This window comes from Astatotilapia calliptera, chromosome 15, assembly GCF_964374335.1.
Source record: "Astatotilapia calliptera chromosome 15, fAstCal68.1, whole genome shotgun sequence".
Taxonomy (NCBI): domain Eukaryota; kingdom Metazoa; phylum Chordata; class Actinopteri; order Cichliformes; family Cichlidae; genus Astatotilapia; species Astatotilapia calliptera.
In genome coordinates this window covers 14,159,622-14,302,588 of record NC_137436.1, presented here as the reverse complement: position 1 = coordinate 14,302,588, position 142,967 = coordinate 14,159,622, and the positions used below count along the sequence as shown (strand labels likewise).

Here is a 142,967-nt window from a genome sequence, read left to right as displayed (position 1 = left end):
CCTCGAACTTTAACGAACTCCTCCTTGGGATTTGGTCCTATAAACTTCAAATTTGGACAGTGTCAACTACACCCTTGTGCCATGTTAAATTGCGGAGCTTTTGAGTTTTCACAATACTATGAGGCCGTGGCGCCATGGCGAATTTCGATGACTCGCCATGAAAATCTTATTGCCTCTCATTTTGTCATACATCTTCTGACCTTGACCAAAGTGAACACATATGATAAGGCTCCACCCCTGAACATATTTCAACTGCCATATTTGACCTCAAGGACAGCGCCACCTAGTGGGAACAGGAAATGTCATGTTTTACACTTTGGGGTACAGTATAGTGATGGGTGACATCTGCAGCCTCAAATTTCTCCAGGAAAGCCTTAAGGAGTTGGTCTTGGGTTACAGTGAAAACTGTGAGTTTTCGCGAAAGGGTGTGACCCCAGCAGCATGGCGAACTTTGATGTCACGCCATGAAGAAACAAATTAGTATAACTCAATGAAATCCAGTCTGATCAGTACCAGACTTTACAGGCATGATGTCAGACCCGCCCTGAACAGATTGACGTGCCCATTGTCGGAAATACGGACAGCGCCACCTAGTGGCAACAGGAAATGTCATGGCTTTAACTTTGTTGTACTGATTTTCACAGGTTGATCGTGGCCACCTCAAAAGCGGTGAATATCACCATCAGTCCCTCGTGATGCTTCAGTGCAAAAATTGTGACTTTACACTGAACGGCGCACCCTGGTGGCAATGCGGTTCACCATGAAAGATGAAGTGGCTTTTGAGGGGCTTGGAAAGTTTATAGAGGCTTGAAATTTGGCACACACCTCCAAATGGATGAAGGCATTGTTGTTATGTAACCATTTTCCTTGAATAGCACAAAATGGCTCCACAGCGCCCCCTACAATATTTCAAAACATCAGCCCCTGCTCTGTGTTTCATCTATGAGTCTGACACTTGGTAAGCTTGTGTAAGATATCAAGATGTACAAAAAAGTCTCTTGGAGCAATATCCCAAATCCAACAGGAAGTCAGCCATTTTAAAATTAATGTGTAATTTTGATGACATTTTCCCCCCTTTTCAGGCCTCATACTTTGACGAACTCCTCCAAGGGATTTCATCATATTGAAACATTCTTCAGTGTGTAGAATCTAAAGACCTTTGTGATGTTAAATTGCGAAGCTTTTTACGTCCAGGGAAACGGGGTGTTTATGGCGGCACTTAGAGTTTGAATCACTCGCCAAAAAGCAGTAATCTGCTGTCACTCAAAAACACAATGTCCAATCTCTCCCAAACGTCTCAGGTGTGATGAGACTCGAGCTTGGAAATGTTTGTTATGCCATTTGTACATGATGGTTAGAGCGCCACCTAGTGGAACGACTAACAAATCATGAATGAATGAGTTGAAATGTTAGCTGGTGGTTAAATGCATGAATTCCATCAATGTGACATGAGATCGGACGTGCTGGTTTTAGGTGTTGGGTGTGGCTCGACGCGCCGGGGGTGCGAGGGCCCTCATAACGCTGCTTGCAGCTTTAATTATTATTATTATTATTATTATTCCGGCAAATGAATTGGCCTTTTGAGGGCCTAAACATGCTCGAAAACTCATGAAATTTTGCACACGCGTCAGGTCTGGTGAAAATTTACGTATTTTAATGTTCCCAGACATGGCCAGGGAAAATTAGCTCAGTAGCGCCACCTAGAAAAATGAAAAATGCGAGCCCCCGGTATGGGTAAGACCTACATATTTGAAAGTCGGTACACCTATATAACGTTGAGAGTCGAACAAAAAAGTCTATTATGGCAATGTCCTAAACCCAACAGGAAGTCCGCCATTTATGATTGAAGGTGAAATTTTGGGTCTGATTTTACCGTTTCCATGCCTTGTACTTTAACAAACTCCTCCTTGGGATTTGGTCCTATAAACTTCAAATTTGGACAGTGTCAACTACACCCTTGTGCCATGTTAAATTGCGGAGCTTTTGAGTTTTCACAATACTATGAGGCCGTGGCGCCATGGCGAATTTTGATGACTCGCCATGAAAATCTTATTGCCTCTCATTCTGTCATACATGTTCCGATCTGGACCAAAGAGCACACATATGATAAGGCTCCACCCCTGAACATATTTCAACTGCCATATTTGACATCAAGGACAGCGCCACCTAGTGGGAACAGGAAATGTCATGTTTTACACTTTGGGGTACAGTATAGTGATGGGTGACATCTGCAGCCTCAAATTTCTCCAGGAAAGCCTTAAGGAGTTGGTCTTAGGTTACAGTGAAAACTGTGACTTTTCGCAAAAGGGTGTGACCCCAGCGGCGTGGCGAACTTTGATGTCACACCATGAAGAAACAAATTAGTATAACTCAATGAAATCCAGTCTGATCAGTACCAGACTTTACAGGCATGATGTCAGACCCGCCCTGAACAGATTGATATGCCCATTGTCGGAAATACGTACAGCGCCACCTAGTGGCAACAGGAAATGTCATGGCTTTCATTTTGTTGTACTGATTTTCACAGGTTCATCTTGGCCACCTCAAAAGCGGTGAATATCACCATCAGTCCCTCGTGATGCTTCAGTGCAAAAATTGTGAGTTTAAACTGAACGGCGCACCCTGGTGGCAACGCTGTTCAACATGAAAGATGAAGTGGCTTTTGAGGGTCTTGGCAAGTTTATAGAGGCTTGAAATTTGGCACACACCTCCAAATGGATGAAGGCTTTGTTGGCATGTGATCATTTTCATTGAATAGCGCGAAATTGCTCCACAGCGCCCCCTACAAAATTTCAAAACATCAGCCCCTGCTCTGTGTTTTATGTATGAGTCTGAAACCTGGTAAGCTTATAGGAGATATCAAGATGTACAAAAAAGTCTCTTGGAGCAATATCCCAAATCCAACAGGAAGTCAGCCATTTTAAAATTAATGTGTAATTTTGGCGACATTTTCCCCTCTTTTCAGGCTTCATACTTTGACGAACTCCTCCAAGGGATTTCATCATATTGAACCATTCTCCAGTGTGTGGAATCTAAAGACCTTTGTGATGTTAAATTGCGAAGCTTTTTACGTCCAGGGAAACGGGGTGGTTATGGCGGCACTTAGAGTTTGAATCACTCGCCAAAAAGCAGTAATCTGCTGTCACTCAAAAACACAATATCCAATCTCTCCCAAAGGTCGCAGGCGTGATGAGACTCGAGCTAGGAAATGTTTGTTATGCCATTTTTCAGTAATGGTTATAGCGCCACCTAGTGGGACAACTATAATCATGATTGAATGAGATGAATTGTTAGCTGGTGGTTAAATGCATGAATTCCATCAATGTGACATCAGATCGGAGGTGCTGGTTTTAGGTGTTGGGCGTGGTTCGACGCGCCGGGGGTGCGAGGGCCCTCATAACGCTGCTTGCAGCTTTAATTAGGGCCCGAGCACTGAGAGTGCGAAGGCCCTATTGTATCTGCTCCGTTTCTTATTATTATTAGGGCCCGAGCACCGAGAGTGCGAAGGCCCTATTGTATCTGCTCCGTTTCTTATTATTATTATTATTAGGGCCCGAGCACCGAGAGTGCGAAGGCCCTATTGTATCTGCTCCGTTTCTTATTATTATTATTATTATTATTATTATTATTCACCCCAAACAAGGGCCTTTTTGAGGGCCTAAACATGCTCAAAAACTCATGAAATTTTGCACACATGCCAGGTCTGGTGAAAAATTTTGTATTTTAATGGTTTTACATATGAGCACTGGGAAATGGCTCTACAGCGCCACCTATGCCTTGTTAAATGCAGCCCTACGACCACATCGTTTGAGCTACATGTATGAAATTTGGCACACATGTGTATCATGCCAAGACGAACAAAAAAGTCTGTGGGCCCATTGACGCAAACCCAACAGGAAGTCCGCCATTTGGAAGAGAAGGTGACATTTTGGCTCTAATTTTGCCATTTCCATGCCTCGAACTTTTGCGAACTCCTCCTTGGGGTTTCATTTCATAACCTTCAAATTTGGACAGTGTCAACTACACCCTTGTGCCATGTTAAATTGCGGAGCTTTTGAGTTTTCACAATACCATGAGGCCGTGGCGCCATGGCGAATTTCGATGACTCGCCATGAAAATCTTATTGCCTCTCATTTTGTCATACATTTTCTGACCTTGACCAAAGTGAACACATATGATAAGGCTCCACCCCTAAACATATTTCAACTGCCATATTTGACATCAAGGACAGCGCCACCTAGTGGGAACAGGAAATGTCATGTTTTACACTTTGGGGTACAGTATAGTGATGGGTGACATCTGCAGCCTCAAATTTCTCCAGAAAACCCTTAAGGAGTTGGTCTTGGGTTACAGTGAAAACTGTGACTTTTCGCAAAAGGGTGTGACCCCAGCGGCATGGCGAACTTTGATGTCACGCCATGAAGAAACAAATTAGTATAACTCAATGAAATCCAGTCTGATCAGTACCAGACTTTACAGGCATGATGTCAGACCCGCCCTGAACAAATTGATGTGCCCATTGTCGGGAATACGGACAGCGCCACCTAGTGGGAACAGGAAATGTCATGGCTTTAATTTTGTTGTACTGATTTTCACAGGTTCATCGTGGCCACCTCAAAAGCGGTGAATATCACCATCAGTCCCTTGTGATGCTTCAGTGCAAAAATTGTGACTTTAAACTGAACGCCGCACCCTGGTGGCAACGCGGTTCACCATGAAAGATGAAGTGGCTTTTGAGGGGCTTGGAAAGTTTAAAAAGTCTTGAAATTTGGCGCACACCTCCAATGTGGTTAAGGCTTTGTTGTTATGTGATCATTTTCATTGAATATCCCAAAATGGCTCCACAGCGCCCCCTACAAAATTTCAAAACCACAGCCCCTGCTCTGTGTTTTATGTATGAGTCTGAAACCTGGTAAGCTTATAGGAGATATCAAGATGTACAAAAAAGTCTCTTGGAGCAATATCCCAAATCCAACAGGAAGTCAGCCATTTTAAAATTAATGTGCAATTTTGGCAACATTTTCCCCTCTTTTCAGGCATCGTTCTTTGCCGAACTCCTCCAAGGGATTTCATCAGATTGCACTATTCTTCAGTGTGTGGAATCCAAAGACCTTTGTGTTGTTAAATTGCGAAGCTTTTTCCGTTCAGGGAAACGGGGTGGTTATGGCGGCATGTAGACTCTCAATCACTCGCCAAAACGCAGTAATCTGCTGTTACTCAAAAACACAATGTCCAATCTCACCCAAAGGTCGCAGGCATAATGAGACTCGAGTTCGGAAATGTTTGTTATGCCATTTGTACATAATGGTTAGAGTGCCACCTAGTGGAACGACTAGCTAATCATGAATGAATGAGTTGAAATGTTAGCTGGTGGTTAAATGCATGAATTCCATCAATGTGACATCGATCGGACGTGCTGGTTTTAGGTGTTGGGCGTGGCTCGACGCGCCGGGGGTGCGAGGGCCCTCATAACGCTGCTTGCAGCTTTAATTATTATTATTATTATTATTATTCACCCCAAACAAGGGCCTTTTTGAGGGCCTAAACATGCTCAAAAACTCATGAAATTTTGCACACATGCCAGGTCTGGTGAAAAATTTTGTATTTTAATGGTTTTACATATGAGCACTGGGAAATGGCTCTACAGCGCCACCTATGCCTTGTTAAATGCAGCCCTACGACCACATCGTTTGAGCTACATGTATGAAATTTGGCACACATATGTATCATGCCAAGACGAACAAAAAAGTCTGTGGGCCCATTGACGCAAACCCAACAGGAAGTCCGCCATTTTGGATTGAAGGTGACATTTTGGGTCTGATTTTACCGTTTCCATGCCTTGTACTTTAACGAACTCCTCCTTGGGATTTGGTCCTATAAACTTCAAATTTGGACAGTGTCAACTACACCCTTGTGCCATGTTAAATTGCGGAGCTTTTGAGTTTTCACAATAGTATGAGGCCGTGGCGCCATGGCGAATTTTGATGACTCGCCATGAAAATCTTATTGCCTCTCATTCTGTCATACATGTTCTGATCTGGACCAAAGAGCACACATATGATAAGGCTCCACCCCTGAACATATTTCAACTGCCATATTTGACATCAAGGACAGCGCCACCTAGTGGGAACAGGAAATGTCATGTTTTACACTTTGGGGTACAGTATAGTGATGGGTGACATCTGCAGCCTCAAATTTCTCCAGGAAAGCCTTAAGGAGTTGGTCTTGGGTTACAGTGAAAACTGTGACTTTTCGCAAAAGGGTGTGACCCCAGCGGCGTGGCGAACTTTAATGTCACGCCATGAAGAAACAAATTAGTATAACTCAATGAAATCCAGTCTGTTCAGTACCAGACTTTACAGGCATGATGTCAGACCCGCCCTGAACAGATTGATATGCCCATTGTCGGGAATACGTACAGCGCCACCTAGTGGCAACAGGAAATGTCATGGCTTTAATTTTGTTGTACTGATTTTCACAGGTTCATCGTGGCCACCTCAAAAGCGGTGAATATCACCATCAGTCCCTCGTGATGCTTCAGTGCAAAAATTGTGACTTTAAACTGAACGGCGCACCCTGGTGGCAACGCGGTTCATCATGAAAGATGAAGTGGCTTTTGAGGGGCTTGGAAAGTTTATAGAGGCTTGAAATTTGGCACACACCTCCAAATGGATGAAGGCATTGTTGTTATGTAACCATTTTCCTTGAATAGCGCAAAATGGCTCCACAGCGCCCCCTACAATATTTCAAAACATCAGCCCCTGCTCTGTGTTTCATCTATGAGTCTGACACTTGGTAACCTTGTGTAAGATATCAAGGTGTACAAAAAAGTCTCTTGGAGCAATATCCCAAATCCAACAGGAAGTCAGCCATTTTAAAATTAATGTGTAATTTTGATGACATTTTCCCCCCTTTTCAGGCCTCATACTTTGACGAACTCCTCCAAGGGATTTCATCATATTGAAGCATTCTTCAGTGTGTAGAATCTAAAGACCTTTGTGATGTTAAATTGCGAAGCTTTTTCCGTTCAGGGAAACGGGGTAGTCATGGCGGCACGTAGAGTTTCAATCACTCGCAAAAAGCAGTAATCTGCTGTCACTAAAAAACACAATGTCCAATCTCTCCCAAAGGTCGCAGGTGTGATGAGACTCGAGCTTGGAAATGTTTGTTATGCTATTTGTCAATAATGGTTAGAGCGCCACCTAGTGGCATGACTATAATCCTGGTTGAATAAGATGAAATGTTAGCTGGTGATTAAAAGCATGAAATCCATCAATGTGACATCACATCGGACGTGCCGGTTTGAGGTGTTGGCAGTGGCTCGACGTGCCGGGGGTGCGAGGGCCCTCATAACGCTGCTTGCAGCTTTAATTATTATTATTATTATTATTATTATTATTCACCCCAAACAAGGGCCTTTTTGAGGGCCTAAACATGCTCAAAAACTCATGAAATTTTGCACACATGCCAGGTCTGGTGAAAAATTTTGTATTTTAATGGTTTTACATATGAGCACTGCGAAATGGCTCTACAGCGCCACCTATGCCTTGTAAAATGCAGCCCTACGACCACATCGTTTGGGCTACATGTATGAAATTTGGCACACATGTGTATCATGCCAAGACGAACAAAAAAGTCAGTGGGCCCATTGACGCAAACCCAACAGGAAGTCCGCCATTTGGACGTGAAGGTGACATTTTGGGTCTGATTTTACCGTTTCCATGCCTTGTACTTTAACGAACTCCTCCTTGGGATTTGGTCGTATAAGCTTCAAATTTGGACAGTGTCAACTACACCCTTGTGCCATGTTAAATTGCGGAGCTTTTGAGTTTTCACAATACTATGAGGCCGTGGCGCCATGGCGAATTTCGATGACTCGCCATGAAAATCTTATTGCCTCTCATTCTGTCATACATGTTCCGATCTGGACCAAAGAGCACACATATGATAAGGCTCCACCCCTGAACATATTTCAACTGCCATATTTGACATCAAGGACAGCGCCACCTAGTGGGAACAGGAAATGTCATGTTTTACACTTTGGGGTACAGTATAGTGAAGGGTGACATCTGCAGCCTCAAATTTCTCCAGGAAAGCCTTAAGGAGTTGGTCTTGGGTTACAGTGAAAACTGTGAGTTTTCGCCAAAGGGTGTGACCCCAGCAGCATGGCGAACTTTGATGTCACGCCATGAAGAAACAAATTAGTATAACTCAATGAAATCCAGTCTGATCAGTACCAGACTTTACAGGCATGATGTCAGACCCGCCCTGAACAGATTGATGTGCCCATTGTCGGAAATACGGACAGCGCCACCTAGTGGCAACAGGAAATGTCATGGCTTTAATTTTGTTGTACTGATTTTCACAGGTTCATCGTGGCCACCTCAAAAGCGGTGAATATCACCATCAGTCCCTCATGATGCTTCAGTGCAGAAATTGTGACTTTAAACTGAACGGCGCACCCTGGTGGCAACGCGGTCCACCATGAAAGATGAAGTGGCTTTTGAGGGGCTTGGAAAGTTTATAGAGGCTTGAAATTTGGCACACACCTCCAATGTGATGAAGACTTTGTTGTCATGTCATCATTTTCATTGAATAGCGCAAAATGGCTCCACAGCGCCCCCTACAATATTTCAAAATATCAGCCCCTGCTCTGTGGTTTATGTATGAATCTGAAACCTGGTAGGCTTCTAGGAGATATCAAGATGTACAAAAAAGTCTCTTGGAGCAATATCCCAAATCCAACAGGAAGTCAGCCATTTTAAAATTAATGTGCAATTTTGGCGACATTTTCTCCTCTTTTCAGGCTTCATACTTTGACGAACTCCTCCAAGGGATTTCATCATATTGAACCAGTCTCCAGTGTGTGGAATCTAAAGACCTTTGTGATGTTAAATTGCGAAGCTTTTTACGTCCAGGGAAACGGGGTGGTTATGGCGGCACTTAGAGTTTGAATCACTCGCCAAAAAGCAGTAATCTGCTGTCACTCAAAAACACAATGTCCAATCTCTCCCAAACGTCTCAGGTGTGATGAGACTCGAGCTCGGAAGTGTTTGTTATGCCATTTGTACATAATGGTTAGAGCGCCACCTAGTGGAACGACTAACTAATCATGAATGAATGAGTTGAAATGTTAGCTGGTGGTTAAATGCATGAATTCCATCAATGTGACATCAGATCGGACGTGCTGGTTTTAGGTGTTGGGCGTGGCTCGACGCGCCGGGGGTGCGAGGGCCCTCATAACGCTGCTTGCAGCTTTAATTATTATTATTATTATTATTCACCCCAAACAAGGGCCTTTTTGAGGGCCTAAACATGCTCAAAAACTCATGAAATTTTGCACACATGCCAGGTCTGGTGAAAAATTTTGTTTTTTAATGGTTTTACATATGAGCACTGGGAAATGGCTCTACAGCGCCACCTATGCCTTGTTAAATGCAGCCCTACGACCACATCGTTTGGGCTACATGTATGAAATTTGGCACACATGTGTATCATGCCAAGACGAACAAAAAAGTCAGTGGGCCCATTGACGCAAACCCAACAGGAAGTCCGCCATTTGGACGTGAAGGTGACATTTTGGCTCTAATTTTGCCATTTCCATGCCTCGAACTTTTTCGAACTCCTCCTTGGGATTTGGTTGTATAAGCTTCATCTTTGGACAGTGTCAACTACACACCTGGGCCATGTTAAATTGCGGAGCTTTTGAGTTTTCACAATACTATGAGGCCGTGGCGCCATGGCGAATTTCGATGACTCGCCATGAAAATCTTATTGCCTCTCATTTTGTCATACATTTTCTGACCTTGACCAAAGTGAACACATATGATAAGGCTCCACCCCTGAACATATTTCAACTGCCATATTTGACATAAGGGCCAGCGCCACCTAGTGGGAACAGGAAATGTCATGTTTTACACTTTGGGGTACAGTATAGTGATGGGTGACATCTGCATCCTCAAATTTCTCCAGGAAAGCCTTAAGGAGTTGGTCTTGGGTTACAGTGAAAACTGTGAGTTTTCGTGAAAGGGTGTGACCCCAGCAGCATGGCGAACTTTGATGTCACGCCATGAAGAAACAAATTAGTATAACTCAATGAAATCCAGCCTGATCAGTACCAGACTTTACAGGCATGATGTCAGACTCGCCCTGAACAGATTGATGTGCCCATTGTCAGAAATACGGACAGCGCCACCTAGTGGCAACAGGAAATGTCATGGCTTTAATTTTGTTGTACTGATTTTCACAGGTTCATCGTGGCCACCTCAAAAGCGGTGAATATCACCATCAGTCCCTCGTGATGCTTCAGTGCAAAAATTGTGACTTTAAACTGAACGGCGCACCCTGGTGGCAACGCTGTTCACCATGAAAGATGAAGTTACTTTTGAGGGTCTTGGCAAGTTTATAGAGGCTTGAAATTTGGCACACACCTCCAATGTGACGAAGGCTTTGTTGTCATGTGATCATTTTCATTGAATATCCCAAAGTGGCTCCACAGCGCCCCCTACAAAATTTCAAAACCACAGCCCCAGCTCTGTGTTTTATGTATGAATCTGAAACCTGGTAGGCTTATAGGAGATATCAAGATGTACAAAAAAGTCTCTTGGAGCAATATCCCAAATCCAACAGGAAGTCAGCCATTTTAAAATTAATGTGTAATTTTGATGACATTTTCCCCCCTTTTCAGGCCTCATACTTTGACGAACTCCTCCAAGGGATTTCATCATATTGAAGCATTCTTCAGTGTGTAGAATCTAAAGACCTTTGTGATGTTAAATTGCGAAGCTTTTTCCGTTCAGGGAAACGGGGTGGTCATGGCGGCACGTAGAGTTTCAATCACTCGCAAAAAGCAGTAATCTGCTGTCACTAAAAAACACAATGTCCAATCTCTCCCAAAGGTCGCAGGTGTGATGAGACTCGAGCTTGGAAATGTTTGTTATGCTATTTGTCAATAATGGTTAGAGCGCCACCTAGTGGCATGACTATAATCCTGGTTGAATAAGATGAAATGTTAGCTGGTGATTAAAAGCATGAAATCCATCAATGTGACATCACATCGGACGTGCCGGTTTGAGGTGTTGGCAGTGGCTCGACGTGCCGGGGGTGCGAGGGCCCTCATAACGCTGCTTGCAGCTTTAATTATTATTATTATTATTAGGGCCCGAGCACCGAGAGTGCGAAGGCCCTATTGTATCTGCTCCGTTTCTTATTATTATTATTATTATTATTATTATTATTATTATTATTCAGGCGAAACAAGGGCCTTTTTGAGGGCCTAAACATGCTCAAAAACTCATGAAATTTTGCACACATGCCAGGTCTGGTGAAAAATTTTGTATTTTAATGGTTTTACATATGAGCACTGGGAAATGGCTCTAGAGCGCCACCTATGCCTTGTTAAATGCAGCCCTACGACCACATGGTTTGAGCTACATGTATGAAATTTGGCACACATGTGTATCATGCCAAGACGAACAAAAAAGTCTGTGGGCCCATTGACGCAAACCCAACAGGAAGTCCGCCATTTGGAAGAGAAGGTGACATTTTGGCTCTAATTTTGCCATTTCCATGCCTCGAACTTTTGCGAACTCCTCCTTGGGGTTTCATTTCATAACCTTCAAATTTGGACAGTGTCAACTACACCCTTGTGCCATGTTAAATTGCGGAGCTTTTGAGTTTTCACAATACTATGAGGCCGTGGCGCCATGGCGAATTTCGATGACTCGCCATGAAAATCTTATTGCCTCTCATTTTGTCATACATTTTCTGACCTTGACCAAAGTGAACACATATGATAAGGCTCCACCCCTAAACATATTTCAACTGCCATATTTGACATGAAGGACAGCGCCACCTAGTGGGAACAGGAAATGTCATGTTTTACACTTTGGGGTACAGTATAGTGATGGGTGACATCTGCAGCCTCAAATTTCTCCAGAAAACCCTTAAGGAGTTGGTCTTGGGTTACAGTGAAAACTGTGACTTTTCGCAAAAGGGTGTGACCCCAGCAGCATGGCGAACTTTGATGTCACGCCATGAAGAAACAAATTAGTATAACTCCATGAAATCCAGTCTGATCAGTACCAGACTTTACAGGCATGAAGTCAGACCCGCCCTGAACAGATTGATGTGCCCATTGTCGGGAATACGGACAGCGCCACCTAGTGGCAACAGGAAATGTCATGGCTTTAATTTTGTTGTACTGATTTTCACAGGTTCATCGTGGCCACCTCAAAAGCGGTGAATATCACCATCAGTCCCTCGTGATGCTTCAGTGCAAAAATTGTGACTTTAAACTGAACGCCGCACCCTGGTGGCAACGCAGTTCACCATGAAAGATGAAGTGGCTTTTGAGGGGCTTGGAAAGTTTAAAAAGTCTTGAAATTTGGCGCACACCTCCAATGTGGTTAAGGCTTTGTTGTTATGTGATCATTTTCATTGAATATCCCAAAATGGCTCCACAGCGCCCCCTACAAAATTTCAAAATCACAGCCCCTGCTCTGTGTTTTATGTATGAGTCTGAAACCTGGTAAGCTTATAGGAGATATCAAGATGTACAAAAAAGTCTCTTGGAGCAATATCCCAAATCCAACAGGAAGTCAGCCATTTTAAAATTAATGTGCAATTTTGGCAACATTTTCCCCTCTTTTCAGGCATCGTTCTTTGACGAACTCCTCCAAGGGATTTCATCATATTGCACTATTCTTCAGTGTGTGGAATCCAAAGACCTTTGTGTTGTTAAATTGCGAAGCTTTTTACGTTCAGGGAAACGGGGTGGTTATGGCGGCACGTAGACTCTCAATCACTCGCCAAAACGCAGTAATCTGCTGTTACTCAAAAACACAATGTCCAATCTCGCCCAAAGGTCGCAGGCATAATGAGACTCGAGTTCGGAAATGTTTGTTATGCCATTTGTACATAATGGTTAGAGTGCCACCTAGTGGAACGACTAGCTAATCATGAATGAATGAGTTGAAATGTTAGCTGGTGGTTAAATGCATGAATTCCATCAATGTGACATCGATCGGACGTGCTGGTTTTAGGTGTTGGGCGTGGCTCGACGCGCCGGGGGTGCGAGGGCCCTCATAACGCTGCTTGCAGCTTTAATTATTATTATTATTCACCCCAAACAAGGGCCTTTTTGAGGGCCTAAACATGCTCAAAAACTCATGAAATTTTGCACACATGCCAGGTCTGGTGAAAAATTTTGTATTTTAATGGTTTTACATATGAGCCCTGGGAAATGGCTCTACAGCGCCACCTATGCCTTGTTAAATGCAGCCCTACGACCACATCGTTTGAGCTACATGTACGAAATTTGGCACACATGTGTATCATGCCAAGACGAACAAAAAAGTCTATGGGCCCATTGACGCAAACCCAACAGGAAGTCCGCCATTTGGAAGAGAAGGTGACATTTTGGCTCTAATTTTGCCATTTCCATGCCTCGAACTTTTGCGAACTCCTCCTTGGGGTTTCATTTCATAACCTTCAAATTTGGACAGTGTCAACTACACCCTTGTGCCATGTTAAATTGCGGAGCTTTTGAGTTTTCACAATACTATGAGGCCGTGGCGCCATGGCGAATTTCGATGACTCGCCATGAAAATCTTATTGCCTCTCATTTTGTCATACATTTTCTGACCTTGACCAAAGTGAACACATATGATAAGGCTCCACCCCTGAACATATTTCAACTGCCATATTTGACATCAAGGACAGCGCCACCTAGTGGGAACAGGAAATGTCATGTTTTACACTTTGGGGTACAGTATAGTGATGGGTGACATCTGCAGCCTCAAATTTCTCCAGGAAAGCCTTAAGGAGTTGGTCTTGGGTTACAGTGAAAACTGTGAGTTTTCGCGAAAGGGTGTGACCCCAGCAGCATGGCGAACTTTGATGTCACGCCATGAAGAAACAAATTAGTATAACTCAATGAAATCCAGTCTGATCAGTACCAGACTTTACAGGCATGATGTCAGACCCGCCCTGAACAGATTGATGTGCCCATTGTCGGAAATACGGACAGCGCCACCTAGTGGCAACAGGAAATGTCATGGCTTTAATTTTGTTGTACTGATTTTCACAGGTTCATCGTGGCCACCTCAAAAGCGGTGAATATCCCCATCAGTCCCTCGTGATGCTTCAGTGCAAAAATTGTGACTTTAAACTGAACGGCGCACCCTGGTGGCAACGCTGTTCAACATGAAAGATGAAGTGGCTTTTGAGGGTCTTGGCAAGTTTATAGAGGCTTGAAATTTGGCACACACCTCCAAATGGATGAAGGCTTTGTTGGCATGTGATCATTTTCCTTGAATAGCGCGAAATTGCTCCACAGCGCCCCCTACAAAATTTCAAAACATCAGCCCCTGCTCTGTGTTTCATCTATGAGTCTGACACTTGGTAAGCTTGTGTAAGATATCAAGATGTACAAAAAAGTCTCTTGGAGCAATATCCCAAATCCAACAGGAAGTCAGCCATTTTAAAATTAATGTGTAATTTTGATGACATTTTCCCCCCTTTTCAGGCCTCATACTTTGACGAACTCCTCCAAGGGATTTCATCATATTGAAGCATTCTTCAGTGTGTAGAATCTAAAGACCTTTGTGATGTTAAATTGCGAAGCTTTTTACGTTCAGGGAAACGGGGTGGTCATGGCGGCACGTAGAGTTTCAATCACTCGCAAAAAGCAGTAATCTGCTGTCACTAAAAAACACAATGTCCAATCTCTCCCAAAGGTCGCAGGTGTGATGAGACACGAGCTTGGAAATGTTTGTTATGCTATTTGTCAATAATGGTTAGAGCGCCACCTAGTGGCATGACTATAATCCTGGTTGAATAAGATGAAATGTTAGCTGGTGATTAAAAGCATGAAATCCATCAATGTGACATCACATCGGACGTGCCGGTTTGAGGTGTTGGCAGTGGCTCGACGTGCCGGGGGTGCGAGGGCCCTCATAACGCTGCTTGCAGCTTTAATTAGGGCCCGAGCACTGAGAGTGCGAAGGCCCTATTGTATCTGCTCCGTTTCTTATTATTATTATTATTATTATTATTATTATTATTATTCACCCCAAACAAGGGCCTTTTTGAGGGCCTAAACATGCTCAAAAACTCATGAAATTTTGCACACATGCCAGGTCTGGTGAAAAATTTTGTATTTTAATGGTTTTACATATGAGCACTGGGAAATGGCTCTAGAGCGCCACCTATGCCTTGTTAAATGCAGCCCTACGACCACATCGTTTCAGCTACATGTATGAAATTTGGCACACATGTGTATCATGCCAAGACGAACAAAAAAGTCTGTGGGCCCATTGACGCAAACCCAACAGGAAGTCCGCCATTTGGAAGAGAAGGTGACATTTTGGCTCTAATTTTGCCATTTCCATGCCTCGAACTTTTGCGAACTCCTCCTTGGGGTTTCATTTCATAACCTTCATATTTGGTCAGTGTCAACTACACCCTTGTGCCATGTTAAATTGCGGAGCTTTTGAGTTTTCACAATACTATGAGGCCGTGGCGCCATGGCGAATTTCGATGACTCGCCATGAAAATCTTATTGCCTCTCATTTTGTCATACATTTTCTGACCTTGACCAAAGTGAACACATATGATAAGGCTCCACCCCTAAACATATTTCAACTGCCATATTTGACATCAAGGACAGCGCCACCTAGTGGGAACAGGAAATGTCATGTTTTACACTTTGGGGTACAGTATAGTGATGGGTGACATCTGCAGCCTCAAATTTCTCCAGAAAAGCCTTAAGGAGTTGGTCTTGGGTTACAGTGAAAACTGTGACTTTTCGCAAAAGGGTGTGACCCCAGCAGCATGGCGAACTTTGATGTCACGCCATGAAGAAACAAATTAGTATAACTCAATGAAATCCAGTCTGATCAGTACCAGACTTTACAGGCATGATGACAGACCCGCCCTGAACAGATTGATGTGCCCATTGTCGGGAATACGGACAGCGCCACCTAGTGGGAACAGGAAATGTCATGGCTTTAATTTTGTTGTACTGATTTTCACAGGTTCATCGTGGCCACCTCAAAAGCGGTGAATATCACCATCAGTCCCTTGTGATGCTTCAGTGCAAAAATTGTGACTTTAAACTGAACGCCGCACCCTGGTGGCAACGCTGTTCACCATGAAAGATGAAGTGGCTTTTGAGGGTCTTGGCAAGTTTATAGAGGCTTGAAATTTGGCACACACCTCCAATGTGATGAAGGCTTTGTTGTCATGTGATCATTTTCATTGAATATCCCAAAATGGCTCCACAGCGCCCCCTACAAAATTTCAAAACCACAGCCCCAGCTCTGTGTTTTATGTATGAATCTGAAACCTGGTAGGCTTATAGGAGATATCCAGATGTACAAAAAAGTCTCTTGGAGCAATATCCCAAATCCAACAGGAAGTCAGCCATTTTAAAATTAATGTGCAATTTTGGCGACATTTTCCCCTCTTTTCAGGCTTCATACTTTGACGAACTCCTCCAAGGGATTTCATCAGATTGAACCAATCTCCAGTGTGAGGAATCTAAAGACCTTTGTGATGTTAAATTGCGAAGCTTTTTACATTAAGGGAAATGGGGTGGTCATGGCGGCACGTGGAGTTTCAATCACTCGCCAAAAAGCAGTAATCTGCTGTCATTCAAAATCAAAATGTTCAATCTCTCCCAAAGGTCACAGGCGTGATGAGACTCGAGCTAGGAAATGTTTGTTATGCCATTTGTCGGTAATAGTTAGAGCGCCACCTAGTGGGACAACTATAATCATGATTGAATGAGATGAATTGTTAGCTGGTGGTTAAATGCATGAATTCCATCAATGTGACATCAGATCGGAGGTGCTGGTTTTAGGTGTTGGGCGTGGCTCGACGTGCTGGGGGTGCGAGGGCCCTCATAACGCTGCTTGCAGCTTTAATTAGGGCCCGAGCACTGACAGTGCGAAGGCCCTATTGTAATTGCTCTGTTTATTATTATTAGGGCCCGAGCACCGAGAGTGCGAAGGCCCTATTGTATCTGCTCCGTTTCTTATTATTAGGGCCCGAGCACTGATAGTGCGAAGGCCCTATTGTAATTGCTCTGTTTATTATTATTATTATTATTATTATTATTATTATTATTATTATTATTATTATTATTCCGGCAAATGAATTGGCCGTTTGAGGGCCTAAACATGCTCGAAAACTCATGAAATTTTGCACACGCGTCAGGTCTGGTGAAAATTTACGTATTTTAATGTTCTCAGACATGGCCAGGGAAAATTAGCTCAGTAGCGCCACCTAGAAAAATGAAAAACGCGAGCCCCCGGTATGGGTATGACCTACATGTTTGAAAGTCGGTACACCTATATAACGTTCAGAGTCGAACAAAAAAGTCTATTATGGCAATGTCCTAAACCCAACAGGAAGTCCGCCATTTTGGATTGAAGGTGACATTTTGGGTCTGATTTTACCGTTTCCATGCCTTGTACTTTAACGAACTCCTCCTTGGGATTTGGTCCTATAAACTTCAAATTTGGACAGTGTCAACTACACCCTTGTGCCATGTTAAATTGCGGAGCTTTTGAGTTTTCACAATAGTATGAGGCCGTGGCGCCATGGCGAATTTTGATGACTCGCCATGAAAATCTTATTGCCTCTCATTCTGTCATACATGTTCCGATCTGGACCAAAGAGCACACATATGATAAGGCTCCACCCCTGAACATATTTCAACTGCCATATTTGACATCAAGGACAGCGCCACCTAGTGGGAACAGGAAATGTCATGTTTTACACTTTGGGGTACAGTATAGTGATGGGTGACATCTGCAGCCTCAAATTTCTCCAGGAAAGCCTTAAGGAGTTGGTCTTGGGTTACAGTGAAAACTGTGACTTTTCGCGAAAGGGTGTGACCCCAGCAGCATGGCGAACTTTGATGTCACGCCATGAAGAAACAAATTAGTATAACTCAATGAAATCCAGTCTGATCAGTACCAGACTTTACAGGCATGATGTCAGACCCGCCCTGAACAGATTGATGTGCCCATTGTCGGAAATACGGACAGCGCCACCTAGTGGCAACAGGAAATGTCATGGCTTTAATTTTGTTGTACTGATTTTCACAGGTTCATCGTGGCCACCTCAAAAGCGGTGAATATCACCATCAGTCCTTCATGATGCTGCAGTGCGAAAATTGTGACTTTAAACTGAACGGCGCACCCTGGTGGCAACGCTGTTCACCATGAAAAATGAAGTGGCTTTTGAGGGGCTTGGAAAGTTTAAAAAGTCTTGAAATTTGGCGCACACCTCCAATGTGCTTAAGGCTTTGTTGTTATGTGATCATTTTCATTGAATAGCGCAAAATGGCTCCACAGCGCCCCCTACAAAATTTCAAAACATCAGCCCCAGCTCTGTGTTTTATGTATGAGTCTGAAACCTGGTAAGCTTATAGGAGATATCAAGATGTACAAAAAAGTCTCTTGGAGCAATATCCCAAATCCAACAGGAAGTCAGCCATTTTAAAATTAATGTGTAATTTTGGCGACATTTTCTCCTCTTTTCAGGCTTCATACTTTGACGAACTCCTCCAAGGGATTTCATCAGATTGGACCGATCTGAAGTTTGTGGAATCTAAAGACCTTTGTGATGTTAAATTGCGAAGCTTTTTACATTCAGGGAAACGGGGTGGTCATGGCGGCACTTAGAGTTTCAATCACTCGCCAAAAAGCAGTAATCTGCTGTCACTCAAAAACACAATATCCAATCTCTCCCAAACGTCGCAGGTGTGATGAGACTCGAGCTCGGAAATGTTTGTTATGCCATTTGTCAGTAATAGTTAGAGCGCCACCTAGTGGGACGACTATAATCATGGTTCAATGAGATGAAATGTTAGCTGGTGGTTAAATGCATGAATTCCATCAATGTGACATCACATCGGACGTGCTGGTTTTAGGTGTTGGGCGTGGCTCGACACGCCAGGGTGCGAGGGCCCTCATAACGCTGCTTGCAGCTTTAATTATTATTATTATTATTATTATTATTATTCCGGCAAATGAATCGGCCTTTTGAGGGCCTAAACATGCTCGAAAACTCATGAAATTTTGCACACGCGTCAGGTCTGGTGAAAATTTACGTATTTTAATGTTCTCAGACATGGCCAGGGAAAATTAGCTCAGTAGCGCCACCTAGAAAAATGAAAAACGCGAGCCCCCGGTATGGGTATGACCTACATGTTTGAAAGTCGGTACACCTATATAACGTTCAGAGTCGAACAAAAAAGTCTATTATGGCAATGTCCTAAACCCAACAGGAAGTCCGCCATTTTGGATTGAAGGTGACATTTTGGGTCTGATTTTACCGTTTCCATGCCTTGTACTTTAACGAACTCCTCCTTGGGATTTGGTCCTATAAGCTTCAAATTTGGACAGTGTCAACTACACCCTTGTGCCATGTTAAATTGCGGAGCTTTTGAGTTTTCACAATAGTATGAGGCCGTGGCGCCATGGCGAATTATGATGACTCGCCATGAAAATCTTATTGCCTCTCATTCTGTCATACATGTTCCGATCTGGACCAAAGAGCACACATATGATAAGGCTCCACCCCTGAACATATTTCAACTGCCATATTTGACATCAAGGACAGCGCCACCTAGTGGGAACAGGAAATGTCATGTTTTACACTTTGGGGTACAGTATAGTGATGGGTGACATCTGCAGCCTCAAATTTCTCCAGGAAAGCCTTAAGGAGTTGGTCTTGGGTTACAGTGAAAACTGTGACTTTTCGCAAAAGGGTGTGACCCCAGCGGCGTGGCGAACTTTGATGTCACGCCATGAAGAAACAAATTAGTATAACTCAATGAAATCCAGTCTGATCAGTACCAGACTTTACAGGCATGATGTCAGACCCGCCCTGAACAGATTGATGTGCCCATTGTCGGAAATACGGACAGCGCCACCTAGTGGCAACAGGAAATGTCATGGCTTTAATTTTGTTGTACTGATTTTCACAGGTTCATCTTGGCCACCTCAAAAGCGGTGAATATCACCATCAGTCCCTCGTGATGCTTCAGTGCAAAAATTGTGACTTTAAACTGAACGGCGCACCCTGGTGGCAACGCTGTTCAACATGAAAGATGAAGTGGCTTTTGAGGGTCTTGGCAAGTTTATAGAGGCTTGAAATTTGGCACACACCTCCAAATGGATGAAGGCTTTGTTGGCATGTGATCATTTTCATTGAATAGCTCGAAATGGCTCCACAGCGCCCCCTACAAAATTTCAAAACCACAGCCCCTGCTCTGTGTTCTATGTATGATTCTGAAACCTGGTAAGCTTATAGGAGATATCAAGATGTACAAAAAAGTCTCTTGGTGCAATATCCCAAATCCAACAGGAAGTCAGCCATTTTAAAATTAATGTGTAATTTTGGCAACATTTTCCCCTCTTTCCAGGCACCGTTCTTTGACGAACTCCTCCAAGGGATTTCATCATATTGAACCAATCTCCAGTGTGTGGAATCTAAAGACCTTTGTGATGTTAAATTGCGAAGCTTTTTACGTTCAGTGAAACGGGGTGGTTATGGCGGCACTTAGAGTTTGAATCACTCGCCAAAAAGCAGTAATCTGCTGTCACTCAAAAACACAATGTCCAATCTCTCCCAAAGCTCATAGGCGTGATGAGACTGGAGCTCGGAAATGTTTGTTATGCCATTTGTACATAATGGTTAGAGCGCCACCTAGTGGAACGACTAACTAATCATGAATGAATGAGTTGAAATGTTAGCTGGTGGTTAAATGCATGAATTCCATCAATGTGACATCAGATCGGACGTGCTGGTTTCAGGTGTTGGGCATGGCTCGACACGCCGGGGGTGCGAGGGCCCTCATAACGCTGCTTGCAGCTTTAATTATTATTATTATTATTATTATTATTATTCAGGCGAAACAAGGGCCTTTTTGAGGGCCTAAACATGCTCAAAAACTCATGAAATTTTGCACACATGCCAGGTCTGGTGAAAAATTTTGTATTTTAATGGTTTTACATATGAGCACTGGGAAATGGCTCTACAGCGCCACCTATGCCTTGTTAAATGCAGCCCTACGACCACATCGTTTGAGCTACATGTATGAAATTTGGCACACATGTGTATCATGCCAAGACGAACAAAAAAGTCAGTGGGCCCATTGACGCAAACCCAACAGGAAGTCCGCCATTTGGAAGAGAAGGTGACATTTTGGCTCTAATTTTGCCATTTCCATGCCTCGAACTTTTGCGAACTCCTCCTTGGGGTTTGATTTCATAACCTTCATATTTGGTCAGTGTCAACTACACCCTTGTGCCATGTTAAATTGCGGAGCTTTTGAGTTTTCACAATACGGTGAGGCCGTGGCGCCATGGCGAATTTCGATGACTCGCCATGAAAATCTTATTGCCTCTCATTTTGTCATACATTTTCTGACCTTGACCAAAGTGAACACATATGATAAGGCTCCACCCCTGAACATATTTCAACTGCCATATTTGACACCAGGGACAGCGCCACCTAGTGGGAACAGGAAATGTCATGTTTTACACTTTGGGGTACAGTATTGTGATGGGTGACATCTGCAGCCTCAAATTTCTCCAGGAAAGCCTTAAGGAGTTGGTCTTGGGTTACAGTGAAAACTGTGACTTTTCACGAAAGGGTGTGACCCCAGCAGCATGGCGAACTTTGATGTCACGCCATGAAGAAACAAATTAGTATAACTCAATGAAATCCAGTCTGATCAGTACCAGACTTTACAGGCATGATGTCAGACCCGCCCTGAACAAATTGATATGCCCATTGTCGGAAATACGGACAGCGCCACCTAGTGGGAACAGGAAATGTCATGGCTTTAACTTTGTTGTACTGATTTTCACAGGTTGATCGTGGCCACCTCAAAAGCGGTGAATATCACCATCAGTCCCTCGTGATGCTTCAGTGCAAAAATTGTGACTTTAAACTGAACGGCGCACCCTGGTGGCAACGCAGTTCATCATGAAAGATGAAGTGGCTTTTGAGGGGCTTGGAAAGTTTATAGAGGCTTGAAATTTGGCACACACCTCCAAATGGATGAAAGCATTGTTGTTATGTAACCATTTTCCTTGAATAGCGCAAAATGGCTCCACAGCGCCCCCTACAATATTTCAAAACATCAGCCCCTGCTCTGTGTTTCATCTATGGGTCTGACACTTGGTAAGCTTGTGTAAGATATCAAGATGTACAAAAAAGTCTCTTGGAGCAATATCCCAAATCCAACAGGAAGTCAGCCATTTTAAAATTAATGTGTAATTTTGATGACATTTTCCCCTCTTTTCAGGCTTCATACTTTGACGAACTCCTCCAAGGGATTTCATCATATTGAAGCATTCTTCAGTGTGTAGAATCTAAAGACCTTTGTGATGTTAAATTGCGAAGCTTTTTCCGTTCAGGGAAACGGGGTGGTCATGGCGGCACGTAGAGTTTCAATCACTCGCAAAAAGCAGTAATCTGCTGTCACTAAAAAACACAATGTCCAATCTCTCCCAAAGGTCGCAGGTGTGATGAGACTCGAGCTTGGAAATGTTTGTTATGCTATTTGTCAATAATGGTTAGAGCGCCACCTAGTGGCATGACTATAATCCTGGTTGAATAAGATGAAATGTTAGCTGGTGATTAAAAGCATGAAATCCATCAATGTGACATCACATCGGACATGCCGGTTTGAGGTGTTGGCAGTGGCTCGACGTGCCGGGGGTGCGAGGGCCCTCATAACGCTGCTTGCAGCTTTAATTATTATTATTATTATTATTTCGGCAAATGAATTGGCCGTTTGAGGGCCTAAACATGCTCGAAAACTCATGAAATTTTGCACACGCGTCAGGTCTGGTGAAAATTTACGTATTTTAATGTTCTCAGACATGGCCAGGGAAAATTAGCTCAGTAGCGCCACCTAGAAAAATGAAAAACGCGAGCCCCCGGTATGGGTATGACCTACATGTTTGAAAGTCGGTACACCTATATAATGTTCAGAGTCGAACAAAAAAGTCTATTATGGCAATGTCCTAAACCCAACAGGAAGTCCGCCATTTTGGATTGAAGGTGACATTTTGGCTCTGATTTTACCATTTCCATGCCTCGAACTTTGACGAACTCCTCCTTGGGGTTTGATTTCATAACCTTCATATTTGGTCAGTGCCAACTACACCCTTATGCCATGTTAAATTGCGGAGCTTTTGAGTTTTCACAATACTATGAGGCCGTGGCGCCATGGCGAATTTCGATGACTCGCCATGAAAATCTTATTGCCTCTCATTCTGTCATACATGTTCCGATCTGGACCAAAGAGCACACATATGATAAGGCTCCACCCCTGAACATATTTTAACTGCCATATTTGACATCAAGGACAGCGCCACCTAGTGGGAACAGGAAATGTCATGTTTTACACTTTGGGGTACAGTATTGTGATGGGTGACATCTGCAGCCTCAAATTTCTCCAGGAAAGCCTTAAGGAGTTGGTCTTGGGTTACAGTGAAAACTGTGACTTTTCGCAAAAGGGTGTGACACCAGCGGCATGGCGAACTTTGATGTCACGCCATGAAGAAACAAATTAGTATAACTCAATGAAATCCAGTCTGATCAGTACCAGACTTTACAGGCATGATGTCAGACCCGCCCTGAACAGATTGATGTGCCCATTGTCGGGAATACGGACAGCGCCACCTAGTGGCAACAGGAAATGTCATGGCTTTAATTTTGTTGTACTGATTTTCACAGGTTCATCGTGGCCACCTCAAAAGCGGAGAATATCACCATCAGTCCCTCGTGATGCTTCAGTGCAAAAATTGTGACTTTAAACTGAACGGCGCACCCTGGTGGCAACGCGGTCCACCATGAAAGATGAAGTGGCTTTTGAGGGGCTTGGAAAGTTTATAGAGGCTTGAAATTTGGCACACACCTCCAATGTGATGAAGGCTTTGTTGTTATGTGATCATTTTCATTGAATAGCGCAAAATGGCTCCACAGCGCCCCCTACAAAATTTCAAAACATCAGCCCCTGCTCTGTGTTTCATCTATGAGTCTGACACTTGGTAAGCTTGTGTAAGATATCAAGATGTACAAAAAAGTCTCTTGGAGCAATATCCCAAATCCAACAGGAAGTCAGCCATTTTAAAATTAATGTGTAATTTTGATGACATTTTCCCCTCTTTTCAGGCTTCATACTTTGACGAACTCCTCCAAGGGATTTCATCATATTGAAGCATTCTTCAGTGTGTAGAATCTAAAGACCTTTGTGATGTTAAATTGCGAAGCTTTTTCCGTTCAGGGAAACGGGGTGGTCATGGCGGCACGTAGAGTTTCAATCACTCGCAAAAAGCAGTAATCTGCTGTCACTAAAAAACACAATGTCCAATCTCTCCCAAAGGTCGCAGGTGTGATGAGACTCGAGCTTGGAAATGTTTGTTATGCTATTTGTCAATAATGGTTAGAGCGCCACCTAGTGGCATGACTATAATCCTGGTTGAATAAGATGAAATGTTAGCTGGTGATTAAAAGCATGAAATCCATCAATGTGACATCACATCGGACGTGCCGGTTTGAGGTGTTGGCAGTGGCTCGACGTGCCGGGGGTGCGAGGGCCCTCATAACGCTGCTTGCAGCTTTAATTAGGGCCCGAGCACTGACAGTGCGAAGGCCCTATTGTAATTGCTCTGTTTATTATTATTATTATTATTATTCCGGCAAATGAATCGGCCTTTTGAGGGCCTAAACATGCTCGAAAACTCTTGAAATTTTGCGCACGCGTCAGGTCTGGTGAAAATTTACGTATTTTAATGGTTTTACATATGAGCACTGGGAAATGGCTCTACAGCGCCACCTATGCCTTGTTAAATGCAGCCCTACGACCACATCGTTTGAGCTACATGTATGAAATTTGGCACACGTGTGTATCATGCCAAGACGAACAAAAAAGTCTGGGGGCCCATTGACGCAAACCCAACAGGAAGTCCGCCATTTGGAAGAGAAGGTGATATTTTGGCTCTAATTTTGCCATTTCCATGCCTCGAACTTTTGCGAACTCCTCCTTGGGGTTTCATTTCTTAACCTTCAAATTTGGACAGTGTCAACTACACCCTTGTGCCATGTTAAATTGCGGAGCTTTTGAGTTTTCACAATACTATGAGGCCGTGGCGCCATGGCGAATTTCGATGACTCGCCATGAAAATCTTATTGCCTCTCATTTTGTCATACATTTTCTGACCTTGACCAAAGTGAACACATATGATAAGGCTCCACCCCTGAACATATTTCAACTGCCATATTTGACCTCAAGGACAGCGCCACCTAGTGGGAACAGGAAATGTCATGTTTTACACTTTGGGGTACAGTATAGTAATGGGTGACATCTGCAGCCTCAAATTTCTCCAGGAAAGCCTTAAGGAGTTGGTCTTGGGTTACAGTGAAAACTGTGAGTTTTCGCGAAAGGGTGTGACCCCAGCAGCATGGCGAACTTTGATGTCACGCCATGAAGAAACAAATTAGTATAACTCAATGAAATCCAGTCTGATCAGTACCAGACTTTACAGGCATGATGTCAGACCCGCCCTGAACAGATTGATGTGCCCATTGTCGGAAATACGGACAGCGCCACCTAGTGGCAACAGGAAATGTCATGGCTTTAATTTTGTTGTACTGATTTTCACAGGTTCATCCTGGCCACCTCAAAAGCGGTGAATATCACCATCAGTCCCTCGTGATGCTTCAGTGCAAAAATTGTGACTTTAAACTGAACGGCGCACCCTGGTGGCAACGCTGTTCACGATGAAAGATGAAGTGGCTTTTGAGGGTCTTGGCAAGTTTATAGAGGCTTGAAATTTGGCACACACCTCCAATGTGACGAAGGCTTTGTTGTTATGTGATCATTTTCATTGAATATCCCAAAATGGCTCCACAGCGCCCCCTACAATATTTCAAAACCACAGCCCCAGCTCTGTGTTTTATGTATGAATCTGAAACCTGGTAGGCTTATAGGAGATATCAAGATGTACAAAAAAGTCTCTTGGAGCAATATCCCAAATCCAACAGGAAGTCAGCCATTTTAAAATTAATGTGCAATTTTGGCGACATTTTCTCCTCTTTTCAGGCTTCATACTTTGACGAACTCCTCCAAGGGATTTCATCATATTGAACCATTCTCCAGTGTGTGGAATCTAAAGACCTTTGTGATGTTAAATTGCGAAGCTTTTTAAGTCCAGGGAAACGGGGTGGTTATGGCGGCACTTAGAGTTTGAATCACTCGCCAAAAAGCAGTAATCTGCTGTCACTCAAAAACACAATGTCCAATCTCTCCCAAACGTCTCGGGTGTGATGAGACTCGAGCTTGGAAGTGTTTGTTATGCCATTTGTCAGTAATGGTTAGAGCGCCACCTAGTGGGAGGACTATAATGATGATTGAATGAGATGAAATGTTAGCTGGTGGTTAAATGCATGAATTCCATCAATGTGACATCAGATCGGAGGTGCTGGTTGTAGGTGTTGGGCGTGGCTCGACGCGATGGGGTGCGAGGGCCCTCATAACGCTGCTTGCAGCTTTAATTATTATTATTATTATTATTATTCACCCCAAACAAGGGCCTTTTTGAGGGCCTAAACATGCTCAAAAACTCATGAAATTTTGCACACATGCCAGGTCTGGTGAAAAATTTTGTATTTTAATGGTTTTACATATGAGCACTGGGAAATGGCTCTACAGCGCCACCTATGCCTTGTTAAATGCAGCCCTACGACCACATCGTTTCAGCTACATGTATGAAATTTGGCACACATGTGTATCATGCCAAGACGAACAAAAAAGTCAGTGGGCCCATTGACGCAAACCCAACAGGAAGTCCGCCATTTGGAAGAGAAGGTGACATTTTGGCTCTAATTTTGCCATTTCCATGCCTCGAACTTTTGCGAACTCCTCCTTGGGGTTTCATTTCATAACCTTCAAATTTGGACAGTGTCAACTACACCCTTGTGCCATGTTAAATTGCGGAGCTTTTGAGTTTTCACAATACTATGAGGCCGTGGCGCCATGGCGAATTTCGATGACTCGCCATGAAAATCTTATTGCCTCTCATTCTGTCATACATGTTCCGATCTGGACCAAAGTGAACACATATGATAAGGCTCCACCCCTGAACATATTTCAACTGCCATATTTGACATCAAGGACAGCGCCACCTAGTGGGAACAGGAAATGTCATGTTTTACACTTTGGGGTACAGTATAGTGATGGGTGACATCTGCAGCCTCAAATTTCTCCAGGAAAGCCTTAAGGAGTTGGTCTTGGGTTACAGTGAAAACTGTGACTTTTCGTGAAAGGGTGTGACCCCAGCAGCATGGCGAACTTTGATGTCACGCCATGAAGAAACAAATTAGTATAACTCAATGAAATCCAGTCTGATTAGTACCAGACTTTACAGGCATGATGTCACACCCGCCCTGAACAGATTGATGTGCCCATTGTCAGGAATATGAAGAGCGCCACCTAGTGGGAAGAGGAAATGTCATGTCTTACACTTTGTTGTACTGATTTTCACAGGTTCATAGTGGCCACCTCAAAAGCGGTGAATATCACCATCAGTCCTTGATGATGCTTTAGTGCAAAAATTGTGACTTTAAACTGAACGGCGCACCCTGGTGGCAACGCTGTTCACCATGAAAAATGAAGTGGCTTTTGAGGGGCTTGGAAAGTTTATAGAGGCTTGAAATTTGGCGCACTCCTCCATTGTGCTTAAGGCTTTGTTGTTATGTGATCATTTTCATTGAATAGCGCAAAATGGCTCCACAGCGCCCCCTACAAAATTTCAAAACCACAGCCCCAGCTCTGTGTTTTATGTATGAATCTGAAACCTGGTAGGCTTATAGGAGATATCAAGATGTACAAAAAAGTCTCTTGGAGCAATATCCCAAATCCAACAGGAAGTCAGCCATTTTAAAATTAATGTGCAATTTTGGCGACATTTTCTCTTCTTTTCAGGCTTCATACTTTGACGAACTCCTCCAAGGGATTTCATCATATTGAACCATTCTCCAGTGTGTGGAATCTAAAGACCTTTGTGATTTTAAATTGCGAAGCTTTTTACGTCCAGGGAAACGGGGTTGTCATGGCGGCACGTGGAGTTTGAATCACTCGCCAAAAAGCAGTAATCTGCTGTCACTCAAAATCAAAATGTCCAAACTCTCCCAAAGGTCGCAGGCGTGATGAGACACGAGCTAGGAAATGTTTGTTATGCCATTTGTCAGTAATGGTTAGAGCGCCACCTAGTGGGACGACTATAATGATGATTGAATGAGATGAAATGTTAGCTGGTGGTTAAATGCATGAATTCCATCAATGTGACATCAGATCGGAGGTGCTGGTTGTAGGTGTTGGGCGTGGCTCGACGCGATGGGGTGCGAGGGCCCTCATAACGCTGCTTGCAGCTTTAATTAGGGCCCGAGCACTGACAGTGCGAAGGCCCTATTGTAATTGCTCTGTTTATTATTATTAGGGCCCGAGCACCGAGAGTGCGAAGGCCCTATTGTATCTGCTCCGTTTCTTATTATTATTATTATTATTATTATTATTATTCAGGCGAAACAAGGGCCTTTTTGAGGGCCTAAACATGCTCAAAAACTCATGAAATTTTGCACACATGCCAGGTCTGGTGAAAAATTTTGTATTTTAATGGTTTTACATATGAGCACTGGGAAATGGCTCTAGAGCGCCACCTATGCCTTGTTAAATGCAGCCCTACGACCACATCGTTTGAGCTACATGTATGAAATTTGGCACACATATGTATCATGCCAAGACGAACAAAAAAGTCTGTGGGCCCATTGACGCAAACCCAACAGGAAGTCCGCCATTTGGAAGAGAAGGTGACATTTTGGCTCTAATTTTGCCATTTCCATGCCTCGAACTTTTGCGAACTCCTCCTTGGGGTTTGATTTCATAACCTTCATATTTGGTCAGTGTCAACTACACCCTTGTGCCATGTTAAATTGCGGAGCTTTTGAGTTTTCACAATACTATGAGGCCGTGGCGCCATGGCGAATTTCGATGACTCGCCATGAAAATCTTATTGCCTCTCATTTTGTCATACATTTTCTGACCTTGACCAAAGTGAACACATATGATAAGGCTCCACCCCTGAACATATTTCAACTGCCATATTTGACATCAAGGACAGCGCCACCTAGTGGGAACAGGAAATGTCATGTTTTACACTTTGGGGTACAGTATAGTGATGGGTGACATCTGCAGCCTCAAATTTCTCCAGGAAAGCCTTAAGGAGTTGGTCTTGGGTTACAGTGAAAACTGTGACTTTTCGCAAAAGGGTGTGACCCCAGCAGCATGGCGAACTTTGATGTCACGCCATGAAGAAACAAATTAGTATAACTCAATGAAATCCAGTCTGATCAGTACCAGACTTTACAGGCATGATGTCAGACCCGCCCTGAACAGATTGATGTGCCCATTGTCGGAAATACGGACAGCGCCACCTAGTGGCAACAGGAAATGTCATGGCTTTAATTTTGTTGTACTGATTTTCACAGGTTCATCTTGGCCACCTCAAAAGCGGTGAATATCACCATCAGTCCCTCGTGATGCTTCAGTGCAAAAATTATGAGTTTAAACTGAACGGCGCACCCTGGTGGCAACGCTGTTCAACATGAAAGATGAAGTGGCTTTTGAGGGTCTTGGCAAGTTTATAGAGGCTTGAAATTTGGCACACACCTCCAAATGGATGAAGGCTTTGTTGTTATGTAACCATTTTCATTGAATAGCGCAAAATGGCTCCACAGCGCCCCCTACAAAATTTCAAAACATCAGCCCCAGCTCTGTGTTTTATGTATGAGTCTGAAACCTGGTAAGCTTATAGGAGATATCAGGATGTACAAAAAAGTCTCTTGGAGCAATATCCCAAATCCAACAGGAACTCAGCCATTTTAAAATTAATGTGTAATTTTGGCGACATTTTCCCCTCTTTCCAGGCATTGTTCTTTGACGAACTCCTCCAAGGGATTTCATCATATTGAACCAATCTCCTGTGTGTGGAATCTAAAGACCTTTGTGATGTTAAATTGCGAAGGTTTTTACGTTCAGGGAAACGGGGTGGTCATGGCGGCACGTGGAGTTTGAATCATTCTCCAAAAAGCAGTAATCTGCTGTCACTCAAAAACACAATGTCCAATCTCTCCCAAACGTCTCAGGTGTGATGAGACTCGAGCTCGGAAATGTTTGGTATGCCATTTGTCGGTAATAGTTAGAGCGCCACCTATTGGGACGACTATAATCATGGTTCAATGAGATGAAATGTTAGCTGGTGGTTAAATGCATGAATTCCATCAATGTGACATCACATCGGACGTGCTGGTTTGAGGTGTTGGGCGTGGCTCGACACACCGGGGGTGCGAGGGCCCTCATAACGCTGCTTGCAGCTTTAATTAGGGCCCGAGCACCGAGAGTGCGAAGGCCCTATTGTATCTGCTCCGTTTCTTATTATTATTATTATTATTATTATTATTATTATTATTATTATTCAGGCGAAACAAGGGCCTTTTTGAGGGCCTAAACATGCTCAAAAACTCATGAAATTTTGCACACATGCCAGGTCTGGTGAAAAATTTTGTATTTTAATGGTTTTACATATGAGCACTGGGAAATGGCTCTACAGCGCCACCTATGCCTTGTTAAATGCAGCCCTACGACCACATCGTTTGAGCTACATGTATGAAATTTGGCACACATGTGTATCATGCCAAGACGAACAAAAAAGTCTGTGGGCCCATTGACGCAAATCCAAAAGGAAGTCCGCCATTTGGAAGAGAAGGTGACATTTTGGCTCTAATTTTGCCATTTCCATGCCTCGAACTTTTGCGAACTCCTCCTTGGGGTTTCATTTCATAACCTTCATATTTGGTCAGTGTCAACTACACCCTTGTGCCATGTTAAATTGCGGAGCTTTTGAGTTTTCACAATACGGTGAGGCCGTGGCGCCATGGCGAATTTCGATGACTCGCCATGAAAATCTTATTGCCTCTCATTCTGTCATACATGTTCCGATCTGGACCAAAGAGCACACATATGATAAGGCTCCACCCCTGAACATATTTCAACTGCCATATTTGACATTAAGGACAGCGCCACCTAGTGGGAACAGGAAATGTCATGTTTTACACTTTGGGGTACAGTATAGTGATGGGTGACATCTGCAGCCTCAAATTTCTCCAGGAAAGCCTTAAGGAGTTGGTCTTGGGTTACAGTGAAAACTGTGAGTTTTCGCGAAAGGGTGTGACCCCAGCAGCATGGCGAACTTTGATGTCACGCCATGAAGAAACAAATTAGTATAACTCAATGAAATCCAGTCTGATCAGTACCAGACTTTACAGGCATGATCTCAGACCCGCCCTGAACAGATTGATGTGCCCATTGTCAGAAATACGGACAGCGCCACCTAGTGGCAACAGGAAATATCATGGCTTTAATTTTGTTGTACTGATTTTCACAGGTTCATCGTGGCCACCTCAAAAGCGGTGAATATCCCCATCAGTCCCTCGTGATGCTTCAGTGCAAAAATTGTGACTTTAAACTGAACGGCGCACCCTGGTGGCAACGCTGTTCAACATGAAAGATGAAGTGGCTTTTGAGGGTCTTGGCAAGTTTATAGAGGCTTGAAATTTGGCACACACCTCCAAATGGATGGAGGCTTTGTTGGCATGTGATCATTTTCATTGAATAGTGCGAAATGGCTCCACAGCGCCCCCTACAAAATTTCAAAACCACAGCCCCAGCTCTGTGTTTTATGTATGAATCTGAAACCTGGTAGGCTTATAGGAGATATCAAGATGTACAAAAAAGTCTCTTGGAGCAATATCCCAAATCCAACAGGAAGTCAGCCATTTTAAAATTAATGTGTAATTTTGGCGACATTTTCCCCTCTTTTCAGGCTTGATACTTTGACGAACTCCTCCAAGGGATTTCATCAGATTGGACCGATCTGAAGTTTGTGGAATCTAAAGACCTTTGTGATGTTAAATTGCGAAGCTTTTTACGTTCAGGGAAACGGGGTGGTCATGGCGGCACTTAGAGTTTCAATCACTCACCAAAAAGCAGTAATCTGCTGTCACTCAAAAACACAATATCCAATCTCTCCCAAACGTCGCAGGTGTGATGAGACTCGAGCTCGGAAATGTTTGTTATGCCATTTGTCGGTAATAGTTAGAGCGCCACCTAGTGGGACGACTATAATCATGGTTCAATGAGATGAAATGTTAGCTGGTGGTTAAATGCATGAATTCCATCAATGTGACATCACATCGGACGTGCTGGTTTTAGGTGTTGGGCGTGGCTCGACACGCCAGGGTGCGAGGGCCCTCATAACGCTGCTTGCAGCTTTAATTAGGGCCCGAGCACTGACAGTGCGAAGGCCCTATTGTAATTGCTCTGTTTATTATTATTATTATTATTATTATTATTCCGGCAAATGAATCGGCCTTTTGAGGGCCTAAACATGCTCGAAAACTCATGAAATTTTGCACACGCGTCAGGTCTGGTGAAAATTTACGTATTTTAATGTTCTCAGACATTGTCAGGGAAAATTAGCTCAGTAGCGCCACCTAGAAAAATGAAAAACGCGAGCCCCCGGTATGGGTATTGCCTACAAGTTTGAAATTCGGTACACCTATATAACGTTCAGAGTCGAACAAAAAAGTCTATTATGGCAATGTCCTAAACCCAACAGGAAGTCCGCCATTTTGGATTGAAGGTGACATTTTGGCTCTGATTTTACCGTTTCCATGCCTCGAACTTTAACGAACTCCTCCTTGGGGTTTGATTTCATAACCTTCATATTTGGTCAGTACCAACTACACCCTTGTGCCATGTTAAATTGCGGAGCTTTTGAGTTTTCACAATACTATGAGGCCGTGGCGCCATGGCGAATTTCGATGACTCGCCATCAAAATCTTATTGCCTCTCATTTTGTCATACATTTTCTGACCTTGACCAAAGTGAACACATATGATAAGGCTCCACCCCTGAACATATTTCAACTGCCATATTTGACACCAGGGACAGCGCCACCTAGTGGGAACAGGAAATGTCATGTTTTACACTTTGGGGTACAGTATAGTGATGGGTGACACCTGCAGCCTCAAATTTCTCCAGGAAAGCCTTAAGGAGTTGGTCTTGGGTTACAGTGAAAACTGTGACTTTTCGCAAAAGGGTGTGACCCCAGCAGCATGGCGAACTTTGATGTCACGCCATGAAGAAACAAATTAGTATAACTCAATGAAATCCAGTCTGTTCAGTACCAGACTTTACAGGCATGATGTCAGACCCGCCCTGAACAGATTGATGTGCCCATTGTCGGGAATACGTACAGCGCCACCTAGTGGCAACAGGAAATGTCATGGCTTTAATTTTGTTGTACTGATTTTCACAGGTTCATCGTGGCCACCTCAAAAGCGGTGAATATCAACATCAGTCCCTCGTGATGCTTCAGTGCAAAAATTGTGACTTTAAACTGAACGGCGCACCCTGGTGGCAACGCGGTCCACCATGAAAGATGAAGTGGCTTTTGAGGGTCTTGGCAAGTATATAGAGGCTTTAAATTTAGCACACCCCTCCAAATGGATGAAGGCTTTGTTGTCATGTGATCATTTTTATTGAATAGCGCGAAATGGCTCCACAGCGCCCCCTACAAAATTTCAAAACCACAGCCCCAGCTCTGTGTTTTATGTATGAGTCTGAAACCTGGTAAGCTTATAGGAGATATCAAGATGTACAAAAAAGTCTCTTGGAGCAATATCCAAAATCCAACAGGAAGTCAGCCATTTTAAAATTAATGTGCAATTTTGGCAACATTTTCCCCTCTTTCCAGGCACCGTTCTTTGGCGAACTCCTCCAAGGGATTTCATCAGATTGATGCGATCTCCTGTGTGTGGAATCTAAAGACCTTTGTGATGTTAAATTGCGAAGCTTTTTACATTCAGGGAAACGGGGTGGTCATGGCAGCACGTAGAGTTTCAATCACTCGCCAAAAAGCAGTAATCTGCTGTCACTCAAAAACACAATGTCCAATCTCTCCCAAAGCTCATAGGCGTGATGAGACTCGAGCTCGGAAATGTTTGTTATGCCATTTGTGCATAAGGGTTAGAGCGCCACCTAGTGGAACGACTAACAAATCATGAATGAATGAGTTGAAATGTTAGCTGGTGGTTAAATGCATGAATTCCATCAATGTGACATGAGATCGGACGTGCTGGTTTTAGGTGTTGGGCGTGGCTCGACGCGCCGGGGGTGCGAGGGCCCTCATAACGCTGCTTGCAGCTTTAATTAGGGCCCGAGCACTGACAGTGCGAAGGCCCTATTGTAATTGCTCTGTTTATTATTATTATTATTATTATTATTATTATTCCGGCAAATGAATTGGCCGTTTGAGGGCCTAAACATGCTCGAAAACTCATGAAATTTTGCACACGCGTCAGGTCTGGTGAAAATTTACGTATTTTAATGTTCCCAGACATGGCCAGGGAAAATTAGCTCAGTAGCGCCACCTAGAAAAATTAAAAACGCGAGCCCCCGGTATGGGTATGACCTACACGTTTGAAAGTCGGTACACCTATATAACGTTCAGAGTCGAACAAAAAAGTCTGTTATGGCAATGTCCTAAACCCAACAGGAAGTCCGCCATTTTGGATTGAAGGTGACATTTTGGGTCTGATTTTACCGTTTCCATGCCTTGTACTTTAACGAACTCCTCCTTGGGATTTGGTCCTATAAACTTCAAATTTGGACAGTGTCAACTACACCCTTGTGCCATGTTAAATTGCGGAGCTTTTGAGTTTTCACAATACTATGAGGCCGTGGCGCCATGGCGAATTTCGATGACTCGCCATGAAAATCTTATTGCCTCTCATTCTGTCATACATGTTCCGATCTGGACCAAAGAGCACACATATGATAAGGCTCCACCCCTGAACATATTTCAACTGCCATATTTGACATCAAGGACAGCGCCACCTAGTGGAAACAGGAAATGTCATGTTTTACACTTTGGGGTACAGTATAGTGATGGGTGACATCTGCAGCCTCAAATTTCTCCAGGAAAGCCTTAAGGAGTTGGTCATGGGTTACAGTGAAAACTGTGACTTTTTGCAAAAGGGTGTGACCCCAGCAGCATGGCGAACTTTGATGTCACGCCATGAAGAAACAAATTAGTATAACTCAATGAAATCCAGTCTGATCAGTACCAGACTTTACAGGCATGATGTCACACCCGCCCTGAACAGATTGATGTGCCCATTGTCGGAAATACGGACAGCGCCACCTAGTGGCAACAGGAAATGTCATGGCTTTCATTTTGTTGTACTGATTTTCACAGGTTCATCTTGGCCACCTCAAAAGCGGTGAATATCACCATCAGTCCCTCGTGATGCTTCAGTGCAAAAATTGTGAGTTTAAACTGAACGGCGCACCCTGGTGGCAACGCTGTTCAACATGAAAGATGAAGTGGCTTTTGAGGGTCTTGGCAAGTTTATAGAGGCTTGAAATTTGGCACACACCTCCAAATGGATGAACGCTTTGTTGGCATGTGATCATTTTCATTGAATAGCGCGAAGTGGCTCCACAGCGCCCCCTACAAAATTTCAAAACCACAGCCCCTGCTCTGTGTTCTATGTATGATTCTGAAACCTGGTAAGCTTATAGGAGATATCAAGATGTACAAAAAAGTCTCTTGGTGCAATATCCCAAATCCAACAGGAAGTCAGCCATTTTAAAATTAATGTGTAATTTTGGCAACATTTTCCCCTCTTTCCAGGCACCGTTCTTTGACGAACTCCTCCAAGGGATTTCATCATATTGAACCAATCTCCAGTGTGTGGAATCTAAAGACCTTTGTGATGTTAAATTGCGAAGCTTTTTACGTTCAGTGAAACGGGGTGGTTATGGTGGCACTTAGAGTTTGAATCACTCGCCAAAAAGCAGTAATCTGCTGTCACTCAAAAACACAATGTCCAATCTCTCCCAAACGTCTCAGGTGTGATGAGACTCGAGCTCGGAAGTGATTGTTATGCCATTTGTACATAATGGTTAGAGCGCCACCTAGTGGAACGACTAACTAATCATGAATGAATGAGTTGAAATGTTAGCTGGTGGTTAAATGCATGAATTCCATCAATGTGACATCAGATCGGAGGTGCTGGTTTTAGGTGTTGGGCTTGGCTCGACGCGCCGGGGGTGCGAGGGCCCTCGTAACGCTGCTTGCAGCTTTAATTATTATTATTATTATTATTTCGGCAAATGAATCGGCCTTTTGAGGACCTAAACATGCTCGAAAACTCATGAAATTTTGCACACGCGTCAGGTCTGGTGAAAATTTACGTATTTTAATGTTCTCAGACATGGCCAGGGAAAATTAGCTCAGTAGCGCCACCTAGAAAAATGAAAAACGCGAGCCCCCGGTATGGGTATCACCTACATGTTTGAAAGTCGGTACACCTATATAACGTTCAGAGTCGAACAAAAAAGTCTATTATGGCAATGTCCTAAACCCAACAGGAAGTCCGCCATTTTGGATTGAATGTGACATTTTGGCTCTGATTTTACCGTTTCCATGCCTCGAACTTTAACGAACTCCTCCTTGGGGTTTGATTTCATAACCTTCATATTTGGTCAGTGCCAACTACACCCTTATGCCATGTTAAATTGCGGAGCTTTTGAGTTTTCACAATACTATGAGGCCGTGGCGCCACGGCGAATTTCGATGACTCGCCATGAAAATCTTATTGCCTCTCATTCTGTCATAGACTTTCTGACCTTGACCAAAGTGAACACATATTATAAGGCTCCACCCCTGAACATATTACAACTGCCATATTTTACATCAGGGACAGCGCCACCTAGTGGGAACAGGAAATGTCATGTTTTACACTTTGGGGTACAGTATTGTGATGGGTGACATCTGCAGCCTCAAATTTCTCCAGGAAAGCCTTAAGGAGTTGGTCTTGGGTTACAGTGAAAACTGTGACTTTTCGCAAAAGGGTGTGACCCCAGCGGCATGGCGAACTTTGATGTCACGCCATGAAGAAACAAATTAGTATAACTCAATGAAATCCAGTCTGATCAGTACCAGACTTTACAGGCATGATGTCAGACGCGCCCTGAACAGATTGATGTGCCCATTGTCAGAAATACGGACAGCGCCACCTAGTGGCAACAGGAAATGTCATGGCTTTAATTTTGTTGTACTGATTTTCACAGGTTCATCTTGGCCACCTCAAAAGCGGTGAATATCACCATCAGTCCCTCGTGATGCTTCAGTGCAAAAATTGTGACTTTAAACTGAACGGCGCACCCTGGTGGCAACGCCGTCCACCATGAAAGATGAAGTGGCTTTTGAGGGGCTTGGAAAGTTTATAGAGGCTTTAAATTTAGCACACACCTCCAAATGGATCAAGGCTTTGTTGTCATGTGACCATTTTCCTTGAATAGCGCAAAATGGCTCCACGGCGCCCCCTACAAAATTCCAAAATATCAGCCCCTGCTCTGTGTTTTATCTATGAGTCTGAAACTTGGTAAGCTTATAGGAGATATCAAGATCTACAAAAAAGTCTCTTGGAGCAATATCCCAAATCCAACAGGAAGTCAGTCATTTTAAAATTAATGTGTAATTTTGGAGACATTTTCTCCTCTTTTCAGGCCTCATACTTTCACGAACTCCTCCAAGGGATTTCATCAGATTGAACTATTCTTCAGTGTGTCGAATCCAAAGACCTTTGTGTTGTTAAATTGCGAAGCTTTTTACGTCCAGGGAAACGGGGTGGTTATGGCGGCACGTGGAGTCTCAATCACTCGCCAAAACGCAGTAATCTGCTGTCACTCAAAAAAACAATGTCCAACCTCTCCCAAAGGTCGCAGGCATGATGAAACTCGAGCTCGGAAATGTTTGTTATGCCATTTGTACATAATGGTTTGAGCGCCACCTAGTGGAACGACTAACTAATCATGAATGAATGAGTTGAAATGTTAGCTGGTGGTTAAATGCATGAATTCCATCAATGTGACATCAGAGCAGAGGTGCTGGTTTTAGGTGTTGGGCGTAGCTCGACGCGATGGGGTGCGAGGGCCCTCAAAACGCTGCTTGCAGCTTTAATTAGGGCCCGAGCACCGAGAGTGCGAAGGCCCTATTGTATCTGCTCCGTTTCTTATTATTATTATTATTATTATTATTATTATTATTATTAGGGCCCGAGCACCGAGAGTGCGAAGGCCCTATTGTATCTGCTCCGTTTCTTATTATTATTATTATTATTATTATTCAGGCAAAACAAGGGCCTTTTTGAGGGCCTAAACATGCTCAAAAACTCATGAAATTTTGCACACATGCCAGGTCTGGTGAAAAATTTTGTATTTTAATGGTTTTACATATGAGCACTGGGAAATGGCTCTACAGCGCCACCTATGCCTTGTTAAATGCAGCCCTATGACCACATCGTTTCAGCTACATGTATGAAATTTGGCACACATGTGTATCATGCCGAGTCGAACAAAAAAGTCTGTGGGCCCATTGATGCAAACCCAACAGGAAGTCCGCCATTTGGAAGAGAAGGTGACATTTTGGCTCTAATTTTGCCATTTCCATGCCTCGAACTTTTGCGAACTCCTCCTTGGGATTTGGTTGTATAAGCTTCATCTTTGGTCAGTGTCAACTACACACCTGGGCCACGTTAAATTGCGGAGCTTTTGAGTTTTCACAATACTATGAGGCCGTGGCGCCATGGCGAATTTCGATGACTCGCCATGAAAATCTTATTGCCTCTCATTTTGTCATACATTTTCTGACCTTGACCAAAGTGAACACATATGATAAGGCTCCACCCCTGAACATATTTCAACTGCCATATTTGACACCAGGGACAGCGCCACCTAGTGGGAACAGGAAATGTCATGTTTTACACTTTGGGGTACAGTATAGTGATGGGTGACACCTGCAGCCTCAAATTTCTCCAGGAAAGCCTTAAGGAGTTGGTCTTGGGTTACAGTGAAAACTGTGACTTTTCGCAAAAGGGTGTGACCCCAGCAGCATGGCGAACTTTGATGTCACGCCATGAAGAAACAAATTAGTATAACTCAATGAAATCCAGTCTGATCAGTACCAGACTTTACAGGCATGATGTCAGACCCGCCCTGAACAGATTGACGTGCCCATTGTCGGAAATACGGACAGCGCCACCTAGTGGCCACAGGAAATGTCATGGCTTTAATTTTGTTGTACTGATTTTCACAGGTTCATCGTGGCCACCTCAAAAGCGGTGAATATCACCATCAGTCCCTCGTGATGCTTCAGTGCAAAAATTGTGACTTTACACTGAATGGCGCACCCTGGTGGCAACGCGGTTCAACATGAAAGATGAAGTGGCTTTTGAGGGGCTTGGAAAGTTTATAGAGGCTTGAAATTTGGCACACACCTCCAAATGGATGTAGGCTTTGTTGTCATGTGATCATTTTCATTGAATAGCGCGAAATTGCTCCACAGCGCCCCCTACAAAGTTTCAAAATATCAGCCCCTGCTCTGTGTTTTATCTATGAGTCTGAAACTTGGTAAGCTCATGGAAGATATTAAGATGTACAAAAAAGTCTCTTGGAGCAATATCCCAAATCCAACAGGAAGTCAGCCATTTTAAAATTCATGTGTAATTTTGGCGACATTTTCCCCTCTTTTCAGGCTTCATACTTTGACGAACTCCTCCAAGGGATTTCATCAGATTGGACCGATCTGAAGTTTGTGGAATCTAAAGACCTTTGTGATGTTAAATTGCGAAGCTTTTTACGTTCAGGGAAACGGGGTGGTCATGGCGGCACTTAGAGTTTCAATCACTCGCCAAAAAGCAGTAATCTGCTGTCACTCAAAAACACAATATCCAATCTCTCCCAAACGTCGCAGGTGTGATGAGACTCGAGCTCGGAAATGTTTGTTATGCCATTTGTCAGTAATAGTTAGAGCGCCACCTAGTGGGACGACTATAATCATGGTTCAATGAGATGAAATGTTAGCTGGTGGTTAAATGCATGAATTCCATCAATGTGACATCACATTGGACGTGCTGGTTTTAGGTGTTGGGCGTGGCTCGACACGCCAGGGTGCGAGGGCCCTCATAACGCTGCTTGCAGCTTTAATTAGGGCCCGAGCACCGAGAGTGCGAAGGCCCTATTGTATCTGCTCCGTTTCTTATTATTATTATTATTATTATTATTATTCACCCCAAACAAGGGCCTTTTTTAGGGCCTAAACATGCTCAAAAACTCATGAAATTTTGCACACATGCCAGGTTTGGTGAAAAATTTTGTATTTTAATGGTTTTACATATGAGCACTGGGAAATGGCTCTACAGCGCCACCTATGCCTTGTTAAATGCAGCCCTACGACCACATCGTTTGAGCTACATGTATGAAATTTGGCACACATGTGTATCATGCCAAGACGAACAAAAAAGTCTGGGGGCCCATTGACGCAAACCCAACAGGAAGTCCGCCATTTGGAAGAGAAGGTGACATTTTGGCTCTAATTTTGCCATTTCCATGCCTCGAACTTTAACGAACTCCTCCTTGGGATTTGGTCCTATAAGCTTCAAATTTGGACAGTGTCAACTACACCCTTGTGCCATGTTAAATTGCGGAGCTTTTGAGTTTTCACAATAGTATGAGGCCGTGGCGCCATGGCGAATTTTGATGACTCGCCATGAAAATCTTATTGCCTCTCATTCTGTCATACATGTTCCGATCTGGACCAAAGAGCACACATATGATAAGGCTCCAGCCCTGAACATATTTCAACTGCCATATTTGACATCAAGGACAGCGCCACCTAGTGGGAACAGGAAATGTCATGTTTTACACTTTGGGGTACAGTATAGTGATGGGTGACATCTGCAGCCTCAAATTTCTCCAGGAAAGCCTTAAGGAGTTGGTCTTGGGTTACAGTGAAAACTGTGACTTTTCGCCAAAGGGTGTGACCCCAGCAGCATGGCGAACTTTGATGTCACGCCATGAAGAAACAAATTAGTATAACTCAATGAAATCCAGTCTGATCAGTACCAGACTTTACAGGCATGATGTCAGACGCGCCCTGAACAGATTGATGTGCCCATTGTCGGAAATACGGACAGCGCCACCTAGTGGCAACAGGAAATGTCATGGCTTTAATTTTGTTGTACTGATTTTCACAGGTTCATCGTGGCCACCTCAAAAGCGGTGAATATCACCATCAGTCCCTCGTGATGCTTCAGTGCAAAAATTGTGACTTTAAACTGAACGGCGCACCCTGGTGGCAACGCTGTTCACCATGAAAGATGAAGTGGCTTTTGCGGGTCTTGGCAAGTTTATAGAGTCTTGAAATTTGGCACACACCTCCAGATGGATGAAGGCTTTGTTGTCATGTGATCATTTTCATTGAATATCCCAAAATGGCTCCACAGCGCCCCCTACAAAATTTCAAAACCACAGCCCCAGCTCTGTGTTCTGTGTATGAGTCTGAAACCTGGTAAGCTTATAGGAGATATCAAGATGTACAAAAAAGTCTCTTGGAGCAATATCCCAAATCCAACAGGAAGTCAGCTATTTTAAAATTAATGTGTAATTTTGGCGACATTTTCTCCTCTTTCCGGGCATTGTTCTTTGACGAACTCCTCCAAGGGATTTCATCATATTGAACCAATCTCCAGTGTGTGGAATCTAAAGACCTTTGTGATGTTAAATTGCGAAGCTTTTTACGTCCAGGGAAACAGGGTGGTTATGGCGGCACTTAGAGTTTGAATCACTCGCCAAAAAGCAGTAATCTGCTGTCACTCAAAAACACAATGTCCAATCTCTCCCAAACGTCTAAGGTGTGATGAGACTCGAGCTCGGAAATGTTTGTTATGCCATTTGTCTATAAGGGTTAGAGCGCCACCTAGTGGAACGACGAACAAATCATGAATGAATGAGTTGAAATGTTAGCTGGTGGTTAAATGCATGAATTCCATCAATGTGACATGAGATCGGACGTGCTGGTTTCAGGTGTTGGGCGTGGCTCGACGCGCCGGGGGTGCGAGGGCCCTCATAACGCTGCTTGCAGCTTTAATTAGGGCCCGAGCACTGACAGTGCGAAGGCCCTATTGTAATTGCTCTGTTTATTATTATTATTAGGGCCCGAGCACCGAGAGTGCGAAGGCCCTATTGTATCTGCTCCGTTTCTTATTATTATTATTATTATTATTCAGGCGAAACAAGGGCCTTTTTGAGGGCCTAAACATGCTCAAAAACTCATGAAATTTTGCACACATGCCAGGTCTGGTGAAAAATTTTGTATTTTAATGGTTTTACATATGAGCACTGGGAAATGGCTCTAGAGCGCCACCTATGCCTTGTTAAATGCAGCCCTACGACCACATCGTTTGAGCTACATGTATGAAATTTGGCACACATATGTATCATGCCAAGACGAACAAAAAAGTCTGTGGGCCCATTGACGCAAACCCAACAGGAAGTCCGCCATTTTGGATTGAAGGTGACATTTTGGGTCTGATTTTACCGTTTCCATGCCTTGTACTTTAACGAACTCCTCCTTGGGATTTGGTCCTATAAACTTCAAATTTGGACAGTGTCAACTACACCCTTGTGCCATGTTAAATTGCGGAGCTTTTGAGTTTTCACAATACTATGAGGCCGTGGCGCCATGGCGAATTTCGATGACTCGCCATGAAAATCTTATTGCCTCTCATTCTGTCATACATGTTCCGATCTGGACCAAAGAGCACACATATGATAAGGCTCCACCCCTGAACATATTTCAACTGCCATATTTGACATCAAGGACAGCGCCACCTAGTGGAAACAGGAAATGTCATGTTTTACACTTTGGGGTACAGTATAGTGATGGGTGACATCTGCAGCCTCAAATTTCTCCAGGAAAGCCTTAAGGAGTTGGTCTTGGGTTACAGTGAAAACTGTGACTTTTCACGAAAGGGTGTGACCCCAGCAGCATGGCGAACTTTGATGTCACGCCATGAAGAAACAAATTAGTATAACTCAATGAAATCCAGTCTGATCAGTACCAGACTTTACAGGCATGATGTCAGACCCGCCCTGAACAGATTGATGTGCCCATTGTCGGAAATACGGTCAGCGCCACCTAGTGGCAACAGGAAATGTCATGGCTTTAACTTTGTTGTACTGATTTTCACAGGTTGATCGTGGCCACCTCAAAAGCGGTGAATATCACCATCAGTCCCTCGTGATGCTTCAGTGCAAAAATTGTGACTTTAAACTGAACGGCGCACCCTGGTGGCAACGCTGTTCATCATGAAAGATGAAGTGGCTTTTGAGGGGCTTGGAAAGTTTATAGAGGCTTGAAATTTGGCACACACCTCCAAATGGATGAAGGCATTGTTGTTATGTAACCATTTTCCTTGAATAGCGCAAAATGGCTCCACAGCGCCCCCTACAATATTTCAAAACATCAGCCCCTGCTCTGTGTTTCATCTATGAGTCTGACACTTGGTAAGCTTGTGTAAGATATCAAGATGTACAAAAAAGTCTCTTGGAGCAATATCCCAAATCCAACAGGAAGTCAGCCATTTTAAAATTAATGTGTAATTTTGATGACATTTTCCCCCCTTTTCAGGCCTCATACTTTGACGAACTCCTCCAAGGGATTTCATCATATTGAAGCATTCTTCAGTGTGTAGAATCTAAAGACCTTTGTGATGTTAAATTGCGAAGCTTTTTCCGTTCAGGGAAACGGGGTGGTCATGGCGGCACGTAGAGTTTCAATCACTCGCAAAAAGCAGTAATCTGCTGTCACTAAAAAACACAATGTCCAATCTCTCCCAAAGGTCGCAGGTGTGATGAGACTCGAGCTTGGAAATGTTTGTTATGCTATTTGTCAATAATGGTTAGAGCGCCACCTAGTGGCATGACTATAATCCTGGTTGAATAAGATGAAATGTTAGCTGGTGATTAAAAGCATGAAATCCATAAATGTGACATCACATCGGACGTGCCGGTTTGAGGTGTTGGCAGTGGCTCGACGTGCCGGGGGTGCGAGGGCCCTCATAACGCTGCTTGCAGCTTTAATTATTATTATTATTATTATTATTATTATTATTATTATTTCGGCAAATGAATTGGCCGTTTGAGGGCCTAAACATGCTCAAAAACTCATGAAATTTTGCACACGCGTCAGGTCTGGTGAAAATTTACGTATTTTAATGTTCTCAGACTTGGCCAGGGAAAATTAGCTCAGTAGCGCCACCTAGAAAAATGAAAAACGCGAGCCCCCGGTATGGGTATGGCCTAAAGGTTTGAAAGTCGGTACACCTATATAACGTTCAGAGTCGAACAAAAAAGTCTATTATGGCAATGTCCTAAACCCAACAGGAAGTCCGCCATTTTGGATTGAATGTGACATTTTGGCTCTGATTTTACCATTTCGATGCCTCGAACTTTAACGAACTCCTCCTTGGCATTTGGTCCTATACGCTTCAAATTTGGACAGTGTCAACTACACCCTTGTGCCATGTTAAATTGCGGAGCTTTTGAGTTTTCACAATACTATGAGGCCGTGGCGCCATGGCGAATTTCGATGACTCGCCATGAAAATCTTATTGCCTCTCATTTTGTCATACATTTTCTGACCTTGACCAAAGTGAACACATATGATAAGGCTCCACCCCTGAACATATTTCAACTGCCATATTTGACATCAAGGACAGCGCCACCTAGTGGGAACAGGAAATGTCATGTTTTACACTTTGGGGTACAGTATAGTGATGGGTGACACCTGCAGCCTCAAATTTCTCCAGGAAAGCCTTAAGGAGTTGGTCTTGGGTTACAGTGAAAACTGTGAGTTTTCGCGAAAGGGTGTGACCCCAGCAGCATGGCGAACTTTGATGTCACGCCATGAAGAAACAAATTAGTATAACTCAATGAAATCCAGTCTGATCAGTACCAGACTTTACAGGCATGATGTCAGACCCGCCCTGAACAGATTGATGTGCCCATTGTCGGAAATACGGACAGCGCCACCTAGTGGCAACAGGAAATGTCATGGCTTTAATTTTGTTGTACTGATTTTCACAGGTTCATCGTGGCCACCTCAAAAGCGGTGAATATCACCATCAGTCCCTCGTGATGCTTCAGTGCAAAAATTGTGACTTTAAACTGAACGGCGCACCCTGGTGGCAACGCTGTTCACGATGAAAGATGAAGTGGCTTTTGAGGGTCTTGGCAAGTTTATAGAGGCTTGAAATTTGGCACACACCTCCAATGTGACGAAGGCTTTGTTGTTATGTGATCATTTTCATTGAATATCCCAAAATGGCTCCACAGCGCCCCCTACAAAATTTCAAAACCACAGCCCCAGCTCTGTGTTTTATGTATGAATCTGAAACCTGGTAGGCTTATAGGAGATATCAAGATGTACAAAAAAGTCTCTTGGAGCAATATCCCAAATCCAACAGGAAGTCAGCCATTTTAAAATGAATGTGCAATTTTGGCGACATTTTCTCCTCTTTTCAGGCTTCATACTTTGACGAACTCCTCCAAGGGATTTCATCATATTGAACCATTCTCCAGTGTGTGGAATCTAAAGACCTTTGTGATTTTAAATTGCGAAGCTTTTTACGTCCAGGGAAACGGGGTGGTTATGGCGGCACTTAGAGTTTGAATCACTCGCCAAAAAGCAGTAATCTGCTGTCACTCAAAAACACAATATCCAATCTCTCCCAAAGGTCGCAGGCGTGATGAGACTCGAGCTCGGAAATGTTTGTTATGCCATTTGTACATAATGGTTAGAGCGCCACCTAGTGGAACGACTAACTAATCATGAATGAATGAGTTGAAATGTTAGCTGGTGGTTAAATGCATGAATTCCATCAATGTGACATCAGATCGGAGGTGCTGGTTTTAGGTGTTGGGCGTGGCTCGACGTGCCGGGGGTGCGAGGGCCCTCATAACGCTGCTTGCAGCTTTAATTAGGGCCCGAGCACCGAGAGTGCGAAGGCCCTATTGTATCTGCTCCGTTTCTTATTATTATTATTATTATTATTATTATTATTATTATTCACCCCAAACAAGGGCCTTTTTGAGGGCCTAAACATGCTCAAAAACTCATGAAATTTTGCACACATGCCAGGTCTGGTGAAAAATTTTGTATTTTAATGGTTTTACATATGAGCACTGGGAAATGGCTCTACAGCGCCACCTATGCCTTGTTAAATGCAGCCCTACGACCACATCGTTTGAGCTACATGTATGAAATTTGGCACACATGTGTATCATGCCAAGACGAACAAAAAAGTCTGTGGGCCCATTGACGCAAACCCAACAGGAAGTCCGCCATTTGGAAGAGAAGGTGACATTTTGGCTCTAATTTTGCCATTTCCATGCCTCGAACTTTTGCGAACTCCTCCTTGGGGTTTCATTTCATAACCTTCAAATTTGGACAGTGTCAACTACACCCTTGTGCCATGTTAAATTGCGGAGCTTTTGAGTTTTCACAATACTATGAGACCGTGGCGCCATGGCGAATTTCGATGACTCGCCATGAAAATCTTATTGCCTCTCATTTTGTCATACATTTTCTGACCTTGACCAAAGTGAACACATATGATAAGGCTCCACCCCTAAACATATTTCAACTGCCATATTTTACATCAAGGACAGCGCCACCTAGTGGGAACAGGAAATGTCATGTTTTACACTTTGGGGTACAGTATAGTGATGGGTGACATCTGCAGCCTCAAATTTCTCCAGAAAACCCTTAAGGAGTTGGTCTTGGGTTACAGTGAAAACTGTGACTTTTCGCAAAAGGGTGTGACCCCAGCAGCATGGCGAACTTTGATGTCACGCCATGAAGAAACAAATTAGTATAACTCAATGAAATCCAGTCTGATCAGTACCAGACTTTACAGGCATGATGACAGACCCGCCCTGAACAGATTGATGTGCCCATTGTCGGGAATACGGACAGCGCCACCTAGTGGGAACAGGAAATGTCATGGCTTTAATTTTGTTGTACTGATTTTCACAGGTTCATCGTGGCCACCTCAAAAGCGGTGAATATCACCATCAGTCCCTTGTGATGCTTCAGTGCAAAAATTGTGACTTTAAACTGAACGCCGCACCCTGGTGGCAACGCGGTTCACCATGAAAGATGAAGTGGCTTTTGAGGGGCTTGGAAAGTTTAAAAAGTCTTGAAATTTGGCGCACACCTCCAATGTGGTTAAGGCTTTGTTGTTATGTGATCATTTTCATTGAATATCCCAAAATGGCTCCACAGCGCCCCCTACAAAATTTCAAAACCACAGCCCCTGCTCTGTGTTTTATGTATGAGTCTGAAACCTGGTAAGCTTATAGGAGATATCAAGATGTACAAAAAAGTCTCTTGGAGCAATATCCCAAATCCAACAGGAAGTCAGCCATTTTAAAATTAATGTGCAATTTTGGCAACATTTTCCCCTCTTTTCAGGCATCGTTCTTTGCCGAACTCCTCCAAGGGATTTCATCAGATTGCACTATTCTTCAGTGTGTGGAATCCAAAGACCTTTGTGTTGTTAAATTGCGAAGCTTTTTACGTTCAGGGAAACGGGGTGGTTATGGCGGCACGTAGACTCTCAATCACTCGCCAAAACGCAGTAATCTGCTGTTACTCAAAAACACAATGTCCAATCTCACCCAAAGGTCGCAGGCATAATGAGACTCGAGTTCGGAAATGTTTGTTATGCCATTTGTACATAATGGTTAGAGTGCCACCTAGTGGAACGACTAGCTAATCATGAATGAATGAGTTGAAATGTTAGCTGGTGGTTAAATGCATGAATTTCATCAATGTGACATCGATCGGACGTGCTGGTTTTAGGTGTTGGGCGTGGCTCGACGCGCCGGGGGTGCGAGGGCCCTCATAACGCTGCTTGCAGCTTTAATTATTATTATTATTATTATTTCGGCAAATGAATTGGCCGTTTGAGGGCCTAAACATGCTCGAAAACTCATGAAATTTTGCACACGCGTCAGGTCTGGTGAAAATTTACGTATTTTAATGTTCTCAGACATGGCCAGGGAAAATTAGCTCAGTAGCGCCACCTAGAAAAATGAAAAACGCGAGCCCCCGGTATGGGTATGACCTACATGTTTGAAAGTCGGTACACCTATATAATGTTCAGAGTCGAACAAAAAAGTCTATTATGGCAATGTCCTAAACCCAACAGGAAGTCCGCCATTTGGAAGAGAAGGTGACATTTTGGCTGTAATTTTGCCATTTCCATGCCTCGAACTTTTGCGAACTCCTCCTTGGGGTTTCATTTCATAACCTTCAAATTTGGACAGTGTCAACTACACCCTTGTGCCATGTTAAATTGCGGAGCTTTTGAGTTTTCACAATACTATGAGGCCGTGGCGCCATGGCGAATTTCGATGACTCGCCATGAAAATCTTATTGCCTCTCATTTTGTCATACATTTTCTGACCTTGACCAAAGTGAACACATATGATAAGGCTCCACCCCTGAACATATTTCAACTGCCATATTTGACATGAAGGACAGCGCCACCTAGTGGGAACAGGAAATGTCATGTTTTACACTTTGGGGTACAGTATAGTGATGGGTGACATCTGCAGCCTCAAATTTCTCCAGGAAAGCCTTAAGGAGTTGGTCTTGGGTTACAGTGAAAACTGTGAGTTTTCGCGAAAGGGTGTGACCCCAGCAGCATGGCGAACTTTGATGTCACGCCATGAAGAAACAAATTAGTATAACTCAATGAAATCCAGTCTGATCAGTACCAGACTTTACAGGCATGATGTCAGACCCGCCCTGAACAGATTGATGTGCCCATTGTCGGAAATACGGACAGCGCCACCTAGTGGCAACAGGAAATGTCATGGCTTTAACTTTGTTGTACTGATTTTCACAGGTTCATCGTGGCCACCTCAAAAGCGGTGAATATCACCATCAGTCCCTCGTGATGCTTCAGTGCAAAAATTGTGACTTTAAACTGAACGGCGCACCCTGGTGGCAACGCGGTTCATCATGAAAGATGAAGTGGCTTTTGAGGGGCTTGGAAAGTTTATAGAGGCTTGAAATTTGGCACACACCTCCAAATGGATGAAGGCATTGTTGTTATGTAACCATTTTCCTTGAATAGCGCAAAATGGCTCCACAGCGCCCCCTACAATATTTCAAAACATCAGCCCCTGCTCTGTGTTTCATCTATGAGTCTGACACTTGGTAAGCTTGTGTAAGATATCAAGATGTACAAAAAAGTCTCTTGGAGCAATATCCCAAATCCAACAGGAAGTCAGCCATTTTAAAATTAATGTGTAATTTTGATGACATTTTCCCCCCTTTTCAGGCCTCATACTTTGACGAACTCCTCCAAGGGATTTCATCATATTGAAGCATTCTTCAGTGTGTAGAATCTAAAGACCTTTGTGATGTTAAATTGCGAAGCTTTTTCCGTTCAGGGAAACGGGGTGGTCATGGCGGCACGTAGAGTTTCAATCACTCGCAAAAAGCAGTAATCTGCTGTCACTAAAAAACACAATGTCCAATCTCTCCCAAAGGTCGCAGGTGTGATGAGACTCGAGCTTGGAAATGTTTGTTATGCTATTTGTCAATAATGGTTAGAGCGCCACCTAGTGGCATGACTATAATCCTGGTTGAATAAGATGAAATGTTAGCTGGTGATTAAAAGCATGAAATCCATCAATGTGACATCACATCGGACGTGCCGGTTTGAGGTGTTGGCAGTGGCTCGACGTGCCGGGGGTGCGAGGGCCCTCATAACGCTGCTTGCAGCTTTAATTATTATTATTATTATTATCATTTAAATCATCTCTGTTGTGTACATGCTTAAAGTTGATCACAGAATAAAAATCTTTTTAAAAAGACAAGCAAAAAAAAAACCCTACTGGACTGGAGATTGTGACCCTTGGAGTGGTTGTAAAATTGATTCAGTGGGAGTTTTTAAACAGAGCTGATTTTTAGTTCTCTGGGAATGTAGAAGTAATGAGAGTTCAAAAATGCAGAAAAAAACCAAGGCGATTTATAAAGTATTACATTCCATCCATCTATCATATACTTCAAGGGCCTGTAACTTGGAATAGTGTGATAGGACTTCATGAGATATGCCAAAATTATGCAAATAAACCAGATTTTAAGGAGGTTGGGTAGGAAGCACTGTTGAGTCCCCATGGAAAGACCAAGGCAGATAACTTTAACTCTGGTCTGAGCACAAATAAGAATGATGATTTTTCTATTATTTGCTTATTAGTTGATCTGTTTGTTATTGATAAAAAGAAGATGCCACACAACAATATCATTAAGTGCTGACAGTGTAATTTTTTTTATTTCAGGAAGTGAAAAAAGAGGGTAATGCAGAGACAGAGCAGTGTCCAGCATACAGTGCACAAGATGTTTACAAGCATGCCAGGCAGCGCCACACTCGTCTCTCACAGTAACAGGCCCTGTCACAGCATGGAGACACCGAGACTGGATCACCGACTGAATTTCAATCTCTAAATCTTAACTTCCGGTTGGTGTACACGAGAAACAAGCCACAGGACATCTCCCAACAGGATACAGAAATGTGCAAACTAGCAGAGAGATCCCCAGACACTTAACAGATAAAGAGCGGTCTGAGCCAATTAGCTGAACTTCTCAAAAGATTTTAGCTCCGGTATCCATGAAGGAAACCTATGTCAGAGCTACTCGAGCTAAAGGTTGATAGGCCTAAGCTGACACAAGTCTCTACATGGTACATTATCAGAGTAAATCTTAAAAAAAAAAAACAAAAAAAAAAAACCTAAACAAACTCCAGAAGCAAGTCTACCGCATGCATCGGTTTCCATTTAGGCATGGAAAAGCATACATGCATTCACCAACCTCAATGATGATCATCCATCACATGCTTAAAACACTAGAGGAAGCCCACATGGAGCGAACAAACACCCTGTTTGTAAAATGTCACCTATAGACTTTTCATTAACCTAACCCCGACTCATAAGTGCTGCAATTCCCTACTTTATAGTAGCTGGACCGCAGTGAAGCGGTGCCACCTTTTTGTTGTGATAAATAAGTGTGTGATTTTAAAGAAAAAGGGCAAGTAAAAGCATACATTCAAACACCCACCGGCCTTAGTGCTGGAATTGAAGTACAATACACACTGAGAAAAAGATGTAACACAAATAAATAGTTTGATCTTTTGAATATTTTTTTATCTGTAGCTCTTTCGATTGTTTTTCAGCTGCATTTCATGAATATGTTGCACAATTTCAGATCTGTAAAGTAAAACTGATACTCGCTTGATGCGATTCAGCCTTCCAGAAGTGATACAAGATACGATGATTCCTCACTCACTGCTCAGGACACAGTTTAAAGGACCAGACAACCAGATTTAACCCTACATTACCATCTCTCTCACACACACACACACACACACACACACACACACACACACTCACACACAAGACAAAGTTTTTCCATACAGACAACTATTAAACAGTGTAAAGTGAAAAAATGTTTAAAATACAATTTTAACACTGACTTAAGGAAAATACTTTTACCACCCCCTTTTTTATTTTCTTGCTTACCTCTAACATTTCTTCACTACTTCAGAACTGAAAGAAATAGGCCAAACTGTGAAAACATTTGTATTTTCCATTGCAACTAGGATTTCCTCTTAATAGAGAAGCAGATGGCTGTATTTGGTGGGAAAACAAAGTGATCTAAAGCAACAACCACTTAGTGGCAGCTTTTCCCACTAGAAGATACAAGAACAGGCTGTGGGATCTGCAGTCAGACCAAGGCTTCCTCCTCTGTCCTCGCAAAGGCTTTCCTGCAACTCGGAGGTGAAGCAAAAGCTAGTCCCGCTGTAAATGGATGAGGAAGGCTGAAAGAAGGCCTGGCGACTCCTCGGCTATGAGGAAACAGTCACCGGATTGAGCGAACCATTCCGGCTGTAAAACTTAGAGAAGGCCTCTTCGAGAACAGATGCGAGTCGAGGCTGATCGCCCTGAAATGAAAAGGCAGTGAGCTCAAAGTAATCTTTCTAATTGTTCTCTGATAGCAGTATGTGGTAACTTCACGGATAAAACCTCACCTCACTGATAAACCCCAGCTGAACGAGCTCCACAGCTAGCTCCTGCACGTTCTCATCTGAACAAAAACACAATATTTAAATAGTGATAGGGTTACAAAGCATTTAGATGCCTACTTTGTCCTGTCCTATCGTTTGTAACAGTTGCATCACCTGAGAAATGATCAGTGCCAAAGTCACAGGTTACAGCACTCAAATTAGATATTTAGTTACTTTTTCAAATAAGCATTTCATCGCTTAAGAGGTACCTATGTGCAGCTTAAAATAGTCCACCTGCACTACCTACAAAGCCCACAAGGGGGCCACGGCCCACACTAAGAAGTGAATGCAGAGCAGGCCGAACAGACTGGACAACATAACCAACTTGCGCAAGCTAACTGAAAAGGGGTGTTTATTTTTAGTGGGCAACACTGTAACATATCGGATGACTTTTAATAGTGTGACGTATAAAGTTACTTTTAAAAGCAACATTACCCAGCACTGCTTATGAGTGCAATGTAAGGGTAGCAATGCAACAAATATCAGCAGCAGATCGTAGCAATATTCTTTGAGATAGTGTGTATTTAAGTATTTTTTGGGGGGGAGGGGGTTTCTAAATCGTAGTATCATTAGTATATCTTTAAGTTCTCTGCTTTGAGTTAAACCTCTACAGCAAACCTGTGCTCCCTTGAAAAAGCATTTAAAACCATTTTCTCACTTGTGAAAGGCATGCAAAAATGAAAGCATGGTGAAATATTATTCTCAAAACAAGACACTCACTTGGTAACAAATCACAGCTCAAGTGCCTGTTCAGTTTATCCTCAAGTTTCAACAGCAAGGTCAGCTGAAAGTAGAATGAAAGCAGTCCATTCAGAGTTCTAACAAAGCACGTTCACATGTAGTACAGATGTCGTTACTTCATCACTCAGCAGGTTGGCAGAGCTGTGACTTACGTGATGTTTCGTGCCCTCGTCAACAGGCTCAATATTACACTGCATCTGAAGGACCTTCAAGGACCAAAAGGAAAACTGTTTAATGCATTGACAGGTTGGGATTAAAATGATTTCAAGTTTTTATTATTATTATTTATAAAGGAAAATGCTGATAAAGACAACAGCCGTGCATTATCATTTTATTTTTATGGTATTAAAATCTATGTAGAGTAGTGCTTTCTGCTCTTACCTTCCTTGTCTCAAGCTCTGCGGGTTCAGGGGTCGGGGTTTTGACCGATGGGGGAACTATGGGTGACTTCACAGCCTCCTGCTGGGGTTGCTGAGGACAGGGGACCCCAAATGCAGTCAGAGGGTAGATTCCATTCCTGTTAAATCAACGTCAAATGTAAGCCACCACAGCTTTAGTTAAAATGTGGCAGTTGCACATTGCTCAATGCATCCAAAAAAGCTTTTACTGAACACACAACAAACACAACCACAGCTTCCTGTTTTTGATTTCAGTGCAGCGGAAACAACTCTCATTTCACTTTCCTTAGCCGATTTTGCCAACTGATCCAAGCTTTAAAGTGAGAAAATTTATAACCAACTGCAAATGTGTTAAAAACTGCATTTGCATTTCCAGCTGTTCTCTTACCTTACATCTTCCAGAAATTTGTCCAGCTCAAGAGCAGGAAACTGGGAAAGCCTGGAGCAAAAGAAAGACTATTATTTCCACTCCAGTAATTAAACAGTCAGAAAACTTTAGACATAGTAGGACTTAATGAAAGGCAATGATGATAAACTAAAGATGATCAAATCACAGAAATCATCAAATCTCCACAATTTACATTTCCTACATTTACACTCAGACTTACTTCATCTGAATCCCCTCTTTGCCCTCAACGATAACCAGGTTAGGGTCCATGTTCTTTGTCATCTCTTCTAAAGCATTTTCAGGAATCATGTCTGAGGTAAACAGAGAAGATCACTATTAAAGAAAAACACCGATCAATGATAGTTAGTTTTCCAAAATAAGAACAACATTACAGGCAATTTGTGTGACTGTGCTTAAGTCTTCAAGTCTTTGTGCCTGCAGATTGCATAACAAAGTATTTTGGCATACGATGGAAGAGTCATAATGACTGTAACTGCTAACCTGTTCCATCTCACTTATTTATGGTTTTAAAAAATATTGACTATTTGTCCTTTAAAAGCTGCGGACATTATTTCAAACTGCTTATGTTACTGCAATAAAGTCTAAGTATAGATATTTGGTAGGTGTGTTAGTGTTTTATTGGGGCTCTGCTGAGCAGAATGCCCAGTCGATGCTGCCAAAACAGCAAGCTTGAAGAACAGGGAATCAAGTGCATTATTAAAGTGAAAGTATGTGTTTATAAAGGATCAGATTTTCCGTCCGTCCGTCCGTGTGTGTGTGTGTGTGTGTGTGTGTGCGCGCGTGCTTTGACTCACGCTGGTGGCTGACAATGCAGTGTGCAGCCAGCAGCTTCAGTAAGGGCACCTCAAACAAGGCCTGGTGAAACAGCAGCTCCTTGGCTGTGGGTCGCTTACTGGGGTCGACCTCCAGACACTTCTGGATAAACTCCTGAAACACACGCAGGTTATAAATCTCTCTTCCAAACAGCCACGAGAACTTTAGATGCTTGCTTGCTCCTCGCTCACCCGTTGCAGCGGGTCCTCTAAGGACTGAATGGCACTGTTTATGGCTTCTTGGGACACATAGGACGAATCTCCGTTACTTTGGATTTCCAACACAGCCATCTGAGCAAGTGAATGGACAAAGGAGAGATTCATGAAATAAACAGGAGCCTTCAGTCAACAACAGTCGCTGTTATGGTACAAAAGAAGGATTTTTAAGACAGAAATAACAGGTTGAGCATTCACTGCTTTTGGTCTTCAGGCAAACTGCGCTCATATTACCACAGTAACAACAGAGCAGGTGACTAACAGCTAGGAGCAGAAAAAGGCATCGCCTCACCTCTAAGGCGCACATTCCAAAGGAATAGATATCCACAGCTGTGGTAACATTGGCAACAGCTGAAAGCAGACGGAAGCCTAATCAGTATCACAGAAACACAACTGCACACCTCAGCAGCATAAAACGATACACCCAGAGGACCTCACCTCCATATTCTGGAGCAAAAAAGTGAAGGCTCTTCTGCTCTTCTCGGCAGGTTTTCACATGGTTATTGATAGTGTCAGGAGCAACTGAAGAAAAAAAGAAAATAACAGTGAACATCTTCAACACAGAAACCAAACCAAACTGCTTTAAACGATCCGTGGAACCCACCTGAGCCAATTTTGATGAGGCCATTGTGCTGGATGAAGATGGTGTCACAGGTGAGGTTGCCATGAATGATGGGAGGTTCACATGAGTGCAGGTAACTGGAGAATAGCAAACAGTGGTCAAAAATAAAAACCAGGACCTTTGTACCATAGCTAACCTAATAAAGCTGTAATAAATGTATCTCATATTAGTGTAGCAGTGAATCATGTCAGTGCCACACCACACAAATACTGTGACAGAGAACACCAACCTGAGAGCAGAGAGGATCTGTGTGCACCAGCGCTTCCAGGCCTGTCAGATAAGAACAACAAACAGAGAAGTTAATATCTTTAAACATGATTTTTAATTAACTGTGTTTGATCTCTCAAATGTATCAACATTTCAAAATCCACCCACCTTTTCATTCATTGTCTTGTGGTTCTTTTTTGTCTTCTTCAAAAACTGTTTGAGGCTTCCTGAGGACATGTATTCAGTGATGAAAATAACCTGCAGACAAAAGACAATGTTGAATTCAAATAAGAATCCAGGCCATTGTGCCTGTGTTTATATCATTTGATGAAATGATCAAAGAATAAAACGATGAAACAAACTCCTACCCTCGCTCTGTTTTCTTTGACATCTGCCCAGTACTTATGGAACTTCACAATGTTCAAATGCTCCAGCTGGATCAAATTGTCAAACACGGCTTTGACTTTTTCCTTTGGTAAAAACAAGAAAAAAAATGAAACACTTTACTCATAAATGAAAAATCCCATATGTTCTTGTTTTACTGCAGACAAGTTAAAGAGTCAAACAGAGTCTAAACAATATTAAGATCCAAATCTTCTTAGCATGTTTGGACAGTATGCCTATTAACCAAAAGGTTAATATGCAAATTCCACAGTGTTAATTATCTTGGACTAAATCCACCCCTGGAGACAAAATTAGAATGAGAGAATCTAAAAATCTTGTTCCTCAAGGTATTTTAAAAAAACATAAACAAACGCTTTGAATCAGATGGATCATTGCGACAAATATTGCAGAGGCGAGATTGTCTGCTAAAATGTGATTTCAAATATGTTGAACTGCATTTTATGAAGGAGTTAGATATAAAATAAAGAAATGACATGTTTGGTGAGTATCCTAACGTGCTGTACCTACATTATAATCAATCTACTCCTTTTTTGGCCCTTAAAATATCTTTATAGAACTTTGATGTTATATTTGTTACAATTTCCACTGCCCTCTCGGCCAAATGTCTCTTGAAAAAGACATTTATATAACAGTCACTTTGCCAAAAAAAACCAAAAACAATTGCAGCATCTACCTTGTAATAGCAATGCTCTTTGTGGCTCAAAATGACTTAATATCACTCATGAGAGGTATGTTTGAGATAGTTTTGCCACAATCCTTTTTTGGGAATTACCATAAATCACTTTTTGGCACAACAGGAAGGAGAATCCAAAGTAGGCTGGAAGAAGACGGCGTGCACTTCTTCACTTTTCCAGAAAGGTAACCAAATCAATCAATCATAGCTCCTCATATCACGATGGACAAAGTCCGAATTCTTTCTGACTTTTTTAGTTAAACAAGAATTTGATTTGCTGCCCATAATTTTGTGACCTGTAGCATAAAACTGTCATTGCTGTTTCCACCACTGACTCCAGGTGTCGCCAAATCAACCAGCACTGAAATCTTTTTAGACAGCAAGTTTGAATCAGATTGTACTGTTCTGTTCTTGTAGTCCACACACTCCCTCCCTTCCAAATTTCTGATTTGTTTCTGCAACTACACGGGTACAGCGTGAACTCTGCTATGGGTTCTGGTCACAATGAGTCCAACAACTTGCCTAAGGAGCTTAAAACCAAAGAGGAAAAAAGCAGCAGTATTACAGAAAAGAGAGCAACAAATCCCATTAAAAAAAAGCCTTAAAACCATTGTTAGGCTGTTTTGTTGCTTCCAAGTATGCTGTTAGTTCCAACAATCATATAACTGACCATAACTGTGGTTTTTCCTGCATATACAAAAGAGGTTTTGGCCATCAATCAAGTTTAAATATCAGTTTTGTTTATGAGATTGCCAAAAAGCAGTACAGAAAGCAGAAAAATGCACAGGCTTCTGTCGAGTAAGGTGACAGAGACCTGCACCATCACTACATATAGGTCAATCGTGGTTACATGCACAGTCACCCTGTGCTTTAGCTGTATTTTACCACACCGGCCTCGCTCTGCACCCACCTCTTGCAGTTTGAAATTCTTTCTTTCCGAGAACATGACCTCATTCCACACCACCTCGACTCCTTCTTCTGTGTCCATGGCCAAGTAAGCATTATCAATCCCAGGCACATTGCGCTGATTCACCTTTAGGGGAGTAAAAATAAATACATAAATAATGCACCAGGTGTTTATCCAAGTTAAGTTTGTGGAGAAAAAAAAAACTGCCCCCCCTCCCTACCTCTTCTCTGCGTTTCTGCCAGCGTCCACAGGGGCTCTCCTCCAAAATCTCTGACTCATCCTCACTCTCCTCTTCCTCATCCTCCGTGGCAGCAGTAGCAGGAGGCTGGGTCACCATGGACACCGGCGGAGACACGGATGACACACCTTGACCTGTGGGTGCAGCGGCCGCGGACTCCGGCTTCACTTCCTGGACAGTGTCCGGGGCCTGCTTGCTCTCCCCCTCAGACATCTTCCCGGTTGTGAGGCCCAGCAGCCCGCTGCAGGACACACAAAATGACCCACCGGAATATAAACGCCACACTACATGTCATTTCTCATCTGCTGGGGCTGTACGACTGTTATTAGAAAGCTAGCAAGGCAACAACATGTAACTACGTGGTGGCTGTAGCCGGCTAATCTAGCTGCAGGTGAAGAGTCACCGTGGAGACTTTGCAAAAGGAAGTTAGCTCCAACGGGAAAGGCCACAATAAGTCACAATTATGAGCACAAACACATGGACATACATGTTATAGATGGGAGATGAGACGATGCCAGCTCCAGTTTAACAGACTCCCGTCGCCGAAGAGCAATCCGGGCCGGAGGTTTAGCTCTGTCAGCTGCGAATCTTCAATGTTTCTCGGCGGAGTTGCAGCTAGCTTTGCGGAGCTACGTTGCGAACTTCAACGACAGCAGACACAGCTAACGAAGAGTCTACGAGACACCCAGAACCTTTACTTTACTAACTCTGACATTAAACGTCTGTCGCTGTTTGTACTTGCTAGACCTCGTCAGTCGGAGCAGTCCTCCGCCCCTTACCTCTTCTCAAGACTCTTGCTAATGTGAGCTCTGACAACAGCCGCTGGTAGTGCGAGTAAACGTCACAGCACCACAGTCCTAAGTGTTGATTAAAGCATCACGACCATCACAGGAGCTCAGCACAGGAAGCACGGGCAGGCTAACCGTACCATTATCGTTATATCCTCGAACACAGTGGCTAACTGACTTGAGAGCTAGGTTAACATTTAGCCAGATATGATGGCGACAACTTCCAGATGCACACTGCACTACGAGCTCGGGCACGTCAAAGCCGTTGTGGGTTGCCAGATACAATGCTTTGAATCCCCCTTCTCGGGAGTTCAGATCGTTCCCACGTAACTTACACGGTGTTGCCTTCTTCTTGTACATTTATCCCACTTCACTGTTAAAAAAATCAAGCTGATTTTAATAGCAGACAAAATTACACAAAAAAGGGGAAAACATAGTCTTTTAAGTGATGATTTACTAAAGGAAAAACAAAAACGGGACGTGTGAAAAATGAATTTCCCCCTAAACATAATTTTTTTGTGTCACACTTGGTACAGTACAGCTTTTGGGCTGATTAGCAATAAGTCTTTATCATTATCATCAAGTTAAAATTGAGCATCAGAATGGGGAGAAGGGGATTTAAGAGACTGTTTAAGTGAGTGTTTTCAGGATCTGCTGGGATTTTCCAAATCAGCTACCTCTGGGGTTTACAGAGAATGGTCAGAAAATATCCAGCAAGAAGTTAAGTATTTGTATCCAAAAGTCAAAATGATAAATAAGTCAAATTTGCAATATTTGATTTGGTAGGCCATCATTTTACCTGATAATTTTAAGACAGTTAAACATAATCAGTTTGATTTATTCATGTAAAGGGAGCCACAAATGAAGAAGAAGATTTAGAAGGCATGAATGTCATAATGCTTCGTTATCTTGTGCAATACTTTTTGTAAATAGTACCTTGTGCAATACTTTTTGTAAATAGTCAACAGTGCAATAGACTCAATACTTGAAATGTGCAATTCACTTGTATTTTTATTTTTTATTCCTATTTATTCTATTTATCCCCTTTGTATATTTTATTTATATTTGTCTCTGTATTTATATATGTGTGTGTGTGTGTGTGTGTGTGTGCGTGTGTGTGTGTGTGTGTGTGTGTGTGTGTGTGTGTGTGTGTGTGTGTGTGTGTGTGTATATATAACAGTTCTGTAACTGTAACTTTGGTCGTTGCTGTGCTTTTTTTGGAAGTCGAATTTCCCAGAGGAACCCACCCGAGGGATTAATAAAGTTCTATCTTATCTCTTATCTTATCTTATTAAAGGACTGGGGGGGAACGCGTGTTTCTCTCAGACCTGGCAACCAGTGTTTAACGGCCTTCCTTTTTGTATTTGTTATGGGCATTGACTGACAGACATGTAGGCCAACTGAATAGTGAATGCCGGTGAATGGTTGTCTTTGTGAAGTCAGTGTTATTGCGTTTGTTTTACCGCTAGGTGTCTTTTCAGTCTACACGACTAATGTTGAATTAAACTGGGTTTAAATTGAGTCCAAATTCAAGCAGAACACACCACTTAATTTGTTTTTTAATTGAAAATGTTTACCTCCTGACTTTTGACTTTGTGTTGTACATAATTAGGTTTGTGTAAAGGTATTAAATCCAAAATATTGTAGAGTCTGCATTAAATATTTATTTATAGATAGTATAACAGCCTTTTCTGTCGATATGTAGATATTTGTGTAGTATTATGCTGCATTTTTAATATTTTGTGGTTTCAAGGTAAGATAAAGTTACAAAAAATGTGAACTCTAAATTCACAGAAATATTCCAGAATAATTCTTCCTCACTGCCCATTGGCTGGATGTATGTAAATTTAATTACACTCACTGGCCACTTTGTTAGGTACACCTGTGTAACTAACTGATTTACCATGCTGACAATGACCTGCTGAAGTTCAAACTCAGCATCAGAATGGGAAATGATTTAAGTGACTCTGATTGTGGCCTGGTTGTTGGTGTAATCGCTGTCGTTTACAAAGAATGGTCTGGAAAAGAGAAAATATCCAGTGAGCAACGTTTTTTGGGTAAAAATGCCTCATTGATGTCAGAGGTCAGAAAGAGTATTCCCAGAGCGCTTTGAGGTGTCAGATAACCACAAATAACCAGTCACTGCATCCAAAATATAGAGAAGAACATCATTGAAGAACACAAAACATACAACGTTGAAGCAGATCAGATTTGTTCACGTTCACCAAAATTGGACAATAGAAGACTGGAAAAACAATGTAGCACCCACTGAGCATCATTTCAACACCACAGCCTACCTTAGTATTGTTACTGACCACGTCCCCCCCCTTTATGATGACAGTGTTCCCATCTACCTGGCTACTTCCGGGAGGATAACTCATCATGTCACAAAGCTCAAATGATCTCAAACTGTTTTCTTGAACATGACAATAAGTTCACTGCACTATAATAGCCTCCACAGTCACCAGATCTCAATGCAATATAGCACCTTTGGGATGTGGTGGAAGAGGAGATTCACATCTCTCCTCACATTGCAACTGTGTGATGTTATCATGTAAATATGGACTAAAGTCTCTGAGGAATGTTTCCAGCACCATGTCTCATCTATGCCATGAAGAATTAATGCAGCTCTGATGGCAAAAGAGGGTCCAACCAGGTACTTGCAAGGCGTACCTAACAAATTGGCCAGTGAGTGTATCTTTGACTGTTGTATGAAAGTAGTAATTATCAAGCTGTACATTATAAAAAGGACTAACCAACAATTCAATTAATATTTTTTAGGAAGTGGCATGAGGACTATAGTAGCAGCTTATTTTCTAGTCTCATCTTGACCCACATTGCAGATTTTCTTGTCAAAAGTTTAAAAAAAAATTGATTAAGCTCTTTTAGAATATGGACCACCCTTTTTAACCTCTCACTGTGACTTGGAAATGTTAGGACAGGGTCAGAGTTTCCCTCTGAGAAGCCCCCGCCCCTCTTTTAAAAGGTCTATAATTAGGTTCAATGAGCTCCAGGGACACAACAGTGAGTGCTGGTGTGAGAGCAAGACTGGTGGCTGCCCATGACCCATGACAGCACTTTTTATTAAATAAAGGAACTAAAAGTGAGCACTGGAATCAGGGAGGTTACAAGAACATTTTTGGGGCTATTTCGAAGCTTCTTGTGCAACAGAGTTCCCGTTTTGCACTTGAGAGAGCCGAGGAAAGGCCAAGGAGTTCACTAACAAGATGGGAGATGAGAAACAAGACGGCAAAGTGCTTCTCGTTGAAGAAACAAAGGTGAAAGTGCTTTATGAAACTGAGACATCTCTCCAGCTGGATACCAAAGCTGAGTACCCAAATGCAGGGTCAAACTCCATCTACTCAGCAATTCTCAGCAGGAATGAAGCTGTCAAAGATGCCAAGCGTCTTAAGACCTTTCTGGAGCTGCGAGACAAATATGTGGAGAAGAATGTTATGTTTGAAGACCCTCTGTTCCCTGCAGATGACTCCTCACTTTTCTACAGTAGGAAACCTTCAATGAAGATTGAATGGAAACGTCCGTCGGTGAGTGCCAGTCTTCAGGGATCATGTCGTTTGGGCCAAGTTGCACATAATGCGAATGAGTCTCTTACATGTTTACATAGGTGCTTCTCTTAAATCTGTGTACCTTATCACTTCCTCCACACCACATGGCTGGAGTGTCAGGTTCAGACGGTTGCATGGTGGCTCACGCATTGCGCTCGGTTATCACCTTCTACAATCACAGACAGCTGTGACTCTCACGCAGAGGGTCGCACTCAGCTGGTGCTGGGATTCAAACTAGCAACTGAGCATTGACCTCGGGGGTTCATATTTTTATGATGCATACTCCCAAAAGGGTTTGATACTTTTCCAGGGCGTTTGCCTTTGGCGATAAATGAGTCAGATTGGCAGTCGTTAAAGTGGCATTTGGCAAAAGGTATTCAGACATGTTCGCGTTACATGCAAACACACTGAGAAAGACATTAACACCAAGAGGCAGAAGCAGCGATGAGAAAAGTCCTGCCTGTTACACAAAACTTATGAATCAATGCCAGAATGTAAAATGCTCTTTTTGAATTATTCCAAATATTAGCTCACAAATGTAAGCTGACCACCTGGATCTTTACATAGTAAATAAATCAGTGGATTCAACTGGACGCCTTGCTAATCAGCTGTTTTTGCTTTAGCATATTTAATGTTTCCGTCATAATATAAATGCTTTATGAGCTACAGTGTCCATATTTCTTACCCTGCATAGCATGTACAGGCTGGAAATATGCACAAAAAACCACATTGTGGTATGTGTCATGGATTTAAGAGCTTTAAACTGTTACACTTCGTGACACACCTAGTTCTTGTCAATTGTGGGCGGACAGATTTGTGGACAGTTGATGCCTCGCCATGACATCAGCTCATCGATCCTTTGGCTGGATGAGCGAACAAAAAGAAGAAAAAAATTGAAATCTGTAGTGTAATATAGGATATCAGATAAAGGAAGTGGAGTTAAAACCACAACAAAGTGGAAGTATTACATTTTTTTTCCTATTCAACGCTTTTTAGTGTTGTACAAAGGCATTCGATTCCATTACACAAAATTGACAGAAGTATGATAAAAATGAAAAGAAAATCAAAAGTTAGGATAAAAAGTTGTTTAAAAACCCGGGTGCAAGATTATAAAAGGTGTTAAATAGAAATAAATAAATACATATATGTATTGCATCATCACTGACCTGTATGAACAGCATACATATGGCTCTGTCTATTCCTTTCAGCATGATGGTATGATATATTTTTTACATTTTCATTAAATCATAAGAAAATAATTTTCAACCCAACATTATTCGCTAATCTCATTCTTAAATGCCTGCTTTGTAAATTCAGTATAACACTAACACGAAGGCTGATTGCTGCTTCAAGTTTCACCAATGAAGCGTGAGACACTCAGCTGAGATCAGTGATACTTGAATGCCACACAGGGGTCAGCTGTGGAGGGTGCTTTAAATCAGGAACATGAAACTGCATTTTTATATTTTATGATGTAAAATGGGGAAAAATAGTTTGTTTTTCTTCAAAATTACTATGAAATTGCACACTACTAAAAATTGCTTACATTATATTCTGTGTACCAAATCTAAATATTTTGTAATTTCAAATAAAATACATTTTCCATTTTAATTCAGGGGAATTACGGCCTTAGTCACAGGCTGTATTATACAATGGAGATGTATGACCCACAGCATAATTCATACTTAAGTCAAATGCTGAAATCATGTATGTATATGTGTGTGAATATTCATTATAGTAGACAGTCTGGACAACAACGCCTTGTTTTACAAATACATTTGTAATCAGGAGTTATGAGGTGAGGTCTTTTATACCAGAGGGCCTCTAACAGGAGCCTCCATGTAAATATGAAGTGAATGCAGAGGGCGTCTCATGGTTCCAAAACCTGACCTGGCAGAAGGCATTACATCACTTGCTTTCAGTTGTAAATCCAGATTTTAGTTTTCCATCAACAGAAATATAAGCTTTTATATTTTATATATTTTATATTGCAAATAAATTGAGTGTTGGGGAAGCGGTAATCTGAAATCTAACCATGAGAAGTTTGGTAAAAACAGAAAGCAAACCAGGGCAGCATGTCAGGATGGACAAATCCCCTTTATCATTTCACAAGCTTCAAATCTTTGAAACTCCTCAACTAAAGACCTTAATCCGTCCCAAAAGAGGTGAGGAAATGACACGAGGAGAGAAGAGTTGAGGAGACGGATATTTACAAACCCAATTCTGAAAAGGTTCAGCACAGGGACTTTTCTTTTACGAAGCTGTGCTTTTTAATAGACACAATATGTGGTTTACCATTGTGTTTCTGGAATAAGTAAGGCTCTCTCTGAATAGACGTTAGGAGCACATGTCACTCTAAAACCCGTATATACCTTTCAGCACTGATAGTGCCTTTTCAGATGCACAGGCTGAGTTCAGAGACGATCGTAGATTCAGAGATGAACAGTTTTTCAGTTTGTTTCAGTCGTTTTTAAATGAGATTTCTAGATGTGATCATGTTCATACATGGCTTCTTCTTTGCATCACAAAGCATTTGCGGATTGCAGAATGAACTGTGTCCACATTCAAAGATTTTTGGAAGTGATTCCCATGCCAGAATCGTGCAGTGCTGCCTCAGTTCCCAAAGATTATGACCATCCAATACTGATTTTCAGCCTTTCTGATACACAGAGTTCTCCAGAGTTTCTGAACCTTGTGATGATATTATTCACTTTAAATGATGAAATATTCCAAGTTGTCACAATTTTACATTTTGGAGTATTATTCTAAAATTGTGCCACAATTCGTGAATTCAGTTTTCTTTGCAGATTGGTGAAGCTTTGCCCTTTACTCTGGAGAAACTTTGCCTCTAAGAAGTTATTTTTAAACCAGTCATATTACTAACCTGTTGCCAAATAAACTATTTAATTGCAAAATGTTTCCCCAGCTGTTTCTTTTTAGTACCACTTATTTTTCCAAGCTTTTGCCACCCTCTCCCTAAGCTTTTAAATAACAGGTTTGAAAATCATTACAGATTTATACATGTATAAAATATATCGTATATTTAAACATACATAACAAAACTCTGGGATCAAAATAATATGATGTCAAAAAATAATTTTGTGATACAAATTACTGAATAAACATAAATCTGATGTTTGAAAGCAGATATTAAAGTTGTATGAACACAAACAGCCGTACAGAACCTTTGTCTGGTATCCGTTACATTATAATCAGGAGCTTAATCTGTACAAATAACTTGGAACCAAAGTTTCTGGTTTTATATACAAAGCCAACTTTTTCCATGCAGTTTGATACCAAAGGAAAAGTGGCGCAAAGAAAGAAAGTCCTGGGTTTTCTCTTGGTGCTCAGGTTTCTCACGGGGTAACTGTCTGTCAGGACGCAGGAAGTGTTGCAAAAGAGATTTTTAATCTCAAGAGTTTCACTTCCTGGATGAAGAAAATATAACAATTGAGATTCTATACCGATTCTCCACGGAAAGAACAATTATTCTGCCTTTTAGTCATTTTCGTCATCTGCTGACACATAACAAATGCATTATGTCATGGAGAACATCCTTTGGTTAAATGAAAAAGTACATCATTACTTTCATAATGTGAAACGACTGAGATTTCATAACATATTTTTTTTTAAAATTCCCTTCCTGACGTTTTTTGTCTTCCAGGAAATTTGTGAAAACCCCCAGTTCATCATAGATGGAGCCAACAGAACAGACATCTGTCAGGGAGAATTAGGTAACATCTGAACTGTCTGCGCTTTCAAAAAAGTGATTTTACCCACATTTCACTCTTTTGAAAAGACATTACAGTGGTTTTTTTAAGCCTGTATGTTAAGTTAGCACTGTCGCCTCATAGCAAGAAGCTCCAGCTGGGGCCTTTCTGTGTGGAGTTTGCATGTTTTCCTCATGTTTGTGCGGATTCTTTCCGGGTACTCAGTCCAAAAACATGCATGGTTTTAATTAATAGGTTAATTAGTGATTCTAAATTGGCAGTGCAAATAGTTTACTATCAAAAGCCCTGCCTCTAACTAATTTTTATAAAAGGGATGACATCAAACAAAACAGCTACCAGAGCCTGAAAGCATTAAGTCGAGCAGTGTAAGTGTCAGTTTCATCTGCATCTGATTTTATATTGGTTATGGGGCAAGTGAGCATGCTGAACAATTACTGACCTCGAGCCTGAGTTCGAGTTCGAATTCTGACACTTGCAGCAATTTGGTGTGTGACAACTCTGTTACCCTGTGAAGTAATTTGTTTGGATGAAATCACAGCTCATCAATCTGTTGTCGACAGGTGACTGCTGGCTGCTGGCTGCCATCGCCTGTCTCACGCTGAACGAGAAGCTGCTGTACAGAGTTATTCCCCCGGACCAGAGCTTCACCGAAAACTACGCCGGCATCTTCCACTTCCAGGTTGAAATGTGACATTTTGGGCATCGTGCTGTTAACAGAAAACCATTTTATGTGTGTCAAATTTATAGTAAAAGGAAAACCAAGTAAAACATATGTCAAAGAGTATTTCAGATTTCGATATATTAGTTTTTTACTATGATCGTTTGGTCAGTGGGAGAGTAGGTTTTTATAAATACATTTTTATGTTCTTGGATAAAGTGTAAAAATGCGCCTTGGTTTGGTTTTGTTGAGTGTATTTAGTGTTAATAACCTGATTGTGAATATGTTCACTCATAGCTCAGTCTTTAAAATGAATACAATGGGGTAAAACGTTTAATGTTTGCCTCAAAAACATATTTGAATAAACACAGTGTTATAAAGTGTTATAAAATTTTAAAGACGTAACTCAAAATCACATTTGAGTAGATGACAATAAAACCTTTTTTAAAAAGTCCAAATATCTCAACATGGAATTATACTATAGTATCTATTAATGTGAAACATGATATGATGAAGGATATACAGATATTTCTGTCAAATGAAAAATGTTGATGCCTTTTTTCAGACAGAATTTTTGCTTCATGTTTATTCAGTTCAATTCAATTTTATCACAACAACAGTCGCCTCAAGGCGCTTTATATCGTAAGGTAGACCCTATAATAACACATACAGAGAAAAACCCAACAATCATATGACCCCCTATGAGCAAGCACTTTGGCGACAGTGGGAAGGAAAAACTCCCTTTTAACAGGAAGAAACCTCGGTCAGAAACAGGCTCAGGGAGGGGCGGGGCCATCTACCGTGACCAGTTGGGGTGAGAGAAGGAAAACAGGATAAAAGACAAGCTGTGGAAGAGAGACAGAGATTAATCACAAGTATGATTTAATGCAGAGAGGTCTGTTAACACATAGTGAGTGAGAAAGGTGACTGAAAAGAAAAAACTTAATGCATCATGGGAATCCCCCAGCAGCCTACACCAATTGCAGCATAACTAAGAGAGGATTCAGGGTCACCTGATCCAGCCCTAACTATATGCAATTGTTGGAAAGTCTTAAGCTTAATCTTAAAATAGAGATAGTGTCTGTCTCCCGAATACAAACTGGAAGCTGACTCCATAGAAGAGGGGCCTGAAAACTCTATGAACAACAAGTGCAAAGTGCTCTAATGGGGTGATATGGTGCTAAAAGGTCATTAAGATAAGCTGGGGCCTGTTAATTTAAGACCTTGTATGTGAGGAGCAGGATTTTGAATTCAATTCTGGATTTAAAAGGGAGCCAATGAAGGGAAGCCAATACAGGAGAAATATGCTCTCTTTATAGTCCCTATATGTCAGTTATATGTCAGTACTCAGTCTGGAGCATTTTGGATTAACTGAAAGCTTTTCAGGGAGATTTTTGGACCTCCTGAAAACAATGAATTGCAGTAGTCCAGGGCATAGAACACATTTTGAGCTGATGATAAAAGTTTAAAAGATGTTTTTCACATGTCACATGAAAAGTTATCAGTTGTTTCGCCTTACTTAAAATTGATAAATAAATCAATCATGTTGTGGATGGCGAGCTATTTTCCTTGTATGGTAAAAATACTTTGCCATGTCATCAATGATTTTCTCTGTCGTTTCCACACTCAGTTCTGGCGTTATGGCGAGTGGATTGATGTCGTCGTGGACGACCGCATTCCCACCTGCAACAACCAGCTGGTTTTCACAAAGTCTTTCAGAAAGAACGAGTTCTGGAGCGCTCTTTTGGAAAAAGCTTATGCCAAGTAAGCAGAGCCTATTAATGTCCCATGCAGTCAAGCAGTCATGCACACCGTCATCTGACATGCGTTGCTGTTCAGCGTGGTTCAGATTTCCAGTCCATACACCGAACGACAGTTCTTGTTTCTTCTTATTGAAAAAAAGTCTGCCATTGAACTGTTTCAGGTGTTTTTAACGCAAATTGAGGTTTTTCAATAAAAGTTTTAGTCTGAACAACAAATCTCAGTCTTAAACTGCGATTTAGCAACCAATTATGAACTGTGTTACTGAGCCGTATGTACTTTTGCAGTGTACTCTCACACTGATTTGTGACACACCTCGAGCGTCCTCATATTTCCCGAATTGACAGCCAGCTGTGTGAAAAGTATCAGCCCCGGAGAACACACATGTCAGCACACTGACCAGAATGATCGACCTCTCTCTCAGGTTGCACGGGTCTTATGAGGCACTGAAAGGAGGGAACACTTTGGAAGCCATGGAGGATTTCACAGGTGGAGTTACCGAGTACTTTGAATTGTCTGATGATCCCACAGAGCTCTACAAGATCATGAAGAATGCACTGGAGAGAGGCTCACTGATGGGCTGCTCCATAGATGTATGTGTTTGAGGTTAAAGCATCACTCTTTGTCATGTTTCTTTCATTTCATTTTAAGTGTTAGCAAGTAAAATGCACAGATTTCACACAAAGTTTTCTACATTTTTTTCCCTCCCCTCAGCTCTGTCAAAGAGAGCAGATATCTGTCATATGTAACTCTCAGGCACGCAGCCCCACCCACCTGCTGTTTTGCTGTTATTGGCTTAAAATGGCTTAGAGTTAAAATGACTTATTTCGGACAGGGAATAAACTGAGTGTCCACAACAATACCAAGTATAGGATAAACAAGGATTATTTTGAACTGTGAATCAGTCAAAGCTACTATGGAGTCTAATAATAAAACATATGATGTATGCTTTGTCTGTCAGGTTTCTTCAGAGAGTGAATTGGAGAGTCGGACTGAGCAGGGGCTGGTCAGGGGTCATGCCTATTCCATCATAAGCCTGGAGGAGGTAGAGTGAGACATCCATGTAAATGCACATCGTCTGGTGGACAAGGCATTTTTTTGGTTATTTTTTTTTCCTGCTTCTTTGCAAGTGTGATGAGGTTTCAAAGGACACAAGAATTCGCCTGATTCGTTTGCGCAATCCCTGGGGTTTTGTGCTCTGGAAAGGACCCTGGAGTGCAAAGTTTGTATATTTTTACTCTTAAATAACGCAGCATATCACCCTTAAGTAAGACATGGTGGTAGTGGAGGTCTCACCACTTGCCAGCATAATTAAAAAAATAGTGTCTCCTATTTGCTTAGTTTGTATTTAGGAAATTTGATCTTTCCACAGTTCAAAGGAGTGGTCGACAATTTCCGCTGCAGACAGAGAAAACCTGAAAAAACAGACCATAGAGGCAAGTGAGTTCTGGTGAGTGAAACACCTTCCCACACACCTTTTTGTCTATAATGACTTAACTTTTTTTTTTTTTGAAATCTTTCATCCACAGTTTTGTGAGAAGTTCCTACTACAGTATAATATAGCTACCATCACTGTTAGTGTTCAGCTCAAATCACAGCTTAGCGTCAAACACCTTATGGTGACTTTGAGATATCAGTGTACATAGAATGACTTTTCAACTGCCACCGTGCATGGCCTCTTTGTTGCCCCACTACTGATAAAAACCTATAAATAGCAAAACCCATCCACCAAGCAGTTTTGTTCACTACAAAATGAACCTGCAAAGAGATACAAATTCTAACTTTTTACAGTATAATACTACAGTCAAATTTCAAAAGCCAATAAAACCTAGGTGAATGCTAAATGTATTTAACTGTACTCAAATATCTGTAAAACTCTTTGGAGTTGTTCTGCCACTGTTTACTTAACATTTTCCTACTTGAGAACCATTTGTTTGCATTGCATTGTGAGGGAATGATGAACCTAGTGACTGTATTTACTCAGCAAGCACCTTTTTTATTTTTACTTCTTTTGTGTTTCACTTCAGGATGTCCTTTGCTGATTTCAAGAAGAATTTCAGCAAGCTGGAGATGTGCAACCTGACCCCCGACACGCTGCAGGGGGATGAAAGAAACACCTGGACAGTGTCGGTCCACGAGGGTCGCTGGGTGAGAGGAAGCTCTGCTGGTGGCTGTAGGAACTTCCCAGGTAGGCTTTGTTCTTTTTGGATCAGCTTTCATACTTTTAAAAGACGATATTGTAAAAACTCTCACTTACATAATTCGTGTTTATATGAATCTGTGCTGCATATTTACTTTGTGTATTTTACAGACACGTTTTGGACAAACCCTCAGTATCGTCTGCAGCTGTATGAGGAGGACGATGACCCGGATGACGAGCAGGTGGCCTGCACTGTTGTCGTGGCACTGATGCAGAAAGGTCGAAGGATGCAGCGCCATCAAGGGGCCAAATTTCTCACCATAGGCTTTTCCATCTACGAGGTAGTGATCACACCTCATTTTTTCTTCAGAAAGTACACACGTGTCCAGGATTTGAGAAGTTAACCTGATATTTAACTTCTTTTGTGTCTCTGCAGGTGCCGAAGGAGGTATAATGATCTTGCATCTTTCACTTTATTTGCTTGTATCCCCAAGAGAGGTTTCACTTGTATAAAAAGGGGGGAAAGAAAAGTTACAATACATTATAATATTTCTTATTGCTATCATTAACAAGTCACCATTTCTACAACCCTGTTCACAGATGTGTGGGCAGAATCAACATCTGCAGAAGGACTTCTTCCTCTACACAGCCTCCAAGGCAAAATGCAAGAGTTACATTAACCTGCGGGAGGTAACGGAGCGTTTCTGTCTGCCTCCCGGTGAGTACGTCATCATCCCCACAATCTTTAAACCCCACGAAGAAGGAGAGTTCATCCTCAGGGTCTTCTCTGAGAAGCAGAGCACATCAGAGTAAGGGTTACTATCGTGTTTTTCTTGAGAGCCAAATTGCTTTTAAAATTACAAGATGTAGAAAGGCAGCATTGCTGAGGTATGTTTGCTTTTCTCCACAGGGAGGCAGAGACTACGATTGGATCAGATCAAACGCAGGTTTGCAGCGTAATGTTAGAAGCAGTGGGGTTAAAATATGTTCTTGCTTTTATTGCAGTGGACTGTAAACTGAAAGGCTGGTTTATCTTTCCTGTTTAGAAACCTGTGTTTTAATCACACACACTCACCGGTCATTTCATTAGGTATACCTTCATAGTACTAGGTTGTACCCTTTTTGCTCTGCAGATTTGTCAGCTGCACACGTGATAGGACTCTCCCGTTCCACCACATCCCAAAGGTACTCTATTGGATTGAGATCATGGGACCGTGGAGGCTATTTGAGTGCAGTGAACTTATTGTCATGTTCAAGAAACGAGTTTGAGATTATCTGAGTTTAATAATGTAATAAGGCAGCGCCTGGGGAGCAGTGTGTAGGGACGGTACCTTGCTCAGGGGTACCTCGGGGTAACCGTTCAGTGGAGTCGAACCCCCGACCTTCCGATCATGGGGCCACCACTCTACCTACTGAGCTATAACTGCCCCTGTTTTGTGACATGGCATGTTACTGTGCTGGAAACAGCCATCAGAAGATGGATACACTGTGGTCAGAAAGTAATAGACATGGTCACCAACAATACTCAGGTAGGCTCTGGCAGTTAAATGTTTTTGGTACTAAGGAGACCAAAAGGTGCCCGCACCATTATTCCACCACCAGCAGGCTGAATTGTTGATACAAGGCATGATGGATCTGTGCCTACATGTTGGTTACACCAAATTCTGACCCAACCATCCATAATTGAGACTCAGACCACCCAAAATTTTTTCCAATCTCCTGTTGTCCAATTTTGGTGAGCTTATGCAAACTGTAGCCTCGGTTTCCTGTTCTTCTGCTGCTGTTGAAGAAATGTACACGATGACTGGCTGATTTGTGTTAACAAACAGTTGAATGGGTGTACCTAATAAAGTGGCTGGTGAGTGTATTTCAGAAACATCTATTCAATTTTGTTTATTTATTTATACAGTGCCAAATTTGCTAGTTGGGGTTGCATCACATCCTTACTGTAGCACTCAACTCCCTCATCATACTTGCACTCAGTTAATGAAGATACTGGACTTTCTCAGCTGTGACAGTGTATTGACTGTTTGGGGAAGTGTAAACCATACTATATCTTCTTTAATTGTTTCTTTTGTACAAAATGGAAATGGAGATCACCTCTTTTCCTTTTTATGGGAGTTTTAATATAACTGAAGGACTCTGATGAAGGACACAAAGACGGGGTTGTTAATCCATACATACAAATATGCAGGTTCAGTTCCTTACACCAAAGCACTAGAGATGAAAAGTAGAAAAGATAAAGAATATTGGGGGGAAAATCCCGCTTCAAGAAGGATGAAAATACTAAATTCATCTTTCCATGGAGTGCAGCAGACAGTCATTAGATGCCACATTTAACTTTAACACTATGCTCACATACAACTCCGTATTCTTGGACTCAACTTAAGTAGCTTTGCATATATTTGGTTCAAAATAACCCTCATGTATCCTAGGTGCACCCCCTTCAGTTAATCCACTGTATGAAACAAGCTCCCTTCCACTTAACCTCACTCGCTCCTAATTGGCTGCTCTAACAAAAAGTGGCAGGGCCCCGCCCACCCTCTTATTCATACATACATATATCTGGCTGAATATGACACTAATATGACCTGTTTAAAGTCTGCATTAATATGCCTTTCAGATCAGCATGTCCTACAGATCACTGCAATGTCGGTTAGAATTTGATTTCAAAGCCCAGCTTTGTGTCTTACATATTCATTAACTTTACTCTTGAACTTTCCCTAGCTTGTTCTGATGCATATGTTCTGTACTCAGACCAACTAATAGACTTGAACTTCCAAGTGTTTCCTCCTCCATTTCATCTCATTTCATCTTTTTGTCTCTCCTTGTCTTATTGGTCACCAGCAAGAAAAGAAACAGAAAGAAAAGGTAATGAATGTCTGTAGCAGTTGGATTGTTAGGCTGCTTTTTTGCTGAGCTCTTTCTTCACTGCTCCTTTCCAACACGTGTCAGCTATTAGAAGCGTTTGCCGACACAATATTAAATGTAGAGTTTATGACCAGTGGGATTACTGCAAACTGACTCTTTTTTTAAATTCTTTTTGTCTTTTCTACATGTCAGCCTATTGTATTTGTGTCAGATAGAGCACTGGCCAGCAAAGAAATCGAGCACGACACGATTCGGGGGGAGAAGAAGAAGAAACCAAAGGTAAATGTCCTTGGTGTGGCGAGTCTTCTGTCACATGGCAAACAGCTCATGTCTGTCATATTTTCCTGGTGACTGATGACTCCAAAATGCAATCTTTACTGGATCAGATAACATGACTGGGAATAAAACAATTGAGTCTGAAGCCAGTAGAGCTCAAGTAACTCAGCTGCACCTGTTTTCCTGTAGAGACACTCTAATGTTAGCTGTCCGCAGTCTTGTTTTTCCCATATGCTGCTCTCCTCTGGTATCATAGAGAAACACATCCAATCATTTAATGATTAAATAGACTGATAAAAGCCATGAAAACCCCTTTCTAATGTTACACCTTATATATATATACACCTGCTTTCCCTTTATAATGCCTATAAAGACCAGTTAGTACGGTAATTAAATAACTTTGTGACTTGCTCACAAGAACAACAAGAACAAAGCAAAACACTCTGTCGATATATTTTAGTGTAACACTACCTTTAAATATGACTTTATTAATTTATATGAAATTTGATTTACACTTTTACAACAATGTCAGCAGCAACTGATTATTATGAGTGCTATACATGCATCCTATGATAGAGAAGATGTATTGGACTACATGATACTGCACAGTAGTACCAAATAGAGACTGACTGAGTGTACAGCGTTCTGTATGAAATTAAAGTGAAATCTTCAAGTGAAAACCTTTTGAAAATGACCCAACTTTGTTGCTTCGAACATCAGGAAAAATCGTTGTCTGGCAGGAAGAAGATTATCCACAATTATTTCCCCACAAAGCCAAACACAGACTCAGTAGTGGAGTCCGGTCTGGGCTCTGGCTGGGCCGTTCCAGTACTTTAATCTTCTGGTGAAACCAGTCTTTGTTGATTTGGACGCATGCATTGGGTCATGAATTGATGAAAGGGGGAATTCCTCAAAGGTGCCACTTTGATCGCTTATATGTCTATATAAACTTAAGTTTTAAAACTTATATCCATAACTCGTGTAAAAAAGTTTTCTTTGCAGTCCTCTCAGAAACGACGTATACTGTTAGTGCTTTTAGGTGCTTGTAATCAAATGCACTTGATTAATTGATCATCAGAAAGTGGGAGCACCTCTTTAAATCAGAGGTTTTGACTGTTTACTGATGAGAAAAATTCTGTTGTGTGTCAATACGATGCAACAATCTTCCCAGGAGTGGATGTATCACCAAGTTCACCCCAAGGTAATGCTCAGAGAAACTGAACTGGAAGAGTTGTCAGGAAGAAGCCTCTATTCTCTAAAACAAACATGGCAGCAGAGCTTTGGCTCAGAAAGTTGAATCTGAATAAACCACAAGACTTCTGGAAGAGTGTCCTTTAGACAGACGAGACCAAAGTGAAGGTGCACGACATCACGTTTAGTGAAAACCAAACACAACATATCAACACAAAAACCTCATACCAACTGCCAAGCATGCTGAGGGAGGGGTGATGATGTGGGCTTGTTTGGCAGCCACAGGACCTGGACACCTTGCTGTCATTGAGTCAACCATAAACTCCTGTGTATACCAAAGTATTCTAGATCCAAATGTGAGGCCATCCGTCAACAGCTGCCGAAAGCTGAAACTGGGTCGTGCAACAACAAATCTACAACAGAATGACTGAAAAAGAAAAGAATCGAGGTCCTGTGCACAAATGTCCCCAATGAACTGACCCAACATTGTAAAGACTCATAAAGTCATACAGAAAATGATTACTTCAGGTTATTGTGCAGTTCTACAAGTGACTGAATCAGCCATGCTTTAGTTTTTCATGGGACTGCACAGATTCCTGTGAAAACTTTCTTCTTCCACAACTACAGGTGTTGGACTCTTTGAGTTAGAAGCATTCGAACTTTGAAACCTTATTTCTAATCTTTAGTTACTGCTGCACAGCAAAGTTCATCAGTGTTTCTTTCCTTCACGTTTCTAAGTCTTCGCAGTTTCTTTTTGTGAACCTGTCTTTGTAAATAATTTCTTTCCTCTCTCCTTCAGCAGAAACTTCTCCAACCTGAGGAAACCGACGAGGAAAAGCAGTTCAGGGCTATTTACCAACAGATTGCTGGTGGTGTGAGTATTGCACAGTTAGTTTGAGGACAACACTATAAAGACTCTCATCGGCTAATATGAAACAAATCATCGCTCCCTCAGGACATGCAGATCTGTGCCAATGAACTCAAAACGATCTTAAAAAACGTGCTTTCCAAACGTGAGTACGCAGAAAAGATTGCGATTACAGCTGCCGCCAGCGTGCTCGGCATTCACACTGAGCTGTGCTTTTCCACAGATAATAACATAAAGTCAGAAGGTTTCAGCCTCGAGACGTGTCGGAGTATGATCGCCTTAATGGACGTATCCTTTCAACTGATTTCAATTAGAGGATTGCGTGCACATAACTCTACTGTTTGCCCAGTTTCCCAGTAACAGAACAGAACATTGCACCTTATGTAAATACTTTATTCTGGAAAGTCAAAGTAAAACAGTTGGGTTGAACAGTACGTAGCAGGTGTTTCCATGACTGATGCTTTTGTGCTCAGACTGATGGGACAGGAAAGCTGAATCTGCAGGAGTTCAAACACTTGTGGAAAAAGATCAAGGACTGGCAGGTAGGATAGCTTTAACCACAGCTGATGTCTGCTCATGCTTGATATGTTTTTATCTGATTGTCCGACTTTGGGTCTGCAGCTCATCTTCAAACGTTACGACAAAGATAAAACCTGGTCTATCAGTAGTTTCGAGATGAGGAATGCTGTTAATGATGCAGGTGAGCAGAAAAAACAGATTTTTCATTTGTAGCACAATAATTATTATTTCTTTTTAGAATTAACATATTTTGCCAATGCACTCCTTGCCTGTGCGTTCCAGTTTAATGTGAGAATGATGTAATTTACATATTTAAATATATATTTTTTATCTCCATATCAGGGTTTCAACTCAACAAACAACTGTATGACATCATAGCCATGCGCTATGCAGATGAACGCCTGAACATTGATTTTGATAGTTACATCTGCTGCTTTGTGAGGCTAGAAGGCATGTTCAGTAAGTACAGACCACACACATCTGGTGCCAAAAACACTTGCATAGGACTGATTATTAGCCTATTTGACAGATTTAAGACATTGTTATGATGATATAGTGATATTAAATTTACTTTACTGAATCTAATTATCTTACAGAATGAATTAATGTATTTTTAAAGCTCTGAGTGGTTGAAAAGTTACCCAGCTCCATAATCTGTTGTCTCTTATAGGAGCATTCAGTGCCTTTGACAAAGATGGAGATGGAATAATCAAGCTCAACGTGCTGGAGGTAAGACACTCTTATTTTTGCCGTTCTGTGCCTCGTTCCATAACTTAATCTGGTCCTATTTAGGTCATTTGTGACCTTGTAAAGAATAAAACTTAAAGTAGGAATAAAATGAGGGGGGAAAAGCCTGGAACTACAGAAATCGAGAAGTGTACCATGTACAGAGTGAAAACTACATTTCCCTGAAGGGTGTTTCTAATATCTTTTTTGCTGACTTGAGTCACACAGTAAAAACCAAAACACAGAAATGGTATCATCAATGTGGCTTTTGCTGTGCTACAGTAAATGACAATAATTCTTTTATTCTCTTTACAGTGGCTTCAGCTGACGATGTACTCATAGATCATGTCCATGTCAGTTGGCGACTCATCACGTGAGATTGGAATAAACTTCACCACGACGTAGCTCGTCATTGCTCCAATTTCCTCTAGATTCAGATTTAATGGTCAGGTTTATTCCTGTAATCTTTTAAATATTAAAACAGATAAGAAGTAGGTTTTCTGAGCTCTGATAACCAGGTTACACCAGATGTTAATGTGAAATGTAAACAGACACGCACAGATGCAGAATTTCCCTTTGTTGTTAAGTCGTAAAGAATATGTGGCTATCAATGCTTTTATTTTAAAGTGGAAGCAAACACTGTGATTATTTGTTGTAATTTTATTGATGTACACATACAGTAGGTATTAAACAAAATAAAATACATACTGTACTAAAATTAAGGCGTGACTTTTATTATACAAGATTGCTGGAGAGTCTTTGGACAGCCTGGTTTCAAATATGTGATGTAGAACAAAGTTAAACAGGGAAACAGAACATTTCCAAGAGTTACAGTCAGAAATGTGAAAATGACCAAAAGTCAGCTAACAAAATAAAGGAATAATAAGCAGGAGAATTGAGGCTTTACATGAATAAAATCATGGCGGTTCAGCTATGTGTCAAAGAAATACAGTATCTCTGCTTCTGCTGCATCATCTTTGATCTCTCCCGTCTGTCTGGGGAGTCGAGGAGTCTCCTAGAAAACTCATGGGTATCATACGGAATCTCAATTCTGCCACTGGAAAAATATAAATAAATAAGTTTTTAAAAATCGCCAGACAAAGTTGAAACTTTGAGTTGCGCATCTCAAAATTTTGGCTTACTAAATACCCCAAAATTTTAAGGTGCTTCTGAGTAAGTTGAAATTTCAAGATATACAACTTGAAATGTTGATTTATGGAGAGCAAACTTTTTTTTTTTCACGAGCTTCCATAACATCATCAGCTGGTGGAGTTCACCGTACAGTCTACTTCACAGTTATTCTGACACGTTTCTCAATTTGCTGCATGTTTATTAGCTTCACATACAAATGAATGATATTCATGACAGCTCGACGTCTTCACAGGAAGAAAAAAAAAAAAAAAAAAAAGCAGGAAACAATTTTCATTAACAAATAAATCCAAATTACAAAGTATGAAATGATCTAATGGATTAGTGGCACTTCAAGAAAATACCAGTTATAAACGTCCAAGGAAAAGAAGTTCAATTTTGTGGGATTAAAGTGGTAAATATAGGAGAAAAATGCAGAATATTTTAAGAGGAAAAAAGCCGAATATTATTATTAACTCACAAAGCGGTGAGAAAATACAAATCGCCTGAGATTAATTGACACATTTATGAGAGGAAGAAACAAAGCAAGTGGCTTAACTCTGCATAGATATGCTGATCAGGTTCATGCATGAGTTATCGCATTATGCTTTATTTTATAACCATCAGTAGCACACTAGTGATTTTTAGCACTGTGTGTTTACAGGAGAAAGCAACAGAGTGATTTAGATGATTTAGAAGCTCATGTTTTCCAGCTCAAGCTATCACCCGCTGCTCATTCTCACTGAAACACAATCTGTGTCGTGTATTTCTCTCAATTTTCTAACTTTAATCTCAGAGAATTTCTGAATTTTACTTGCAGTTTGATGACTTTGAAATCTCAGAATACCACCAAAATGACAAGCTGGAAACAAAAACGTGAGAGCGTGTGAGACTCCACCCTGGCTTGCTGCATCACTTTACCACCATTCCCATCAGGGCTGCACGTTACTGTCGTTCTCCACGTGAGTCTGCATGTGTTCAGAAAGCTCCTGCGGCAAAATGCAAACAAAGCTGACAAACTGGTCTCTCTGAATGAACCACAAGAAGAAAACACATAGCCTAGCTAATGAGGTACGCTAACAAACTGTTCACTACCTGTCTGACTGAATGCTGCGTGGCAAAAAAAGTGTCGCAGCCTCTCCAGCGACACTTGACCGTCTGCAGATTTTGGTTGCTGTGATCTTTAGTAAGGTGCTGTAGCAAGTGATCCTGCATGCCAAAGATCAGAGAGCAATTCTGCCACTGGAAAGAGAGCAAATACAACAAAAAATCTTCAAGAAAAAGGCACTGTGTGAACGTGGAGGAGTCACTGTTCCAGTTTATAACATCAGGTTCTTACCCAGCAGCGGTAGTTTTTCATCAAGTTGAGCTTTACAGCTTGAACGCTGCCATCGTAACAGCCTGTGTAGATCTGCGTGTGGAGCAATCGACCACAGAGAAACAAGTCAGCAGTGTTTATTCATCCCTTTCCTGTATGAACCGCTGCCAAGCAAGTTTATATTTAAAAAGCAAAAAAAAAAAAAAATACAGCTGGACCAGCTTTAATTGCACTTACCACACTTTTATGTACAGCCATGCACATCACCATGTCACTGTGACCGCCATATACCTGCAGCCGGTCATGAGACTAAACACAAAGTAAAACACACACACACACACACACACACACACACACACACACGACAACAGATAACTGTAACTAAAAACAGATTACAAAGGTTTTTATAAAAAATTATTATTTTTTAAATACCCAAAAAGGTGAAAAAAGAAAAATCAAAGTTCCTCAAATTGTGTAGTTACATGGACAGGGACAAATATGTAGCATCAACCAAAGCCGCACAGCATTTAAAGTCTAAATGGATTTGCAACAGTCATTTACAAAAGAAAAAAAATTGTAACCTAATCATTTGTTGCGTTCTTTTCTGTTCTACTTTGGAAGAAAATAGAGTCATAATACCTGTAGCTCATAAACTCGAACCAGTTTATCCAAACAGGCTGTTACCATCACTTTCCCCAAGATGACAATTGATGTGACAGCATGACCGTGACCCTTGTAGATGCGAACCAACTCGCCCGTCTGCAGACAGGAAAACATGGCAACAAAACTAAACGATAAAAAACACACATCACTTACCAAAAGCACAAGGCTCGCACACATTACTAAAGTTACACTAAAAATACCGGCAGCCAACAGTAATAGCCCTCAGCTTCTTAGTAGAAGCACCTATGTTATAAATCCAAAAATCCTCAGTGATTTTCACAAAAGTTGGCCTCTGACCTTGAGATCAAGGTTATCAGGATTAGAAGTTGTCAGACACTTTTAGTAGTGCCTCTACGGTAGCAGTTCAAAAATCTTCAGTGACATCTTTCTCGATTTATTCTGTTCACGTTTAAAAAAAATATACCTCTGACCTTGATCTTGAGGTCGAGCTCCCTGAGATTCAAATTCTTTTGAGATGTTTAGTAGATGCACCAATTGTGTTAATTTCAAAATCCTTCACCAGCTTGTTCTTGAGTTATTGCATTTTCAAACTTGAGTTTTTACGCGGCTGCCGGACAAAAATGAGCCGTTTATGGTTGACTGCTAACCAGGCTTAAAAAAAAAACAAAAAAAAACAACTCATGCTAGCAGAAATGATTTGGTGTCTGCATCTTTCATGTGATAAAACATCAATATTTTATGACTAAAAACACCCAAACTAAAAAACTAAAACAAAACATTAAAACAGAATTCAACTTTTTTTAAATAACACTAATAACACTGAAAATTCTCGCTAGCATAATTTCATTGATCTTTTTTAAGTAAGTCAAGTCACTTACATGGATGTTGTGGGCATGTACAGATGTGTCACTGGAACCACTGAAAACCAGGTCATTCACTACCTGAAAACAACAACAACCAAAGTCAACAAGATGCAAGAAGTGCTGCCTGCAGGTCATAAACCAAACACCAGCCAACCATTTCCTCCCACACATACAGAAAACAAAACATTTTCACTGCTGTCATTTTATGACTATCAAGTTTTACCACATGCTGAATGTTGACTCTGATGTCAACACAGACTTGATGTTGATTATGAAAACTTTAATAACCGTTTTCAGCAAAACAGACTGTTAAAGGATGTAGAATTTCCCCACCTTCATACAAAGTACAGTCTTGGTGTGACCTTCCAGTGACCGCAGCAGCAAGCCGCTCTTGGCATCGCGCACGCTGATAGTGCTGTCATACGATCCGACCAGAAGCAGCCGGCGAGCGCCCTCCTGAGCTGTGCCCAGGCAGCTCACGCCTCGTGGGCCGTGGCACTCGAACACATCCAGCTGTTTCAGAGTCTAAAAAGATCAAAGTTGTTGGAAAGAAGAGAAGGGATATATATATATATATATATTTTTTTTTTTAAATGAACACTATGGCATGTACAGTAATTATCCAATTTCACTGACCTTTACATCATAGCTAGCAACTGATCCGCTGGCAGTCCCAGCATACAGAATATTCCAGGCTATGTGCAAATACAGCACTCTGTCAGGAAGGGCAAGCTGCTCCAGACACTTCTTAGACTGCAGAAAACAGTCGATTATAAGACAAAATCAATAAATGCTCAACAAAACACACGTTTACTTCAACAAACACATTCTGACTGAGTTTCACACTAAAATCCAGCCAGTGGGCAACTTTGTGACAGCAGCACTTCATTACTTCCAAAAACACGTCCAACACCAACCACATTAAGTCCTATCAAGACATTATATACCTTTATGCTGTAACAGCGGATAGTTTGATCGCTGGATCCTGTGTAGAGGCGTGTCGGCATATTTGGGATGGATGACACCAGTAGACAGTTGATTTTATTTGTGTGACCGTCAAATATTGTTAAGCACTCCTTGGTCTGGATACATAAGACAAAATATAGATGTTAATAATAGAGGAAAGAGACATACATTTCTTTAAAGACAAAACAGTGACATTCAGTCGCTTTTGTCTGATTAAAATCCCTCTCAAAGAGGGTGCTGTACCAAAAACCTCATTGTGATCGATTTGGTCGCTAGCAGATGGCCCTCAGTTTCCATCCATTTGCATGAAAAATGCTTGTCTGCAAACACTGGCTAACTAACCACAGAGTGGCAGTAAAACTTGTAAAAGTGCAATGCAGATCAGAAACAGAGCACATTTACCTTCCAAAGAAAGATGTGGCTTGGACCTGAAACCACCACATTAAATGGCACAACTGCAAGTTTACGACCAATTTCTCCAATCAACTGCCAGCAACCTCTTATTCCCATTTACAATCTGCTATGCTGTCCATAGTCAGGGCTAAAGTGGACCAGAAAGGTTTGGAAAGACGGCATTCAGCTAATGAGCAACTAAATCTGGCAGTCAGGTTAGTGCATATTGATATGAGTTCACACGCTGCAGCCCGGCGTTGCTTCTGGTGATGGCCTGGAGATACTTCAGTGATAAGAAAATAACGTCCCACGGCTCATTTACACCTTGAACACACCCTGTCTCACCCCTGTGATGCATTCATGGTGCACACGTAAAGCTGAGGTTGCTGTAGTTAAGCTTATAGCTGCCTACTAAAGAGGAGCATGTCTGCAAGGTTTCTGCACAGTTTCACAGGTGGGAACTGCAAGTGAAATTTTAGCAAATAGGAACTGGAAATTAGACAAATATCTTACATAATATCTGCTTACATCTTACTGAATTCAGCTGGTACCGTTAGTAATTCTACACCCAGCGTGTATCAATGCCAAATCCCACTTTAACCCCTGCTCGTGGTTAACTGTCAGCTCATTTCATTAAAAACTGCACCAATGCCACAAAGATACTTGAGAAGTCCAGTTCAGAGACTCAAATTGAAAAAAAATGCACTAGAGATAAAACTGGACAAAATTTTGAAGTGCCAAGAACATACCACTAGACTGTAGGCCCGAGCCGTGTTGTCCCCCGAGCACGTGTACAGGACGCCATTGTGGACTTGAAGGCTGTTCACGGGGCCGCTGTGATTTAGAAACTCTCCCAAGGATGGCTCCTCATCATCAACGGATGCTGAAATAACAGCGACTAGGTTTATTTCTTTCTTTTTTTTAAGAATCTAAAAAAAATAATAATACATATTTGAAATTTTCATGGTACATTTTAGCTCAAAAAAGGCAGTATGTTTTATCATTGCTGACAAACAGCAGAGATTACTCACCTGCAGGCGTGTTGGCATCTTTCCCTTCCAAAGCTGATGGCTTAATTTCACTGAAGGGATGAGAGAAATGGATCAGTTTTCCTGTAAAGTTCAGGATTGGAACCCTGAAACGATCCAAAGCGTGAACCTCACCTGTTGTCCTGACTTTGTTGAGACGTTTGTGTGCTTGCAGAGCTGAACTCAGCATTCACAGAGTGAAGCGGCTCCTGTGGCTGTGCCGGAACCTTTAAATCTTTTCCAAATGAGTCCTCACAGTCCGATTCATCGACGGCTATGACCTCCATGTTGGAGCGATCGATCATTTCAACAGAATCGTCGCTCTCGTTCCCCTTGTCATCTGCCACAGGTTGCCGTTTTTCTCTTTCGGGATTACCACTGGCTGGCTCTGGTTCTTTGGCCACCATCTTTGTCATTGCACAGTCCTGTAATCCCACTCTTGTTTCTTGCTGCTGCTGCCTGGCAGATGATTCAAGAGAAAGAAGTATATTTGCAGATGTGGAGCACTCTGCGTTGGACTGATTGGCAGAGATGGCAGCAGCAGCAGTTAAGGGAGCTGCTAAGTGTGTTTGTGGGAGCAGCAGGGAGGGAAACAAAGATACGGGTTGGTTCAGAGGGACCTGAGCAGCATCGGTTTTACTGGGCACTGCTGTGGACAAGTGGCTGGCTTGTCCAACTGTGGACCGATGGCACATTTCTTGCTTCACTGTTAAAACGAGCGGAGCTGGAAGAGGTGGGGTGATGGATAATGCTGGAGCTGTGGAAGCCGATTGCTGAGTTGTTGAGGAGCCAGGTAACAGGCTCGAAGGAGGAATGGAGGGAGATCGAACACTGGCAGCTCCCGCCGATGACGATGTTCCTGAGTACCCTTCTGGAAGAGATTAAGAAAGACGAGAGAAAGGCATTTGTTGCCCACGGAACCATTCTGAGTTCAAGTTTTCACTGCCAGTGTACATCTACCGTACCTTGCATTCCCTGCAGGATCTCAATGCGCTTGGCTCTTAGGCTGTTGACCTCAGAAGTGAACTAAAACAGCAGAAAGACCCAAACTTATGAATGGCTCCTTTGAGGTCAAACATTTATTTATTGGACATTTCTTCATTACCTGCTGTCTCAGTAGCAAAAGTCTCTGGACTTCTGCATACGCAGTTTGCAGGGCATTACGGGCCTGGACCAGAGACTTGTCCAAATTCTGCAATGAGTGGCTCAACTCTTCCTCACGCAGTGACACCGCCAACAGCTGGTCCATTTGTTCCTGATCTGCAAGTGGAGGGAAAAAAAAGTGGGAATGACTGACGAATGTTTGACCCCCCCCCCCCCTCAAAAAACTGCTACATTATCTTAAGCTGCCTCAGAATTTAAGCATAGTTTTAAGGATAAAAGACAGTTTATGAACGTTTGAAAGCAGATTGAGGTAGAAGGTTAACGTGATATTTAGAATCCCCATATATCATTCCCAATATAATGTCAATACAAACCATGGCAGCAAGAAACATCGTTTTAAATATAGCATGATTGTCACTTTGACCTTAAGCTTAATCAATTGGCCTTGACGGAGAGGTCAGAGGTCAAATGTGACAATGTTTGTTCCAGTTTCTTATATTTCATTGCATATAAAAAGGTTTGTTACCTAAAAAAAATCTTACTAATCATCAGAATCACCTTTGTTTGACTTTGTTTTCTTCTTTTTCCCACTTGGCTCCTTGTCAGAATGACCGTCAACCTGCAAAAACATATCAATTCCACCACTGAAATGCATCTGCAAACTGGATGTTTCGGAAATGCGTCACAGCATGCAGTACTAATCACCGTCACCGTGGTGTGTTTCCTCTTGCTGGCACTAGTGCTGCCCCTTAAATCTGAATTAAAATCCTCAAAGTTTGGCTCCACTTTCATCTGTATTTGTGCAGCTGTCTGGCTGCTGCCAGGATCCTGAGCTGCAGCCGGCTGCCCTGAAGCTTCCTGAACCTGAGAGTCTGACTGTGTCCCTGTGTCACGCTCAGTATCAGCAGTGTCTCGGAATGGAGGGGGTGCAGTCGAGTGTGGCACCGAAACAGAGTCTGGAAACGACTCCCAGTGGAAGCCTTCGGACAGCGGCATGTCAAAGTCCTGCGGACGCACTGAGCTGCCTTGGTGAGTCGGACGATTCGACAACTCAATTCCAAACCTGAAAGTTTAAACAGTGACAACAAATAGCATAAAGAAATATCAACTCCAAACTGGGAAAGCACAAATACAACGAAACACCTTATTGGATGGCGATTTCCTCACCTCTGCGTGCCTTTTGCCTTCCTTTTCACCTCCTCATGCCCCGCTGTCCAGTTCTGATTACTCCTGGCCCCCGAAAAGCTAAGCAACGTGTTTGTAGTTGATTTACATCCAGCCTCCTTCTCCCCATGAGCTTGGCCTGCTTTGTGAGCAATTCGAACCTTAGGTTTGTTTGAGTCCGGCTCAGATGAAGCGGTCTTTTCAGTACATCTTTTAGGTGAAGTCAGGCCGTTGGTGGCCACCTGAGATGCATTATTCCCGTTGTTTGGCAGTCTGTCTGCACCTCCTGAGCTCTTTTCATGGTCCTGAGCTTTTTCAGTCAGAGCGGAGGTGCCTGCTGGCTGCTCTGCCTCAGTTCTGCTTTGTTGTGAGGTCACGGGATCAGCCACCTGGACGCCGGCCTCACTCTTCTGTCTCCGGGCTTCTCGGTCTGCTCTGCATGGCTCCCTCACACCCAGCGCTCTTCTGATTTGCTTCAGCATGGCAGTGACATCAACTTCTCGTATAGGAGCTGCGCTGTTGGCCGGTGCAGGTTGAGCTGAGCGGCGTACACTTTCCTGCCCTGTAGTCGCAGCTTGGCTCCGATCAAAGATGATGGCTCCATTATCAGGGAGCTGGTCGCTGGTGAAGACTGTGTTTGTTGCACCATTATACTTCCTGCTGCGATAGTTGTACTGGCTCACAGAAGGTCCTGCCATCTGGTGCCAGAGGTCGGTGGCACCCCCTTGAGTCTCGACGAATCTTTCCATTTGGGAGGTCACAAGTTTGACTCGGCAGGGCTGATTGTTGACAGAAGCGTTATGCCAGCTTCGACCTTCGGGCTCTCCAGACATAGGAGCCAGTCTCCTGCTTTGACAATGAAGGCTTGATTCTGCATTGTGAGGTCTTTGCTTACTGGATACTTTGTTCTCCTTGTTCTGGACGACACCATTGCTCCTGCCTTTGTGCTCATCATTCTGCCTTTGCTCCAGCTGCACCTGTTTTGACTGTCTATGCTTTTCCACTTTGGATGCACCAGTCTTTGTTTTGGTGGTTCCCTTTGACAAATGAGCACGCCTCTGACCAGCCACCTGCTTCAGTTTCTTTTTCTTTTTTTTTGTTACTTTCTTCCTACGGCGGGAGAAAAAAAAAAAAAGGCAGTCGTTTCCATCAACAACATATTATAACATGGAGAGATTCCAATCGTTTTATTAAAAACAGGTGAAAAACTTACTTCTCTCTTTTCAGTGCCTTGTTTCTCTCCTTGATCTGGGTTATAGACTCTGTGCTGAGAGTCTTAAACAGAGACAGGGGCTTCACATTTTTGGACATCAAGCTCTTCAACTTGGCTTTGTGCTGAACGGTCGAGATGTGCTGGGCATACTCATTTAAACCCATGGAGGAAGCTTTGCATGCCTGACAGTCATGAAAGGAATCTCTGTTCAAGAAAGGGTACAACATATACTGTCAGAATTAAAAATACGGTTATATGTCAGTGAAACTTTGTCATTTTCAATATTGTTCAAGGCTACTTGAAAAACTGCAAAAGGTTTTGGCTTCTCCGAGGCAGCGTATAAAGAAAAGAGAGGTGGTTCAAGACTCTTGCACTGCACTGTATGTCTGACTGAATGAAAAGTGTTTGTCATCAGCAGTGATAAACACACATTTCTCAAATTAGACACAGTACTCACTTGCCCAACACTGACTCCAGCTCTCTGTGATGCAGCATGCTGTGCATATGCTCGTGTGCTTCCTGTAGTTAGAGACATATTATCAAGATTACAAATTATCTATAAAGAAACTGCAGGTTATTCATCTCTACTGAGAATCCAGATGCTTCGGTGAATTAAGAGCCACTTACATGCCTCAAATACCAGCTGCGACACAAAATGCAGTAGCTGCTTTTAGACGTCTGGGAGGTTTGTGGAGGATTCTGCTCCACATGGGATTTGACCACCTTCTCGTGTGGCGTTTGGACGTTTGCCATTTCTGATGACGTGAGACTAGAACCCCAAACTGTTCAGTGTCTCAACATGTCATTGCTGATGGCAGCATTTATATTGAACCTGAGCAGTAGAAAAGAAGCACAGCCATTGAAACACATTGAAAATTAGCTCAACGTGGTCTTCAACTCAGAACTAGCCACTCGTTTGAAACGGTTTTAACACTTTTTTGAGCATTAACGACATTACGATTCGCCAAAGCCGCTGGGAAAAGTTAATCGCATCAAAGTGACGCCTATTTGGGTTCCACGCAACAAAATCTTAGCTGCAGATAATATTTACCTCGTAAATTTCACAAGGCAACAAGCATTCACTGCTCTAATGCCGCCATGTTTGCCTGCGTAAATCACGTCACGTCAAAGTCCACCAATCGCGTTCCGGAGACCGGAAGCTTGTGAGAGGAAAGGAGATGTCGTAGATCTACAAAAGGTAAGATGGGGCAAGTAGAAGGATTTCGAGCAATGTCCGCCGTTCAGGATGTTTTACAGCTCTGGTTGGGCTACAGAGACCGCCGTCCCGTGCGGAAGAGGCGGTTTTTCTACATATTTGTTAGCTGGGTGTTACTGTATGTGTGGCGTTTTTTCTTCTTTAATAATTATAATTATTTTAATTAGTTAAATTTTTATTTGGTTAAAATGTGCAACGGCTGTGTGCAGAAAGAGTATCCGGACCGGGTAAGTTGATGATACCGAGTGACTAAACTTAAAGTACCCCGTCCAGCTAACGCTACACTTAGCTATGAGTGACGTTTGTCTCACTTCCGTTTGGTAAACAATCCAAAACAAACAGTGATGCTCTGATAAAATACTTAAGAATCACGTTAAGGAGCCAAAATATGTTTGCAATGCTTTATTCCCCGCACAGGGTAACACTTGTCTGGAGAACGGCTCCTACTTGATGAACTACCTGGGCTGTGCCAACTGCCATCACAGGGACTTCGTGATGATCAGCAACAAGGCCACCGAGGACGATGATGGAGAAGAGATCGTCACATATGACCGTTAGTCTCTCCCAACAGTGCTCCAACTAGAAGAGAAAACCTGAAGATAATAGCAGTGCCACCAGATAAAAATGCACTTCAATGGGGCGGTAGTATGTGGCCCACACCCCACCTACTGTTATGTATTCCCAGGCAGTCTGTTAGGTTTGGAGAAGGACCTGTATGGCTGCACTGACATCTTATAGAAAACTGTCCTTGCAATTTTTTATTTCCCTTTCCACGTAGTGGGTTCCATGGAAAATCCCATAACCTCTGGACGATACATAAGTGCTCTTGTAGATGGATAAGAGCCAAATTCCAAAAGCTTGTGGAAAGTCTTTAAAGACGACTCCTTACTCTCATGTACAGCTCTGTAACTGTATGCAATCTACTAGAGTAGCTTTGATTTCATTCACATTCATCTTAAGCTGGGCCTGGGTGCGCCCTCATCTACTGCATGAAATGAGTGGATGACACAAAACAGACTCCCTTTTTAGGCCAAGCTTCTTCTGATTGGGGATGTCTGAGGTGACCATATTATGGATATCCACTCTCACTGGCAACATACAGATCCAAGATTAGGGAAAGAAAATGCCTGAAATGGAGGGTTTTCAGGCAGTCTGAAGCCTGAATTTTGGGCTAAAAGAGATTACTTGCATTTTTTTCTAAAGAAACGTGCAGTCAGGTGAGACTAAAGAAGTCACTTGGATGAGTGATAAAACGTTTCTCCCACCGAAAACATGACGTCCTTAATTTAGTTTTAATCTTAATTTAGAATTCAAAAGTATGTTAAGTATTTTAATTTAGATGTGTAAAATCAATCACGTAGCCTCGCAGTCTGCCTTTACAAACATTTGTGAGCGAATGGGTCGTTCTAAAGAGCTCACCGAATCAGAGCGTGGCACTGTAATAGGATGCAACAAGTTTCTTTCCTCCTTTCTTTTCCTCCTAGATATAGTGTTATTATTATTAAATCAAAATGGTCATACACAGTAGTTTATAGTAAATCTGTCTTTCTTTTTTTTTTGCTGTCGTTTTATTTTCCTTCCAGACTGTGGGAAAACCCATCCAGAAGCAAGTTTAAAAATAATGCCGTCATCTGTTTGTCTTTCCAGATGTTTGTAAAAACTGTGACCACGTCATCGCCAGGCACGAATACACATTCTCTGTTGTCGATGAATATCAGGCAAGTAGCGCTGTCGTCACCAAACCGGTCGAGATTCACACTGTGGATTCTGTTACTTTACGGGTCTTTTTCTGTGTTGTCCAGGAGTACACTATGCTCTGCATGCTGTGTGGAAAGGCGGAGGACTCCATCAGCGTTTTACCAGACGACCCCAGACAGTCTGCGCCGCTCTTCTAGACCTCAAAAGAAACCTGTGGTTTTTAGGTTTCGTGTGGTGCTGGCTTCTCATTTAGGGTTCCAACCATTTTTGTCATCCGCTCAAAGTTTTGTCCTTCTATAATTAAGCATGTCATACATTTGGTGCAGTTCCTGGCTGTTTATGAACTACTGTATGCTAATTGGAGGAGAGCAGAATATATGTATGCATAACTTTTAAAGACCTTTCATTATGACATAAAAACTGTCAGCTTACCTTATATTGTAAATAAACATATTTTATACTATAAAGCTTTTTCTTACACTTTCCTGCATGTTGGATGATGCTATGAATCCAGAACACTTATTTTACTTTAAATCTAAAAAATAAAATAAAATAAAAAATTAGCATTTAAATGTTAAGACATTTTCACTAATGGAACTGTTGAAGTTGTACACTGGTGCCAGCAAATTTCCATTTTGGTTCACTTGAATTTATATTGCCACCTTTCATTTACCAAACAAACATGCAATCCACTAAAATATGGAGCCAACAAATACCCTACAATATTTGAGAGAAAATCCCAATAATCACACAATCCCCTAAGAGGAAACACTTGGCAACAGTGGAAAAGAAGAACTCTCTTTTAACAGGAAGAGACCAGAACCAAACTTAGGGAGGGGTGGTTTTCTGCTATAAACAACTGGGGGAGATGAGGGAAATGGAAAGAAAAGAACATAGAAAGATGACGATAAAACACAAACTGGGGTTGAGTAGACAAACATCACATCATGGCACATCAATGGAATTGTAGTGTTCAGTGCATCACCGGAAGTCCTGTTGCAGCACAACTAAGTAGAGGACTGTGATAGCTGAAGTCTGTCTTCCATTCTACTTTTAGGACAACAAGTAAGCCTCCACTCAAAGAGAAAAGTACTGTATTAAGCTGATAACGTGATCATCACAGTATCATGAACTACTGTATGCAGGTAATCAGGTCTCATCATATCTTAAAGACCACACAGTGTGATGTATAGTTAATCTACCTTTATCTAAATATTAGATGTTGTCTGACCTCACTTTTTCACTTGAGCGTGCTCAGTCGAGGTTCATCTGTGCATTCTTTCCCCCTTATCTGATAACTGGCTGATTCTAACAGAAACTGCATAAATTCTGTTAATTATCAAGAAGCAGAGACGTAAAGGGGTGGAAAACCTTTTGTGGGGGAGCTGTCATTTGTTTACTTACTTATAGTGTAAACTATATTAAAACTGTCTTTAAGATAAGCATGAAGCACAACAACAAGATACAATTTAAAACTCATGAGAAGGAATAGTCCAAGTCATTGCTGGTCTATGTCATGGATGTATTTTGATCAGAAGCAGCTCAATAAAAATGCAGATGCTTCAGCCGATTGTACAAATAAAAAAAACAAAAAAACAATCCAGAAATCATTTGCAATGACACTCATGCACGATTACAATACTAAAGTATGAGTGCACTTAAACATGTACATTCTAATATGCTGATGCCTTTTGCATGTTAAATACTTTATAGCAAAGTAAGAGCACACTATTACACTCTGATATGCCAAAATGAGCAATTCATTGTTACATACTATAATTAATCTAGCAGTTTTACAGGAGTGAGGTCAATATGGGACTGCATGCCCTGCTTCTATACATGAATGCTGATGTCTGTGTGCTGCTTGTGGTGTTGTTTACTACTGTAGTGTTCTAAATGTGAGTACATGGTCTCTATTAGTGTATACCATTTTCCTAATGGTACATATCTACAATTAGCATTACTTTATTTTAGATTTCTTTACATCCCTCAAGTATTAAACATAACCTTTTTGGTCTCATAGTAGGCCTATATGGAGTGTTAAGAGAGTGTAGTGATATGAGAGGTAAAAGTTGGCAATCTCAAGATTTTCTCACTATTTGTGTTTCTGCTGCAGGTATCAAGCCACCAAAGTCAAGTATTCTGAGAGACACATCCAAGGAATGAATGAATAAATAAATAAATACAATTTATCATACACTTTACATTACATACAGTACATTCCCTTGAGTAAATACCATATTTACACATGCTATCTGGGTGACTGGATGTGAGGCAGCCTCTCGCTACAAGTTGCACGATACGGATCAGTCATTTGTGTGGAAACACGGCCACATCAAGTCACTTTGCCGGAGCCTTTACCCTCGTAGATCGAACCCCTTCCTCTGGAGCCGTGGCTCCACTGACCCAGCCCGCCAGACCTGTCCGGAGGGTGAGCGTGCCGAGGAGGGGAGCCAGATAAGCTAGACGGAGAGCGGCTACGGCCCTGCAGTGCCCCGCCGTCGCGGAGCTCCCGGGACGGGGAGGAGCTGAGCGAACGCTGTAGGGAGGAAGATGAGCTGCGAGGGCAAGGAGGCGGGCTGAAGAGCATCCCGCTGCGGTCCTGCATCAGCTGGGTCAGGCTCGCCAGGAAGTCTGCGTCGCTGGTGCTGCTGGCACGCACCCTTAACCGCCGCCGTCTGCAAAAAAAACAAAAAAACAAAACTAATTCTCAGCAGCTATTTGAATTACTGTGTATTAGTATTAGCTGCTATCATTAGGATTATTACATATTTATTTATCGTTCTAATTTATTATAGCAAAGAACCTACTTTTTATTATTCTGTTATTTTAATAGTATGATTGTTTATGTTTGTCTGTATACACAAAGTTCAGCAGTGCTTCCAGTTTCATTGTATGCTTATCCTATTGGCAGTGTCCATCCTTTTGTTGTTGTTTGTTTTCAAACAGACTTAATATGACGGATGGATGCTTTGATTTTTGTGCAGTCAAAGAAAAAAAAGATTATTATTTGCCCTATTTTCACTTTTTTTAAAACTCAATGTTCCCAAACAGAATCATATAGTTGATTTTTTTAATGTAAGGCTGTAGTTTAATTTCTTTTGTCACTTTTGTTGACAACATAAATTTGTTTTGTCTCTGCTGTGTTAGATATACAGTTATGTATTGCCCAGATGTCCCAGTTTTACACTGGGAGTTGACTACTGCGTACATTCATGGATCTGTCCGAAGCCGGCAGCATGAAATTAGTCTCAAATCTCCACGTGCGCATGCATCGTAAAATCGTATGCATTTGTAAATTAATTTTATGTTTGGTCAAATTGCTTCGTACTTGTGTGTGGATTAGAGCGGGCATTCATGAGTCCTCAAAAGTTACACACAAATCACATCAGACATTTGCACATTTTACTGCTTACTGGTTCAGAGTTTAGAGTTAACTGGTTAGCAGCAGCTGAACATTCAGAACAGGAATGAGTGGATTATTATTAGTAGTACATCAATTATAGATCATTTCACTTTCTTGGGCAGGTGAGAAAAAAAACTACTGGGAAACAATGATTGTATCACATTTCCCCAGTTTGGACCACATACCTGTTGTCTACACATGGGCGGATGGGCGGTTTCCCAGGAGGTGGCCGGGGCAGAAACCTGCTAGTGAGTTGCTCCGGCACAAACGTGGCACTCACAGGACGTGGGATTTTACTTTTACTGCATGATGACAAGGACAGCGAGAGAGGGTCTTCTCCTGCACAGTCGGATCTGGAGCCTCGGTCTGAGGAGAGCCTGTCTCTGGGCAGGGCGGAGGGGAGGTTGTCACAGGACAGAGATGGAGAGGGTGAGTGGGTGGGGGAGCCAGGGATGGGACTGCTCCAGCGGTTACGCTTCTCTATGTTCAAGTCCCTGCTCGGAGAGTCCAGGGGGTTGCTGGGATCTCGGACAGGGATTCGACTCAACCTTGGCGATGAGGGAGAGTCCCTTCGTTTGAGCAGAGCAGGAGGCGGCGAGGAGGACACGGTGACTGTGCTCTCCACAGCACCGCCCACGGTATCGGCTTGAGGCTGCTGATTCGGCTCCGATGAGCGATCGGGCAGACCAGAATCGCTCTCTGGGTCTCTGTCGTTGGCCAGATGAGCTGTGGGGCCTTTGGCAAGGCTTGGGACAGGAGCCAAGTCCAACTTCCCTTCCTCAGATTTAGCACATGGTGCCTCTAGAGGTATTGCATCACTCCTCTCCTGTACAGGTGATTGTGGCGCACAGCTGGAGGACTGAAGGGAATTAGATGATTATTAGATGGGAATAACATTTAAGATTAAAGACAATAGCTAACTGATATAATATTAACCTTGCATGTAATAACTGGATATTTCTTTTCTGTTGTACGCTGTTAAATTTTATTCTTAAAATTATCCATCCAACATTAAAATTGCATCTACATTTGCATAGCAACTGTGGAAACTCTTTGTGAAGTCAGCCTTAAGTTGAACCTGTTTAGTCGAATTCATCTCCCCTGTGTTGATCTCAGTTAATGTACAACAAGATTATTGTTATTCCTACCTGCTCCATCTGGGACCTTCCCATAATGACTGAAGGCATTTGTCCCAGCATGCCCGGCAGCCTTCTGTGTCCCAGTAACCACGTGCCAGGCATGGCCATCTGTGACAGCACAGGGCTGCTGGGCACACCGGTGGACTGGCCATCCTGCCGCTCGGACGAGTGGTTCTCCGTGTCAGCAGCAATGTGAGACCCAGGCTTGCCCTCGTGTGATGCTTCTGCTGCTGGCTTGCTTCCTCCAGATCCTTGCTCTAGCTCCAGCATCACCCACTCCTGAGAGTCTCCCTCTTGAGGCACAGGACTAAAGTTTACAGCAACAAAGCCGCTGCTTGCTGCGGCTTCCTCTGGGTCGGGGGTTGCTGTGCCAGAGCGCTCTTCATTGCAGGAAGACATCTGCTGCTCAGGGCCTTTTTCAGGAATTGACTTTTCTCCAACGTGAGAAAGGACAGGCCGCTGTTTGCCCAGGCTGAAATGACACATTGTAAGCATTAAGGTAAGAATGTGTCTGCTTAAAGGCTGAAGCTTTTGTTTAATTGCAATTTTTAATTACTGACTAGGCCTCAAGGAATCGCTCAATGGTGGGCTTGGGTTCTGGTCCGAGCCTCTTTTCAAAAGCCAAGCTCTGGCTGTGTCTCATCCTCCGGAGCAACGGTGCAGCCCGTTCCAAAAACATTGTCTCTGAACGCACCCGTCTAGGTGAGCTCTGCATGGAGCCGGTGTTTGGACTTTGGTTTCCCTGGTTCTGACTGTGTTCATCCTCACTCACAACCTGGGGAAAAAAAGAAAGAGGAAGAAGGAGTTTCAGAAACTGTAGCAAGACACTTTAAAAAGAGGGGAAGGCAGCCCAAGTTGTTTCTTCTTTACCAATTCGTCAGGAAGACAGTGAGCAATTTCAACCAAAGTTTAGCAGAGGAAGATGTAGGAGCAGAGGTCAGAGAGAGCTTTTCTCATTGAAAAATAAATGTATTCTTAAATCATATTTATGGGAAACACTCTGTGATGATGTGTGATGACTGGGGGGCATGAGCAGCCAGCGTAGTGTTGCAAAATGATCCAACCGACAGCACAAAAGAGCAGCATTACTGTATGAGTATTACATCCCGAGCTAAGAGCATCATACTTTACATTAAAGTACATTCCACTGACCTTCCTGATCATTGGCTGAGCGTGTTTATGGTTTTTGTTACGGTCCATCTCTTCCCATACGTCTGCACCAGGGGTGGTCGGCGTGGGTATCGGGGGGCAGTTGTCAGCGTCACTGAGGCGCTCCCCTTGCAGGACATCCTCAGTGTTCTCCCTCTGCAGCTCGCCTGGCAGCACTGAAGCATTGGCCATGCTGTGGAAGAGACCGGAAGGTCACCTTGCAACTCGTTCCCATAACATAATTTAGAGCAGTGATTTCTCAGGGATATCTGACTGTGCAGATTTCGAGTCTAAAAAAAGCTGCAGCTATATAACTGAGCGCATACCCAACCGAGTGTGAAGGAAGTGTGAGTTAAACGATGGACCTACGGCATTTCAAACACGTACCCTAAGTATGCTGGCGTGAGGCGGGTGAGCTGCTGAGCAGTGGTTGCTGCGGCAGTGATGGTCAGCATATCCTCTGAATCACATTTCTCCCAGTCATAGGGGTCATTCTCCAGCACGTTGTGGCTCTTCATGGCATTCTCGAACACAGACATCAGGAGCTGTCACGGAGAATAAAAAGAAAACACATGCATCAGCATTTTACAGTTGCAGAAGAAAAAACAGCACATGCAAAATAAGCCAAACAAGGGAGTGAATGGCAACCTGATAGTCAGGCTTAGTGTAATAGTCCAAGGTCATGATGTGCTCCAAGAAGGTACTAAACTCTGAGGGAAGGTGCTTCAGCATGAGTCGATGATCGTATGTCTCTTTTAGATTTCCTACTTGCTCCTGGGAAGACAGGAGGGAAAAGAGTGAGAGGATGACCTTACAGTGTATTGCTAAAATGTAGTAATGAACTCACTGAGGCACATACTTTGTCCTTAATTTTTCTCCAGGGAAGCTGACCAACCATAAATTCTACTAGCATGTAGAAGAGCGACCACAGGTCATCGTGACGACCCATTTCCTGCAAATTTGGACACAAGAAAAAGGGGCACGGGGGTTAAAGGGTAAAATTGGACCTAATGCCAGCAGGGATTTTGACTTTCCTGCCATGTCTATGACAAACACATATGCTCCCAAAACTAGACGTATATACTCAGGAATAGTGTTTCCTCACTGCCACTGTGATGTCACCATATGATTAGTGAAGTTCTGTTATGAAGCCCCAATTTGAGCAATTTTCACCATATTCACCTACTGGATTCTTAAAACTGGATCTGAGACATGATTTGAGCATATTCCAGACAACCCTCTTTTCTGACTCTTAGACTGACAAACTTCATGTTTTATTCATTATGATCTGAAACCAGCCACTGGGTCATTAACTCGTTAGGGAAGATAAGACGAGGTCACAGAGCGAAAGAGGCAAGGTCTGTTTTCCCATAGACTTCTATACAACCCAAACTATTTTGTAACAACAGGAGTCGCCCCCTGCTGGCCATTAAAGAGAAGCTAAGTTTAAGGCACTTCACTTTTCAGACTCAGGGGCTACATCCAACTTCCATATAATCGATGTGCTCAATACATCTACAGTGCAAGCTCACCTTATTCTTGTGAGCATTGATTGAAGCGTATCGCACAGTTCCTCTGAAGCCTGCCACGGGACGAGGCTGAAAGAAAAGAGAGATTTGGCAGAGTGATAGTGATAAACGGGTGTAAATGTAAAGCAAGCACAAAGCTAAAACCACATTTAAAACTCATAAGTAACACACTTTAGCTCTGAGTGTGGAGTCCCAGGCTCATGTCACATGATGACATGCTGAGTTAAAGCAGCAGTTGTGTGTGAACTCTAATGTATACCTCTGACTCTGTAATCCCTGGATTACACCTGGATCACGCTCTGGTGCTCTAGAGCAATATTTTTTTGTTTAACATCAAGTTAGGATTTTAAACTGCACAACATTACACAGGGAGTCTACGTGTGTACATACATACTGGCACTTTTATATACAGAACATGGGTGATGCATTTCTAACTTCTTTTTGATTTATTTTGGGCACTATTTAAAATCAATTTCCAAAAAAAAAAAAAAATTTAACAGCTGGCAGACTATGCTATAAAACCATTTCTCAGCATATTATTTTATGTATATAAGTACCTTTATGATTAAAAGCCCAACTATGCTCTAGTATAATCAGCACAGAGTACTTACTGGACGGACTTCCTGGCTGGAGTTGGTGAACTGACGGGCCAAACCAAAATCGAGCATGTAGCAGCACCTGCAGGTGCTGGCTAGTCTTCCCATTGCAAAGTTTGACTACAATTTTAACAGAAACAAACAAGTTTAAAAGTTTCTTTTTGTGATATTCAAATAAAACAAGATCTAACCCAACGGTCGACTTACTGGTTTAATGTCACGGTGCAAGAAGCCGACAGAATGGATGCTTTCAATGGCCTCTAAAATCTGCTTGCCAAGTCTTAAAGTTGTGGAGACGGAAAAGGTGCCGCGGGTCATCGTTCTGCGCAAATCTGCAAGGTTCCTTCCCTTCAGAGAGAAAGTCAACACCGTCAAATTCAAGAAGTAGAACAGATTAAATAAACTACTGCTGATTTGCAAGGCTCTTACCTGGAGTTCCATCACCACATAGTTGAAGCGATCATTCCTACCACAGCCCACAAAGCGACACACGTGGTCCTTGCCTGTGAAAGAAAGATTTATACAGTTTGAGCTTTGCCCATCTTCATGTTCAAACCCCTATTTGGTGTTGAAAAACTACCATCAGGATTTACTAATAAGGTTCAGAGTCAGTGCTACTTTTGCTCCAGAAAATTTGGGGGGCAGAGAACAGAGATGGGCAGTAACGCCTTACTGTAATCCGATTACTTTTTTCAAGTAACGAGTAAAGTAAGGGATTACTATTGCAAACACGGTAATTAGATTACCGTTACTTTCCTGTAAGCACGCTGCGTTACTAAAACCGTGATTTTTTTGCGAGAATGTCTCATGACAGTGATGTAGGCGAGTGCGACGTTCGTGACAACAGCTGTGTGCAGATCAACAATGGATAATATATCGAGTGCGGGAGAGAGTATGAGCATGCAGCGTTTAAAGCGTGGAAGTATTGACCTTACTTTGAGTTTGATTCCATAAAAAGTGACAAAAACATTAGCGTCCGTTGTGCGTGGGAAGAAAACTTCTTTTTACAGCAAAAAAAACCCCCCTAAACTTCCGAGCAAGCACCAAGTGCGCTACCACGTAATGGGAAACTGACCGCTGCGGCACACCTGCACCAGGGCAAACATCTGCCTACCCCACTCCTGCTTTACAGGTGAAAATAGAGCAACAGGACCGCTAGTGTTTGATTTTATTTATTTTCTGCTGTGTTTTACTTGCATCTATTTGAAAGACTGAGTGTAAGTGTGAGTTTATGTGCTGGAATGTACAGAAAAAAGGTTTAAATGTTAAACAAATTTCTTCCAGTCAGAGAATGTTGCATATAATTACATTTTTGCTTGATGCATAAAGATTAAAACTAATAAAACAAGTTTTAAAAAGAGATTTGATTACATTTTGTATGATGGCTTATGCAGAAAAAGTAGAATTGGGCTGTAAGATCTATCGCTTTATCACCTATTCAGGTTGTAAATCGTGTTTTTTAAAAAGTAACTAAGTAACTAATTACTTTTGAAAATAATTAATCAGTAAAGTAACAGGATTACTTTTGGGGGGAAGTAATCAGTAATTAGTTACTGATTACTTTTTTTAAGTAACTTGACCAACACTGGCAGAGAGTAATTTAAGCTATTAATGCGATTTATGGCTGGAAAGTTACTGCAAATTGTGCTAAATTTAACACAGAAAAAAGCGTGTTTTATACCATGTCTGTGATTGTGATTGTTGCTTCTGCGAATCTGAATTTATTCGAATGACAGGGAATGTGTTACGAGAACAAGCGCACACCTAGCAAGGGTGGATGACTCAAATCTGTGTGTGCCTTGCAGCTCTTTACCTAGTCTCACGCTGAACATGTTTAGAGCCAAGCCCATCAAAGGATTAGATCCCTATACAAGATATACAGTGCTGTGCAAAAGTCTTGAGCCACCACTCATTTCTTTATTTTTTGCTTCAAATGAGTCAGGCTTTCTTGTATTTTTTAGAGCAATAGTTCTCCAGGATTTTTGAAGTTCTTTCAAAATTCATCTTTGGACATTGGTTGCTTTTCCACTCATTTTCCATCTAGACTTTTTACCAGCCCATTATCAAAGGAATGATTTTTATTTTTGTTTGCATATTAAAAAAGCACCTAACTCGATGAACCAGAGCTGTCTCCACATAACAGAAAAGTCAGCAAAGAACCAGTTCTTAAAATGCATCTTTAGGCATTTTGATACTAGCAGCCTTTTGCAAAAAACATGACTCATTCCAATGTTTTTAGCTGACTCAAGGAAAAACATCAAAGATAACATAGTTTGATAAACATCAACACGGTGATTCCCAAAGAACTGTTAGCTGATAATTTGGCACATTTGCACGGTGTTAAGCGTGTCCTTAGAAAAATCTAAGGAAACTGGACAAGTGGAGAACAAAAGAAGGCAGGCTAAAAAGAAATACCAACCCAAATCAACACGTCTGGTAACTGGTCTTATGGAGTGATTAATCCAATTATCATCAATATGTATAGAGAAGTCTTGGCAGCCGGGGGTCGGTCCGCCAGGGCCTCTGCTCCTGGCCGCCACCCGGCTCACAATGCACCCGACCCCTATGGCGCCTCCTGCGGGTGGTGGGCCTGCGGGAGGATGGGCCCATGTCTCCTCTTCGGGCTGTGCCCGGCCGGGCCCCATGGACTAAGGCCCGGCCACCAGACGCTCGCCCTCGGGCACCCTCCCCGGGCCTGGCTCCAGGGCGGGGCCCCGGTAACCCTATCCCGGGCAGGGTAAACTGTTCCCTCGATATTCTTTTCATGGGGGTCTTCTGAATCGCTCTTTGTCTGGTCCCTCACCCAGGACCAGTTTGCCATGGGAGACCCTACCAGGGGGCAAAAGCCCCCAGACAACATAGCCCCTGGGATCCCTGGGACACACAAACCCCTCCACCACGATAAGGTAGCGATTCAAGGAGGAGCCCTTATTATACTCATTTAAAGGCTCCTAAATGTCAAACTAAATGGTTAGCCTGTGGGACTCCGGAGGCAGCCGACAGGTATCGACAGGCCAAGCGGAATGCGGCTCGGGCAGTGGCTGAAGCAAAAACTCGGGTGTGGGAGGAGTTCAGAGAGGCCATGGAAAAAGACTTTCGGACTGCCTCGAAGAGATTCTGGCAAACCGTCAGGCGTCTCAGGAGGGGAAAGCGGTGCTCTACCTGCACTGTGTATAGTGCTGGCGGAGCGCTGTTGACGTCGACTGAGAAAATTGTCGGGCGGTGGAAGGAATACTTCGAGGACCTCCTTAATCCCACTGACACGTCTTCCGGGGAGGAAGCAGAGTCTGGGGATGAGGGGTGTGACCCACCAATTTCCGGGGGCGAGGTCACTGAGGCAGTTAAACAACTCCTTGGTGGCAGAGCCCCTGGTGTCGATGAGGTCCGCCCCGAGTTCCTGAAGGCTCTGGACGTTGTAGGGCTGTCTTGGTTGACACGTCTCTGCAATGTTGCGTGGAGATCAGGGGCAGTACCTGTGGACTGGCAGACCGGGGTGGTGGTCCCCATCTTCAAGAAGGGGGACCGGAGGGTGTGTTCCAACTACAGGGGGATCACACTCCTCAGCCTCCCCGGGAAAGTCTATGCCAGGGTGCTGGAGAGGAGGGTTCGTCCGCTAGTCAAACCTCGGATACAGGAGGAACAATGCGGTTTTCGTCCTGGTCGCGGAACACTGGACCAGCTCTTTGTCCTCTCGAGGATACTTGAGGGTGCATGGGAGTTTGCCCAACCAGTCTACATGTGTTTTGTGGACCTGGAGAAGGCATTCGACCGTGTCCCTCGGGGCGTCCTGTGGGAGGTGTTGCGCGAGTATGGGGTGTCTGGCCCATTGCTACGGGCCATTCAATCCCTATACAACCGTTGCAAGAGCTTGGTTCGCATTGCCGGCAATAAGTCGGACTCGTTCCCGGTGGGTGATGGGCTCCGCCAGGGCTGCCCTTTGTCTCCGGTTCTGTTCATAATTTTTATGGACAGGATTTCTAGGCGCAGCCAAGTGGCGGAGGGCTTTCGCTTTGGTGGCCTCAGAATCTCATCTCTGATTTTTGCGGATGATGTGGTTCTGTTGGCTTCATCGGGTGAGGGCCTCCAGCTCGCACTGGAGCGGTTCGCAGCCGAGTGTAACGCAGCGGGAATGAGGATCAGCACCTCCAAATCTGAGGCCATGGTTCTCAGCCGGAAAAGGGTGGAGTGCCCACTCCGGGTCGGGGATGAGTTCCTGCCCCAAGTGGAGGAGTTCAAGTATCTCGGGGTCTTGTTCGCGAGTGATGGGAGAAGGGAGCTGGAGATCGACAGACGGATTGGGGCTGCGGCTGCAGTAATGCGGACGCTGCACCGGTCAGTCGTGGTGAAGAGGGAGCTGAGTGTAAAAGCGAAGCTCTCAATTTACCGGTCGATCTACGTCCCTACCCTCACCTATGGCCACGAGCTGTGGGTAGTGACCGAAAGAACGAGATCGCGGATACAAGCGGCGGAAATGAGCTTCCTCCGAAGGGTGGCTGGCCTCTCCCTTAGAGATAGGGTGAGAAGTTCGGCCATCCGGGAGGGGCTTAGAGTAGAGCAGCTGCTGCTCCACATCGAAAGGAGCCAGCTGAGGTGGTTCGGGCATCTGGCAAGGATGCCCCCTGGGCGCCTCCTGGGCGAGGTGTTCCAGGCATGTCCCACCGGGAGGAGGCCCCGGGGCAGACCCAGGACACGCTGGAGAGATTATATCTCTCGGCTGGCCTGGGAACGCCTTGGTATTCCCCCGGACAAGCTGGAGGAGGTGGCTGGGGAGAGGGAGGTCTGGACCTCTTTGCTTAGGCTGCTACCCCCGCGACCCGACCTCGGATAAGCGGATGAAGATGGATGGATGGATGGATGTATAGAGAAGATCAGGAAAGAGGTTTTGATCCATCATCTGGGAAGTATTTGATTGGCAATGACTTTATTTGTTACCACGACAATGATGTCAAACACACTGCCATTGCAGTGAAAGCATACCCATTTCCCTACCAAAATATAAAGGAATTAGAGGTGGCTCATCACTGTACAAGGTTGTGTCGTGTATTGGGTATAACAGACAGCCAACTTACTTTATACAGTCAGCAATGTGTTTACAGTGTTTCGGGTTTTTAATTCATATTTCAACACACAGATGAGTGTGTCTGCATACAGCGCTCTGCTCCATTACAAATCGACTCCAATGTAGTTTTTTATTTTGCTCCCCAGTAACAGATCTACGACACGCAATATTAAAATGTCAGAGAAAATGAAGCAATTAACAGGACGCATCTGAAATGTGTTGGATTCCCGTCTGACTCCTACGCCATGCAATACTGACTGTAGCCTCACGTGGCAGGCAGAAAAAAAACGCAGAGAGCACATTAACAGTAAGAATCAACAGTAAGTTCAATATGTGTATGGGTCAGGATGTGACAGCAAATAAAGTTTTCTGCTCCTCTACATGTCGTACAGGTCAGCTGTTACTGACAGATTTCAGCTTCACACAGAGATCGAGAAAAAGTTCTGCACCACTTGAGCTGTCAGACATATCCAGAGCACAGCTGTCTCAACCTCTATGATAGATGAGAAGAGTTAGCCATTATATCAGAAACAAGATGATTCTCCTTCAGCTGCCTATCATTGGTCTAAATTTCTATGATATAAAGAAAATGTGTAAAACTGTGTTACACTGTATCATTTTTGTTAGTAGAGTACTCGCTCCCTCATGTATGAGCTGCTAATTTGCAGTGCTGTTGGAAGATTGCTGGTCATTACTTAAATGAGCTGAAAATGAATTTACTGCATTGTTAGTAGACCACCCGAAGAATTTTACACCCTTCCATCATCTGCGCATTTTAATGCCTGCAGCCTGTCTTAGTAAATCTGAACGAAGATATCTATTTTTTATTATTATTTATTAGAATTATACTGTATACGGTATATATTTTTATAAAAGCAAATAAATATATATAGTATATAAAATATATATACACATTTCTTTCAGTAATACATATTTTCCAGCACCGATTATTTGTAATAATAATTGTAATGTACAAAAGCCAATGTACAAAACAAGAATTTGCTCTTCTTCTTTTTGTATAGTTTGCATTTCTGTTACATATTCTATTTTGCACAAGGGGAAAAGAAGAATTATCTCAGCTTTGTATCACACCCTTTATAAAGACTGCAAAAACGACAGGAGACCACAGAAAAAAAGCCAGTGCCATTTCTGAATGTCATGTCATTTACCAATGAACCAACTGCAGTCAACCAGGCAAATATCGATGAAGTGGTACAATCCTAGACATTTCCTTAGAGATAATACACAAGTCATCCATTACTTTCCTGTTTGAACAAGCTACAAAGCATGATTCTGATACACCACATTTTTTGCAGTGTTGTGTGCTCTAGATGACCCACATTTACATGAAATAACAACTTTAATTGAATTAAAGAAATTCTATTTTTAAGAAGAAATGCTAGAAAAGGCCTTTTACATACTATTTTTCCCCCAAACAGGGTTTTTCAAACTGAGCCTGTGGGGAGTGACTTTGCACTTAATCTTGAATGGTCTACATTTAGTTAAGACAAAGAGTCTGCGTTACCTGACAACACAAGACTGCATCTCCCTGTCGTTTTTTTTGTCATTTCATGAACACAAATGTAGTCTAACCCGGAATAAATTCACCTCCACAAACAAATATGCCTCAAAAATTGCAGTCCTAGTGAATTTCCTTTGTTTCTTTATGTTTTGGTGGAAGCCCAAAAACTCTCTGATGGGTGCCAAATGCATTTAAGCGCAGAAAACACCCTGCCCAAGAATTACTTCAGCTACTCTGCCAGTGATTTGGCACAGTATAACTCACCTTGAAGCTTCTTCAGCACAGCCACTTCCATCTTCAGCACTTGCTTGGGCTGCTGAGCAGACTCAACCTTCAATGCCACTGTGGCCTGGCTCAGCTGATCCAGAACCTCATAGATTTCCCCAAACCCACCTCCACCTATCTTCCTGGCCTGAAAAGGAAGGCAAGTCTCATTGTCGGAACAAGTGTATTATAGTGAAGAAATGAACCAGCGTGATTTTTCTTCCTTCTAAAGTGGGACTTACCACTTTCCATCTGTCTCTGACCACGTCTCCCACCGACAGGATGTCTGTGTGCTCTCCAGCCCCACTCATCCTGAGTGCTCTCAGCTACAGCCTACAGCTAGCATCAGTGTCGCAAGCACTTCACTGCAAAGAGGGGACAGCTTTTAGAGACCAGGTCAGTTTCCTCTTTCAAAACACTGCAAACTTCGTGATGCTGAATCCACAGAACATACAGGTCATCTTACTGTGCTCTGACGGGAGCATGTGGCTCATATGTGAATGTTAGCTCACGTCTCTCAAAGGAGCATTTAAAACCCAAACCTTCTCTAGCTGATTTTTTTTAAAGACAGAACCTACTATAGTGTAGTTAGTTGGAATCACAGCTAAAGCATAACACAGATAGCACAGAATATTCAGTTGACGTTAGATAAGATAAGCCATTTAGAGGGTACCCTCGCCAGCACACAGTGTTCACTGCAGTGGTCCTGTAAACAAGCTAACTAGCACATTTACCAATGGATAACGGTTAGGTAGCAAGCCTCTCTCACCTCGCTCCTGTGCGCTATCGCGATTTCGGCTAGAGTGTAAATTCCAAGCGGTCCCCATGCTCCCGGCGTACTCCGAGCTATGCGAGCGGTTCCAATGAGTTGTTTATTTCAGAAATGAGACAATGGTGGTGGACCATAGCTGACGTTAGCCGCAGTTAGCCAGCTAGCCTGCTGCTGATGCCCCGAACGCTCTCTCTCAGCAGCGGTGACGTCAGAGAACTCGAGTCCACTGATTGCTCCACAAAGTCCCGCATCCGCGAGACGCTGACGGAGACCGCTCCAGAGGAAAGGAGTCTTAGTGCTGAATACAGCGGCTGAGAAACGAAGTGGGAGCCGCAGCTTTGTGCCCTTGAAAAAAAACATACAGATAAGCCTTCACTTCGCGACACACACTGTCTCCAGGGACGATTACGTTTCTTTCTTTACAAAATAAAAATTAAAAGAAATATGGCAACATGAGGGCCCAAAAGCCAATCGGGCCGCGAAAAATGCCAAAGTATTACTTTAAGTGGAATTCAGATATACTTTATCCCAAAGTCCTGACATTCATTTGTTATGAGCAAGATAGTGGTGAGGTATGCGCAGGAGTGGCAGAAGGAAGAGATGGGCGGGCCGATCGAAATATCGATAGCATCGATACCATCGATACCAATGCTGATATCACTATCAGATCGATACTAGGTTGATAGGATCGATACTTTGTTTCTAGCCTCAGTTCAGTGTATGTTGCCATGGAAAGTAAAACATCACAGTGTTTTAGTGGTCATTTCATAAGTGATGACACACTGCTCTCCCCTATATTGTCTGCCTTTGGTATATTAAAAGTGTCAGTATCAGTATTGGTATAACCCTGTATTTACTTATTATTGGCTCTATACCAACATTTGCTGTATTGCACAGCACCAGAGGGGTTCAACCTGGGCATGGGATTACATCAGGGATGGTCCTGAGCCTTTCTTCTTTGCTATTGTGATGAAGAGGTTAAAGGACAATGTCAGGCTGGAGTTTCCATGGATTGTGATGATTGCAGACCACATTGTCAACTATGGTGAGATTAGGAAGCAGATGGAGGAGAGTGTAAGGAGGCGGCGGTAGTCTCAACATGCACAGAGCAGGGATGGTGGAATGTTGAAGATGAAGCTAACAGGCAGGAGGAAAAGCGGAAGGCCACTAAGGCGGTTCATGGAAGCAATGAAGGAAGACATGCAGAGATTGCAGCTTAAATCTACTGTTCTGTGCAAATGTTGTGATAATGCATCATTTATTAGCTTATTTATTCTAAGCATTTATGATCTAAATCAACAAAACAATGTCAACCTGAAGTGGAGAACAAAGTCCAGCATTTGTCTCCAAAATACTCCAAAAGGGGTAAAAACACAGACTGTGAGGGACTCAGCTGGTTAGGCATGAGGGTAAAGTAACTACAACACAAAACCAGACTGAAAATATAACTGAGCTATCAGACAAAAGAAAAGGGAACTTAAATACTGGCTGATCACACCAAAGACGCCCAACGGGGGAACTACAACAAAGAAGTTATCTTATAAGAAGTAAATAAAACAGCAACTAGTTTGTCAGTTAGTTTAACTTATCAATAATCTAATGCAAAAAACAAAAACAACTGAATACCAAACTCAAATGTCACGTAAAATAAACAACCTATTTAAAGTAAACATTTCTTGGCCTCCCCTGCGATGACGTGACACTTGGTACATTCCAGTTCCTGCATTTGAAAGAGGTGCATTTTGAAGGCCCATCTTTTCCTCATTTGGGTAGATCTCAGCAGCCAAGTGACCACATTTGTGTGTCTAATATTAAGCTTGACTATTATTTTATTTTTGTGTTCTCTTCTATGAATTTAGTTGATATTTGTATTATGTTTACGTCTTTGTGATTGCTGACTGTATGTGCATGCGATAATACAGGGCCCCACTAACAATGGGGATACAAAAACAAAGATAAAGAGCTGAACATGCAAAAGTTGACTATACATGTGTGCTACAAACAGAGGCATGTGTGTTTGAAACACATGCAAAATAAACACACATCTGTTTCATGAAATCATGACGTGTTCTCATTTATGTGTTTAAATGCAATGAGTATCAAAAACTAAGATAAATAAAGCGTGTTGCATGAGGTCAACAACTGATTATAAAAGTTGTCATCATTATTTGGAATTTCTAGCAGTGGCAGCCCCTCTAAAAAAAAAAGAACTCTAAGTATACTTGACTTCTCGGATTTCTGACCTTAGCAAACATTTTATTGATGAGTTCTGTTTTACTTGTGAGTCTAAAGTCACGATGATGTCAATATTTAGAATAATGTTGCTATTAAATATAGAGAAGCAAGAAAACATTTACTGCAAGTCGGCTACTATATGAGCATGCAGTGGCTTTAGATTTTCAATCAGAGCCACCTGTCGCTCCTCAAGTTTGTTTTAACAAAAACAAGCAGGTGAAGAACAAAATGTTTGAGTCAAAGCCCCAGAGCCCCGTTCCACATAAACTATATGGGCAAAAGCACTGGGCCGCTTACACATTGCACCTCCAGAAGCTGCTCAGTTGTGGAAACCCCTGCCACAAAGCTCCTAGTGCACAGCTTTTGTCTTGATGCTAATGCCAGAGGAGGTTTGGGGCTCTGTATTTATATTTAATTTATTTTATTTAACCAACAGAGACACACTCTCAGTTCAGCCCCTGGCTTACCCAGTCTGTATGTCTAAGTATCCTTGGGCAAGAGACTGAACTCTCCCGATGCATCCCTTGTAATATGAGTGAGTCTGTGGGAATGTGAGGAAGAACTTAAGGCTTAAAGGGGAAAAAAAGACCCTGCATAAATGTGCACGCGACTGGGTGAACAATAATATTAAGTACAGTCCATTAAACAACCCATTTAAATAGAGAAGATGAAAGCTATCTGTCATTGACTTTTCTTCCACCATTCTGATGCGCTGTTTATTCAGTAGGTCATGTTGACAATGTTTGCATGCCAAAATGTAGCTGAGCAGGTGTACCACCAAAGTGGCTGGTGGGTGTAGGTGGGTCTTCTGCATGTGAAAAATGAGGCACAAAATGGTTTGTGCATGCACCCCAGATAATCAGTGTGGTGCCTGCTCGTAAATAACACTGTGGACAGATGCAGATGACGGGAAATGTATTCGTCTCTGGCAGGAAACAGAGAAGCTGCTTAAAATAGGTTTCTTGTTAAAAACATAAACATGGATGAAATGATAAAAGTGAGTAGCTGGGCTTTAAATAACGCGTAATAAGCCCGCTTTAATGAATAAAACGAGGAATAAATTCTAATAGAAGAGCTGGGGTTTGTTGAACCAGATGAATTATCCAAACGTAAACCCGGTTGGAGGCCTGATTTTAACCAACAACAAACTGCGTCCGTGTGACGAGCCTCCGATTTCCGGGGAAGCCGCCACTGAGAAACAAACGCACACGGATGCGGCGATGGGAGTGGCCAAACAATCGGATTGGATAACAGGATGTGACTTGAGCTGTTTTGGGGTGAGGCGGTGCGTTTGGAGGTGCACAACTTTCTGCGTGTTTTGCGCAGTTTCGCAGCCTTTTTTTCTTTTTCCGCGCACCTCGGACAAACCGAAACGGCGGCTTTAAACACTCGGAGCTTTCCTCTCAGCGAAAGCGCACTGATCTGAGGAAGTGCCCGAGCGGGCCGCTGCACGTTCAGCGTCTCGCGTGTGGGTTTACTTACGTTGCGTGCAGGAGAGGAGGAGGTGGAGGGGGGGAAAGTTGTGGACATGTTTTCCTGGAAGTGTACGGTTTTGCGGATACAGTGTGCAACATTGTAACTACGGCGTTACTGAGCCTGCCCCGGGCCCTGGCCGGACTTTGGAGCGTATTTCCGCGGGGCTGCTCGCTCGCCTGCTCGCCATATTGCGCGCTGTGAAACTCGAGGGAAAGTTGTCAAGAGTTATGACATTTGCTGCGCACGATCCCTTCATGGAGCTGCGCGCAGTTGATCGAAACCAAAGTGACTCCGTGGAGTTGGACACGGGCGACTCTTTGCACCATTGATAAGGTGATCACACGGTGTGTAAGTAATGCTTTTTAATCTGCTGGATTGCCTAAGAGCTCTTCGCTCCTCAGACGCTTCCTTATTGCTCTTTTTTTCTCCTCTCACACAAACATCACTGGCTATCGCTCGGGTGATTGCACGAGCCCCTTCGTTTCCTGTATTTCTTGTTGTGCCAAATGGCAGCTACACTGTAAGCGCCGCCGTGTTGAGGTCTGTCTGTCCCTTCGAAACTTGCAATGCCCTATTTGCGCGCACTCTTTCTCTCTGCTCAATCTGCGTGCAATCCTGTATATTTTCACTTTACTCTAACGGGGCTATCTGCTGGCGTAGGCCTCAATTTCCTCATTGCCAAAGACGACTGAGAGTCGAGTGAAAACTCTGTGTCTTCTAAGAAAACAAAAGTGTCTGACTTCTTCTTTCTATCGTAAGGTCTTGCACCCCCTAAAGAGGATGGACAGCGAGCCTCAGATTTGATTCTTGAAGGAGGACTGCGTGTTCTCCACCCTGTGCTTTCCTTTGGGATTTATATTTCCTCCCAGATACCTCTGTATACACAGTTAAAGAATTTCTTCACCACAAGCAGTGAAAGCGCACTACAGAGGCACCAACTTGCTTTTGCACGCTCACAGATCGGGACTGAAAGCTCTATTACTATGAGTCTTCCTGCTCAAGTAAATACTGACAAGAGTGGTAAGCACCGTGCTGCAGCCATGAAAGAGGCTGTGCAGCACCCAGGGGAGGTTTATTATGGTATGGGACCGCCAGCTTTAGAGTCAAGCCACAGTGACTCTGCCAGCAGCTCTGGTGTTTATAATCAAGAGAAAGGGCCCCAGAGTTTACCGCACTATCAACAGGGTGCTCCAGTAAAATGGATGCACCAGGACTCCTTACAGGCCCCTGGCTGGTCCCAGGAAGTTCCTGTGTCGACCTGGGGACAGAATTTTGGCCCCTACATGAGCGGAGTGAATGTCAGGAATCAGATGACGTTCCACAAGGGAGTCCACGAAGGTGTAGCTCTGCCGATGGGAGGGGAAAATCAGCTGTCCGGACCTGTGGAGGTTTATAGAGATGCCACACAGGCTCCGGCTCAAGGCAGGGGGATTGAGTGGGAACAGCATGCTGCAGCGGCGGCAATGCACCAGGCTCAGCTGCAAGCCTATCAACATGGCCACAAAGGCGTGGAGCTCCAAGGCCAGTCACATGTGCCACCTCATGGTTTGCAGGGGTCCATGCTGCAGCCCTTCCAGGCAACATTTAGACCCAGCAAGCAACAGTTCTCATCTGGCTATTACTCGGTTTTTCCAGCAAACAAGGCAATTCCGAACCTGCCCTACAGTGAGCAGCCCAAAACTCAGCAGCAGCTTCTACACCAGATGCAGCAGCAGCAGCAGCAGCAACAACAACAACAGCAACAAATTCATCATCACCATCATCACCAACAACAACAGCAGCAGCAGCAACAACAGTTGCATCAACAGCATCAGATTCAGTTGCAGCAGCAGCAGCAACAACAGCAACATTTGCAGCAACAGCAGCACCAAATCCAGCAACATCAAATCCAACAGCTGCAGCAACAAATGCAGCAACAGTATCAGCAGCAGCAGCAGCAGCTCCAGGAGAGACAGCAACAAATCCAGCAAATGCAACAACAGCAGCAGCTACAGCAGCAAAATGTGTCACAGCAAGACACGACACAGCCACAGGTGCAACCAAAACAGCAGCAGACCCAAAACTTCGTCGCTTATCAGCCTGCCGAGCCACCTCCATCTGAAACTGGGTCCAAAGAAGATGTTCACTCGACGGAGCCGCAGCAGGAAGCAGAGGCTCAAAGCTGTGACGCGTCAGCCGTTCCTGATCAATGCCCCGAAAAGGCCGGCGCAAATCCCACAGAGCCCGCAAACGCGGCTGCTCCTCGGCGCTCGCGTCGCCTTTCCAGGGAGGGGCAGTCGCCACTGGATCCCCCTTCCACAAACATTTGGTCTCAAACTAAAGAGCCTCCACCGCCCCAAAACGGAGTAGCGGGTGCGCAGGTTGCGAAAGCAGGGGAAAGCCAAGTGACAACAGGAGGGGTCATCCGTAGGAGAAGGAGAGCATCCAAGGAGATCAACTTGGAAACCCTGGCACAGAAGGCGTCAGAGATGGAGTCCCTGCCTGCAAAAATTGTAAAGGTAAAAGAGAAATGGCTCATTACACTGCTGCTGTAGGGAATATATCAATCATTTATGAGAGTAATATGATTTTAAAAAAAAAGAAATAAATAAAATACTCTTAGGCTCAGGTTGCTTGAGAGGGAACGGGGCAGGCAGCTCATTTGTGCAAGTGAGAGCAGATTTTCTCATCTGGCAAAGTTGGCAAGCAGCTGTACAAAGAGGAAGGACTCTGTTTCTATGCAGAACTTCCCTATGGTTTACAAAATCCTTTTCTTGGGCTTGTTTACTCGACTCGTGCAGCTGTTGAGCCTCAGCCATTGCGGGCTGTTTTAACAAGTTGCACATCGATACTGCAGACAACGTATCTGGTGAAACCTGAATGTCTGCCGTTCACTGAAGATTCGCCTTTTTGATCTGCTCTCCTCATTTTACTGCTGTATGAAAGATGATACGCTCTGTCGTTTTATTCAGGATATATAATATTTACTTTAATCGTGGCACACCCACTGGGGCCTGCTTCTTTAAGGTTTCTTTAGCAGTTTTTATTTTGTTGTTGTTTTTTTTACATAAACACAAGTCGCAGAAATGAGTAAAACTCAGTCTGAGTCCATTTTAACGCAAGCAAACGGACAGGTAGTCCTCTTCCCTCAGGGGGTTACGAAGCTTATCGAAGGCTTTCTTGCACCGCGCGCACGTTGGAGCAGCTGCATGTCTGCACACCTCCACATTCCTCAGGCCTTTTCCCAGTCATTCAGCAGAGCTAGGGAGGGGCAGCACTGTCAACCTGTATAGCTACACTCCTTTTCTCCCCACTACACGCCAAACAGGTTTAAGGTGGCGATTCACAACCCAGAGCTGTTTCGTTGTGGTTAGTTAAACTGCACTTTGTTTTCTAGGTCAGGAGACGAGTGTCTTTACTTTTGTTCTTAACTTTTACTAATTATAAATCACAAAACTGATTCATGCTTTAACCCCCACCACTAGAAGCCAGGATTACTCATTTTGCTAGTTTTTCTTTGAGTTAGAATGAGCAGAAATACCAGGCAGGCATGTGGACGTCTCCGAAAGCCTGCCAAAGTATGTGCTTGTAAAGCCCTATGATGAAATTTTATATATTTCTATTTTTATTTTACAGGTGGAATGCACATGTTTTGAAAGAGACTTTAATTTTTCTGCTCTGTGGTGTTTATTTTAAATTTTCATTTTTAATTGATCTCTTAATTATGGCGTTTCAAGCTGATATGTGGTTTATTGGTTGAGGAATTAATTTTGAGGAAAATAATAAGTTACTACTTTATCATTTAGGTGCTTTTAAATCTTAAAAGTAAACTCATCTGCCACTTTATTGGGTACATGTTCCCCTCTATTCTTTAATCCTCTGTGGCATTGATTAAATGAGTTGTCTCAGAGAAATTTGTCCAGATTGACGTGATAGTATCATGTTTTTGTTGTCATTGCTACTTTTTATTCGAATAATATATTTTTGAACTTTATTTGCATTTTTTTTGTGCTTTCTATGTTCACTGGACACTTTATTAGGTACAACTAGATCTGCTAGTGTATGCATAACTAAAGCAAGGTGCTGGAAACATTTCTCAGAGATTTTGATGCATATTGATGTCATGACATAACACTGCAGATTTATCAGCTGCACGTCCATTGCATGAATCTCCAGTTCTGCCACATCCCAAAAGTGCTCAGCCAGATTGAGATCTGGTGGCTGCGAAGGCCACTGAGCTCACTGGGATGTTCAAGAACAGTTTGAGAGGATGGTGCGCTATCCTGTTGTTTACACTAAATTCTGACCTACCACCTGGATGTCGGTGCAGAAACTGAGACTCAACAGACCGGGTAACATTTTTCATCTGTTGTGCAACTGTTGAGCCTGTTTGAGTTGTTGCCTCCGTTTCCTGTCTTAGCTGCCAGGAGTGGCACCCAGTGTGGTCTTCTGCTGCTGTAGCTCATGTTGTGAGTTAAGAGATGCTCTTCTGCGTACCTTGATTGTTATTATTGAAGATACTGTTGCCTATTTAACAGCTCAAAGTAGTCTGGGCATTCTCCCCTGATCTTTGGCATCAACGAGGCAATTTTCCCAGAGAACTGCTGCTCGCAGGATATTTTCTCTTTTTCTGATCATTCTCTGTAAACCCTAGAGATGCTTGTGTGGGAAAATCCCAGTAGATCAGCAGTTTCTGAAATACTCAGACAAGCTCATCTGGCACCAACAATGCCACATTTAAAGTCACTTAAATCGCATTTCTTCCAAGTGGTTGATTTGCACTTCAGCGGATCATCTTAACCGTGTCTATTTGCACCGGGTTGCTGCCATGTGATTAACTGATTGGATATTTGTACTGATGAGCAGTTAAAGCAGCTGTACCTAATAAAGTGGCTGGTGAATGTAAGAAATGTATGTCTGTTGTATCTTGGGGACTTTTTAGTGATTCAAATGTTACAAAAAACAACGAAAGAATAGATATTTCTGTTCAGAAACAGTAATTCTGATTCTTTCTTTCTTTTTTTTTTTCTTTTCTTTTTTTTTTTTTTAAATTGGAGCCGAATGCAAAAAAAGCTCATGTGACCACTTGGACTTCTTCCTCTTTTTATATCTCAATCCCTTTTCCTTTATTTTCCTGCTACTTCCTCAACTCTCTTCTGCCTTTTCTAATCTTCCTGCCTCTTTCCTTATTGTGCCTCAACAGGAAGACGGTGCTTCAAGCAGGCAAGCCACAATGGTGCCCCTGGTCATCCCAGTATCTGTGCCAGTCCACAGAGGTCAAACAGATCCTCAGGGTGGCTGGGCTCAGGGGCGGCCCGGTCAGGGCGAGCGGCCTGCTGCACCATCCGATCGCAAACCTTCTGTCATTGTGGCTCGCCGGCGATCGCTGAGAAGCACCATGACTGAGAGTTTTGCTCAGGTTAGTTCCCTAAGGACGAGAGATTTGAATTGTTTTCCTTTCAGTCACTTTAAAGGGACTTTTTTCTTTTTTTGCATACCACGATGAAACATTTACAGCCGTCGTGTTTGTAGATGTTTATTCAGGCTTAGACCACATTGCATAACTACCTTGATACCCCCCTTTAAAATGCAAGTTTGAGCAGTATTGTTAGCAAAGACAATGTCATCCCACCCAGTTACACAAACAACCTCAAAGTTCAACTTCTCATGGGTCGGCTCAGACCTCGCAGTGGTTAAACATTGAGACTTTGAGTCTTTCAGACATCTGCTGAGGAGTAACAGAGATGTGCAACTGAAACTTGGACCAACCCACAATTTATGGACTGAATTAGATGATGTGACTCATTAATTCCAAAATCCTGAACCACATGAACATCATTACAGACTGTAGGTTCACAGTGAAGTCAGATTCAGGAAGTACACTCATCACTGGGCCAGATGATTAAATCTATTTTATGTGTGTAATGCAAAAAAATCAATGTAGGGAGAAGACAAACTCCGAATTGAGCTTAGATATTTTTATCTGGTCGAGTAGGTTTGGTGAAGAGAGGTCTGCTTATTCTTACTGTAAAGCGACACCAAGACCCGTTTAGGGCTAAACGTGCCAAAAATACATTTGCAAAATTCAGCTTCAGTGTCTTTTTCAGAATGACTTTATTCATACATTTTCATAACCACATAACCCAGACAGGTCATGAATCTGTCACAGGGCTTGTACAAAAAAAAATGGGTGATCATTCACACACTCAGTTTAGAATCGCAAATTAAGCTAGCATGCATGTCGTTGCATGTGGTTGTGACAGTGGGGTGAGAAGTAAACATTAATGATAGTATTAGGTAGGAGTATTAGTGCAACAACATAAATGTCATTGTTCATTTTGAGAAAACAGTCAAAATACAGAGATTAAAGTTGGCGTTTCAATTACTCATCTATACCCGGCATTTTGTAGAGAGTATAGCAGCCGTGGGAGTTGTTTGACTTCAAACTACAACTTTAATCTCCAAATTTAAAATGAAATGAACAACAATGTACTTTTCCTTAATGTGGTCCTAGTACTTCTTCAGAGGGGATTTTAGCTTGTGCCAGCTCTGATTCTGTTTCTCCGTTTACTGGAGAAACTGGGCGCTGGGATTTCTGGAGTTGCAGCTGAGTTTTATTTATTTTTTGCAAAGTCATAAAATTAAGGCAAGTCCCAGCTGAATGCACAGGCAATTCCTCCAAAGCTGGGCGTTTGACACCAACAGAGAAATGGCACTACAGGCCTGAGAAAATGTTCAGTTGTTGTGTGTGGGACTGTTCCTTTAATTTCCAACAAGGTCCTCAAATGTTGGACATAGAGGTACAAAACTTTATCACATAAGTCTCAAAACACTAGCATAATTTGAATATCAGAAACGGTTTAGTCCAAAAGGATGTTTTAATACAGTTAACGATCTGGACCTGAGATTTAATAATAAATCGGTGAACTTTAAAAACGCCTTTCTAACCTGACTTGTTGTGTAAAATCCATTTACACCCCAGCTGATGAGGCGTTGTCGTCTGTGTGTGGCTTTTCCCTTCTCACAGAGAAACTTAGATTGCGTCACGATAAACCACGTGAGAACGTTCAGTCAGCTTTATGGCCGGTTGTGTCTGATCCAGGAGCAATAAAGGTTAATACAGGAGGAAGGTGGAGGATAGCAGGGAGAATTTATTCCTTGAATTTGATCAGTCAGGCGTGAAACCTGCTCATGATTGTTATAAAAAATATAGGTTTGTGTTAACTCTGCTTCTTCCATCCAGGATGAGGAAAGCGATACAGGACTTGATGAGGACGGAAAAGCTAAACTGAAGCGCAGGCCACGTCCCGAACCTCTCATCATCCCTCCCCCCAAACCATCCACCTTCATCGCACCATCCGTCTACTCCAGCATCACTTCCTTTCAGAGCAACCTCCGTTCTCCGGTGCGCCTGATGGACAACCCTCTTACCTTTCCCCCATACACGCCACCACCCATCCTGTCTCCTGTGCGGGAGGGCTCCGGACTCTACTTCTCCACCTTCCTCACTAACATAGCTGTAACCAACCAAATCCTGCCGCCCCCGCCTACGCCCAAGTCTGCAGCTCGGAGCCTTCTGCGTTCCAGTGAGTCTCGTTTGCTTCAGTTCTTTTGCAGTGATATATGTGAGTTACTTGTTTGAATAAATTACTTAACAAGCAAGAGCTTTTTCATTCGCCTCTTCCAGCGAGTTCAGACGTTACGCCGCCTAGCTTCACCTTGAACGCCGAGGCTACACCTGTGAGCCTCGAACCGTGAGTAGCACTTAATAGTAGGTTGTTTGGATGTTTGTTTCTAACTGACGGCTTCATAACTCAGCCCTCTGTGTTGGCATTCAGACGGATCAACATTGGGCAAAAGTACCAGGCAGAAATTCCTGATTTGCAAGATGAAGCTTCTTCCCAGTCCGCCCAGCACAAAGCGGACTTGGTTTGGGTTCCTATTGATGACGCCGCCTTCAAACATGGTGACAAAGAGACCAGTAAGTGTCCATCATAACATGTGACCTACCGACCTCGCTTTTTATTCATACTTTGAGCTTTTTGTCACCATCGACACTCCTCACGTTCTCTTTGTAGTGGAGGATTTGATGAACATGGCATGTTCGAGCGTTTTGAGAGGAGGAGGAACCAATCAGGAGCTGGCTTTGCACTGTTTTCATGAATGTGGAGGAGATTTCCTTGTGAGTAAAGTGACGTACAGATATTACATTATTTACACTACTACTTATAAGTGTTTCATAGCTTTCAAATGAGGGACATGCCTTTGCTCACGGTGATGCCAACTTTTAAGGAAACACTGGGACGTTTGATGCATCAGGATCCAATTTTCCCCAAAGGCCATCAATTGATAGGTTATCACTACTCAGGTAACAACAACAAAAAGAAGCTTTTTATGCTAATTGCTTCAATCAGCTGTAACGTGCTTTCTCTTTGCCTTTCTCTGCAATTTATGCTCTTGCTCACTCGCCTATTTTTACTGCATTTGTTTTCCCCTCAGGCTCTGACAGCTGGACAGCAGAGGAGAAGCGGTTTTTCAATAAGGGGATCTCTGCCTACAGGAAGGACTTCTTTCTGGTGCAGAAACTGGTATGTTCGTTAATTTGACCCTGCAGCAAGAACAACTGTGAATCAGTGGGGGGGAAGAAAGCAACCAAACAAACAGTTGCATACGATTAAATGCACTCTGTGTAGCGTCAATAAATCCTTTGTGCACTCCTCGAGGCATTCACGTAATTGCTTTAATCAAACAAGACAATAATAGTTAAGACGTTCGGTCTTTGCTGCATGATGCCAGATTTAGATGTAATGGAAAATGAGTAAACAGGAAGAGGACGCTCACCTCTCAACACAAAGACGAGCTGCATCTTTAAAAAGGTTCAAAAAGTCATTCAGACTGAAAAATTCACATCCTCTTTGCGACAGGAAATGACTATTTTTATAGGAAATGTGGGCTTTAAAAAAAAAAGCGGTAAAATAAGCTGAGACAGAGTGACTTCTCAAGGATTATCTTACGTATTCTTATTATTCAATAAAGCTTTACATGTGCACGCTTCTCTGACTGTTTTAAAGGTGCGGACTAAGACCGTGGCTCAGTGTGTGGAGTTCTACTACACATACAAGAAGCAGGTGAAAGTTGGTCGCAATGGGATTTTAATGTTCGGCCCTCCTGATTCACCTGTGGAAAAACACGCAGAGGCAGTCGTGGACGTCAAGGTAAGCGCGGTTAAATCTGACCTTTATTTTAAAGAGTCAATATGCAGTCATGGTAATAAAAAGCACATCCTGAATTCTAAGGTGAAGTAATCTGGTCCTTTAATTTGTTGTTTATCAAACAAAAGTTAAACCAAAATGCAGAAGCACTGTGTGAAAAATTACAGCCTCAAGAGGCTACGTGGCAGCCAGGTGCTGCTAATCAAATGCATTTGATTGATTTTGTTAACCTTTATTGAGATAGGGCAGTGGAGAGGAATCGGGAAAGCTGGGTAAGAGAGCAGGAGGAAGACGTGCAATAAATGACTTCAGTGTGGCTTGAAACCAAGGCCTCTTCAACAGCCTCATGGCCATAATTAATAGCGCCACATCTGCTGAAACTCCTCTCATACAAACACACATTAGAGCACAAGCGCCTGATACCAACTGTCAGGCACGTTGGTGGAGGAGTGAGGATTTGGGCTTGGTTTTGCAGTCAAAGTCAACCATGTGAGGCCACTTGTCCAACAGCTTAAGCTTAGAGTTATAAAACAGGAGAACGACCCCAAACCCAGCAGTAAATCTGCAACATCATTTCTGGGTGTTATAATTGTCCAATTAAAAACCCGACGTCAACCTGACTGAAATGTTTTTGCAGGAGCTTGGAGAGCTGTGCATAAACAAATGCCTGCAAACTTTAGTGAACTGAAGCAACACTGTAAAGAAGGGTGGGACAAAATTCCTCCACAATGATGTGAGAGACTGATTAAGTCACAGAAAACAGTTACTTCACATTAGTGCTTCTAAAGGTGGTTAAATAAGCTCTTGAATTATGGGATGCACTCAGCTTTTCAAACACTGCTTCTTAATTTTTGGCAAAATTGTTGTTAAATAAATAATAACACTTTGTAATATGTTGTATTGTTGCTCACCTGAGGTTGTATTTACCTAGCATTAAGTACACCAGGTGTGCTTTAGATTATGTGCTTGTACATAAAACCTTTGAATTGATTGGTGTACTGTTTACCATGACCGTATATGTAGTATTTGCAATGTCTCATGTGCGTTTCATTGTGCATGGTTGAATGTGTCTTCCATGTTATATTTATCTGTTTGAATATATTTAGGATTAATTAAAAGTCGTCAACATTTTTCAACTAATCAAATGGAACTTGAGTGTTTTTAAGAAGGGGTTTCATTGTGTGTGAATACAGATGTCTGCACATGGAGAAATATGCTTTGTGCCACGTCTTTTTGCTGCTATGTTATTTTAAATACACGGCAGCAAAAAGAAACAGACACCCTTCAGCCAGTGGCTTTCTTCAGCATTTCTGATACATGTATTTGTGTGACCCTAAATAAAGCAACCCCTGGACCTATTCTCTGGTTGACAGCAGTTATTTACAAAAGTACCAAAATAAGGATGTGCTCTGGCCACGCAAAATGTTAAGACCACTGGAATCAAGAACGATGAGTTGGTGGTTGTGAGAAAAGAAGGGTTGCACATTAGCTGGTCTAAAAATGTAGAGTAATAATCATATTTGTATATGATTATTACTCTATATAAAGATGTCTAGATCCAATTTTTAATCTAATCCTATCCTTCCCCGTAAATAGAGCCTGTTAGTTTGAAACAAGATACCCACTTTACTTCTGATTGGCTGCCCCTCATCTGGGTTCCTTGAATAGAGTAATACATTTTGTGTATCCACTGTTAATGTGCTTTCTTTTTTTTTTTTTAGGAAGGGGGGGGGGGGGTCTGGCAACTAAGAAAGCATTTTGAGGAAATCTTGAGAAAGCTGAGTCAAGTGTACCAGGGAGTGGAGGCTGCAAAACTCTCAACAGCTGCGACTTTATTAAGGAAAACCTCTGTTTTTGTTTGTTTGGGTTTTTTTTGGGGGGGGGGGGGGGACAATTAAGAAGAAAGACTAGGGTAAAAAAATAAATAACGGGTCCCCTTTAATGAAGAAACAAGGATCTTATTGTCTTGAAGTAATGTTTAAGATTCTGGGTCATAGTCTGCCTAATTTCCCTGGTGGGATTCCTTACAGAGTTCACAGCAGCCGAAGATGACTCAAGGTGAAGCGGATGAGGATGACAAGAAGAATATGTCTTTAGAGCAAATCAATGAGAGAAAACAGCAGGCGAGGGTCGCTCAGTCACTACAGGTTCATGACTATGTAAGTTTCATTTCATAGTTCTTTGATACACATCCTTATCAGTTAATATATTTAAAATAAGGAAAAAACAATATATTTATTTATTTGAAAAAATCTAAATTTTATGAACCATTGGTCTCAACTGTGCTAAAACGCAACCTTCTGTTTCTGCCTCTTCAGGCAGGAACAGTGCTGGTGCTCAAAGAGCCAGATACTGTTCATAAAGAGGCTCATCAGTCTCCAGCACTTCCCAGATCTCGGGCCGAGCCTGCTGCAAAGAAGCCCCGGGTGCCACTGAAGCCCTCGCAGGAACCTGAGCAGATTTTTCCTTGCAAGAAATGCAACAGGTACGACAAAAGCCATCACAGAGATTGGCGTTAATTCCTGACCTGTTAGCATTGTGTTATGAATGTTTGCTCATTCATTATAAGAGTCCAAATAATGCTGGTGATTTTTGGTTCATCTCAGTGTGCTGATCTCTGTGGGGCACAGTGTGTTTAGAAGTTTCCGTGAATTCCGTGATATATTTATTTATTTATTTATTTTTTCAATAGCGCCGCTTTATTCCAAACAGTTGCTATCAAGCATAACGCTGCACCCTTTTCCTCCCTTACAGAGTGTTTTATAAAGTGAAGAGTCGAAGCGCTCACATGAAGAGTCATGCCGAGCAGGAGAAGAAGGCTGCAGCGCTGCGTCAGAAGGAGGAGGAGGAGCAGGCAGCAGCTCAAGCTCGAGCCAGGAAGGCGGCGGCGGCGGCAGCAGCAGCAGCGGCGGCAGCTGTGTCTGCTGCAGAGACCCAGCGGGGAGGTAATGGGAATGGAGCGTCAGAGCAGGCTGAGGCCAGCAGCCAAGAGGACTCATCAGAGGGGGAGGATGACGACGATGAAGACTGGCAGTGAGACCGATATAAAGACGAACATTAATGGGATGGATTGACGTGTAAATAGAGGGGAGATGGTGAACAAATCAGGGAGGGAGGTGTTTAAAAACATGTGCTCCCCTATGAGGAGCAGAATAAGCACAAGATGCTTTTAAAGTCTTCCTGTTGATCTTTTCACTTGTTTCCTGACCTGAACTGTTTGTCTTTGACTGTAATTCAGATTCACACCGTCAGCGTGTAAGCCACACTCCACATTTTCACATTTGTACCTTTGAAATAATCAGTTTGTTTTTTTTGTTGGTTTTTTTTTTTTTTTTTGTGTGTGTAAAATGTCCGTGTGCTATGCTTCTGCTTTTGCTAATAGGGCCTTTTTAAATCTTATTTAATTGAACATATGTTAAGATCTTCAATGGTTGTTTGATGAATCAGGATATCTTTCTAGCAATAAAATGAGATCAAGGCAATCATTACTTTATAGTTGCTTCCCTTTAAAGACAGAAGCCATTCTGTTTCAAATACTTCTTACAGGAAAAAAAACAGCGCTGAATTTAGCAGATTTCTATCAGATTTTTAGGTGGGTTGTACACTTATTTTTAAACTAAGGGACCTTTGAAATGAATATGTACAAAAAATATATATATGAGACTGTCATATATTTATGATACTGCATTTTTTTTTTTCTTCAGTGATTTTGATAATATAAAAAGTAATCATGTCGGCTGTAATGTGACTGGTGAATTGAGAAATGTATTAAAGAAATATATTCTTCTGAGGAGTGGATGGGGTTTTTTGTTTAACCAGCAGATGGCGGCAGAGGTTCAGTGTGATCTGAGAATTTCCCTTCATGGCTGCCTGTAGGTGAATGGAAATATTGCTGTTGTCTGATTGGCCTAAGATAAACGTGGCTTAAATTCTATGTAGACCAAGTCAAGATTTATGTCATTTTATATTCCTAAATCATAACATCCTTATACATCTAGTGGGCAAAGAGAGATTTACTTCTAATGCTGTGCTCATAGGTCTTATATGCCAGACAGGCTCCAAAGGCCTATAATTTTAAGATTAAGGGCTGGAAAGCCAACTTGTCTTGAGACGCTAGGGAGTGGTGAAATTTTGCATTGATCTTTGGTGGCATAATTCAGCCATTTAGGAGTGTGAGCCATAAAGGGAAATGATGCTCTCGGGAGATGAGATGCGAGGGATATTGCGCTGAGATTATTGAAGACAAAGTGGCTCTGTTTCTGTCTCCAGCCCATCTGGAGTGGCCTTCATTTACTTTCCTCCTGCTGCAAAAATCTAGCAGCAGACATTGCTTTAAACACATAATCTGACTTTGGATGAGTGTAAGAAAAAAAAAATCCACATTTGTTTCATGTGATCCTTTGATTTAAAGTGGACCTACTATGATTTTCTTTACATGCCAAAAGCTCAGGCTACAGACTGCCTGAAACACTTGGTTTTACACATTTTTTGCACGCTCTAGAAGTTTTAAATGAGAAGAGCTTTTTTATTTATTTATTTTTGTTTCTTTAACGGGAAAAATATATACTCATAACTATGTCCTGTCTTCTTCCCCTCACCTGGTCGCAACAGACGGCAGCCCTCCCTGAGCCTGGTTCTGCTAAAGGTTTCTTCCTGCTAAAAGGCAGTTTTTTCTTTCCCACTGTCTCCAAAATGCTTGCTCATAGGGATTATCTGATTGTTGTTGTTTGGTTTTGGGTTTTTTTCTGTTTTCCTTCTATGGGTCTTTACATTACAGTACAAAGACAATTAAAGCAACTAACTGTTGGTGTGATTTGGAACTATATAAATAAAACTGAATTTAATTTAAAAATTGAATTGAATTGAATAAATAGAAATTGAGTAGTGTGTCTGGTCAGATAAAAACTAGCCAGCTAAATAATAACAGGAGCTAGTTTTAAGCTAACATTATACCTAATATAAAATGTCCTAAAAAAAATAAAATCACAGTTTTCCTCTGATTTAATTTTGATCATTTGATTACATGCTCACATCATAAGAGTTTATTCGGCAAGTGTCCAAGTTCAACAATGTTGTTCTATTTAAAGAAAGATTCACTAATGCAAGCTAAAAACAGCTAAGCGAAGCTAATCTGTTAGCTGAGGCTAATAGCGGCTAACCCAAATTAATGCTTTGCTGAGCTTTAATGTATTTGTGTTTTATTTTACTGTTTCCATCTTATACTACCTTTTCCTTTTACTCCACTGTATGCTGGATAATCAAGTTTAACATTAGTTATTAGTTAAATAACAAATTGAATTCATGTTTTTTATACCTGAATTTAAACCATCACATTAGACTTCTCTGAGAAATCAGAAATTAATCAAATATTTAACCACTAAAAGCTTCTCTCTGTAAAAAAACAAAACAAAAAAACAAAAAACACTAAAACTAATTTCTCTGTTCAGAAATGGAAGTAAATAGCTGTAATATGGCATCTTAATTGAAAAATAATCAAATGCTTTAAGATCATGTTTTTGCTTTTTTGTAAAACAATAAATATAATTCCAGCTAAAGCGCTTCCACATACCGGTGGATTAAATATTACAGAAACATTTCAGGCAGCTGTGACATAAACCTTACATTTCTGGTCTCATTCATGTGTTGTAGCCCCCCTCACTGTGTTCCCATGCTGTGTTCTTGCCACTCCTGGTCCACCCCATTTAAAAAAAATCCTGCTAATGCCTCTACTGCAGAAGGTGTAGAAATCTAAATGCTGACTTGCAGTTTGCACTATATAATTTTTCATTACTGATGGCCCTCTCAACACCACCCTGCCACAAAACCAGGCCAAATGTAATGACTTTACAACGAAAATGAAAAAGATGAGGGTTGCACATGACAAACTCATTGGGCACTTCAAGAAGATGAATAAGAACACCTCTACACATGCTTAATCATGTGATTACTGCACGATGCAGTTGTAAAGCAGCATAGGGCATGGGGCAAGGCAGTATGTAAGATAAAATACTGGAGATGGAGGCCAGGAACTATGACACATCAGTAAGGGCAGGACCTTCTGAGATATTCACCACAAAACAAAACAAAAAAAACATTGTTGATGATAAAGCTGAACAGCCAACCTGATTTGGAGCTAAAGAAAATGGGTATGGTAACTAAAGATCACCAGTCTCATAACTGAAATTAGCCAAAAAGCACAACGAAGAATATATCCAACACATAGGCTGATGAGTTACAACAGCATAAGACCACAAACAAATCTGCCCTGTCCTTTCTCAAAAGTCCAGGCTGTTTCTTTTGCATTTGTTTGAGGAATATTAATGGCAATCAATAAAATTTCAAACGCCACAGCCTTTGAAGAATGTCGGCAACTGTCACAAGTTGTTGTTACATCATCAGTGAAATTCAAGCCTCATTCACACTTCTCTGTTTTATCTCACAGTGTGACAGAAGTTGAATAAACCAGTCTGCTTGCCATGCATGCCCACATGGCATTAGACATTTGCACATGATGGCTCCTCTGTGGGTTTCTGCTATATTTGGTTACCCATAACTTCTTCCTAGGTGTTGCTGAAAAGTCTCTGTATATTTGGAGAAGGATAATCCTTGTGTTATAATATATCATCTAAAAGGTTTTTTTAAAAGCTCTGCTTAGATCCAATAAACAAAAAGAGAAGGTTCAAAAGAATTTGAGATACAACACACATTCCCTCTTTGTAATATAAAGTTAATCCTGATATATTCATCTTGCAGATTACTAGCTGATGTGAGAAAGTGAGTCAAAAAATGATAAACCACCACATGACATTAAAGCTATCTGTAACTACCCGGCCCTTTTCTAACAGTTGAACAAAGCAAGAGGCACTTTCATTGCTTTATTGTCTTAGCTGATTACTGGGAGCTAAACATGCTTGGTAAAGCATGTTTACGATTGCGCAAATCCACACGGGCAGATTTGAAATCAGGATCTGTGTAAAGATGGTGCCGAAAACTACCTTGGGAATTCGGATTTAGGTTACACAAAAGTAAAGAAATAGCTCACTGGAGAATGTCAACTGTATCCCAGATGGAATTGCTTTATTGGATGAAAACAGACTGCGTGACCAGTGCAGTGACAGATTACCGGTGTATCCTCGCAGGAGAGATTTCTCATTACAAATTGGGAGAATTTTTTAATAAATCAGTTTTATCTCATGCAGATTTATGCAGAAAGATGCTCTAAAATCTAATCACATCATCTGCTCCATGTGGATCACCTGTGGCATAAGCATAAATTTTGCACTGTGATGATGGGACATAAAAAGTAAGCAGTTAATTTCTTGTAGATGAATAATTTCTGAGACCACTTTGGATTCTGAAAGACAGACAAAATATGAAACATGAAGGATACACTAAGTAACATATTTCCTTATAAAACACTAAAACGTTTCTTCTTAAGATCATTAAGCTTTTTAAAGTGTGCAACTTAGGAAACATTAACAGTTTAAAAAGTGTGGCTATGTGTGTGTGTGTGTATATGCAATGAAATGCAGCTGACAGTGTGGTGTACTCACTGTCCTGAGGACTTGTTTTGCCGTGCAAGTGACAGAGTATTACTGGGTTTACAGTGAGGATCAAATGTCTTCCCTGAGCACAGGGCCTGCTAATAAAGCCCCATTAGAAACCCAGTTATATGGATGCAATAAAATAGATTGGGGCGTAGAAGATGAAGATATTACAATTCAGACTGGAGTGGCACAGTGGAGACAAAGGCTAAATGCTAAATCAATGTCATTAAATGTCTGGAAGACGAATGCGGGGATCTGTGGCTCTCAACCAGCAGGGCCAAGGTTAAATCTGATGCAAAGCAGAGAGATTATTAATGTTCAGCCAGTGAGCAAGAAAATATTTTCACGGTTTGACCTGTGCGGCTGCAGGTCAGTTTCATTCTTGTGGTAGCTATATGGAAGGAAACCAAGGCCAAAGTGTATAGCATGCTCAAAAAGAAACTCCTTATAGATGACGCACCATGCAGCAGGCAGTATTTCAAATTGTGGTTCCTTAACAGGCAAAAGCATTCAATATTCATGATATGATTTTTCATCATTAAAAGACATCAAATCTTGTTTGCTGTCTGTGATAACAGTGCTCATTATGACAAATATTTAATCAGCCACTTAAAAAGCACTGAACTATGAAACAAATGGACTACAGCAGCAGAAGACCACACCTGCAGCCTCAACTAAGAACAGGAAGCTGAGGTGATAATTCACACAAGTTCGCCAAAATTTGACGTTTTTCTAAAAGATTATTGGAAAAATGTTACCTCGTCTGACGAGTCAGAGTTTCTGCTCTCACATTTAGAGGGTAAGGTCAAAATCTGGCTTAAAAAAATGAAAGTATGGATCCATCCTGTCTTGTATCAAAGGTGTATCAAAGTTTAGGCACCTTACTATCAACCGAGCTTTATTTAAAGTGAAACTGGTTTCTCGGATGTGACACTGAGTTCACTGTACTCAAATGACCTCCACAGTCACCAGATCTGAGTCCAGTAGACAGACCTGTTTGGGATGTGGTGGAATAGGAGATTTGCATCATGGATGTGCGGCTAACAAATCTGCAGCAACTGTGTGATGCTGTCATGGCGATATGGACCGAAGTCTCTGAGGAATGCTTGCAGCACTTTATTGAATCTATGCCATGAAGATTCGTGTCAGCTCTGACTGCAAAAGTGGGCCCAATTTAATAGTGACCAGCGAATATATAAAGTGAAAATAATGCAAATAAAGTTATGAAAGTAAATATATTAGTTGACAAAGATGGGTAACAATGAGGAGGGTAAGATAGGTATGAAAAATAAAAGTACAGGCTCCACTTCCCTCACTGTCACTCTGATCAATCAATGAAAGGACAGATGAATGACTGACAGCTTTTGTGTTCCTGTCTGTCTGTTTCTGAGTTTCGTTATTGTGAAACTCAGAATCTCTGGCTGTCTGAGAATTTCTGTCCATAAAAATGGAGGAGAATCACATGTTCCAAGGTGACAGTCCATGCAAATGGTTTTAAATATATATGCACAGCAAAAGCGAACTGAAGCATCCTCCCTTTGAGGGGTTAAGGTACCTGACACGAACCTCACTCTCCCTGGATTGTGTCTTCCTCGGCACATTTGTAGAACAGGGGACACGATGTCTACTGTTTCTCTGTTCTCTACTGCTCCTTTTAAATGAAGGCAAAAAGGTAAAAAGAAAAGATAATCTGTACGTGCAAAATTTTGGCTACACATTTAAAACCTGTTCCCTCAAAAAAATCAGCATTCAGTTTCAATGCATTGTTGAAGAGAAGTTATTCGGATTATCGTGATTATGTTTTACCTAAAAAGCCAAGCCGTTGGTTAGTGTTAACAGACTTTATAAAATTACAGTTTGCTTCAAAACTTTCCAAACCAGAATCCAATTTATCTCTTGCGCGTTTCAATAGCACATGCATGCGTCAGTTTTCTTCTGCTTATTCGATTCAGGGTTGTCTGGGGCTGGAGCCTATCGCACAGATAGGGTCACAGAGATTTTAGGACTTAACGTTGTTGTTGTGTAGATTGTAGTTATTTCAGTTGGATAGAAATAATTGCAAATGATCAGTGGTTTCCTTGCAGCAGCCCCTGCCCATTACCAACCTAAGTTCAAGTAATTTTGTAGTTATTTTTGCAGCGCATGGTCAGAAAGGACGGTGGTTCTTTGGTGGGGAACTCCAGGTCTCAAGGGCCGGTGTCCTGCAGGGTTTAGATATCACCCTGGGTCAACACACCTGAATCAAATGTTCATTACCATTAGTTCATTACTAGGACTCTGGAGAACTTCAAGACAAGTTGAGGATGAAATTCAGCCATTTAAATCAGCTGTGTTGGATTAATGATGCATCTAAAACCTAAAGGTTTGCTCTACTAAAGATTCATAAGCATACTAATGTCAGCTAATCACCATTAATTAGTGTATTTTGCAGGTGTGTGGTCACACTGATGGATATTATTCAGAGCCTACAAATGGAAAAGTTCAAGTTGCTTAAATGATTTATGACTCAATTCATTAGTTACAACTTACACATTTGGTAAACAGAGCATCTCATCAGAAAATGGACCAAAAAAAGTTAAGTTGGAAGTGCATGTTATTAAGCAGAAAGCTGTAGACTACATTGATTTATTGTATTTTGCTTGAAAACACCCCGAAAAATTCCATTAAATAATTTGAAGCATTTATAAATCAGCTTGTTCATGATGATGGAGCGTGTGCCTCCAGCTTCCTCTGAAACTATGATCTATGTACTACACATAATCTCTGCAGCATTGCTTACATCCAGCTGCCCTTGATGCTGAAATGAAATCGCTTCATTTAATGACCGTATTGACCATATAACTGACAAACCACTCGGCTGAAATTTGGTCAGTGGCCTTGAGAGATGTAATCTGCTTAGCTGACCTCCTGCCACGTGTCATCTCTTACTTTGATTGCCTGCACCCGTGTCATCTCCACCTAAAGCTCGGCTTCGTTTTACAGTCTAGAGCCTAGATCAGCTGCTACTCTACTCTCACACAGTAGCTCACTTAATGGAATTAAACCCATCTGTCTGTATTTCAGCAAGAGTCAGCAGCATTACTCACTCGGTTATGTAAATGGTCTTTGACTGGACTCCATTCGTCTCCAGTGCAACTGAGATCTGGTGCATTAAAGCTATGAGGTGTCTGTGACTGATTAATAGAAAAGATAGACTGTACCTTCAAACAGCATCGTGTGTTGTTGCTTCTGTTGCTCGAGGCCTTTCTTATTTTCATATTTTTACATTTTAATCCTTATATTTCATGCTTATATCTATAACAAAAAGCTCTGTATTTGTAAATATGTGAATTTACTTTCTTGTGAGAAGTTAGATGGAAAGATTGGAAACACCAGCCATAAATAAAGAGAAGGAAATGGTAAGGCTTGGTGTTCTGAGAGTATACTAACCACATTAAACCTTCTAGACTTTCACAAGCGTACTAATACACTCTATAAATATCTATAAATAGTGAGTTCTCAAGGTTCTGATGGAGTAATTCTTAACCTTGTGGCAGAGCCAGGCTAGCTATTTATACTATGATTTCACTCATTATGCTAAGCAAAATAAATAAATTTAAAAAAATTGATTCCCAGTCAGAAAGCTCCACCTTCTCTCTAGAGAATAGCCACAGTGCTGATTGTTAGCTGGCTGCTCTCCCCTGAACTCCCTCTGCCTAAGACTTTGGCAGCTTGTGTTCATGTTAAATACACACAAAGACCCAACAGGACGCTGTCATGCAATATTTGACAAGTTAGTATTTAATGACGATATGTGCTCTATCCCCCCAGTCAAGCCAAAGCAGCTTACTTTACCCCAAGTGCAGGCGGGCTTTAAACCGCCAGTATAAACTAGTGCAAACCATAGACTGTATATGAAAGATGGGCAAAGCTATTATAATGCCACAAACAAACTAACTAACATAAAGTTACACCATAAGTAAGAAAGTAATTTTTACTTCTTATTATAGTTGGATTTTATCTATGATGAAGAGATTCAAGTAAAGTATTACAAATTCAAATCAAATCTTTTAAAAATCTTAAAAAAAATCAGGGGGTCAGCAACCTTTAACACCCAAAGAGCCATTTGGACCCGGTTTTCACGCAAAAGAAAACACTGGGAGCCGCAAATACTTTTTGACATCTAAAATGAAGATAACACTGTTCATATTGTTTTTTACCTTTATGCTTTGTGTGAACAACTAAGGTGTGTTGCTTGTGAAATCCATGAAGTGCTACAGAGAAAATTACATTTATGTAATGAACACATTTTAAACTCTTAAAGAAATATAACCAAAGGTACGGAGCCCCGCAGGGGACATGGGAGAAAAAAAATTAAGACGGACTTTTGCGAGATCTCGCAAAACGTTTAGCCACATTCTTCGGACGCCGGCTCGAAGCCGACCGGGAGGTCGAGGCACGATGTGCCGGGAAAGCGGTGTTCCTCCCGGCTGTAGTAGGTCTCGACCTCCCGTTAGCTTCGAGCTAACGGGAAGAATGCGGCTAAAACTTTTGTGAGATCTTTTGCGAGCAAAACTTTTGCGAGATCTCGCAAAAGTTTTGGTCGAGACCTCCCGTTAGCAAAACTTTTGCGAGATCTCGCAAAACGTTTAGCCACATTCTTCGGACGCCGGCTCGAAGCCGACCGGGAGGTCGAGGCACGATGTGCCGGGAAAGCGGTGTTCCTCCCGGCTGTAGTAGGTCTCGACCTCCCGTTAGCTTCGAGCTAACGGGAAGAATGCGGCTAAAACTTTTGTGAGATCTTTTGCGAGCAAAACTTTTGCGAGATCTCGCAAAAGTTTTGGTCGAGACCTCCCGTTAGCAAAACTTTTGCGAGATCTCGCAAAACAAACTCGGGATCTCGCAAAACTTTTGCGAGATCCCGAGTTTGTTTTGCGAGATCTCGCAAAAGTTTTGCGAGATCCCGAGATAGTTTTGCGAGATCTCGCAAAAGTCCGTCTTAATTTTTTTTCTCCCATGTCCCCTGCGGGGCTCCGTACAAAGGAACGATACCCAGCTGGACTAAAATGATCAATGTAGCAAACAAAAACTATTGTGAGCCGCCACCCTTATATCGGCTTTGGGCTTTTGGAGCCTTGACCTGACTTTTAAAAGATAATTGGAAAAAAAAGCACTATGCTGCTGAAAAATTAAAAAGACATATTTGCAAAATTCTGCCTAAATATGTATTTTACCTGGTTAATGTGTGTGGCGGGGCGTGGTCTGCAGGGGAGGCGGACGCACCTGAGCGGCACCCACAATCACACCTTGCCACCCTAACGTCTGTGCTATATATGCTATTGTGTTGTTGTTGGTATGTGTCGGGCTGTGAGCTGCAAAGCTACAGCCAGCTTTATGCGTCAGCAACCGTGTGTGAAAAGTGGTCAATAAAGAGATGCTGAAAAGCATGTTCATGTGAACATCGTGGTGTCTGCAGTGGTATGTTTACAATGGGACTTCTGCTCCTGAACCTCTGTGCATAGCGTCTGCAAATCGGGGCTGTATGAAGTCACTGTCATCTTTATGCAGCACTGTAAGCTGTCATCTGTGAGGCGTGAGCGGTGTTTGTTTTTAACATAGTTCACGGTGGAGAACAGCTGCTGACATAATGTGGATCCGAAGATCCATAATTGACCTACCTGGGGTTGAAAGTCTCGATAAATGCACGGCGTTTCGGCGGGTACACCGGCTTCCGCGAGTATGACGCTTATTTTGAGCGATGAAAAAATAATAAAATATAAATTTTTTTTAAATATTTCAATATCACAATAATCTTCCAATTTAGAACTACAAGTTAAAAAAGAACTAACATAAATAAATTACACTTCAGCTAAATACTTCTAATTTATTTTCCCAAACCACGCAGAGCCGCACTATAAGGACTAAAGAGCCGCATGCGGCTCCAAAGCGCAGGTTGCCGACCCCTGGGTTAAACAAATGGAGTAAACAGATGTAGATGTAGAGGAGCACATGTACTTACTGTAAGTGTAGCATGACAGTCTCTCTGGAGATTTTCTTTTCCCCAGACTTTAAACACGTTTAATAGTTCATAAATACACTAAGACATATTTACAAAGTAGTTCCTTGTCTTTCTAAGAGCCTTGATGCTTTCTGAAACCCTGTGCAGTAACCTACTGTATGCAGTCATTGCAGCCTGCAGGTATAGATGCTGGCAACAGTTCAGGCTGCATCATAAGCTCTACAAACATTGACTGTAGAAATAAATGAACCATAAATCATCATAGGTGCCAATCGTAACCTTACTCCTGCCCCGACCCTCTATTCTGGAGAAGGCCAAATCAGAATTTTTTGCACATCAAATATTCTTTGATGTGTGTGAGTGAAAATGATGATTTTCTTTGTTCCCTAATTGCCGAGACTTGATAGAACAGTTTAATGAAAGCAAAAATTACACCCTCGCTTAGGGTTAATAATAATGCAAGTGATGACTGAGGATTAAAACAGGATTTTAAAAGCAATTTTAGGGCACTGTAGACTTACTCCTTTATTCTTGTTCTAAAAGGGACCATAAGGTTTTAGCCCAGCAACTAGAACATAAACTACTTACGACAACAGTTACTAAGGTCATAGATTAGGTGAACAGCCTTTTAAATTCTTGTACATCACCTTCACTTTTAAGGTCTAGAAGCTAAATGCATCTTTTATACTGTCTCTATAAACCAGTCAGTGACATCACACCTTGTTATGTCCATCTTTATCTATGTGCTAAGCTTAACTACCCCATCGCTATTAAAGTGGCATCAATTTCCTGACCTACCTCTTTGGGATAAAAAAGGAAATAGGGCTGTTTTATAAAAATGTCAGAATAATCCATTAAATATGACATCGCTGAGGTAGACAGTGGCAATAAAAGGTGAAGATATGCAGATCTTACAGGGAAATGGAAATTTAATCTAGCCTGAATAGTGGGGCACATTTAAAAAGGAGTGATTTGCTATAAATTGCTGCTGTAATAATACGAAGAAGGGGCTGCCTTTTTGCGCTGTACTCTTCAATAAAGCCATTTCTTGTTTATTACTGAGTCTTCCATCAGCCTGACTCTGCAAAAAGGATCAGCTTGGGAGGCCACCTTGCTGAAATTTGAAATGATCTGTGAGTAAAGTGGCAGCTGTAGTCCTGCCAAATTCACTCGCTCAGTGTAAGTGCTCTTGATTCAGTCCTCATTTCCCGACTCCTGCCAGTCTCCCCATGAGAGAACAAGAGGTTTTGGCCCATCCTCAGAAAGTCCAGGCTTTAACAATGACAGCCTTTTAGGGCGCTATTTATCGCTCATGCTGCAATAAAACACCATTACTTCTCTTGAAATGAGTAAAAAAATACCAATAATCCCATAAAGTATAGTGACCTTGCAGTATATTTTGTTATAGTGCTTTGAGCTGCTTAAGGTAGAGAATCTTTCTAATAAGGAAATCCCAAAAACTCAGATGTGACTTTATATGTGACACAAAAAAGGAACTGTATTTCCTTAAGAAATTGTAACTGGAGGGGTGATTTAGATTTGTTTATGAAATACATTGAAAGAAATAGGCTTTCTTGTCATCTTAATCTTCCTCCCACTGATGATTACTGATGGATCACCACTGTGATGCCATAAAAACATTCTCCTTGAAGCTACTGTTAAATTGCTAATAAAACTCTGGAAGCCTGAAAATTGAAATGCTGGTTGGGCAGAATTCAGGTGGTTTATGTGTTGTCAAAATTTAATGTATGGCGAATGAACCTCTGCTTCCAGGGGCGTTTACGTCCTATTCTATTTTAAAGATGTTTGTCAAATGAGAAATATGAAAAAAAAAAAAATCCTCCAAGAAAGCCCGATGCTCCACTGAACTCACAGTTAATATGCGCAAACCGCATCAGCATGTTTTCCTTCTGCATGGCGACGTTTCCCTCAAACCCCTGAGCTGACAGTTTTAGTGTGGCCAACGACCTGTTCAGTCTGGCTGTGATCCATCATCGGATCCGATGGCTCCTGAATCAGTCATCCATCAGAAAGTCATCAACATTCAGCCTTCTCCTCTCACAGCGGAGGTGATGTAGTAGCCAAGATGTTCAGATTTATGTCAGTGACGCATGCATTGCGTGATTCCCTGTCCTGTCCATCTCGCCTGCACCTGTCCTGCACCACCCCCACCCCACAGCAACCATGATTAAGCAGTCCTTCTGCATCCTGAGTGCTGGAGTGTCAGCAGGACATAAACTGGAGGATGGGTCCCGATTTGTCGAAATCAGGACATCTTCAGCATTGCGGTCTTGTGATCGATCAAGGCATCCAGCCAAAGCTCCATTAGTGGGCATGCTGTACTAAGAGCTACATGATGGGATTTAAATCAGGCACCACTGCTGTTTCAGAGGGACTTTCCTCAATTTGACAATAACGTCTGCATCATTGTTTATATAAGTATAAGCACAGTACAGTATTCTACTGTAGCATTATGCCTTTATTAAATTATATATGGGCTTTTCCTGTTTTATTAAAAGGTAAAAATTCCAATAGGATAGTACATGCATTTATAAAATCTAGCCACAGCATTAAGTAGCTGCATTAATATTGCATAGATCTGCCTTGTTTCACTGAAACTGCTCTGACCTTTTGAAGGATGAACTCAAAGGGGTGGTGCAGGATACCTGCAGACTGGTATACCTGCAGGCCCTCCATGAATCAAACTTGTTTTTCAGTGACAGCCCACAAATGCTTGACAGACAATTTTAAGGGCAATGTACCCTTTGTTGTGTTTTCTGAAACTGTTGCTGGAAACTTATGCTGAACTAATTTCTCATGACAGGGCTGGAAAGGTTTACAACACTGCAGCACAGAGTTGTCAGTTTGTAGCTTCACTAAGGTAAAAAGAAGAGCTGCACTGGATGAAAAATCAATAAACACCCCAAGTAACGGATAACATTTTGACAGGAGTTTACTGATTGCCCACCATTCCACTCATAAGCACTGTTGATCTCTTTATTTTTGCCACATTTGCATGCAGAAATGAAGAAAACATCACATAAATCTTCTTTTGGTTGCACTTTATTGTGCAATCGATCAATAGGAACATTCTCTCTGGTGTCTGGGAACGATCTAAATCAGACTTATCGTCTCTTAATGACTCTGCATAAGGCTGTTATTTCACTCTCTGGGTGGTGGCTACATTTTGCACCCTGTGTGTTATTAAACAAGACAATTGCTTCGGCCAAGACTGCTTTCTCTGTTTACATATTCAGGTAAATACACTGTCGCTGTCCATTACACACAGAGATTGTTCTTCAGCTCCTTGGGCACTTATTTAAATTGAACTGACAACTCCGGTAACGTCCACATCTGCTCGCCAACATAAACAATGATGCTCCTTCTCCGCAGCTATCACAGATTTGTGCTTGTATCTTTGTATAGATTTCTGCAAACATGTTATGTAACACGCTATTAATGCTGTGAGGATGACATGAAGCGATCTGCACAATTCCAGCAACATCTTTAACTGTCTTCATGATTAAATGCCTGACACATTTCATTATAATAAACAACAGTAAGAGGCTGTCTACTATAGGAAGTTCTTGAAGATATGGTAAACTCAAATTTTATGGGGTAAAAAGTTCATTCTTGTTCATTTCAGTTACACTTTCCTCAAATCTGGCTGTAAGTTTTTTATTGGAAACTTTTATAAATTGATCAGATTACCCAAGAAGATGCGGGCTAGATGCTTTAAATTTCAGGCTCTATCTTTAAAAAAAATGCAGGACCTCTCTGATTAATCACTCGGGCAAGATCTCCCAAAATAATTTAATGGATCATCAGGCCAGAAAAGGAGTCTACGAAGCCCATGCTTTGGTTTAAATGGCATTGCTGTTTTCATTACCTTAGGCTAAAAGATTAAATCTACTAAAAAAAAAAAAAAATTACAAATATCTTTAAAGTGCACAAAAGTAAAGAGAGCTACATTTAAAAGAGACAATTTCTCACCAGCATTAAGATGAACTTTCTACTTTGTAAGACAATTAATATTTGCATTAATCTTTCTACAATAAGTAAATCAATTATCCACAGGGTCATCTTCGGCTAATCAGAGCAATCACTTGGGCACAATTCTGCTTGGCAATGCAGCAGCCAATTATTCGCTGAATAATGTCTTCCGTGTTTGGTAAGTGCTTTGGGTCTCACAGCACGGCACAATCGATTTCCATTTTAATGCCAAATTGACAACGCAAAGATACTGATACTACTGACACACCGAAACCTGAAACGAGCAAAGGGCTGTGTGGTAACAATCAGCACAAAAGGAAGCGAGAGGAAAGGAGATTGTAATTCAGAGGCTAATCTGATTCTAAACTTTTTGGAAATGATGGGACATTTCACCCCCATTCACCCTTTTTTTTAATGTGGTAAGTGCATGGGGCAATGCAGCAGATGTATCATATAGTTTGTCACCATTAAAATGGTCAGGTAAATGAACTTTTGCATTGGTGCTGTGTAATTTGTAGGGTGTTTTTTTCATTGTGCAACATTTATCATTCAGTAACAGTAGAGCTGTGTTTTTCCATGGAATAAACTTACCGTACACTTGTCAGCCACTTTTTTCTTTTTTAGCTATGCCTTGCTATTACTGCCTTAATTCTTCATGGACTGACTAAAAAGGCTTCTGGAAACATTCGTCAGGGTGTTGGTCCATATTCACATGATAGCATCACAGAGTTCCTGCACATTTGATGGATGCAAATCTCCTGTTACACCAACTCCCAAAGGTATTTATTGGATTGAGATCTAGTGACTGTAGGGCCATTTAGGCACAGTAAACTCATTGTCACATTCAAGAAACTTGAGCTTTGTGATATGATGTTTTTCAGAAGATGAATACACTGTGGTTATAAAGGGATGGACATGGTCAGCAACAATACTCGTGTAGGCTCAGGCAATTGAATAATGCTCAGCTGGTACTTAAAGGCCCTCAGTGTGCCAAGAAAATATCCCCCACACCATTACACCACCACCGGCAACCTGAGTCATTGATACAAGGCAGGATGGATCCATGTTTTTATGTTCTTCACATCAAATTACTCTACCATCCAAATGTGGCAGCAAGAATGAAGCCCCATCAGACGAGGCAACATTTTCACAGCGTTCTGTTGTCTAATTTGGTGAGTTTGTGTGACTTATAGCCTCAGTTTCCTGTTCTTAGCTAACAGGAGTCGCAACCTGTGTGGTCTTCTGCTCCTGCAGCCCATCTGCTTCAAGGCTGGAAGTAATTTGTGTGTTCAGAGATGCTCCTCCGCATGTCTTGGTTGTAACAAGAGGTTATTTGAGTTTCTGTTAAAGGTATTTAAGGCCAGAGAAAGGTGAGCTCTAGTGCCAGAGAGCCATGTTGGTAACATGTTACTTTCCCTCATCTCCTGGACCCTTTCAGGGGAACGTAACCAGTGGGGGCTTGTCCGGGATGATTGAGAAGGGAGTTTGGAATTAGTGGCGTTTGTTTTTTTTGTTTTTTTTGCTTTTCTGTAGCGGTCATGTTCCCTTTTGAGAAGAAAGGAAATACACCTTCCCAGCTAAGTTAGGTGAGTGTCCATCTGAGCTTTTTAAGTTCTTCCTTCAGGCACCCGTTTATTATTTTGCCTTTCTTGTTTTTGGAGTAATCCTGGATGGGGATTAGTGAAGAATATAGACAATATTTTGTCTTCTTCATTCTCTGTAAATGCTAAATATAAGAAAATCAGAGTACATGAGCAGTTTCTGAAATACTCAGACCAACCCATTGGCACCAACTGCCATATCTTAAACTTCACCAGGTCATCTCGGCCACTTCAACATGCCTAAATGCACAGACATCCTGCTATGTGATTGGCTGATCAGATACTTGCATTAACAAGAAACTGAACAGATATGTATAATTTAACTTTGCCTCCATTCAAAACTAATCTTTTAGATTTTCTTTTCAGTGAGGGCAGTTGCTAAGTACTAAAAGTTAATAGGCTAAATGTTAAAATCCATCAGGTTAACTGCCTTTATTAAAAAGTTAAAGAATTGTTAAGACTTTGTTTGGAAGCTGTAACAGCTGTACAACTGCCAAAAAGGTTCCAAAGACATTTGCCAAGGATGCTGCTGCAATACAGACAAATACAAATGCAAATATAGAGCTCAATAAATAACACAGGTGATTAGAAAGAGATTAAACTTAACTCTAAACTCAGCAAAAGCTACAATAGAATTCTATTAAGGTATAGGTTTCCATTGATTTTTAATTTTCAGACATTTATTGATGTGCTGAAAGGCTGAGTAGACATAATTATATAGCACTTGCATTGTATAAGTCCAGGCAGCTGGCTTCAACAGTCATGGGAAAGAATATCACACTGCAGTAACTTTCAGCCTCAGTCCTGAGAGATTTTAGTAGTGCATCGTTGCGTTTTATGATTATGGGCTACAAGTAATAAAATTATAAATTCATGTGTGGGCAGATTCCTCAGTACTTTAGCTGGATTTATTTTTATATCATGTGAAATTGGTACTGTGGATTTTCTGTGTTTTAAATGCTGTTTATATGTATTTGTTCAGAAAATCTGAGCAAAGTTTCACAGCTGGAACTTAAATTTATCAAGTTGGGTGAATATGCATAAAACTAAAACAAAGCACTAAACTGTAAACGCATTGCCGTACCGGTTGCATACAATTAATACTGAGGAAGAAATTGTAGTGTAGACTTTAATGAATCGGGTGTCCTTGCAGAAATAGTCACTGTGATATGCAATGGGATACAAGAATGGGAATGCAAGGGACACAGACTTGGAGCATTTCAGCCTCCACATCTAGCTGTACATGTTTCTACAGTAGTAGTATATTTCTTTCATTGAGTAATGAGTCAAACACTGGGAACCAAAGATCAGCAACAAAATGAAAGAACAAATCATTTCCTGTGTGGACACACAGCTGGAAAACAGTTTAAACAGGTAAGATTTGTACAAATATACAAACTCAGGCTTTTTGTACCAGATTGTAGTAGACTGAGGATCAGTTCATCTCTGCAGAACTTGCTTTCATGTCTTTCATCACATGAAACTAAAAGTTCTGGGTATTTCGGGTGAAAATGCTGCTCTTCTCTCCCTCTCTCTTCCACTGATTCATTACCACAACTCTCACCTGCTTTCTTTTACTGCCTCCATTAAATCCTCACTCTCCTCATTGCAGCTCTCCACCAATCGCGAGTGGATCACTTCATCATCCAGGCAAAGCGCTGCAGCCACGTTGTTGACATTTTCATCCTCACTTTATCTTTGCTGGGGCCTGGCCCAGCTCGTCCCGGCTCGGCTCTCTGTCGCGCTGGAGCGCATAAATGGAATGTAAATTTAATTCTTATAATGCTCGTGAGCCCGTGATTAACAGCACAAGAAATACACTATGTCCTAAACTCATAAGTACGCCCGTTTTTCCTGCAGTAGAAGAAAATCAGAGAAAGAAATATTTGTTTAAAAGGGCACTTTTTTTTTTTTTTACTAGAGTAATTAATGAAGTTAGACCACTGGTAATAGTGCCCCATAAAAACAAATTCAGGAGTAATTGTGCATTGTTGCAGAGCTAGTTTCAACTGCTGTGAGTGATTAGCGGTGGGACATTCATGAGCACACCGACCAGTCGTTTAAACCCTAAGCAGAAGCAAGGCAGAGTAGCTGATTGGGAGGATGACAAAATGCAAAGCACAGTGAGAGTAAAACTGCATTTTAGATGAGTAACAATTTTCTCAACTCGATTTTGGCTAAAGAAAAACTTAGTATAATAATCAGCATTACAACCTTATGCTGTGCGGACAAACCTTTATCAGTCACATGAGGTCAAGTGTTGGTCTAAAATATTGTGCTCTGTTATAATTATATTCTCTTATCAAAGGACCTAAACAAGCCAAATGCAGAATAAATGTATTACATTGGCAGACAATGTGGAACAAGATTACTTGAACAGTCTTGAAATCTCAAAAGTTGAAATAAAAAAGGGAAATCTGCAACCTATGGTTAGATTGAAATTGCAATCTGTTCTGTGCATCTGAGCATCACGGTGATTCAAGCTATGGAGCAACCCTGCAGCGTTTAGGTTTTGACCTCAGGTAACTCGTCTAAACAAACAGAAATTGTATCTGCGTGCAAAGGCAAATACCACAGGTCCTGGAGGAGCAAATACTGTCACTGCGAGGGCTAAACTGGAGCTGAGGACTGAGGTCAGGCCCCTCTGAGACGAACAGCAGGCTGCACATGGGACTCTGGATTATCTGCTTATCTCTGCATTCGTAATTACTGAGGGTTTCCTGGGTATGAGTGAAAGGGTAGAGAAGTCGAGGCATGACCAAAAAGGCTTACTGAAATGCTTCAGTCTCCTCGACCTCTAAATAGGATAAGTCACACTGCAGTGACTGAGATGAGGTGAAGGGGAGTTTGGCTGTGGCTAAGAATCCATATATTTTTTTAATGATTAAATTCAGTTCAGTCATGACACAGGAAGATAATATCTTAGTCACTTGTTTTATATTTAACTCAATATTCTTCTTATTGATATTAGGTCATGCTGAGTGCAATAATAAAAGTTCTGTTTTGTGATACAAAATGCTACAGATGCTTCTGTTTGCATACAAGTTACAAGTCTGCTGGTGTGTAAAAGCTCTATATTGAGTGATTTTCCTCCAAAGCTCAGCCAATATCAAAGTATTGTAAGTTTAAAAAATCTATATTAGAAAATGAGGAAACAACACATTAGGTTTTGGATAGATTTGCCATCCACAATGTAAAAAAGAAACAGGAAAAAGTAGTGAACAGAGTGGGAAAAGCATCCTAATGATAGTGTAGAACCCAAATGTAGAACACAGGAAACAAGTATAACAGACAAAGCAAGCCTACATTGGATATACTATATTTTAATAAGGATAAATTACTTGGAAGAATTGAAAATTACTTATTGAGATACAGAAATCCATGTATTTGGCAATTAGACTCCAGGCATTTTTAAGATTTAGGACAGGACACCCCGGAGTCTAAAAGCTGGTGGTGGTGAAGGTAAAGATTGAAGCTTGGATGGAGCTCTAACTGAGGTGTCTGCGAGGTTGAGTTTCACGAATGAGTATTTGAAATGGAGAATGTCAGCAAGCACAGATTTAAACCACACAAAGTGGAGGCTTTTTGGCTCAAAGAAGGGGTGCAGGAAGATTATTGGACTAGAGTAACGATGACAGCATTGAGATTGACAGCGTGGGAAAGTGGTAGTGATGTAAAGAACAGAATAGCAACCTAACACCCAGGAAAGCAGGCAGATGGCTGATTGCAGATTTTCCTTATTGAACGTTCGTATATAAAACATAAATCAATAAAATGGGACAGGAGCCCAAAATAAGCATGAATTGATCTGAAGTGGTATATTACATCAAGAGCAGGTTATGTTCCAAATTTTGCTTTAAAATAATCAACCATAAAAAACATCAAATGAATGCTGTAAAGTTACAGCAGCACAAACTATGCGCACATTGTCACAGGAATGTACTCAAATGGTCTGGAAAATAAAAGTTTTTGTTCGGCTCCCTTCTTCTGCCAAACACCCTGTTTTTATATGACTGCAATTGCAGCTACTGTATTGGATTAAACACTTAATCAGTTAATCATTATGATTAATTCCACTTTGATCTGGTGACAAACTTAAGTGATGTCCACATCTCCTTTATTAGGCTATGTGAGTGTCACACCTTAACACACTGAGTAATTTTTAATGTTTAAATGTATCAAAATGTTTCAGATCTCTAATGTGAAGCCGCACAGAGTGCCCAAAGCCCTAAAAAAATGTAACGTGAGATAATATCTTTCTTTTTTTTTTCTTGCTGTGCTTGTGATGATCATGAATTCACAAGATTAATGATTTTCTACAGAACTGCTCTTGTCTTCTTGGCAGCAAAAGTAATACATTATACTGCAATATTTTTCTTTATGCTCTCTAAAGATCTTTCTCACCTGGTCATCTAATAATGTTTCGGACTTAAGTAAGGATTGCTCAATTGATCCATTTCCTGTTTAAGAAGAGTCAAATGGCATGTTCAGCACCCCCTTTCATGAGAGCACAGAGTCTGAAGCAGAACGCCTGAGTTAACAAAGACAGGTGAGAACCACTATCATGATACCCATTATCTCTGACTGGGGTTTTAAGCATTGATAGACTTATGCAGAACTTATTTCATCATACCTCTCAGGAGAGTACAAACAGTAGATGTGACAAAGAGCTGGGGAGAGGACACAGATGGAAACTATTAATAGCAGATGAGAAGACAGTGGATGTGACAGACAAAGACAAAGAAAAGGGTTAAACAAAAACAACACATCAGAAAACCAACAATCAATTAGCTATTAGTCATTATTAATCTCTGACTCTATTCCATAGCGTGTCTTTGTCCTGTCTGCTTCCCTCTCTCCAACTGGTCACAGCAGATGGCCGCCCATCCCTGAACCTGGTTCTTCTGGAGGTTCTTCGTGTTAAAAGAGAGTTTTTCCTTCCCAGTGTTGCCAAAGTGCTTACTCATAGGGGATCATATGATTGTCAGGTTTTTCTCTGTTTTCCTTGTATTATTGGAGGGTCTTTACCTTAAAATATAAAGCATCTTGAGGTAACTGTTGTTCTGATTTGGAGCTATATAAATAAATTTTAATTGAATTGAATTGAAACAGAAACAGAAGTTAGCCAGGACACAAAATAGTAACACTGGGACATGCAGACATAAACAAGACAGGAATACCAGGAACAAGAAAACGTTAAAAACATTAAAGAAAATATCAATAAAATTTAAAGAGAAACTAAACAAGAACCCAGAACCATGTGAAATACAATTTTACATGCCTGATGATTAAAAAATAAGTTTTGTTCACATTTGCTTACAAGTTTAATATAGCTGTTAAGGTAGCTTGTTGAGTCATGAAGATCTTCTACTTCACCATTTGCAGCTTCCTTAGCATTATTATTATTGTTAGTAGTAGCAGTAGTATTTCTTGTCAGAAGCTGTCTAGTCCTGTGGAGTTCCACAGGGAACAATTTTGGGACCCATAAAATTTAACCTAGATATCGTATATCTTTAACTTTCAATTGCTTTTTTTTCCCTTTTTGTAAAAAAACATGTTTTACTATTTTTATGCAGATGACGTTCAGCTTTCTGTTTGACTGGCATCTAGTCTTGGTTGAATGCAAATGTTCTACACTCTGACAAAACAGAAACTCTTATCATTTTCAAAGCACTGGAAGAAGATTTTCATGGATGGAACCCACATACTCAATTCTGCTGCTCAACCCACAAATGCATTTCCTTACAAATGTGGTACTATTTGAGGGGAAATAAATAGGCTTTTTTAACAAAATAAGATTTATTGCCAGGAAGCATTGTAACAACAAAGAAAAAATCGACCAAACACTAATT

General features: G+C 42.1%; 6 protein-coding genes across 13 annotated transcripts; 3 read left to right on the top strand and 3 right to left on the bottom strand.

Annotated features, from left to right (window-relative positions):
- Positions 1-50,385: 50,385 nt before the first annotated feature.
- nrbp1 (nuclear receptor binding protein 1) lies at positions 50,386-58,851 on the bottom strand. Of its 2 annotated transcripts, XM_026142584.2 has the most exons (19): positions 58,608-58,847; positions 58,316-58,502; positions 57,811-58,069; positions 57,594-57,716; positions 55,974-56,075; positions 55,774-55,863; positions 55,628-55,668; positions 55,381-55,475; positions 55,215-55,298; positions 55,069-55,127; positions 54,753-54,851; positions 54,543-54,675; positions 53,948-54,038; positions 53,728-53,778; positions 53,323-53,458; positions 53,094-53,147; positions 52,921-52,984; positions 52,165-52,220; positions 50,386-52,077 (listed from the first exon to the last, which is right to left on the bottom strand). In XM_026142584.2, the coding sequence occupies exons 3-19, from the start codon at positions 58,039-58,041 to the stop codon at positions 51,982-51,984; spliced, it is 1,605 nt and encodes a 534-aa protein (XP_025998369.1). In that variant the 5' UTR covers positions 58,042-58,069; positions 58,316-58,502; positions 58,608-58,847; the 3' UTR covers positions 50,386-51,981. The 2 variants fall into 2 exon arrangements, with proteins under 2 accessions (XP_025998369.1, XP_025998368.1); XM_026142583.2 differs by having other exon boundaries at positions 58,316-58,851.
- Positions 58,852-61,629: 2,778 nt separating this feature from the next.
- On the top strand, positions 61,630-77,641 carry capn3b (calpain 3b). 5 transcript variants are annotated; one of them, XM_080289570.1, is made up of 23 exons: positions 61,630-62,161; positions 65,847-65,916; positions 66,474-66,592; positions 68,202-68,335; positions 68,757-68,925; positions 69,294-69,377; positions 69,463-69,554; positions 69,705-69,782; positions 70,360-70,520; positions 70,644-70,813; positions 70,909-70,920; positions 71,073-71,281; positions 71,383-71,419; positions 73,320-73,343; positions 73,536-73,622; positions 75,613-75,684; positions 75,766-75,823; positions 75,902-75,966; positions 76,152-76,220; positions 76,300-76,378; positions 76,540-76,656; positions 76,868-76,926; positions 77,239-77,641. In XM_080289570.1, exons 1-23 carry the CDS (start codon positions 61,844-61,846, stop codon positions 77,263-77,265), a joined length of 2,310 nt encoding a protein of 769 aa, XP_080145696.1. In that variant the 5' UTR covers positions 61,630-61,843; the 3' UTR covers positions 77,266-77,641. The 5 variants fall into 5 exon arrangements, with proteins under 5 accessions (XP_080145696.1, XP_026049786.2, XP_080145697.1 ...); XM_026194001.2 differs by having other exon boundaries at positions 75,610-75,684; XM_080289571.1 differs by lacking the exon at positions 73,320-73,343.
- znf106b (zinc finger protein 106b) lies at positions 77,569-87,922 on the bottom strand. The gene is made up of 21 exons (XM_026193998.2): positions 87,776-87,922; positions 87,352-87,556; positions 87,182-87,243; positions 86,725-86,928; positions 85,515-86,621; positions 85,053-85,410; positions 84,906-84,966; positions 84,349-84,503; positions 84,209-84,269; positions 83,379-84,114; positions 83,247-83,296; positions 82,965-83,098; positions 81,804-81,938; positions 81,493-81,609; positions 81,190-81,381; positions 80,872-80,934; positions 80,009-80,128; positions 79,607-79,678; positions 79,391-79,462; positions 79,147-79,293; positions 77,569-79,040 (listed from the first exon to the last, which is right to left on the bottom strand). The coding sequence occupies exons 2-21, from the start codon at positions 87,475-87,477 to the stop codon at positions 78,984-78,986; spliced, it is 4,029 nt and encodes a 1,342-aa protein (XP_026049783.2). The 5' UTR covers positions 87,478-87,556; positions 87,776-87,922; the 3' UTR covers positions 77,569-78,983.
- Positions 87,923-87,947: 25 nt separating this feature from the next.
- churc1 (churchill domain containing 1) lies at positions 87,948-90,105 on the top strand. Its single transcript, XM_026194003.2, has 4 exons — positions 87,948-88,167; positions 88,358-88,493; positions 89,588-89,658; positions 89,743-90,105. The coding sequence occupies exons 1-4, from the start codon at positions 88,129-88,131 to the stop codon at positions 89,833-89,835; spliced, it is 339 nt and encodes a 112-aa protein (XP_026049788.1). The 5' UTR covers positions 87,948-88,128; the 3' UTR covers positions 89,836-90,105.
- A 1,034-nt stretch (positions 90,106-91,139) lies between these two features.
- On the bottom strand, positions 91,140-105,617 carry ttbk2b (tau tubulin kinase 2b). The gene is made up of 15 exons (XM_026194000.2): positions 105,072-105,617; positions 104,545-104,667; positions 104,303-104,450; positions 97,887-97,960; positions 97,665-97,805; positions 97,473-97,577; positions 96,865-96,930; positions 96,192-96,284; positions 95,981-96,106; positions 95,720-95,877; positions 95,336-95,525; positions 94,744-94,958; positions 94,193-94,655; positions 93,230-93,903; positions 91,140-92,316 (listed from the first exon to the last, which is right to left on the bottom strand). The coding sequence occupies exons 2-15, from the start codon at positions 104,611-104,613 to the stop codon at positions 91,974-91,976; spliced, it is 2,865 nt and encodes a 954-aa protein (XP_026049785.1). The 5' UTR covers positions 104,614-104,667; positions 105,072-105,617; the 3' UTR covers positions 91,140-91,973.
- A 2,914-nt stretch (positions 105,618-108,531) lies between these two features.
- mideasa (mitotic deacetylase associated SANT domain protein a) lies at positions 108,532-121,766 on the top strand. 3 transcript variants are annotated; one of them, XM_026142562.2, is made up of 13 exons: positions 108,532-109,118; positions 109,545-111,283; positions 113,968-114,183; positions 116,008-116,350; positions 116,452-116,518; positions 116,603-116,745; positions 116,843-116,946; positions 117,057-117,132; positions 117,264-117,352; positions 117,836-117,979; positions 120,007-120,135; positions 120,295-120,461; positions 120,731-121,766. In XM_026142562.2, the coding sequence occupies exons 2-13, from the start codon at positions 109,769-109,771 to the stop codon at positions 121,011-121,013; spliced, it is 3,276 nt and encodes a 1,091-aa protein (XP_025998347.2). In that variant the 5' UTR covers positions 108,532-109,118; positions 109,545-109,768; the 3' UTR covers positions 121,014-121,766. The 3 variants fall into 3 exon arrangements, with proteins under 3 accessions (XP_025998347.2, XP_025998346.2, XP_025998345.2); XM_026142561.2 differs by having other exon boundaries at positions 108,567-109,129; XM_026142560.2 differs by having other exon boundaries at positions 108,567-109,133.
- The last annotated feature ends 21,201 nt before the right edge of the window (positions 121,767-142,967 follow it).

What these genes read in the sequence shown, in the direction of transcription:
- mideasa (XM_026142562.2), top strand. Translation starts at nt 109,769, where the DNA reads ATGAGTCTTCCTGCTCAAGTAAATACTGACAAGAGTGGTAAGCACCGT. An exon ending in TCGGAGCCTTCTGCGTTCCA is followed by an intron (nt 116,351 to 116,451) that starts GTGAGTCTCGTT and finishes CGCCTCTTCCAG; the next exon opens with CGAGTTCAGACGTTACGCCG. An exon ending in ACACCTGTGAGCCTCGAACC is followed by an intron (nt 116,519 to 116,602) that starts GTGAGTAGCACT and finishes GTTGGCATTCAG; the next exon opens with ACGGATCAACATTGGGCAAA.
- znf106b (XM_026193998.2), bottom strand. Translation starts at nt 87,477, where the DNA reads ATGGCAAACGTCCAAACGCCACACGAGAAGGTGGTCAAATCCCATGTG. An exon ending in TTTTGCTACTGAGACAGCAG is followed by an intron (nt 84,270 to 84,348) that starts GTAATGAAGAAA and finishes CTGCTGTTTTAG; the next exon opens with TTCACTTCTGAGGTCAACAG. An exon ending in CAACAAAGTCAGGACAACAG is followed by an intron (nt 83,297 to 83,378) that starts GTGAGGTTCACG and finishes TCATCCCTTCAG; the next exon opens with TGAAATTAAGCCATCAGCTT.
- ttbk2b (XM_026194000.2), bottom strand. Translation starts at nt 104,613, where the DNA reads ATGAGTGGGGCTGGAGAGCACACAGACATCCTGTCGGTGGGAGACGTG. An exon ending in CCAGCCAGGAAGTCCGTCCA is followed by an intron (nt 96,931 to 97,472) that starts GTAAGTACTCTG and finishes CTTTTCTTTCAG; the next exon opens with CCTCGTCCCGTGGCAGGCTT. An exon ending in CTCAGCCAATGATCAGGAAG is followed by an intron (nt 94,959 to 95,335) that starts GTCAGTGGAATG and finishes TTTTTTCCCCAG; the next exon opens with GTTGTGAGTGAGGATGAACA.
- nrbp1 (XM_026142583.2), bottom strand. Translation starts at nt 58,041, where the DNA reads ATGTCTGAGGGGGAGAGCAAGCAGGCCCCGGACACTGTCCAGGAAGTG. An exon ending in TCAAAGAAAACAGAGCGAGG is followed by an intron (nt 55,864 to 55,973) that starts GTAGGAGTTTGT and finishes TTTTGTCTGCAG; the next exon opens with GTTATTTTCATCACTGAATA. An exon ending in GAGCTGTGATTTGTTACCAA is followed by an intron (nt 52,221 to 52,920) that starts GTGAGTGTCTTG and finishes GTTTTTGTTCAG; the next exon opens with ATGAGAACGTGCAGGAGCTA.
- churc1 (XM_026194003.2), top strand. Translation starts at nt 88,129, where the DNA reads ATGTGCAACGGCTGTGTGCAGAAAGAGTATCCGGACCGG. An exon ending in AGAAAGAGTATCCGGACCGG is followed by an intron (nt 88,168 to 88,357) that starts GTAAGTTGATGA and finishes TTCCCCGCACAG; the next exon opens with GGTAACACTTGTCTGGAGAA. An exon ending in CTGTTGTCGATGAATATCAG is followed by an intron (nt 89,659 to 89,742) that starts GCAAGTAGCGCT and finishes TGTGTTGTCCAG; the next exon opens with GAGTACACTATGCTCTGCAT.
- capn3b (XM_026194001.2), top strand. Translation starts at nt 61,844, where the DNA reads ATGGGAGATGAGAAACAAGACGGCAAAGTGCTTCTCGTTGAAGAAACA. An exon ending in TTGAATGGAAACGTCCGTCG is followed by an intron (nt 62,162 to 65,846) that starts GTGAGTGCCAGT and finishes TTTGTCTTCCAG; the next exon opens with GAAATTTGTGAAAACCCCCA. An exon ending in GAATGCTGTTAATGATGCAG is followed by an intron (nt 76,379 to 76,539) that starts GTGAGCAGAAAA and finishes TCTCCATATCAG; the next exon opens with GGTTTCAACTCAACAAACAA.